We start from the raw sequence: 136,403 nt of genomic DNA on the forward strand, positions 1-136,403 counted from the left end.
CAAAGCAGCTACCCCATAGTAACAGCAAGCTGGGTTTGGGGCGCAAAGATAGAAATTAGAAACAGTCCTTACCCTCAGGGAATGGACATCCTGGGGGTGGGGAAATGATGGGCACATAAATAATCTGCGAGTTTTATTCACAAGCTCGCGGGGCAGCAATGGAGCTAGTGGAACTGTGAGACCCCAGATCTTTGGGCCAATCGTGTGAAGAGTCGGAGAAGCGGCGCTTAGGCGGAAGGACCTAACGATGCCAGTCCTAGGGCCAAAACGAAGCAAAAGAGAAAGAAAGGCCAAAACACGGCAGCCAAGGTCGGGAGTGGAAGAGTTCGGGAAAGTGCTGAGGAGGGAGGTGTTCCCTGAACTCCGCCTGCAAAGGGGCTGCTCCCGGACAGGAGCAGGGAAGGCCAGCCAGGGGTGGGGGCCAGCCTGGACAAAGGCTGGGAGGTGGGGATGCAACCGGAGCCGCCGGGTGGGCAGGAACTGACCCCGCTTGCCTAGACGCTCAACTACGGCTGGAAAGTTCAACAAAAACCCGAGCAGCACCTTACGGTTTAGTGGAATCGGTTTATTTTAGGCGGAGACGTAAACAGGAAAATCAGAAGCAACCCTGGGGGGGGGCGCCCCGCCCCCCTTTCGCCCCCCACCCCCGAGCTCCAAGCCGGAAAGTTTCTGCCCTCTGGGTCCCGGGTGCCTCCCGCCGGCCTGGCCTGGCCCCCCCAGTCCCCTCCCCGTGCCCCGTTCCGGATGGCCTGGCGGAGGGGCCGCTGGGGGTGCCCAGGCAGCCCAGTAACTTTCCTGCGGCCCCGGGTTGGGGCGTGGCTCGTTGAAGCCCCGGGGCCCTTTGCTCTTGGGGTTCAAGGCGCCCCTCCCCCTCCTCCAAGGCCGCTCGTTAATGATTTACAGCCGGAGCCTGTCTCCGGGGAGTTCCCCGCTTCTGGGTCCGGGGCTCCTGGGGCGCCCCCTCCTCTTGCTGCCCGGCGGAAGGGGTCCACACGGTGGGGGGGAATCCTTCCTGCCAGCAAGATGGCGATGGGGCCCCCGGGACCCCCGCCCCAGACTCGGGGAGCCGCCACTCCCGGACGCAGAGTCCCCCCAAAGTCCCCAAGGAAGGAGCCCCAGCCCCCAGGGCCCATCTCAAGGGCGGTGTGCCATGAGGAAGGGGCTGCCCCCCCGCTGCTGCCTTTTGGGGAGCTCTCCCTACGCCCCCTCCCCACCCCCAGCCTTTCTGGCGAGACACAGAACGGGCTGCAAGAGCCCCGCGTTCTAGGGACGGGGGCCGCGGCCAGGCCCCGGCTTCAGAGTTGGGGGTGCGAGGACAAAGGCCAGGTCAGAAGCCGCTGAGCAGTGGGAAACAGAGGCGTCCCTGCTGGCGCCCCCCATCGCCCTAGACTAATAGCGGGTCTGTTCTCCCTCGGGATGCTGCCTGGGGGAGGGGCCCCCAAAACCGTGGGAGCCCCCCAACTCCCTGCATGAGACACTTGGGGGAGGGGAGGGCAGGCCCGGGGGGGGGGAGAACACGGATCGTGGGGGACCTGGGCGGGCCGCTCCGGCGGATGCACTGCGAGCCCCCCCAAACGCCGGGAGTCCGGGGCCGTTCCTCAGAAGGAGGGGAGGGGGCTTCGAGGGTGGTCCGCTTCCAGAGGCCGAACGGGGGGGGGGGAAGGCGAAGCCCCCCGCCGGCGAGGCCAGCTTCCTGCCCCGGTAGGCCAGGAGTCTCGGGGACGCGAGACCCCCCCCGGGTCTGGGGGCTCGGGCCTGGGGCCGGGGCTTGTACAGGTCCAGCTGGGGAGTGGCGGAGGAGGTCCGGTGGGTAGTGTTGGACGTCGGGGGGGGGCAGCTGGGGGGCCCTCAGCCCCTCCAGGGGACTGGCCCGATTGGGGGACACAGAGGGGCTGCCCCCATCCAGGGGTTGGGGGGCGTTTTCCAAGGAGACACAAGGGGCCCTAAGGGGGGGGCGCGGAGCCCCTTCGGTATTGAAGGGGAAAGTTGGGGGGGGGTCTCGTGGGGGTCCAAGAGGGAGGGGCCCTTTCTAGAACTAGGGGCAAACTTGGGGCTGCGGGGGAAGGGGCCAGCCGGGGCACCCCCCGTGCCCTGCACTTACGAGTGGGGGGGGGGCCTGGGGAGGTTTCCCAGCCCCCGGCCCCGAACCCGAGGGGCTCTCGGAGGGGGGGCCCCCTGTGCTAGTTGGGGTCGCTTGGCGGGGGCGCGGGCGCGCTGGGGGCGACCGGGGGGGCCGGGCGGGCCGCGGGGGGGCGCGGGCGGGGGGGGGCGGCGCGGGGGAGGCCGGGGTGGGCCGCGCGGGGGGCCGGGGCGGGCCGCGGGGGGGGGCGCGGGGGGCGGCCGGGGAGGCCGCGGGGGGCCGGGGCGGGCCGCTGGGGACCGCGGGGGGCGCGGGCGGGGGGGGGGGCGGCGCGGGGGAGGCCGGGGCGGGCCGCGGGGGGCCGGGGCGGGCCGCGGGGGGGGCGCGGGGGGCGCGGGCCGGGGTCCGCCTCGGGCGGCGCCACAAGCACAGATGGCGGCGGCGGCCCAGTCCTCACCGCGGTCCGCGCGCCGCCGCTAAATACCGGGCGGCGGCCCCAGAGCGCCAGAGCGGCGGAGCGGCGGCCCGGCCCGGCCATGGCGGACAGCGCGGCCCCGGCCCCCAGGGCCCAGCGGGCCCAGGCCGCCGGCAAGGCCGCGGCGCACCCCAGCTACTCGGACATGATCGCGGCGGCCATCCGCGCCGACCGGAGCCGCGCCGGCTGCTCGCGCCAGGCCATCCAGAAGTACATCAGGGGCCACTACCGGGTGGGCGACAACGCCGACGCGCAGGTCAAGCTGGCCATCAAGCGCCTGCTGGCCAGCGGGGTGCTGCGGCAGACCAAGGGGGTGGGCGCCTCGGGCTCCTTCCGCCTGGCCCGGGCCCCCCAGCCCCAGGCGCCGGCCGCCAAGAGGGCCAAGAAGGAGCCCCAGAAGGCGGCGGCCCCGCGCCGGCCGGCCCGGCCCAAGAAGGCGGCCAAGGCCAAGGCCCCGGCCCGGCGGCCCAAGGCGGCGGCCAAGCGGCCCGGGAAGAAGGCCGCCCCCGCCCCCAAGAAGGCCAAGCGGCCCCGGCCGCTCCCCGCCAAGCCGGTCCAGGCCCCCAAGGCCAAGAAGGCCAAGCCGGCCAAGGCCAAGGCCAAGCCCAGCGCCAAGAAGGCGGCCAAGAAGAAGTGAGGCGCGCCGCCCCGGCCCCGGCCCCCGAAGCCTGGGCTTCCCACCTCGGACGTCACGGACCTTCAGTGGGGGCCGAGGACCCGAGGGAGGGGAGGCCGCCCCCCTCCCCCAGAGCCGCAGCCGGCCGGCGGGGCCCGCGGAGGGGCGCGGAGGGGGCCGGGGCTCCAGCCGTGTTCCTGCAGGGAGCGGACCTGCCATCCTCGGCCACCGTCGGGGGTCTGACCAAAGTGCCTGATTTCACCCAGTTTGATGACGCCCCGCGCTGCTCTGTCTGCCCCCATCGGGCTCGTGGGGGGGGGGGGTCTCTTGTAAACCTTTTTCGTGCTTTTTCCCCTTCCTTTCCTGATTGGCCCAGGAGGGGGGAGGGGGCGCCCCGAACCCGGACTTTGCCGGCCAGCGCAGAACGGCGGCCCCCCCGGTCCAGCTCTCCTCCTGGGGCCGCCCTTCTGCACCCCAGCTTCCTGTCTGATGAGCCACGTGCCCCCCGTAGAAGGAACCCAAGCTCCGGGACTCTGGGTTGGCTGTTTTGGGGGGGTCCTCGCAGTTGTAGCGGTAGCCTGAGGGGCGGGGGGCGGAGCGGAGCAGGGCGTCCTGCAGCCCCTCGGAATTTGCTCGCTCAAGTTTGGGGCTCCCCGGGGGGCCCCGGGGCCCCAGGAAGGCCCGGCCCTGCTTTCCTGTGCTTTGTATGTTATTGTGGGTGCTGATCGCCGCCTTTAGCATTTTCGAATTTGAAATAAAACTGAAAAAGGACCACAAAACGACCCCGCCCCCCCCACGGGGTCCTCTCCCTCTCCACCCCTCCCCCGCCGGCCGCGATGGGGGGGGGCGTGGGGTCTTGGGCCGGGGCGGGGGAGCGGAATGGGACGCTGTGGCAGCCTGGCAGGCGGGGGCTGCGTGGCCAGGATGGGGAGGGGCTGGGGGCTCGCCGGTCCAGGCCGCCTCGCCCCGCCTCGCTTCCTGCCCGTTCCCGTTGGCACCCCGAGGCGGGGAGGAGCCTGGGGCGCATCCTCCGCGGGGAGAGAGAGCCCCCTCCCCGCCCCCGCTTCCTCTTTCCGAGGGTCCCCCTCCCTTCCGGGCCGGGGCTGGGGGTGGGGCGAGGCCCGAGGACCCTTCTCCAGGGGTGGGCAAAGTGGGCAGAACGCGCTGGGTTGGGAGGTGGGCACGGAGGAATGCCCCGCCCCAACCCATCCTGCCCCCCCCCCCCAGCGTCTGAGGCCCGGCTCAAATCCCACCTTCTGGAGCAAGGCGGCCTCCGTCATTCTCGGGGCTCCCAGGACCCCGAGAGACCGTGGATCCCACCGAGGAGAGTCTAGACCTCCCTTTGCCTCATCATGCAGGTGAGGGACCGAGCCCAGCCGGGGCTTTTGTCTCCCCCGCCCAGCTCCATCCCGGGGAGGCCTCAGTGCCCCTGCTGCCCTGGCCCACACCCCCCCATCCCACCCGCAGCCAGCTTCACTGGGCCTGCTCGCTTCTCCCTTGTTTGAATAATACAAATGTGACCTCCTCGGGTCCCCCCCACACAACCCCGGGAGGTGCTATTCTCATTTTGCAGATAAGGAAACTGAGGCAGGGAGCAATGAGGTAGGTAGCGGAGGCCCCCATGCCCATAGGGTTACTACACTGAGGTCTTCCTGAGGGCAGACAGACGGACTATAAGTGAGCCTGTCACTCAGTAGGGGCTTAATGTAGGTTTGTCCTTCCTTCTTGAGGAGGCCCAGGACAGCAGGGATGCGATGGCCAGCAAGGGAGGGGGGAGCTGTGTAAAGGCAGCGGCCTCCCTGTCTCCTCCGGAGCCCCAAAGCAGGGGAGGCCTCGCCCTTTTTAAGCTAAGGTCTTTCCCAGGTTGAAGCAAAACTCAATCAGTGATTAAGGCGAGGTAAGAAATGAGGCAAAAAAAAAAAAAATTAAAAAAAGAAAGACCAAGAATACTCTCTTTAAAAACCAACAATTCGGGAGGGCAGACCCCGATCAAAATAAACAGTTGTCTTTACACTGGCTCTGAGGCAGTCTGGACCAAACGACCAAGTGGGGCCTGGGACCTATTGGTAATCCATGGGAGCCACAGTGATTTAGGGCCGGTAAACCCTAATTGGTTTTGCCTATCAAAATATACATACCTTTGGGCAGAGTACCTCAGGTAAGCGTGTGATGGATGCCCTTTGGGAACTGAAGGAAGGAAGGAAAGGAAAGAAAGAGAAAAAGGAAAGAGTAGAGAGAAAGAAGGAAAGGAAAGAGTAGAGAGAAAGAAGGAAAGGAGAGAGAGAAGGAAAGAGTAGAGAGAAAGAAGGAAAGGAGAGATAGAAGGAAAGAGTAGAGAGAAAGAAGGAAAGGAGAGAGAGAAGGAAAGAGTAGAGAGAAAGAAGGAAAGGAGAGAGAGAAGGAAAGAGTAGAGAGAAGGAAAGGAGAGAGAGAAGGAAAGAGAAAGAAGGAAAGGAGAGAGAGAAGGAAAGAGAGAGAAAGAAGGAAAGGAGAGAGAGAAGGAAAGAGTAGAGAGAAGGAAAGGAGAGAGAGAAGGAAAGAGAAAGAAGGAAAGGAGAGAGAGAAGGAAAGAGAGAGAAAGAAGGAAAGGAGAGAGAGAAGGAAAGGAGAGAGAGAAGGAAAGAGAAGAGAGAAAAAGAAGGAAAGGGGAGAGAAGGAAAGAAAAAGAAGGAAAGAGTAGAGAGAAAGAAAGAAAGAATAGAAGGAAAGTGGAAAGAAGAGAAAAGGAGAGCGAGAGTTAATTGACTACAGGCCGACTGTCGGGGTGAGGACCAGCTGGCAGTCTTCGCTAGTAACCAGCATCTCCTTGTCGGCCGCCCAGACCCCACCCCACCTAAGCTCCTGGAGGGAGACCTATTCCGCGCACCCTCCCTAGCCTGGTCGCTAAGGGATGGGCCCCGGGGCTTTCCCTGTCTCCAGAGCTCCTCTACCCGGGGCCCCTTCTGCCGGAGGCCGAGGGGCTAAGGATCCACCTCGGGCTCCGCGGCCAGGCGGGCACCCCGGGCGAGACTCGAATCCAGGGCTGCTCGGCCCCTAGGCCCTTCCCCTCTTTCCCACTCTCCCAGGGCCTCGGGGAATGGCTCCCGGGCTCCCTCATCTCTCCAAGGGCCTTAGAGCTGCGGCTGACGTGGGCCCAGGTGACCCTGAGGGAAGGGAACCGAGAGGACCAGCTTGGGGGGTGGGGGCCGGCCCCCGCCTCCTCCGCCCCTTCAGCTTCGGGGCTCCCCATTGGCCTCCCGAACCGCCGCCCGGCGCTGGAGCCATCTCAGGTGCGGCGGAGCGGGATGTGGCGCGGCCGCCCGCGGAGCTGGGCCCTGGGGGCCGGGGTGGGGGGCGGCCCCCGGGCGCAGTCGGCCCTAGCCCAGCTGCGGGCCCGCTTGGAGGGGCAGCTGGAGGCGATCCGGGGGGCGGGCAGGTGGAAGAGCGAGAGGATCCTCACCTCCAAGCAGGGGCCGCGCGTCAGCGTGGAGGGCCGCCCGGGAGGTAAGGTGGTCCCGGCCGGGGCGCAGGGGCCGGGGAGGGGGGCTCCTGCCTCAGGCCTGGCTCCGTGGAGCTCCCTTCGCACCCCCAGCCCGAGAATGGCAGGGCGATGGGTCGGGATCGGCTCCTTTGAGGACCCCCTCCCTCTCCAAAAAAATCTGGGACTGGGGGGTGAAAGGGAACTCGGAGGCAGGTCCTACGCGCCCCCGCCTCGCCCACCCAGCTCCCCGTTTGGGGGCGCCCCCCCAGGGAGGCCACTCCTGTCCCCTCAGCCCGGTTTTACCGGTAGGCTGGGCAGGAAGCAAACAGCTGCTGCAGGGCCAGGGGCACCCCGGGGGGCCAGGCTGGAAGAAGGCGGGGAGGGATGTCGGCCCCCTCCTTCCCAGTCCCGACGGTACGGCCCTGCTCACCGAGCTCCCGCGGCCCCCCGCGGCCCCCCGCGGCCCCAGGGGGCTGTGGAGCCTTCTGTGACCTTGACACCCCCATCTACCCGCCCGGTCAAGAGATCCCCGCGGGGGGGGGGGGCAGGTGAACGCTGCCAGGGCACAAGCTCGAAAGTCCCCGAGATTGGGCAGCAGATCCCGGGGGCAGGGATGGAAGCCGCGGGCTCAGTTCCCATCCACAGATGTGGAAAAATGGCCAGTTCAGGAGGGGTGTTGGGGAGCAGAGAGCAGAGAGGGGAGGATGAATGAGGGGGGGGGAGGAAGGAAGAGACGCTTTCTGAACTTGGGAGAGATACCAAGACCTGAGAGCGCACCCAGTCTTAGGAGCGGAGACCTAGGCTTTCCTGAGGGGCTCCTGACCTGGCCACAACGAATGCAAAGGAACTGACTGGCCACAACGAAGCTCCTCCAAATGCAAAGGACCTCATTCACCCAGAGGGACCTTCATGATTTAGGACCTTGGGGACAGCCACTCATAGCAGGGCCTCTCCCCAACCCGAGAAAAGTGCAGTTTGGTAGCAAGAAGTAGAAGTTAGGAGATTCATTCACCCTACAACTACCCAACCAGAACGAGCAAATGGAGATGAGCCATCACAAAGCCTGGCCCAGAGCTTGGGCCAGATGATCTCAAAAGCCCCCCTAAGGTCAGGAGGTCTGGCTCGAGACTGGGAAGAAATGAACTCTAGAGACTGAGTTTCACTGGGTCTCCAAAGTAGGAGAGCGCAGCCTCCTAGGACAGCCAGAGGCCTCCAGCTGCTGACTTTGGCCGCCCACCTTCTCCTTCTGTCTTTGAGGCTCCATACCCTCCAACCACCTAATGGCATCTGGGACCTCTGAGCTATACATCTTGGGGGAAGGGCTGGTGCCGGGGGGGGGGGGGGGGGGGGCAGGTAGGATGACCAGAAGCTTCTTTCTGAGAGCTACTGATTAGAGGTCACAGGACCTGGGCTTAGATCTCCCCTGCTTTCTCCCTGCCTGACCTCAGGCTTCTTATCTGAAAAAAGGAGAGGGTGGTTCTCTGAGATTGGGTGGTACTCCAGTTTCCCTCTAGCACTGTCCAATGTAGAATTCCAGTTCCCAGGCAGGCTAGACCAGTTTCTTCAAGGGTGGCACCAGATCTCTCTCTCTCTTTTTTTTTTAGATGTTTGCAAGGTAAACAGGGTTAAGTGGCTTGCCCAAGGCCACACGGCTAGGTCATTATTAAGTGTCTGAGACCGGATTTGAACCCGGGGACTCCTGACTCCAGGGCCGGTGCTTTATCCACTGTGCCACCTAGCCGCCCAGCACCAGATCTCTTGAGATCCCTGCCTATTCTTTCCTCCCTTCCACCTTGGTTTGCTGACCCATTCTGATGCTTTGGCTCATTCGGAGGCCCAGGTTTCACCAAAAAACAGTCTATTTCCTAAAAACACATTGCTATGGACTCAAGTAAAAGCAGCTCCAAGGATAGATTAAAAACACTCTAGAAAGGGGGTGGCTAGGTGGCACAGTGGATAGAGCACCGGTCCTGGAGTCAGGAGTCCCCGAGTTCAAATGCGACCTCAGACACTTAATAATGACCTAGCCGTGTGGCCTTGGGCAAGCCACTTAACCCCATTCATTGCCTTGAAAAATCTAAAAAAAAAAAAAAACAAAAAACCACTCTAGAAAAAGTTCTTGTCTCTGTTGGGAAGTTAAAGGGATCAGATAGAAGGTTCCTTTGGGACCCTTCCAGGACTCAGTATACCTAGAACCACTTTTATATTCCTCTTGCCCTGAGGGGCCCAGATCCATCCATCCTGGGTAAATTAAACCCAAGCTGCCCCAGGGCTGCATCTCAACTCTGTAGTTCCTGGGAGTCTAAGCTAATGTGGGAAAGAAGGAGTTAACCCCTGGCTGGGGCTTAGCTCAAGCCTCCCAATTCCACTGGTATCTTGACTCCCATCTGCTCTGTTCCCTTGCCTTGGCCCATCTACCTTCCTAATGCCAATATTTAATATTCCCCCCTCCCCTCCTGCATGTCAAATACCACTTCCAGGAAACCTTCCCAAATTCTCTAACTGTCCTTCCCATGATTTCTCCATTTCCATTCACTCAATTTAGGGTAATTATCTCAGGCTCTTCATGTTAGAGTCATTCCTGCCTTTCCCATTCTGGACCCTCCAAATCTCAGGTAAAAACTGAGACAAGCCACCCACAGAGAAATAGGAGGGGAGACAAGGAAGTTCCCTGGGGTCTCAGGAGCCCTCTCCCTCAGAATTGGGCTAGGATTTCACCCCTGCTGTGGGAATGCCCATCATCACTTAGGGAGCAAGGGAACCCTGGAGATTCAACCACAGGGCTGCCAACTGGTTCCCCATGCCAGGACTCTGCCAGTCCCACCACAGAAGCACAGGACTCAAGACCCCAGTGTCTTAACCTTTTCTCATTTCCCACCCACCAGAATCCCCTCTGTTCCCCAGCGCAGACTGAGGCCTCCTGAACGGTGGACTGGGATTTTGCCTCTACTTGTGTCTGTTGCGTGTGTATTTGAGGCAGCACAGCCATGAGGCTCAGCAAAGGAGGGAAGAGAAGAGTAGTAACATGGCTCCTTTTGGTCTAAGAGATTAGTCTAGATTATGTCTAGAATGATAAGAATTAGAATAGAGATACTGCGGGCTTCCTGAGTCAGATGTAGCCTCTAGGGATCCTGCCATCTGGGTTAGAGGCCATTCCCCTTTGAGTTGGATATTTTGGACTTGACTTGGTTAGCAAGAAATGAGCAAAGAGAAGTGGGCCAGGCCGGCAGCCCCAGGGTGTGTGTGTGTGGGGGGGGGAGGTTGTCTGCACCCCATGGCCCCTGGGACTTCAGAAACTACTATTGACTTTGACTTTTCTCCTCTCCTCTCTTTTCCTTTTCTTCTCTCTTCTTTTTTTCTGTGTCCCTTCCTCTTGCTCTTCCTCCTCCTCCTCCTTCTTCTTCTCCTTCTCTCTCTCTCTCTCTCTCTCTCTCTCTCTCTCTCTCTCTCTCTCTCTCTCTCTCTCTCTCTCTCCCTCACCCCCCCACACACACACACAGGAGCAGAAGGGATCTTCTCCTTTTGCAGATGAGGAAACTGAGACCTGGACAGAAAGGCTTCTAAATTGCGGGCTCCATTATAGAGGGTGTATGCATTCAATTAGACACTAAAAGGTGGGGGCTCCTGAGAGTCTAGGATTCTCTGGGTGATGTACAGTAATCCTAATGCAGTAATACAGAGCCTTCAAGTTTGTGACACATTTTCCCTAGGGGATCTCCTTTGAGTCTCCTGACAATTTTCCAAAGTAGGTGCTGTTTTTATACAGATGAAACTGAGGCTGAGAGAGTTTAAATGAGTTGCCATGGGTCAGATTTGAATTTAGAGCTTCCTAATGTTAAATCTACTATGCTGTCCACTGCACTTCCCAGATGCCTTTAGGGTGTATAGTTATATACATTATAGACTTAGATTTGGGGTCAGGAAATCTGAAGTTGAATCCAGGTTCTCTTACTTAGAACCTACAAGACCCTGGAAAAATCATTTCCCCCAACTAGACTTCCACTCCTTCATCTGTTAAAGAAGAGTGTTATTCTACATGATCTGTGGGGACTCTCCCAAATCTAACCCCTATCATTCTCTTTTCCATAGTGATCCTTAATTTCTGTGCCAATAACTACCTGGGTCTCTCCAGTCACCCAGAAGTGATCCAAGCTGGCCTGAAGGTGCTAGAGCAGTTTGGAGCCGGCCTCAGCTCTGTCCGATTCATCTGTGGGACACAGGTATGAGAGAGACCCCCTGCATCAGAGAGAGGCAGCCAAGGTGTGACCTTGGCTGCTGCCTGCCCCAGCCCACCAACCTGGCCTGCCATGCTCAGATGGCTCTGGGCAAGTCCATCGTGAAGCAGGATGGTAACTGATGGATGGTAACACCCCAGAACAATCACTTAACCTCTCCAAGCATTCCCACACCTGTAAAATGGGGATGAGGACCCTCCAGGTCCCTACTTGTCTTGCAAAGCTGGTGTCATAACAAATACTTGAGAAGTCAACCAATTTATGAAGGAGCCTATATAGACAAGGCACAGGTGGAAGCTGAATTTGAAGGGATATCTTAAAAGGATGGAGTTAATGGGTGACTGAAGAATGTATTGGAAGAAAGTGAAAGGGAGAGATACAATGGGCTAAGCTGTTTCACACAAGAGGCTAGAAAAACTTTTGTGGAGTGGAAAAGGGGGAAGATGGGGGGACTGAGTGAGCCTCACTCTCATCAGAGAGGGAATAAGATACTCACTCAACTGGATGTAGAAATCTATCTTACCCTGGAGGAAAGTAGGAAAGGAAAGGAATGGGAGAAGCCTGGGAGGTGATAAAAGAGAGGGAAGACTATGGGAGGAGTAGTCCAATGCATTCTCTCCTTTTGAGGAGAGAATGGGTGAAAGGAGACAGAATAGAATAAATGGAGGTTATCTCTAGGAGACCTAGGGCTGCCAGAAGGATGCTCAGACCAAAAACATAAAGTCTATCTATGAGTGGGGGCATAAGAATGGATGACGTATTTACGGAGTCACAGACAAGTTACGAAGTTCAAAAGGGGGTAGTCCTCTGATTGAAAGACCCTTACAAATAAGAAAACGCAAAAGGGAGAAAGTAAGTAATAGCATAAACTTCTGGTCCTTTTCTTCTTTCTTCTGGAGCCGTCTGATGTCCTTCTCTATCACTGGAAGTTTAATGACCAGATCTTCCCAAGTCCATTCACATTACTTGTAGGTATTTTCCTCTCAAGTAAAAAAAAAATATATATATATATATATCAACACAAATTTTATCAGGTCAAAACCAATGATTTTGGAACCTCTTTGATTTCCCAATTGTCACAGAGACCTTAGATACAAATAGAAAATTTTAAGAACCAAATCAGTTTTACAATCTAGTTTTAAAAGACTCATTTTAAAATACTTGGCATTATTTTACTTCCCCCATTTGGAACGTGCTTATTCCATTAACAAAACTAACTTCCATAAGAGTAAAGAACATACAGATTTGATAATCATTTTTGGATCAGTGTGTATCTAGTGAGTGATTTATAAAAGAATTTTAACTTTTTGCCCATGTTTAGAAGCAATCCAAAAACATCTTATCTAGAAATGGATTCCAATTTAAAAAAATTAACAAAAAGGAAAAAAAATAATTTTTAAAAAAATAAACCATAGGTCATCCTTCTTTGGATGTATTTAATTGACTAACATTCTTTTCCTTAAAACAAAACTTCAGATGGTTATGACAGAGAATAATATCCTAATGTCACAAAAACTTTTATCATACTTGCTTAAATATCCCCTTAGCATTTTGAAAAGCTAAAGGATCTTAATTTTCATAGGAGCGTGTAGCTAACAACAGATGTCAAGATGATATACAAACCCAGTTGGCTATTAGAATTAGATCACTGTGAGCACATTATATTTTTTTCTTTTACACTGACATGGTGTCTATCACCTGACATGACTACTGGAATTTGTCACAAGGACCAAGAACATAGGAAAGGAAAACTTTCATTTTTCATTTAGATGTCACTTTCCAGGTAAGACTATGTGGATGACCAAATGCCTTGAGCCAGATTTTAAATCTGTTAAGTGAGACGTTTCCAAATGTCAGAGTTGAGAAACTGAGTTAGGAAAATCCAATGTCAGAACTTGTTGAAAATCGTTTCCCCAACCTTTCTCAATGAGCCTACCACCCACAAGTAGCCATGAACTCCATAGGGTTGCTGACCTTGTGTCCATTGCTCCAGCCTAAATTTCCTTGATACCTGGATTTCAGACTCAAGATAGAAGACCAATTTTCAGTCTCATGAGGTCTTTAATGGCAATTTCCTATAAGAGTTCTAAACTTTATAGTCTAAAAAGGATCAAAATATGCCAAAATATGGTGACTATAATCTCGCAGTGGCAACAATAATATCACAGAAAAGCCTCACGTCTCATTCTATGATTGCACATAAGGATCGTGCTTTAAAATGAGATATAAACTTGTGATTAAAAATATCAACATGGGGTGGCTAGGTGGCGCAGTGGATAGAGCACCGGCCCTGGAGTCAGGAGTACCTGGGTTCAAATCCGGCCTCAGACACTTAATAATTACCTAGCTGTGTGGCCTTGGGCAAGTCACTTAAGCCTGTTTGCCTTGCAAAAACCTAAAAAAAAAAAAAATCAATAAACTTGATTGGCTCTTGAACCAGGCTTTAGTTATTTATTTATTTGTTTGTTTATTTATTTATTTAGGTTTTTGCAAGGCAAACAGGCTTAAGTGACTTGCCCAAGGCCACACAGCTAGGTTATTAAGTGTCTGAGACCGGAGTTGAACCCAGGTACTCCTGACTCCAGGGCCGGTGCTTTATCCACTACGCCACCTAGCCGCCCCTTTGAACCAGGCTTTATAAAAAAAAAACAAAAACTTATAGTAGAATGTTTAGCTATTAACCACATTTTAAAATAGATATAAATAGAAATAATTGCTTTTAGAATTATTTTAAATAATTAGAACATCTTAGATGACTTTAAAATTTTCGACAGGTATTATGAACTTCAAATATAACAAAACCGTCATAAGAACAATTTGATTTCCAAGTAGGGTAACATATGAATGATTATTTTTCACTAACCATAATGTTTTAATATTCAGATTTTATTTCTTAGATCAACAAAACAGCCTAGATTTTTTTTAACCTTATGCATTTTTTAACCTTTACATTTTTTTTGTTTTACAAGTTCTTCTACCCAAACGTACTCATATTGTTCTCAAAAAAGACAATGAGATTCTTCTGGAATTTGAATTATGTACTTGTGATAAAGTAAACGCATTGACATATGTTCTTACCCTATGCCCTGGAAATGGCAATGGTTATGCTCTTTTTACAGAGGTCAAGTGACTTGGCCAGAGTCACACAACTAGAATATGTCTGAAGCTAGATTTGAACTCAAGACTTCCTGACTCTAGGAGGAGGCTCTAGATGTCATTTTTGACATCTCACCTTCACAAGGGAGTAGCTCACCCTCCCTAACATTGTAAACATTTTTAAAAATATCTCTACATCTATCTACCAATCGACTGATTAATATTCCTTCCTCACCCCAGAGCTGACCTTGAGGGTCCAAGAGCCTAGATGTTCTACCGGGAAGAAATAACAGAACTTGCCTGGTCTGGTTCTAATATTTGAAAGAAGGGGTCCCCCCCCGGGGGGGGGGGTCTTGACCAAGATCGACAAATCCCAGAGGCAGGAACCAAGCCCCATTCTTTTGACTTGAAATTCCTCCGAGCTCTTTTCTTGGACCTCTCTTTCACATTTTTCACATTTATAGCTATTTGAGCATTTGTCCTGCTGTCCCTCCTATGGTGTCCTCTCTGAGCACAGGGCCTGGCTCATGTCCACTTTTGTATCCACAGAGATATTTAATAATTATCATGTCTAGTTGCTATCATAAGCTTTGAATGTTTGTTGAATAAATGGATGCATGAATTAAGAATTTCAAGTGTGAGTTCCCTCTCAGTTGTAGCATTCTAGATCCTAATGTTCCTCCTAGTTCTGGAATTTTACAAAGGTCCTTCCCTGCCCCCCCCCACCCCAATCAGTTGCTCCAGTCTTCCTAGACCTAAGGTTCTTCCCTTCTCATGGTTTCTATTCTCAGTCCCCTCCAGCTCTGCCATCCCCTGTTCCAAGCCCCCTCCAGCTCTGCCATCCCCTGTTCTAAGCCCCCTCCCAGCTCTGCCATCCCCTGTTCCAAGCCCCCTCCAGCTCTGCCATCCCCTGTTCTAAGCCCCCTCCCAGCTCTGCCATCCCTTGTTCTACCCCTCCTACCTCTGCCATCCCCTGTTCCAAGCCCCCTCCCAGCTCTGCCATCCCCTCTTCTAAGAGGCCACGCTAGCTCCAACATTCTCTGGCTTTTTGGAGGGGTGTAGGTAGCACCTGGGGGAAGCTCGAGGGACCCCCCCCCCCAGTCATCATTCTCCAGCTCTGAGCCCTCAAGCCTTGATTTCCGAATGCAGCCCTTCCTTCCCCACACCTGCCCTGGGAGGAGGAAGACGGGGCCCCTTGGAGTGGGAAGTCACGGAGTGGGGAGGGGAGAGGGAGCTGAAGACAGATGTCCCTGATGTTTGCATTCTGGCCAATTTAGTTTAACTTAGCAAGCCTATATTAAGTGCCTCCTGGATGCCAGGCCCTGTAGTAGGTAGTGCATGTACAGAGACACAAATGAAACAGTCCCAGCCCTCAGGGAGCTTATGTTCTAGACCTGCTGTTGGTTCTGCTGAGCCTGGCCCGGGCCTGGCCCTTGGCTGTGCCGGGTTAGCAGTTGGCAGGGCCCCTGTGCCCGCTCCCTCAGTCTTATTGGGCATCTCTCTGCATTTCCTGTACAGAGCATCCACAAAGCCCTGGAGGAGAAGATCGCTGACTTCCACCAGAGGGAGGACGCCATCCTCTATCCAAGCTGCTTTGATGCCAACGCTGGACTGTTTGAGGTAGGTAAGCTTTGGTCTGGCTGGCCTCAGGGGCCCCAAAACTGAGAACTGCCTGACCAAGGTGAGAAGAGTCTGGGAACCCTGGGCAGGCCTTGTTAGCGGCTCCTCGTGAGCCAAGGCCTTGGGTCCACTCCTCCAGAGTCAAATTCTGGGCTCACATCTCTTAGAAAGTCAGAGACCAAGTGAGATGGACCCTGGACCCTGAGGGAAAGAAGCTGATTGGTGTGGGGGAAGGGACACTGGTCCTGGAGGCCTCCCCTGGACTCTATCTGACCCTTGTCAAGTCATTGAAACTCCCTAGGCTTAGTTTCCTTCTCTGTAAAAATGAGAGTGGAGAAGAGAGAAAAATCTTCTAAAATTCACTCATCTTGTCAACCTCAGTTTCCCCATCTGTAAACTTGGAATCCGAATAGCCACTCCCTACTCCCAGAGTGGTAAGGATCAAGGGAGATAATGTTTGGAAAGCTCCCAGTATAGACCCTTAATAGAGGCTTGTTCCTTCCCTCTAAATGTGTATAAAAAATATCAGTTAAAATGAGATTTAAAATGTTAAAAGTTAAAACTTGGGTCCCCACCAATGAAACCAGAGAAAAAACAAAAGACAGCAGTAAAAGTCAGAGAAAAATGTCGATAATGTAAGCATGCCAACGAGTTCATCTCTCCCATGATGGGCCGGGGTCGAGGTGACTGAGCCTTTGGGGTCAGATCCTAGTTCTGAAAGTTCCTATCTGTGCAACCATAAACACAGCACTAAGAACCCCAGCACCTGGCGGGGAGGGGGCGCGACGAGTGGTCCATGCTCGCTCTGGGAGGTGGTGGGAGTGGGCTGGGGGGAGAGGGTCCAGGCTCTGTGGAGGGGGCCAGAAGGACACCAGCCCATTTGTTTTTGAGGCTATGTCAAGTCAAACTCTTAGGTATGGAGGCAGTGGGGGGTGGGGGTGGGTGAAGACAGGCTGGGGGGCCTCGAATGGCTGGAGCAGCCCAGGGCCAGGCAGGGTGGGCGGCATCCCGTATTGGCGGTCACTGTCAGCCCTGACTGTCCCCCACAGGCCTTACTGACCCCGGAGGATGCCGTGCTTTCCGATGAGCTCAACCACGCCTCCATCATTGATGGCATCCGCCTGTGTAAGGCCAACAAGTACCGCTATGGCCACCTGGACATGGGGGATCTGGAGGCCAAGCTGCGGGAGGCCCAGGTACCTGGATGCTGCCAGTCACTTGTTCCCAGGTCAACTTCTGGGGCTGAAGATTCACAAAGCCCTTCTCTCCTAACAGCCTCATGGCTTGTTATCTTTATAGAGGAAAAAAGGAAGGAAGAAAGGAAGGAAGAAGGAAAGAAAGTGAGGGAGGGAGGGAGGAGGGGGAGGGAGGGAGGAAGGGAAGGAAAGAGGGAGGAAGGAGAGGAAGGGAAGGAGAGGAAGGGAATGAAGGAAGGGAGGGAGGAAGGAAGGAAGGAGGGAGGAGGAAGGAAGGAAGGAAGGAGGGAGGAGGAAGGAAGGAAGGGAGGGAGGGAGGAAGGAAGGAAGGAGGGAGGAGGAAGGAAGGAAGGAAGTAGGGAGGAGGAAGGAAGGAAGGAAGTAGGGAGGAGGAAGGAAGGAAGGAGGAAGGGAGGGAGGGAGGAAGGAGGGGAGGAAGGGAGGAAGGGAAGGAAGGAGAGAAAGGGAAGGAAGGGAGGAAGGAAGGAAGGAAGGAAGGAAGGAAGGAAGGAAGGAAGGAAGGAAGGAAGGAAGGGAGGAAGGAAGGAAGGGAGGGAGGGAAGGAGGGAGGGAGGAAGGAAGGAAGGAAGGAAGGAAGGAAGGAAGGAAGGAAGGAAGGGAGGGAGGGAGGACGGAAGGGAGGGAAGGAGGGAGGGAGGAAAGGAAGGAAGGGAAAAGAAGAAAGGGAAGGAGGAAGGATAGAAAAGAAGAGAGAGGGAGGGAAGAAAGAAGGAAAAAAGAGAGGAAAGGAAGGAGGGCAGTCACACAGCTCTCTTTCAAGCCAGGATTCGAAGCCAGATGTCTTCTGACTCTAGTCCCATCCTTTGCCCAGTTTTTTAGCCACAGTTTCTCAGAAATAAGACTTCCTGCCCAGGGATCCCAGGGACCTCCAGCTATTTGGGGGGACAGAGCCCATCCCCAGCCCTTTAGTCCTGCGGCTGTATCACCAGGGATCTCCCGCTCCCTTTGTCTGTGTCCAGCTCCCGGATCCCAAGGACGGGGGCCCCAGAGTCCCTCACAAACAGGTGGCAGCCCATCCTGTGCTCTCCGCCTGGGCGATCCTGGCTCATGGGCCCTGGGTGTCCTCCACGGAGACTCTCCCAGAGTGCTGGAGGTCTTCCCTGGGTTTTGCCTTTTGGGGGGTTGCCCCTTGCTGGGTCTGTGCTCCTGGCTCTCACTCCCTGACCAGCCTCCCTCCTCTCCTTCACTTACCCATGGCTCTTTTTCAGCTGCTTCACTTTGCTCCCTGACCCCCAGCGCTCCCTGACTAGACGACCTGGAGATTTGTGTACCAGGTTCATGAGGGGGGCTAGGAACAGAAGTGGGGGGCTTCCTAAGCCCAGCCCCTGCCTTTGTCTCCCTGCAGAAGCATCGACTGAGGCTGGTGGCCACAGATGGGGTCTTCTCCATGGACGGTGACATTGCCCCTCTTCGGGAGATCTGCCAGCTGGCTCAGAAATACAAAGCTGTGGTCTTCATAGATGAATGTCATGCCACTGGTTTCCTTGGGCCAAGCGGCCGGTGAGAGGCAGTGATCCACTCCCACAGCCCCAGTCTGTGCCCAGATACTTGGCCTTGCAGTCTGACCTGCCCTTTCTCACAGCCCCCAGGGGAGGGGGGCTGAGGCTAGTCCAGCCTTCTGAGGAGGAAACTGAGGCAGGGAGCAGGCCTGGGTAGGCTGGCATGAGTGAAGGACCTCCCAGTTTGGGGCTTTCTCCTCAGATCGCTTGGTCTTCCTACAGAGATTAGTCCCCCCTTCTTTCTGTGGCTTCCTGTCCTGGGGGAAGCCTCCAGAGGATTTAGTTACCCCTCCCCTCCCCCCTCAGCTCCCCTGGCCTGGCTTCCTAGGCAGGAGCCCCAGCCCTGCTTGCAGGTTCTACCCTGGCCTGCTTGTGGCCCCCTGGGGACTCACTCATACGAGGTAGAAGGTTCAACACAACCCCCCCCCCCAAAGGCCAGAAGTTAAGGGACCTTAGAGCAAATTTAGGGCAGTTAATTGACTTCCCAAAGAGCACAGCACCTTATTCGTGGCAGCCCTGGACTGGAGCCCAGAGTTCTCTTCATTCTCCACTTTGGTGTATCTGGGTTCCCAGGGGATCAGGAGGAATCTCCAGGCGGCAGAAGTGGTGGTGATGGTAGTAGGAGGAATGTGTATACTTCTCAGGTAGCCGAGAGGTGGAATGGTCAGAGTCTGTGTCCCCACCATCAGCAGAGGCTCAGACAAGTGGGCTGAGATAGAGACCTGGAGTAAGGGAAGGGGGAAAGGGGGAGGTGACGTGTGATGGTAGGAAGGGCGAGTCCAAAAAACATCTCTGTCCCCCCCACAAAAGTCAGTCTACTCAGGGCAGAGCAGGATGTGGGAGGCAGGGTCCCATACCCCAGGGCAGATTACAAGTGGGTATCATTCCCTTACAGGGGCACTGATGAACTGCTGGGAGTGATGGACCAGGTCACCATCATCAACTCCACCCTGGGAAAAGCCTTAGGGGGAGCTTCAGGTTGTCTGGGATGTGTCCCCCTCCCACCATAGCCTGGGATCCTGACTCGGAGAAGAGGGTCTCCTCCCCTCCTTTCTTCTCTCCTCCCCAGAGGGCTCTAGAGTTGAGAAGGACCCTCACAAGAGAATTCTCTCCAAGCACAAGCATCTATTAAGTGCCCAACTGTGTAGAGACTGAGGGTTTAAGTACATTGAACGAAGCCTGCCTCAGGAGTGATCTTCCAGCAGATTCTCGCAGCCCATCCACGATGGGGAACTCACTCCTTCTAGAAACAGTCACTCCCTTGGCTCAGCTCTGATGAGTAGCTGTTTCTTTTAGAAGCTGGACTAGGTCTCTGGATTGCTCTTCTTGAACTCTCAAAGTCTAAACAGACCCATCCCGTCCCTAGTTCACGTCCGCCTGGGCCACTCTGGTGGGGACCCCTGGGGTATGGCTTGGCTGATCCCAGGGGAAGCTTGCTGGCACCGTGGGAATGGGGCCATGCTTGGGATGGGGCAGCAGAGGATGGGGTCTGTCTCTAACCGGGTCTTCTTCTCCCAGGGGGCTACACCACTGGGCCTCGGGATCTCATCTCACTTCTCCGGCAGCAGGCCCGGCCCTACCTCTTCTCCAACAGCCTCCCCCCTGCCGTGGTGGGCTGTGCATCCAAGGCATTGGACCTTCTCATGGAGAGTGATGCCATTGCCCAATCCATGGCTGCCAAGACCCTACAGTGAGGCCGGGCCCAGGGGAGGGAGGGGAGGCCTAGACAGGAGCCCAAGCCCCTCTCCCCGAGTCCTGCGGGTGCCTCCCTAGGCAGCCTTGAGGGATGCGCTCTGCCTCTACTCTTGTCTTGTTCCCTGAGTGTCTCCCAACCACTCAGTCATTTCTTGACCTGGCCGTGCTGTTCAGGCTCCACACTCAGTCTCTGAGCTGGAAGCGACCCCAGGACCCTCTCCTCCACCTCTCAAGGAGAAGCCCTTAGTCCTCACTAGCTTCCTTCCAACCGATGAATCTGAGCCTATCATCGTTGCCTTTCTCTATCATCCTTGCCAGCTGGGCACCATCTTTGTCCCTCCCCAGGCCCTTCCTACCTCCTTGTCCCTTCCACAATCTGAACCAAAGACCCATCTCCCTCGTCCCTATGCCCATCCCTGCCCCTCAGAGCTTCTGAGTCCCGGACTCCAGGACCAAGCCCACCGGCTTCTCTCCATCCCCGCGCCAGGTTTCGTAGCAAGATGGAGGCCGCTGGCTTCACCATCTCGGGCACGGAGCACCCCATCTGTCCTGTGATGCTGGGAGACGCCCGACTAGCATCGGTCATGGCCGAGGATATGCTGAAGAGAGGTAACCCGGGGCCAATTTAGGACACCTGGACAGGCTCTGCCCTGAACCCCAGGCCTCCGTCCAACCAGACCTCAGTTTCCTCAAGGAGAAAATGAACACGACTATGCAGTCTGTTGTCTTAGGACCAGGGAGAGAGGACCCCAGGGGAAACCAAATGCCCTCCTTCTTCCATCCTTCCTCTGAGGGCTCTTCTGCCCCAACCTGGATGACCTGGCCTGACTCCCTTGCTTCCCTCAGGGCCTGGTCAAAGTAGGGGAGGGGCCTCAGCACAGACTTTGGTCTTCAGGAAGGTCCTCCCTCTCTGGGCCTCAATGGCCCGGTTTGTAAAATGAGGGGCTGGGGGTTGGGAAGACTGGGGGCACTGAGGGAGAGGAGCTCAGAGCTTTGACATCCAGGGATTCCCACCAGGGATCTACGTCATCGGCTTCAGTTACCCCGTGGTGCCCAAAGGGAAAGCCAGGATCCGGGTTCAGATCTCCGCAGTACATAGCGAGGAAGACATTGACCGATGTGTGGAAGCTTTTGTGGAAGTGGGAAGGCAGCATGGGGCCATCCCATGAACCTCCCTGGGTCACCAGGGGACGAGCCCCAGAGCCTCTCTCCAGAGGGTGAAGGACCAGGGCATCTACCAGCCCAGCTCCTCCTCCCTGCCCTGGGGATGGGGGATGGCATATCCCTTAAACCAAGTGCCTAAAAACCCAATATCTAATTTTTAACACTTTTTGCTTTCCTGTGTCTATTGAAACCCACCCCCCGCCTTCTAGGCTGAGTCCGTGGGGTCCTAGCAGCAATTAAAACTGTTCAAAATGCAATGACTTGTCTCATGGGGTCGTGAGTTCCCCATCACTGGATGAACATTTTCCACCCAAAAGGAGGGCTGGAGGATCAGAATATTTCTCTTGGGTCTAGATGACGTCTGAAAGCCCCTTCCCAGCTCCCACCCCAAAATTCTAGGAGCAAAAGCTGAGAAGCAAGACTCCCAGATTTGTCACAGATGCTTAGGGGCAGCACATGGTCCCCTCCCCTCCCAGACCTGAGGCTTCCCACCCAGAGAGCCAGAGGGGGAGAAAAATCTCTCCTCCTCCCCAAGTTCTTGCTGTGTCCCTGTTCCAAACCACGGGGTCTATGAAGGAACATCTGGGTGGTCCTCCCTAAGCCCCCAGGCTGTCTGGAGGGAGTAGGGGATCCTGTCTCCCCCTCCTATTGGTTCTTTTCTGCCTCAGGGAGAGTGTGGGCATGGGGCCCCCTGGTCCTGCAGACCAGGCCAGGCCGGTTCCATCCATTACTAGAACATCCCCCTTTCTACCTTTGCCCCTTGGCTTCAGCCTCCCCAGCCCTGGGTCTACCTGCCAGGGGGCTTTGGAGTCTTGACTGAAACAGACCCAGGTCCAGGCACCAGCCCCTTAGAAGCCTCAGGAGCCCATCATACGGTGGATTTCAGGCCACAGCATCTGGGTTCCAATCCCAGACCCTACTCTGACCTTGAACATAGATTTAAAGGTAGAGGTTATTTTGTCCAAGCACAAATAAGCAAATTCCAGCCAGTGACAGAGTCATGTGAGGGTTTCTTCTCTGAGCCTCAGTTTCCTCATCTGTCAAGGGACGGGGTTGACCGAATGGCTCTCCATCCTGTGTAGCTTTGGCTCCCATCCAGGGGCTGCGGAGCTGTTGGATGTGGGTGGGGGGTGATTTTACTGGAAAAACCCTGCCTACATCTCTGATGTCTTATGCCAGCTTTAGGGTATACCCCCTTATTTATTAATGATTTATTTTGTCAGTATAAGTTTCTTTTTATTTTAAAATGGAAACAGTGGAGTAAAGTGGTTTGTGTCTAAAACAGCCTTCACTGGAAAGAAAACTGGAGCCCACATACATCAAAAGAACAAACTCCAAAAGTCTGAACCAGCTGCCCCACCTCCCCAGAGGACAGTAAAGGACAGGGTTAAAGCAGAGGGTATAGAGAGGGTACAATCAGAAAGAAAGGTCATTTACAGTCAAGTACAACTTCCCAAGGCAATACAATCACATAGAAAGAGGGTAGCACTTAGGTTGAGACACATTCAAAACTACAAGCCCCACTCCACCCCCAACCCTTTCTTAAAAATTCTTTTCTCCACTAAGGAGGGAGCAATGACATGGAGCATTCATGAGGGTAGGGGTAGGAAGACATGGTACGTGGCCTGTGTTATTTTTGCCAAGGCCAGGATGTTATCAGTGGTAGTTGTAGGAATTGTGTATTTTTTCATAAATGAAGCGGAAGAATCCATTGTGGGATTCAGGCATTTTTTTAGGTATTACCTGCCAGAGTTAGTTTACATTGCTATACATGAAGTTGCGAAGAAAAGTTTTACTACACAAAAAATATTACATTAAAAAAAGTTCCTCCTCCCCCCTTACAGGCGCAGTGGTGGGTAAGGCATGGAGCCCTCCAAAGCAATGGCTTTTGTGGGGTGACCTGATTCTCAAGGGTGTTGGGGAGAGGGAAGTGAAAGAGCCCAAGTGAGGCTTGCCGATGCGATAGGGGTGGGGTCCACTGTAGATAGTTGGGGAATGCTGTACCCAGAAGGAAATCAAATATCTTCAGAGTGGGGAATGGGTGGGGGATATTAATGATTTATTAATAATGACAATAGCACAGAAGCTAGGAGCATCAGTGGATAGAGCACCAGCCCTGGAGTCAGGAGGACCTGAGTTCAAATTCAGCCTCAGACACTTAAAATTTACTTAGCTATGTGACCTTGGGCAAGTCACTTAACCCCATTGCCTTGCAAAAAAAATAATGACAGCAGCACCCACAGATCCAGTGTCTTAAGGTATAAGAAGCATTTACATTATCTTATTGAATGGGTATTACCCTAAACTGAGATTCAGAGAATGACTAGGCCAGGGTCACACAGTAAGTGGCTGAGACTGGACCTGAACCCTGCTCTGTTCCATATTGAGGCCAGTTGTTAGAGAAAAAGGATTAGACTGGTGAAGATCCACTTTAGGGTTAGTTAGGGGTGGGGAGCCTCAGAAGGGGGTGGAGGGAGGAGGAGATCATATTTGAAAAGGTTCCTGGACAAAACAGTTCTTGATGGGGGAATGTCAGACTTGGGGTAGGAGGTCTGGGGAGAGACTGGGGTCATTTGGCCAGTGCCCCCCATTCACCCTTCCCCAGAGACAACCCACTTTAGCGCATGAAGAAGCTACTTCTGGGGGGGGGTCACACAGGCTCCCTAAGGGAGAATGTCCAGGGGGTTCTGTCCCACCCTCCCCAGTGGGGACTGGCCCCTGGCCCTTATTAGATGCCTACTTGGTAGAACTTCTAGAGAGGAAAGGGGGAGGAGCAGCATCTCCCTCATGGGTGAGTAGTGGGGAAACTTGGGGCAAGGTTGTTTGGGCCTCTGGAGCTGGCACCTCTGCCCCCAGGTTGGCAAAAGCCAGAAGTATGCAGTCAAGGCCCTTCCCAAGATGGCAGATGGGAGCTGCCCTCCCCCCAGCCTCATTTCCTCGGGGTCCCTCCTGGCCCAGGAGGAAGGGGGGCCCACAGCCACCTTTTACCTCCCTCTGGTGTGTCCCCCAGGCCCCACTCAGGAGGCCCTGGTCCAACCCAGTCCCACTAGCTGACCCTGCAACAGGAGGCAGATCCAGTTCATAGAAAGGTGGCAACTCTAGTACTCTGTCCGGCTCAGGGTCCGAAATGCTCAAGATGGCAGAGCTGACGTCCTGGGGGTTTTAACCCAGGAAAACTGGGATCTTGGCATTGGAGATATCAGAAATGAGGCATTAGTGCTGGGAGGTAACACCTAGGGCCTTGGCAGCAGGATGGGGGCACCCCAGCTTTTTGTGGGTTCCATCATGGTGCCAGAGGCACTGCTGCAGCACCCAGGGAGCCCTTGGGGAGGTGAGCAGCCACCCAGCAATGCCACGTTAGCAGCTTGGGGTGGGGGGGCCAGAAGCAGCAGCAGAAAGAGCTGAGACACCTTGGACAGAAGATGGGTCTCCTTCCTCTTTCCTTGATCTTTCTGGGGGAGCATGGTTCGTTTTGCTTTCCAGAATGGCTGAGCCTCTTTACAGAGTTAACTGCAAGGAGGTGCCTGTTTGCCGGCAGCCCTTCCAACAAGTGCGATTCTCTTTGTTACCTTTACCAATTCAATGAATCTCAGTGGGCAAATGCAAAAGACAAGTATTGTAAACTTTTAAATGATCCAAAAGAAGCCTTTGTCCAATCAAGGGGAGCCAGGGCAAGCTGCTTCGGGGGTCCCTGCATCTTGGGGACACTTCTTCATCTCCCATCTCACTTAGGTCTTACACCTAACCAGGAGTGATCTTACAAGTGTAAGATCCAGCCATATCTAGAGAGAGTCCTATAGAAAGGCAACCTTGACCCATAGACACTTAGCTGTATGGGACCTTAGAAGTCATCTCTTCCAACCCCCTCATTTTATAGAGGAGGAAACTGAGCCCCCTGGAAGGTTAGGATTAGAGCAAATGGGAAGCAAAACTTTAAAAAATAAGCAAAAGACCATGTACTCACCTACTGAGGACAACTAAATGGTACTGCAGTGGATGGAGTGCTGGGTCTGGGGTCAAGGAGATTCACATCTTCCTGTTTTTGTTTTTTGCAAGGCAATGGGGTTAAGTGACTTGCCCAAGGCCACACAGCTAGGTCATGATGAAGTGTCTGAGGTCGGATTTGAATTCAGGTCTTCCTGACTCCAGGGCTGGTGCTCTATCCCCTGTGCCACCTAGCCACCCCACTCACATCTTCCTGTGTTCAAATCTGGTCTCAGACATTTACTGACCATATGACCCTTGGTAAATCACTTAACCCTATCTGCCTCAATTTCCTCATCTGTAAAATGAGCTGGAGAAGGAGATGGGCAACCACCAATATCTGCCAAGAAAACCCTAAATGAGGTTGCTAATAGCTGTAATGACTGAACAACAACACTCATCTATTGAGACCAACTTATGTGCACACCCAAACTGTGGCTTGGATCTATCTTGCGCTTTCTTTCCTACCTTCTGACCATCCTTGCACCATTTCTCTTTTCTGGGGGTGTCCCCCCTTTCCCATCGGACCTAACTTTCCAATCTGTCCAGTTGATCACGGTCTAGTTCGATCCTACCCTGGAGGCCTCCAGCAATCAGTCCAACCCAGTTCCATGATCGTACAGAGAGAGAATATGTTCTCACTGAACTCCTCTAACCCTTCTGCTCAATTCCATTCACTTTGCTCCAGCCACAAGCCACAGCCCAAGGCGGCCTTGGACTGCCTCTGCTACAGGTAAGCAGATGCCCTTGGTCCTATGTCCAGATCCATCCATCCTTCAGTACTGCCCTTCCTTATTCAAATCTGATCTTGTCATTAATGGCTCCCTATTAGCTCATAAGTAAACTTTGAACTCTTCCATCTGATTCTACAATCTGATGCTTTTTTGTTCAGCTTTATTTCATCCCATACATCTCTCTTCCAAGCCCCTCACACTCTAGGCAAACCAGAGTGTTCTTCCCTCCTGCCCATTCCCCCCAATATTCCCTCTATTCTCTTTGTCTGGAAGGCCCTCTCTCCCCTTCTCCCCTTTTTTAATTACTACCATCCTTTTTTTAATTGTTTTTATTTTTATTTTCAATTCCAAATTCCCTCCCTCCACTCCTCCCTCACCCATCAAGAAGGCAAGAAATATGATCAATATTCTTCATACATGTTGATGATGATGATGTTTGTCTGTTCTCAAAGAAGACCCTGACATCAGGTAGGTGATGCCATGACAAGCATATTCATTGGATTGGGGTGAGGGAGTGCTGGGCTAAGTCACCAGAATCTCCCTTTCTTCTCAGCAGTCATCTGGATCTAGTGATCAGATATGGATCAGGATGAGTGGAGATGACCCTGGATGCCAGGCAATCAGGGTGAAGAGTGAAATGACTTGCCCAAGGTCACACAGCTAGTAAGAGGCAAGGGTCTGAGGCTCCTGTTCTCCTGACTTTAAGGACAGTACTCTCTATCCATTGCACCATCTAGCTGCCCCATCATACACATGAAGTTATACAAAACTGATTTTCACATTAGCCATGTTGTAAGAGAAAAAAAAAGGAATGAAGGAAGAAATATAAAATAAAATAAATATGTGTCTGTCTATACTCAGAGTGGATCATGAGGAATATCTTATTCTTTAGCATGAGTCCTTTGAAATTGTCTTGGATCACTGTATTAATTAAAATAGCTAAATCAGTCACAATTGACCGTTGTTTCAATGTCGGTGTTACTAAGTACAGCGTTCTGGTTCTATTTGCATACATTTGCATCAGGTCATACAAGTCTTCTCAGATTTCTCTGAAGTCATTCTTTTCATCATTTCTTACAGCACAATATTATTTGATTACACTCATATACTAAAACTTGCTCAGCCATTCCCCAATCGATAGGCATCCCCTCAGTTTCCAATCCTTTCTCATCATAAAAAAGTGGATAGAAATATTTGTATTCATCCTTTATTGAACCTCAAACCCAAACGGCACATCTCTCAGGAAGCCTTCCCTGATAGGATTGATGCCATGGCCAGAAAAAAAGCATTGACTTGAATCACAGAAATTGGGTTCAAATTCCACCTTTATTTATTTATTTTTTAGGTTTTTACAAGGCAAATGGGGTTAAGTGGCTTGCCCGAGGCCACACAGCTAGGTCATTATTAAGTGTCTGAGACCAGATTTGAATCCAGGTACTCCAGACTCCAAGGTTTTATCCACTACACCACCTAGCCACCCTCTAATTCCACCTTTAAATAGAGTGGTTCAGTCCAAGCCTCTGATCAAATGAAGTATTTTAAAAATTACACAAAACTTTGAAAAAAAGATTTTATTTTTATCACAAACTTGAACATTTACCAACAAGACTATTTCATTCTATAAAGAAAAAGAGAGGATTATATAAAAAACTATTATACCATGTTATGCACTGACTTTCCCCTCACCATGTACATCTTGTTTTGAATTAGTTCAAATTTAACATGGGGTCACCACATGCCCCTGATTGTTCATGTCCCTTCTGAATTTCCTTTTGCTCTCTTCTGTCTATTAAGAAAAAAGATCCAGGGTGGCTAGGTAGTGCAATGGATAGAGCACCGGCCCTGGAGTCAGGAGGACCTGAGTTCAAATTAGACCTCAGACACTTAATAATTACCTAGCTGTGTAGCCTTGGGCGAGTCACTTAAACCCATTAGCCTTGCAAAAAAAATCTAAAAAAAACAAAAAAAGATTTGGGGCAGCTAAGTGGTGCAGTGGATAGAGCACCAGCCCTGGAGTCAGGAGTACCTGAGTTCAAATCCGGCCTCAGGCACTTAATAATTCCCTAGCTGTGTGGCCTTGGGCAAGTCACTGAACCCCGTTTGCCTTATAAAAAAAATGTGAGTTATTACTGGAATCTCTCACTTCAGAACTTGGGAGAAAGACAGCGTCACTCGTGGAGGCCGCAATGTCCGACGTGTCCACCAGGGGGTGGTAGAGCCACACCACAAGCCAAAGCATGCAGCCGGTTGGCATAGGGTGCCCAAAGGGAAATCTGAGAACCAAACAGGAAAATCGCAGTAGGTCTGCGCATGCCCAGGCTTCTAAGCCATATGCTAATGACATCTGAATTAATTGTCTCGTTAGCTAATCTTAATGCTCTAAGATTTGCAAACTACTTCTCTATTCATAAATAAATATATATAATTGATATAGATGCGTGTGGATTCAGTTTATGCACATGCACATATAAATGCATTGGGCTCCTGTGAGCTCTTGTTACCACCATTGACAAATGGTTTCCAATTTACCAAGAAGAAACTGAGGTGGAGAGAAGGTCCATCCCCCAACTAGTGAGGGTCTGAGATGAGGTTCAAGCTCAAGTCTTCCCACCAGACTCCAGAGTGCCAGAGAACATTTCCTATAGATCCTGTCACCGTCCACTTCTGGCTTTCCCACTCTCCGTTTGGACAGCCTTTCTTTACTAAAACCCACCGTCTCATTCCTAAAACCCAACCCTACGACCTCTTGGGCTGGACATAGGAAAAAGTAGAAAAGAAACAGGTCAAAGGTTGGAACATCCATCCGATGATGGCTTGAAATCTCCCTGCCCCTGAAGGGCTTAGGAAGGGGAGGGAGGGGTGCAGCTCCCGATCAGACATTGTAGATGGATTTTATCAAGAGAAATCAGGGGAGAATATAGGATTGGGAGAAAAGAAAAGGGGAAGAAAGAAAACACCCCTTTCTCCATCTCCCAAACCAATGAAGTTTTCAAAACCAGTTACTAGCTCCAGGCTGTTGCTTCAATCTTGTTACTATTTGTGCTGGTCCCAAATCACCAAAATTAGAACTAAAAGCTGATGCTGTCTATGTCTTAAAGCCCCCACTCAAAAGAGAAGCTCAATATTCTCTTCTCCACAGAACAATGACTCTAGCACTCTTAGATGGCTGGAGGATGGGACCAACCTGATCACCTTACCAGAAGACACCACTGGTGGTTATCTGAACAGGGCACAGCCAAGGTGAAATAGAAAAACCTAGTCCTCTTGCCAATGACTTTATATTCTGATGAGGTTTAAGCAGTTTGGATTGAGCACTGAGAGTCAGGAAGACCTGAGTTCAAATTCAGTCTCAGGCTTAGAAGCTGTGTGACCCTGGGCAAGTCACTTAACCCTGTTTGAAATGGTCAGCCACTCCAGTATCTCTGCCAGGAAATCCTCAGATGGGGTCACAAAGAGTCTGATCGGTCTGAACAAGACCAAGTGAGTTGTAATCATGAATGAGTTAAATTGCTGAATCCCATGGAAGTCATTCTGTCAATACTTTAGCAATTCTTTAGTGCGTAGGAATAAATTGTCTATCCCAAATCTGATTCATGGGGGTGGCTAGGTGGCACAGTAGATAAAGCACCAGCCCTGGAGTCAGGAGGACCTGGGTTCAAATCTGGTCTCAGACACCTAATAATGACCTAGCTGTGTGGCCTTGGGCAAGCCACTCAACCCCATTTGCCTTGCAAAAAAAAAAACCCAAATGTGATTCATGTTGTGTTGTATACAATAATATATTTCTACTGACCTCTCTAAGGGGAAATACTAGGTGTCCCTGAGGAGCTGGGATGGTGATTGAATGTGATAAAGACTGTGGGGGGAAAAAGGAAGACACCCCCCCCTTCTAAGAGTGAACCTGGTACAATCATATGCCTGAGTCAGAACCAAGGGTCACCTGGGGGAAGAAAGACCCCAGTGCTCATGGTCACCAAAGGCTAGAATTTCAACAGAGAAAGAAAATGTTTTTCTTTTTTCCTTCCTTCCTCCCTTCCTTTATTTCCTTTTTTTAGGTTTTTTTCAAGGCAAATGGGGTTAAGTGGCTTGCCCAAGGCCACACAACTAGGTAATTATTAAGTGTCTGAGATCGGATTTGAACCCAGGTACTCCTGATTCCAGGCCCGGTGCTCTATCCACTGTGCCACCTAGCTGCCCCACTTCCTTTATTTCTTATTGGACCTGTGGGGCGGCTAGGTGGTGTAGTGGATAGAGCACCGGGCCTGGAGTCAGGAGTACCTGGGTTCAAATCCATCCTCAGACACTTAATACTTACCTGTGTTACCCATTGCCTTGCAAAAACAAACACAAAAACAAAAGGGCCTTGGAGGGTTGAAAGGACTTCTACAGCTTAAAGTGACAGGCAGTTGCCTGGGACAGCAAGAAGCCAATACCATGTCAGTCACACAGACATTACTACAATTCCAAAACGGGTCTTGAATCCAGATTTCTGTGACTCTGAAGTCAGTTTTCTTATCCATGATGCTGAACTGCCTCCTTAAGGCAACTTAGGCAAGAAAATGGAAAATGTAATGGACCAGTCAAGGACTAAGGGTGAAGAGAAGATGATGGGACAAGCAAAGCCCTCATAATATGGAGCCCATTGGACAGGCTGTCTGGGGGAGCGTTATGGAAAGAAATGGGCAAGAAGCCCAAAGGAGGGGCAAACAATCTCTGGCCTTGGCAGGGATAGTTATATCAGTGAGATCTGTCCAAAGGAGAGATGGGTTGCCTTAGGGTCAAGTGAGCTCCTCCAACTGGGAGGCTGTTCAGTTGAGCCTGGAAGACTGTTCGTCAGAGATACCCCCGGGGGTCAAAGTGGAGCTTAGACGTTGGTTCCAAGTCTGAGACTCTATGGCTCCATGAGGACCCAATCCAAATTCAGAATGGCCACCCGGGCATCTTGGCTGCCAGTCTTCCCCTATGCCCTCCCATTCCCTGCCTAGAGCTGAGCCTTCCTTATCCTTCTAGGCTCGGAGTGAGGGAAAGGGGAGGGAACACCCAGTGGGAAAACCAGGCAGGGACCAGACACTGAGGGGTTAACTCCTGAACCAGTGTCAGACCCAGAAGAATCAATGGTCTACTCGGCAGCAGGAGGGAGGGAGGGAGAGAGAGAGAGAGAGAGAGAGAGAGAGAGAGAGAGAGAGAGAGAGAGAGAGAGAGAGAACCACTTCACTGGATGGAGAGAGTAAGAGTCCATTCTGGGAGAAGCAACAGGCAGAAGAGGAAAAGGAAGGAGAAAAGAGGGAGAGAAGGCAGAAGTGAAGGATGGAGGGGTAGTGGAAGAAGAGGAAAGAGAAAAGGGGAGAAGTGAAGAAGCAAAGGAGGAGGTAGGAAGAGGGGAACAATTTGAGAAGAGGGAGGTGCCAGGTTAAGGAGAGAGGACACTGGAGGGTAAAGGAAGGGACTATGAAGTGATTCGGAGTCAGGATACCCCCTAAGCCTGGGGTCTGGACCCAATGCAGGAATGGGTTCTTCTTACCCCTTCCCCTTCTCTGCTTCAAAGATTGGGTGGGTACACAGAGGTTTAAAGCTGAGCTTCTCATGGGCACCCTTGCTGAAATAGGGAAGGTGAGGGAACCGGAGGGAGTCTAAGGTGGGGGGAAGGGATGTGCCAGTCATTTGGGTGTGGGAGCAGCTGCCAAATAACTCTCTCCATCTTTCCATGCCTGGGCAACCAGTTAGCCGCCTCTGGTGGTGGGAGAATAGAAAGCGGGTGGTCCCACTGTCCCTAAGCCAGTGTTCATTCCTCCCTACTCCCACCTCTAATAACTAACTTTAGGTTAGAAGAGTTCCTAAGGTTTCTGCCTTAGACAAGATGATAGCTGTTAAGGGTCCCTGGGTCCCTGACTCATGTCTCTGCCAATTCAGGTGAGACCTGATCCTCCAGAGTTGGTGTGACCCTGGTGCACACCACTGATGTGGAGATGCCCGACACCTGGAACATGTCCTCAGAGGGCACAGGCACCCAAGGGCCAGTGGGCATTGTGGTCCCTGTGGTCTTTGCCCTCATCTTCCTCTTGGGCACAGCTGGCAATGGGCTGGTGCTGGCTGGGCTGCTGCGACCTGGGCCGTCCAAGGGCAGCCCCACCGACTTGTTCATCCTCAATCTGGCTGTGGCTGACCTCTGCTTCCTGATCTGCTGCGTGCCCTTCCAGGCCATCATCTACACCCTGGACAGCTGGCCTTTTGGGACCTTTGCCTGCAAGGCTGTGCACCTCCTCATCTATCTGACCATGTATGCCAGTAGCTTCACGTTGGCCGCTGTCTCCGTGGACAGGTAGTGAGCTGGCCCTCCCCTGCTTGACAACCAGTTCAGGGGCTGGGGGCTGGGGGCTGGGCTGGAAATGCACCTAGATCCCCTTCAGATGTCTGCCCTTTGGGGACCTGCTAGAAGGAGTGGGGTAGAATGGAAGAGATAATGAACTTGTAAGGTAGAAAGTATTTATTTGACATCTATTGTATGCCAGATATTGGCAAATATTATCTCATTTGCTCCTTATGGCAACCCTATAAGGTAGGTTATGATCCCAATTTGCATGTAAGGAAACTGAGGTAAATAAGTAAAGTAACTTGACCATGTGTTGAGTCCCACTTCTGGACTCCCTCAGCTTTCCCAGGTGAGCATTGGAGGTGCAGGAGACAAGGATGACAAAGGAAACAAGTACTCCATCAAGATCTCCAAGTTGGGGGGTGGCTAGGTGGCGCAGTGGATAGAGCACCGGCCCTGGAGTCAGGAGGACCTGAGTTCCAATCCGGTCTCAGACACAATAATTAACTAGCTGTGTGGCCTTGGGCAAGCCACTTAACCCCATTGCCTTGCAAAAAATAAAAAACTTAAAAAGAAATCTCCAAGTGCTCCTTTTATTCACCAAAACACCAATACCTAAATATCTTTCCAGTCTCTAATCCACTCCCACTCCCATGGCACTTAGTAAGGTGAGACTCTGGTGTCCAAAGACACCAGGTGAAGATAATTCACAATACTCCCATACACAATGGTTCCCAACACCCATGGTCACCCAGCTAGGGCTTGAGGTCAAATCTGAACTCATGTCTTCCTGACTCCAGGACCACACTCTATCCACTGTTAAGTATGTGTGTTATTGGGGGTGTGAGGTATTAAAAAATACATAGCTCCTACTTTAAGAGAGCTAATAGCTAATTAGGATGAAGAAATGGAGGCTCAGATGGTAAATGGGGTAAAATGGGGTAAAGGGCAGTTCCCAGAGCTCTGGGTCCACATGTTGTTCTGAGCCTGAGAAGGGTCTCTGCCAATGAGGGGGCATGATGACACTGATAACCAGGTGTTCTCTCTAAAGTAATGCGTAAGAAATTTAGACTGGGGAAAGTATTGACTAGCTGGTTGAATGAATGACACGATGGATGGGAATCTGGGTGATGGAATAAATAATGAATGGATGAATGAATGAAGTGATGGAAAGGAATCTAGGGGCTTGAATGAATGAAGGGATGGATGGATGAATGGATGAAGTCATGGACAGGAGTCTAAATGACTGACTGACTGAATGACAAGGTGGATGGGAATCCAGGTGATGGAATAAATAATGAATGGATGAATGAATGAAGTGATGGACAGGAGTCTAGGAGGTTGAATGAATGGATGGATGGATGGATGGATGGAGTGATGGACAGGAGTCTAAATGACTGAATGAATGAATGAATGAATGACAAGGTGGATGGGAATCTAGGTGGTAGAATAAATAAATGAATCGACGGATGAATCAGTGAAGTGATAGACAGGAGTCTAGGTGGCTGAATGAATGACAAGATGGACAGGAGTAAGTGGCTGAAAGAATGACTTGATGGATGGGAGTCTAGGTGGTGAGATGGATGAATGAATGAATGAATGAATGATATGATGGATGAGAGTGTAGGAGGCATGAATTATAACCAGTTTCTCAATCTGTAAAATGAGCATAATAATAGCCTTTTCTTCCCAGGTTTGTTGTAAAATATTTGGTAACTCTTGATGCTCCACAAAATTGTGGCTCTTTACTCTGAAATCAGAGGACCTAGAATTCCTTCTGATGCTTATTACCTATGTTACTTTGGGCAAGTCATTCAAAGTCCCTGGGCCTCAGTTTCCTCCCCTGTGAAATGAGGGAATCTGGTTTTAGGGCACAGTGGGCCTGGAGTCAGGAAAACCTGAGTTCCAGTCCGACCTCAGATACTTCCTAGAGGTGTGACCCTGGGCAAGTCATTTCACCCTGCTTGCCTCAGTTTCCTCATCCATAAAATGAGATGGAAAAGGAAGTAGCAAACCATTCCAGTATCTTTGCCAAGAAAATCCCAAACCGGGTCAGAAAGAGTCAGATGCGCCTGAAACAACTGCGTGGCAACCACAAAATGAGGGGGGCAGGGCTGGGCTAGATGGCTTTTGAGTCCTCCTCTCTCACTTGAGTCTCGAATCCTATTATTTTTACTAATAGGATCTACAAAGCAGTGTCCCCACTCTGACCCAGGAATGAGATTTGTCTCTGTTTGACAGATTCCTTTGGACAAAACCGACACTCATTTGTGGAATGTTTAACTTTACATAGAGTCTTTGCCTTGGTGAGCAAGATACAAAGATGAAAAATGAAACAGAACCTGCCTCTTGGGAGAGTTTCCAGTCTAACCCTGGGGGCTCCTTCCACTAATGGAGCCTTCCCGAGTGTCTCTGAATTCTCCATATCAGTCCTATCTTACAGTATATTAATATTCCGTTCATCATCTCTCAGTCATTCTCCAAACGATGGCATTCCCTATGCTGGGGGGATCCCTCTTCTATCTTGAAGATAAAGAAACTGAGGCATAAAATTGAAGTGACTTGTCCAAGGTAACAAATGAGCCTCTCAGAGCTCCAGGTCCTTCAGTTTGCCTCATCCTGGCTGGTCTGAAGAAGGCCTGGCATGGGCAGGGGTCAGTCTGCCCGTCTTCACATAGAGTGTCCCACCTGGGGAGGCAGTAAGGAGAGAGGGCAGACAAAATGGAATTAATGACAGGCTGCCATTTTCTTTCCAGGTACCTGGCTATCCGCCATCCCCTGCGATCCCGATCCCTCCGAACAACCCAGAATGCCTGGGCTACCATCGGTCTGATTTGGCTCCTGGCCCTCCTCTTTTCAGGACCCTACTTCAGCTATTACTGGACAGTACATTATGGGCAACTGGTGCTGTGTGTGCCAGGCTGGCAAGATGAGAGTCGCCGGGCATTGGACCTGGTCACTTTTGCCGTGGGATACCTGCTGCCCGTGGTCGTGGTCAGCTTGGCCTATGCCCGTATCCTCTTTTTCCTCTGGGCGGCCGTGGACCCTAGGAGCCCAGCCTTGGAGGCACGACGCAAGGCCAAAGGACGGGCCAGCCGCACCATGTTGGCCGTGGCCGCCCTCTTTGGCCTCTGCTGGCTGCCCCACCACGTGGTCATTCTGTATTTCTGGTTTGGCCACTTCCCCTTCAACTGGGCCACCTATGCCTGTCGCCTGGCAGCCCACTGCCTCTCTTATGCCAATTCCTGTCTCAACCCCCTCGTCTATGCCCTGGCCTCCAAGCACTTCCGTAAGCGTTTCCGCCACCTCTGCCCCTACTGCTGCCATGACCGATGCCTCCCAGCCCAAGAATCTGGTCTCCCAAAGGGGGCCAGGGCTCTCCGTCGAGTCCACGTAGCACCCCTCGGGTTAGCTCCCCTCCCCAGGAGGGACACGTGCTCTGGGATTCCCCAGCCATCGGAGGAAGGGACCCAACCCCACCATGTAGGAAATCGGTCCCCCATCAACGGGGGGAAAGAGAGGGTGCTGCTTCCCGGAGTCTGCTAGCAGGGCAGTGAAGATGGATGGCTTTGCTCAGCCCTTTGAGGACTTCACTTGGGGAAGGGAATTCGATTTCAAATGTTTTCCATCATTCTTCCTTTACTGGGAAGATTCAGCCTGGCTGGGGTCTGAGATAAATCAACTCACCTATGAAGAGGTAGGGCCAGGCCCCCAAAGTCCCAGGGCATCATACCTGGAAGCCCTTTTGGGGACCATTGGTGGGGAAGGGATTAGGAGTAGGACTAGAGAGCTTATTACTCTGATTATTGGATGATGGGCCCAAGGACCCATCTTTCTCCTTGGCTCAGGGCCCTGACCCAGGAAACCTGGGAGATGTGCTCCCATGAAAGTGTCTCCCCAGTCCTACAGATGAAAGGTATCTTGAAAGAAGAAAGAAAATAAGCCAGAGGCTCAGTTGAACAACCATCAGTGCCAGAGAGGTGTGGCCACTCCCCAGAATAGTTAATCCCCCCCGAGAAAAGCTTCTTTGGCAGAGGTCTGCACCCAAGTCCCATCTCTGACTACTAGGGAGGGAGGGGAGAGAGAGAGAGGAATGGGGGTGAGGTTCCTCCCTCACTCTAGCTCTGTTTCTCACATTTTCTCCATAAGTCAATACTTCTCAAGCAAGGGGAAGGGGCTTTCCCTAAAGGTTCTCCGCTCTTTTTAATAACATCTCTCCATTGAAAAATGAGCTCAAGGGGGCAGCTAAGTGGCACAGTACAGAGAGCACTGGTCCTGGAGTCAGTTCAAATCTGGCTTCAGACATTTAATAATGACCTAGCTGTGTGACCTTGGGCAAGTCACAACCCCATTTGCCTTGCAAAAACCTAAAAAGTAAAACAAGTACAAGATCCCTCCAATATTCTTCTTTCCTTGGCCTAATAACACTCCCCAATCTCTCCCGTACCATCAGTTCTTTCTTATCACCCCATATTTTTGTCTTACCTTCTGTAGACTCTTAGAAGACAGGTGCCCTACCTATCCTATTTTTCTTCCATTCCTCCATTCATTAAGGTTTTTTTTTTTTTTTTGCAAGGCAAACGGGGTTAAGTGGCTTGCCCAAGGCCACTCAGCTAGGTCATTATTAAGTGTCTGAGACCGGATTTGAACCCAGGTCCTTCTGACTCCAAGGCCGGTGCTTTATCCACTACGCCACCTAGCCACCCCCCCTCCATTCATTAAGCATCGTCATTGAACACCTACTATATTTGGGATCCTGGGAATTTCTCAGGTGTAGCGTCTCCCTGGGACTCACCTGGTGAAAGGCCATTTCAAACTTCCCTGGACTGGTCCTCTCTGGGAACAGGGAGGCATTGCATCACTGGGCCTGTACCCCAAATCATTTCCTCTTGGTAGAACGAACATACATCATGATCTCCTTTGGTAATAAAGGATAGACATCATCATCATACCTTCCAAAACACAGATTCACCTTCATATTATCAGAAGAGATCTTGAACAGAGTCAAATCAAAGAATCTGATCCAACCTTTGTTTTCTTTTCTTTTTTACAAGGCAATGGGGTTAAGTGGCTTGCCCAAGGCCACACAGCTAAATGATTATGAAGTATCTGAATCCGGATTTGAACTCAGGTCCTCCTGACTCCAGGGCCGGTGCTCTAACCACTGCATCACCTAGCCACCCCTCAACCCTTGTGTTCAAGGTGCTCCCAGTACATTAGGGGAGATAGGGCTTGTACATAGATGAACTATTGAAATTTTAAATTTATCTTAGATTTAGATGTTTATTTCAAAGCATAGGTGAATGACTAAATTTTTAAATTTTTATCTTTCATTTAGATTTTTATTTCAAAATTTTAGAATTTTTATTTCTGAGTATATCTCTCCCCATCTTCTATCATGCAGACTATCCATGTGACAAAGAATAAAAAACATAGGGAGGATTGGGAGGGTGAGAAAGCATTTCAGTAAAATCATTCAATGAATCAATCCTGACATTTGATGTTCTACAGCCCTCATGTACCACCTATGTAAAGAAGGGGAGAGGGTTCATCTTTCTCATATCTTGGGGGCCAAGTAGGGGGAAACACTCTCAGATAGTTCATGCTTTGGGCTCAAAGAGAAGTGTACTCAGTAAATTCTTTGAGAATTAAAAGATAAGAAAAGTTTGAGAGGAGTCTTAACAAGTTAAGAGATGGGGGCAGCTAGGTGGCCCAGTGGATAGAGCACTAGCCCTGGAGTCAGGAGGACCTGAGTTCAAATCTGGTCACAGACACTTAATAATGACCTAGCTGTGTGGCCTTGGGCAAGCCACTTAACCCCATTTGCCTTGCAAAAACCTAAAAAAAAAAAAAAAAGAAGTTTAGAGATGAAAAATGGGGATTTGAGAAGGCAAAGTTTCCAAGAGGAAGTCTATTTATGAACTGGGGATGGGGGGGCGGGGTCTGCTTCCTTGATTTGGGGCCAAATCCTAGTGAACCAAACTGCTTGAACTCTAAGGCCCATTATTATACTCTTGCTTAGGTCACTATAACATCCTTTGCTAAATCATTAGCTGAATGCCTGGTCTCTCAGAGCCCCCCAATATATCCATTTTTCCTCAAGTCAATTCCTCTGTAATTATCACCAATTTATCCTATCTGTATTTCCTTATATATAGTTGTTTGCATGTTGTCTCTCCTATTGGACTGTAAGCTCCTTGAGGGCAGGGTCTGGTTTTTTGCCTTTCTTTGTATCTCCAGGGGGTAGCACAGGGTCTGCCAGAGGAAGCTCTTAATAAATGTATGTTGTCTGGTGGATTCCAGTCATTCACTCGAGGGCAATAACAAAAGTGGATAATATTCATACTTTTCACAGGAATCCAACGGCATTGAGGTGGAATTGGGGGTCCTGTCTCAGGATGCTCTAATCTGGCCAGTATCAAACAAAGGTCCTCCACACCCTCGCTCATGTGAAGGAGTCAGGCCCACACCTTGGTGTTGTTCTGAATCGTTTCACCCTTGTCCAAAGTTGAGACTTGCTTGACAAAGATACCAGACTGGCTAATCATTTCTTTCCAGGCCCATTTAACATTAGACTTGCCCAGTAACTTACCCAGGTGTCTAAGGTCAGATGTGAACTCAGGTCTTCCTGACTACAGGAACCACCCAGCTACAGCTTTCCTTCTGGAATACTTTGATTTATCGGCTACCTCTAGGCTGGGTCAAACTCAAACCCCTTCCCTTCCCTGTGGAACCAAAGAGACCTCAAAGATAATCAATCCACTTCCATTTGAGCTTGACTCAATGACTCAAGCAATCAATGAATGAGCAAAGGAAATTGAATTCAAAAAGCATATCTATGGATGACAGACACCCCTCTCCTCAAGGGTGGAGCAGGACAGGATGGTCTGACTCCCTCCCTTTGCTTAGAACCTCTCAGGAATGGGTAACTCCACCCACCTGAAGCAGGTCTCCATTCAGGGCAACCATATAATTATGAGCAAGTGTTTCCTTCCATTGAATTGACTCGGGCCCCACAGCCTGCACTCATACCTCCTTGTTCAGCTCTCAGGGGCCAAGCAGAAAAAGACTGATTTTTTTTTTGCATAAGGAAGCCCTTCTGATATTTAAAGCTAACTCTCAGTCCTTCCCCAAAGTCTTTTCTTCTCCAGGGTAAGGAGCCCCAAGGTAAGGAGTTCCCTGTCCTCTGGGTGCTCTCTGGGGAATCCACATTCCTTCTATAATATGGCAACAGAGCCAGCTACCCCAGAGACAAACCTCTGGACATGAACCAGCAGTTGTGATTCACGTCTGCTGTACCCACATCTAAGTCTCACCTAAGCCACCAGGGCTGTGGCCAGGACAGATGATGTCAAAACCACATTTGTTTAAAGCACCTAGGAAGGAAGATTTCTTCCTAAGGGGGTGGTCGGAGCTGGGTTTTGAGTAGGCCCTAAATCACAGTTCTGCTGATTCTAGCTGCACACTTCAGCATCTCTGGGTCTCAGTTTCCCCATCTGTAACATAAAGGGGCTTGAGTTAATTGACCCCTGCAGCTGCTTCCAGACTTAGGAATCTACAAGGATGGGAATGATGGTCCCTGTCTTCCACACCTTGGATGTGCTTCCCCCTTCCCCACTCACGCCTTTCTGGAGAGCAGAAGCCTTAGGTCTGGCTTGCCCAGAAACAAATGAAGTCCATCAATCTGGAACATGATGGGCTAGCGAGAACACAGCTGAGCTCCCAGGGAAACTATTAAATTGATGAGTTTTTCTGCTCAGACTTCAGTCTGCCTCCTCCGTGACAGGGGAGGGAGGGAGGCTCAGAGCCTCTTGGATTCCCACTGACTGGGGGCAGGAGCGGGGGAACTGCGGCTCCCCCAGCTGAATCTCAGAAGGCCACTTCTCACCATGACTCTTCCTCAGCCCCATCCTCTCCATGATTCAGTGACTACTATATGGTCAGCAAAGTGGAGGGCAGAGGTCCTTGGACTCTACAAGTGTCTCTTGGGCACCATACTCTCTCCCAGCCAGAAGGGACAAAAGTATGTTCCCATGTCTATGTTGTGTCCCTCCCCTTCACCCCCCAGAGCAACAGGTGAGCACAAGCACTATTTCCATTCATTTTAGAGGGTCTGTGAGCCCATCCAAGGAGTCTAATTCCATATTGCTGGCCCTCTGCCCATAGTAATACCCCATGGGCGGCTGTCAGTATACTGCTCCTGGAAGCCCTACCCTAGGAGCTGGGAAGACTCTTAAAACCAAGGATTTAGAGTAGGAAAGTTTCCTTCACTTTGAAGATGGGGAAACTGAGGCACATAGAGATGAAGTCATTTGTCCAGGGTCCTCCAACTAGTGTCCGAGGCAGGATTTGAATTCATGTCCTTCTGATGCCGGATCTAGCCCTAAACCCCTTATTTCACCAGGAGTCAAGCTTTATGAAGAGTTTCCCACAGAGGAAAGCTAGGTGGCACAGTGGATAGAGCAGCAGTCCTGGAGTTAGAAGGACCCCAGTTCAAATCCAGCCTCAGACACTTAATAATTACCTAGCTCTGTGACCTTGGGCAAGCTACTTAACCCCATTGCCTTGTAAAAGCAAAAACAAAAACAAAAAAAGGCATTTACCCTGGGCCAACACTCCAAAGGAGGACCAACGCATGGTTGCTGCCTTCAAGGAAGTCTTCTTCAACATGCAAATAACTTTGTCCATTCAAACATAGAGAGTGGACTGAAAGGTAATGGCGCAGCTAGGAAGAGTCGGAGCAGATTTGAACCCAGGCCTCCTGGCTCCCCTCCCCATCGGCCTGCTGCTCATCGCTTTCCATTCTGCTTGGTACAGCCAGTGCCGGTTCAATAAAGCTTCTGCAAGCCCTTGGAGAGGTGATCTGAGGGCTAGCAGACTCACCACTGAGTTGGGAAGGAGGAGAATGGGAGGAGAGATGTGGTGGGGGTCGGACCAGGTTGTCAGGCTGGGAAAATTAGCTTTGTCATCTACTGGGGTGGGAGGCAGGGACCCAGCCCTTTTGTTAGCTCCTGGGGCTCATTTAGAGGAGCAGATGGTTTTAATTATTCTATCAAAGGAATTGGAGACCAAGGGACAGGAGAGCAAAGACGTGGATGGAGGTGGGGGGCACTGTCTTGAACCTGGGTCTGGTAAGAAAATCTGGCATGGGACTGAATGAATGGAAACGAATGAGCCCAACTCAAAGCCTTGCCATGTTTCTGCAGATGCCCCCATCCCCCAGCCATCTTGGCAGCCTGCCTGCTTCAAGGCTGGGGCCTTGCTGGGAGAGGGACCCTGATGGCGCTAGGCTTAGACACTACTGAGACGGGGCTCCTTCCTCTTTCCAGCTTTACACTTGTGTCCTCTTAACCCCAACAGTGACCCACAACACGTTTCTACTAGCAAAAAAAAAAAAAAAGGCTGATTTACTTGCCACCCGTCTACCCTAGGCATGAAGAAGGGAAGGGAAAGGGAAGAAGCATTTATTAAGTGGCTGGCAGCTAACAAATATTCTCTCATTTTATCACAACCACCTGCATATCCAAGGTCCCTTGGGGAGAGTCTTGGAGATACTTTTGTCAGTACAGGAACCTGCTCAGATTGTGTCTTGTTTGGGTGACCTGGAACTGAATTGACTGAAGAAGTGAAGAATCAAACAACCAGAAGACCCCTGCTATGGGTATGAGAGCAAGGAGAGGGGCTCAGAGACCACAGAGGCAGGAAAACATACCCCACAAACATCAGTGCCCATTATAACTATGGTCCCTCCAGTTCAGCAGGCAGACACATCACCTCTCCTCTCTGCCTTCACTTTATGCACGGTGGACAGAGACCACCGCAAGGCCAGCTCTCTGCCTCTTCTGAGCCTCCCTGCCCTTGGGAGCCAGTCCACCATATATCAGGAAGCCTAAGTATGCCCCCTCTCCCCGGTTGCTGCTTTGTGAGATGCTGCTACTCAGATATGCTTTCTGTTACCTGTGATTTGCTATTTCCAAAAATGTCAGGGCTAGGTGGCACAGTGAATAGAGCACCGGCCCTGGAGTCAGGAGGACCTGAGTTCAAATCCAGCCTCAGACGCTTAATAATTACCTAGCTGTGTGGCCTTGGGCAAGCCACTTAACTCCACTGCCTTGCAAAAAATACTAAAACAAAAAAAAAAAAAAACAAAAGAAAAATCCTTACTGGTGTGTCCCTGGCATGTCACCAAGCATCTCTGGGCCTCTGTTTTCTCATCTGTAGAATGAAGACGTAGACTCAACAGCCTCTAATTCCCTTTGATGAAACCAAGAAAGTAGTGAGTCCTTTAGAAAGCAGGGAATGAATTCCACACATTGCCTCAATTCGGAGATATAGGGACAAAGTTTCCTATATATTTCTGTGGTCATTAAAGTAAGAAGTAAAGCAGTTAATACATTAAGTAGCAATAAGGGCTGGCTCTCTTAAGGAAATCTAGCCAAATGATGAGGAAATGTCAGGTCTTCTAAGTAAATGTTGGAAGATGCTTTTGTATGTAGTGGGGGTAGGAGGGGGATTCCAAAATAAAATATAAAGTTTATAAAAAGAAAAAGAGAACAGGCATTTTTGTTTATTCTTGGGGATCTCTTGCGTTCCTTCACTGAAAACTTAATTCACTGTATACTTTTGATTGTCTTTCTCTGTGTCCACTGTCTCCTGCAATCCTAGTACATGGAGGCACTTCATAAAAGTGGTTTTTTTTTTCAAATTTAAGTAACTGAAGATTTGGGTGGAGATTTGCAAATATCTCAGTACCCCTTTTGGTAGGATCACATTAGGTGTAAAGGTTCCAAGAGGTCCAAAATGGGATGGAAATCAGAGGCCACAGGACATGCGAGGCCAACACAGAAGGAAATCATTTGGGGCCTAACGTTTATTCTGTCTAACATTTCCTCTACTTTCACCTTCCAGTTCTAAAATGAGCCTGTGATCCATGATCTTGGGGCTTTGGACTCAGGCTACCCTCCAGTCCAGTGGTTTGGCAGGGAGGGTGACGTGGGCTTGACGTGGGCTGCTCCCTTCTCTTTCATCAACCTCTGCTTAAAACAGGGAGTTGCTATTTATCATCTGAATGACTTGTTCTTGGGGAAAAAATACTAATTAACCAAGCCAAAGTTTCCCATTAGAGAATATCAATTTCTGGTCCCTGCCCAGAGGCTCATTTGGCTTGTCACCAACTGGTTTCAAGCAGAGTAACAAGTCACCAGCACCAGGGAGACAGGGAAAATTAAAATTGCCTTTGGTTGGATGGGAGCTGCCAAAAGGAACCACATCTGTGAATGGGGGTGGGGTGGAGAAAGGGTCCAGACTGGGCTGGGGGGGACAATGATGCCGAAGGAGGGGCAAGGCAGGAAGAGCAAAGAGGGAGGTGGAGGGCGAGAGGGTGGAAGAAACAGGAAAAAGAGGGGAGAAAGAGAAGGGAAATCACAGGGCAGGACAATGAGAGCCCCGGATCTAAAGTCAATCCCTTGGTTCCCACCTTAGGGAAGTTCCTCAGTTTCCTCATCTGCAGAATGGTCTCACACCCCTCTCATTTGTTTCTTTTTTGTTGTTTTTGTTTTATTTTTAGTTTTGTTTTTCTTGCAAGGCAAATGGGGTTAAGTGGCTTGCCCAAGGCCACACAGCTAGGTCATTATGAAGTGTCTGAGACCGGATTTGAACCCAGGTCCTCCTGACTCCAAGGCCGATGTTTAATCCACTAAGCCACCTAGCCGCCCCTCACACCCCTCTCATGCTCGTACTCCCCAGTTCTGTCTTCTTAGGGGAGGAACAACACTCAGAGCCATTCTTTGCTTTTGAAATGGAGACCATCATTTAATTTCTTTTATTTGGGGTAACAAGAAAATCCAAAATGGTGAAGCCATATGGGACCGTGCCTAGAGGGCTCTCAAGTTGCCCTTTGGCCTTCTGGAAGTCCTAGGGTGGGACAAAGGAAAGCGGGCAGAGCAGAGCAAAGGAAGATAATCTAAGCCCCCTCCTCGTCTATGGACAGGTGGGCAGAGACAGGGGAAGAAAGCACAGATCTGGGGGTGGCTAGGCGGTACAGTGGATAGAGCACCAGCCCTGGAGTCAGGAGGACCTGAGTTCAAATCCCATCTCAGACACTTAATACTTACCTGTGTGACTTTGGGCAAGTCACTTAAACCCATTTCCTTGCAAAAATACGAAAAAAAAAGTAAGAAAGCACCAATTTGGGGCAGCTAGGTGGTGTAGTGGATAGAGCACCAGCCCTGAAGTCAGGAGTCCCTGGGTTCAAATCCGGTCTCAGACACTTCATAATGACCTAGCTGTGTGGCCTTGGGCAAGCCACTTAACCCCATTGCCTTGCAAAAACCTAAAAACAAAACAAAAAAAGCACCAATTTGGAACCAGATTGAATTCTGAGTCTAAGCTGCTAGCTGTACTGCCTTGGCTAAGTCCACTCACAGGGCCTCAGTTTCCTCCCGTGTAAAAAGGGGGGGGGAGGTTATGTTAGACAGCAACTGGGTGACATAGCTGATAGAGGGCTGAACTTGAGAGTGGGCAAGACCCGAGGGCGGGAACCCTGCCCTAGCTGCTCATTTCCTCTTCTATAAAATAGCAGCCACTGGCTGGTTGTTGGGGGGACTCCAAGGGCATCATACCTGGAAGCCTCGTAAAGGGAAGCTAGTATGATGTTGGTTCTCTAAGGTCCCTCACAGGCCTAGGGTTCGAGGAGGCCTGGGGTCAGAGACCCGAAAAGCACATCTCCCCCGCCTGCATCTTGTCTCCATGGGCCTGGGATTGGTCAGTCCCTCTTGTGACCAGCGCCTGCGCAGGACCACGCTGAACAGAGACCCCTCATCTATAAATGGGGGAGGGGGCACAGCCGGTTTGTAAACAAATGCCAACTCAGAGGATCGATCTGAAAGCCAGTGGGCACTGGTCAGGGTCTCGGAAGGGGTGGCCCCTCCCCGCCTAGGTCTTGACAAGCATCTGCCCTCCCTGGGCCTGGCCCTAAGGGCTTCTGCTTCTTTCAGGCCCATTCTCTAGCAGGCGTGCCCTCTGGGGTCTCTGCCTGTCGCCACTGCTGTCCTCGACCAGTCCAGAAGCTGCCCTCTGGGACGTCTGGTTGCTTCCATTCACTGGCGCCCTCCAAATCATGTCTCCAGTTCCCCAGAGTTCTTGAAACTCCTTGTCTTGGCTTAGGTCTCTAAGCATTTCAGTGGGTAGAGAAGAGCTAAAGCTCCTGATCCTTGGTTTGGTGACTTGCCCAAGGTCACCTAGCAAGTGGCCCGAAGACCAGAGGTGCTCCTGACTGTTGGACAGTCAAGCTGAGGGCTGGACCTCTCAGCCCTCCTCGTGACTCGACTAGAACCCCACCCCAGGTGCTTATCTGCAGAAGGCTTTAGCCTCAATGACTATTCTGAGGTTCCACAAGTCTGGAACTCCCCTCGTCCTGCCCCAGCTGGGTGCGTCCCTGCCTGGGCCAGCTACGGGACGTGCCCCAATCGGAAGCCAACAGTTCTTGCACAAAAGGTTCATACACGCACACGAGGAGGAGCCAGAAAGATCAGGCCGAGAGGCCGACACTGAAGGGGGTGGTCAGGGAACACTTAGCTGGAGCTGGTGGGGGTCCGTGAGCAGATCAGGGAGGGCTCCCCAGAGGCCTTGTGAAGCCTAGGGATGCGGCCGCACACACCGTCCCTGCGACCTCCAACCCCTCACACCAGGAGAGCTGGCTTCATGGGCTGGTCTCTCAGGGAAGGGGGGGCATCTGAGGAGGCAGCCCACGCTCTGCACGCCAAGACTGGTGTGAGACCCGACTGGCGCTCAGGGTCAGAGCAGTCGCCAAGGCTTTCCTTCGTTTCTTCTGAGGTTGCTGACTGCTTCCTGGGGGTAGGTGGGGGTCAGCAGGACCAACGTTCTGGTAGGTTGCTTCCCACCCGGCTTGCCCAGTGTCCTCCTTGCTCCACTTCTGCCACCCTGAGGTGACCCTGATGGTTTCCTCCACAGGCTGGGCCTAGGGCAGACAGCCAGCTTGGGGGCAAGGAGGGGACGGTCGGCACTGACTTTTCTTAAATCTATGTATATTAAACAAGAAATTCTACTCTTCCCAACACACAAGAATTTATTTTCTGGATCAACTCATCCATGTTACAGTGAAGGCATAAAGGAAGTGTTCTAGGGAAAACCAGGCCTTGCTCCCTGGACCTCCCAGTTCTCCCCACTCCATCTGACCCAGCACAGCCAGGAGCTTTAGGGGAGGTTTCCCTGCCCCGCTGTAGCACACCTGTCCTGGGTAGAGGGATTGAGCATCTCAGGTATGTGGAGACAGAAAGGCCCGACCCAATGGGCCGCATTCCCCAGAGGAATTCCTCTGTGGGGACCCCCGAGTTCCCAGGAAAGAACTAGGAGAAGCCTCCCTGCCCTGCCATGGGCCTGGAGGGGACAGAAGGGAGGTGCCGCCTCCCTGGGGTCAGAGGGACCCAGCTCATGGGACAGGTGACCTCCTCCAAGACGTAAGAGGAGACTGGCTCACCCCTGCTCCACCTATTAAAGTAGGGTGGCCTCTGGCTCTGGCCTACAATGCTCAGATGAGAAATGGGAGGACAGAGGTTGTGCTGACCTCCCTGCATAGGACCTGGGGCTGTCTCCAGCAAGAAAACCAGGTCTGGGGGAGCAGGGGGCTAGAAGCCATGAGCCCTTGCCCCCAGAAACTCCATGCTCCTGCTCCCCTTTAATGTGCTGACCACATGGCCAAGGTGAGGCAACTGTGAAGAGGAGAAAAAGGCCAGCCCCACAACGGCCTGAAGCCCGGCAGCAGGAGAGCAAGGTCCCTCCATCTCCCTGACCATCTCTCCTGCAATTGCCTGCAGTTTTGTTCTCCTCTGAGGCCTCTCAGGATCCTGCCTGTTCCCCATGTGCCTAAGGCCTGGGCATCAACCTATCCTGCCCCTTGCCCGTCCTCAAAGGATGGAGGAATTTCAATCTCGTAATTTGGGAATCCAAGCCTACAGGCACAGGCAATCCATTTTACCGTGGTGGTCCAAGAGCCCAGTAATGACAGACACCTAGAGACCCCAGAGGAGGAAGGATGGCTCCCTACAGATCCTCCGGCCAGAACCAGCCCTTGCAACATCCAGGCTTCAGGGCCTGGGCTGTGGATCCAAAGTGGGTCCTCCTCAAAGCCATGCCCCTGGACAGGTTTCAGTCTCTCCAATTCCCAGGCCCATTCAGAAGCAATCGAAAACCCTCCCTCAGCTTAGCCCAACGCCCCTGAGGAGCCAAGTCTGAGACTGAAGCACTGGTGAAAGGGCTCAGGCTTGCCACCAGAGCCTTGGCATTTGCCCAAAGACCTTGGGAAAGGGGCTCCCCTCATGCCCCCTTCTCTGCTCACAGCTTCAGTTCAAGGAGAGGAAGTTGAATTTCACCGTGGGAGCAAGGTAAGGCCCATCTGCTCCTATTTGGGTTCAAGAAAGGAGCCAGGGGATAATGAGGAGGGAGAAGGGGAGGATGGGGAAACCCCAAAGTTGGGATTCCTGCTGCCAGGAGGGAGGACTATTGCCCAGAACAAGACCAACAGCATCAGCTCAGGTGGGCGTCCTAGGGGCAGAAGGAATGGTCTTAGGGCCCTGGTGACCCAGCTCCACAGGGAAGTTCTGAAGAGGGGCCCCTGGGCCCCATCACGAGTCCTCCTCAAGTAGAGGGGTTCCAGGGAAGAGGAGCAGGCCAGGTTGCATCTCCCTCTTCCAGGGATGATGGGAGCTGAGCAGAGGTCGTGGAGGGGAGAGGGAGGGTCCTCCCTCGGGGGCTACCTCTTCTCTAGCTGCTGCATCTGCAGGCTGAGCGACGTGAAACTGGCCAGCAGGTCGGTCACCTCATCTACCTGGCAGAACCAAAGCAAACCTCACTCAACCTCACGGTCAGTCGGTGGAGAGCAATCATAAGAGACGTGACCCACTCCCACGGGAAGGGCCCTAGGGGGTGGACAAGCAGACCTTCCTGTGGCTCTAGGCCCCGGTCCCTCTTCCCCTCTATCAGTAAAACTCCTGTTCTGACCCTAACTCTGAGCAGCCCCGGGGAACAGCATGGGCCTGGACCAAGGCAGTGGTGCCAAAGGCAGGACCTCGGACCCCGACCTTCCACACCAGCTAGATCTGCCCCGAGCCCTGAAGACTCTTGGATCCTCCACAGAGAAGCCCCCTGCGGGGTCCCAGAAGACTGACAGCCGCAGCCAGGTAGGAAAAGGGAACAGATCTCCTCAGGTCTCTGAGCAGTGGCTCTTCCCACAGGCCCCAGGGCTACCCCCCCACACACACACCCATCTTGGGACATGGGAGGGACCTATTCTCAAAAATTCCTTTTCAATTTCTCTAGAAATTCAAATATTGCTCCAACCTAAAGGCCTTGCAGACCTTTCCCAGAGCTCAGGGCCAGACTGGACCGGCCCTTCCCATCTCTTGGTGTGACTTCTGGCCCCTGGAAAAGCAGCTCAACCTCAAACTGTCTAACACAGAAAGACCCCTTCCTGCTTCTACAGCGATGAGCAAAAAGACAGATGGGCTCAGAGGGCCTCTCTCCAGGCCAGGGGCCACCCACCCTGCCGGCAGCCTGCCGGCCTCACCTGCTCTTTGGTGCTGGTCATCTGGAGGCGGGTGCAGAGGTCGTCCAGCCGATCCCGCTGCTCATGCTGCCCCAGTCGCTCCAAGTACTCCCTGAGCATCTGGATGATCTACGGAGACAGAGGTGGGGGAGGAGGTGAGGCTCTGGGGAGAAGGGCCTGGACGGTGGTCTGGGCCCCAGGGGAGAGACAACCCAGTGCAGAAGAGGCTGTGGCCTCAGTGACCCGAGAGCAAGTGAGCACTTGATGGAAAGCCTCACCCCAGCCCTGGGAGTGGGGGGAAACTGAGGCAGAGAAGGGACCACCCAGTCAGCATCTGAGGCTGGACTTGATGGCAGGGCTCCAGAGCCCTGGGACACCAAATAGGATGACCACTTCCCACTTTAATTCATGGCTTAGTTTAAGGAAACTGTTTTCTGAAATCTTAAACCAGGGCTGTTTTATGTGTCACCCTGTGAGCCAGTAGACAAAGCCGAGCCACCGCAGAGCGCTCCCCCAAACGGCATTATCTATTGGTTCACAAAAACTTTTAAAAGTAAGGCAGACGACCCTACTTTAAAGTATGCATCCCAACTGGGCTGAGACTGGCATTCTCATAGCACAATCTTCACCAGGAAGACATGCCCCTGGTGAGATCACACCCCCTGGGCAGGACCAGGGAGGGCCTGACTCACCCGGGGGTGCCACAGGCTGGAGTTAGGCCTCCAGCCACCCTGACCCTCCTCAACTGGAAAATGGGGGTGAGAACAGCAGGCAGCTCCCAGGAGAGGAGGTCTGTGCCGCTTCAACACAAGGCTGGCACACAGGCCCCAGGCTCAGTCAAGGGAAGCTGTTCATTCCACCTCCTCAATCATTCCTTCTCAGAGAGAAGGCCCTGGGCAGGCATGAGAACTGGGGACACCTGCAAACCCCATGCTGTCCACCGAGGCGCCAACCCCAATCTCTGACAACAATCTTCTCCCACTCTTTCACTGATGTCCACAGGCCAAGCCTGGCTTCTCCCTTGCCTGGGGGTGAGAACAAATGTCCTCTTTTGCCTCCAATATAAGCTGGTGATCCTCTGGCCTAGACCCAGTTTATTAAGGTCTCCAGGTCTGGGCCAAAGCACAGACTAAAGACCCTGGTTCTGCCTCCACTCTCAGCGGCAGACTCCAGGGGCTCTCCCATAACACTCTGCTCTCATTGCCTCCATGAGCCTCATTCCCTCAGCTCCAGACCAGCCCTAAACTGGGAGACCCCAACGAGGGGCTAGGACCTCCCTCACCTGTTTCACCTCCAGCCGGACAGCTTCCAAGCACTGGGAGTGTCCCTCCTGTAGAATATTCAGCTTTGACTTGGCAAGGTGCAAGGGGGTCCTGCCAGCCCGGTCCAGGGCATCCACCCGGGCCCCTGGGGAAGAGAGAAACAGGGATAAGTGAGGGGGGGTGAGTTGGGGGAGGAAATTGGGTGGGCTGGCAAATCCCTTACCTCCTCGGAGCAGTGTGGTGATGACAGGAACATGGTTGGTGCAGGCAGCTGTGGGAGAGGAGAAGGGGGGCACATCAGGAAACCACCAAATAAATGATCCTAGGTGAGAGAGGAGCCTCCCCCCCTTCTGAAACCCCCAGGGCTTTGTCACTTCACACAGCGATGCCCATTCAGTAGCTTAAATGATGAGGGATCGGATGGCTAGTCAAGGGCACCAGGGTGGTAGAGCTTTCTCTAAAACACCAGGGAGACGCTGGTTTGAGCTGGGGGTGAAGCAGAGGGGATTCTCCTCTTGCAGTACCAGAGGAGGTGTCTGAAGGTGGGCTCATCTCTGCAGCGCCCCTTCTGACAGGGTCCCACAAGGACCACTCAAAGCCATAGAAGCGCTGACCATTAGCCGCCCTCCCCCTCACTCCCCCTCCCCTGGGGTTGGGTACACACCCAAATGCAGAGGTGTGTTCCCCAGTCCATCTCTCTGGTTGGGATCAGCACCGTGGTCCAAGAGCAGCTGCACTGCAAAGAGGAAGCCCCGAAGGAGGCTCAAGAGCTGAGCCCGCTGCCCTGCCCTCCCCTCCCCCCACCTTCCAGAACAACAAAGGGGTACACCGGAGCAGTGGGATCCTAGTTCTAATCCCAGCTCCAGGACCTTTCAAAAGTCACTTCCTCAATTACCCAAGAGGGGCCTGACCCCTCCGGGCCAGCCTCCAAGGCCCTCCCGGCTCAATAGCCACAGTCAGCTCATCCAGATCATTTTCATTTCCAAAGGCAGAAACACCAAAATCTCAATTCCAGAGACAGCTCAGGCTGGGGACCAAGGTCTCCCAATTTTTCTGACCACCATTTGGTTCCCAAGTGGAAGAAGCCTTCAGTGCTCCCTGGGGGTCAGGGAGCATAAGGGAGCTCCCAGGGAAGCATCTGGAATATGTAGAAGAAATCTCTGATAACTTGGAGGTAAGTTCTGCAAGAGACTTCAGGTAAAGGAAGGGTCTGGCTGGGAGGTCCTGCTGCCTCAAGAAGCCCACACAACTGGGGTGTAGAGTGTGCCGCTGTTTAATTTGCTTCTAAGCCCAAGTCAAACATGAAAACAGCATGTGACATGTAAATCAGGGGAGGAGAAATCAGACTCCCGAGTCTGGACATAAACGCGGACCACAGATCTGAAAGCATCCTAGTGGGAGCCCTTCCTAGAGGTGGGTGGGGTTGCCCAAGGCAGCCTGAGGGAGGTCTCAGCGGCTCCACTGGTTAACTCTGGACCAGCCACTTCTGACAGCTCCGTATGGGGACGGGGAAAGACTCAGTCACACAATCCTAGCTGACCAGGTGGGACACCCAGAGAGGCCTCGGGACGTGCCTGGGGGACTGGGCAGTTAGTGGCAAAGCCCAGAGGCCAGCCCAGAGGTCTCGATTCCTCCCAAAACCCCAGGAGAGGCTGGCATGCAGCCTGAGGCCAGACCAGGAACTGACTGATCTACCTCTGGCATCTCCTAGTGGAGAGCACCGAGCCGGAATCCAAAGACCCCACCCCCCACCCCATGGGGCAGGAGTACCAATTCCTCCCCTCAGCAGCCCTGCTCCGCCCCAAGACTCACCAATCTGGTCATTGCCGTTGCAGGAGGCAAAGTGCAGAGCTGTGCGGCCTTTGTCATCCGCGGTGCAGGGGTCCACCCCATCTTCCAGCAACTGCTGCACTGACACCACCAGGACCAAGAGAAGGAGAGGGGGGGAGTGTGAGCTGAGCATCGCCCAAGGAGGGCAGGGCTGCCCTAGATGGGGAGAGGTCTCCCCATGCCAGCCCCGCAGTCTGGGGGCCCTGGCTGAAACTGGGAGTCTCAGCACACAGAAGCTCCAGGGCCCGGCCAGGAATCCTGGAGACTGACCCTACCCCAACACTGACCGAGACCTGCCCTGGAGGACTCTCAATCGGAGTGGGCCCACGAAGGCAGAGAAGGGACCTGGAACTTGGCTGAAATGCCCAAGGCCCAGCCCTGCAGGACAATGACCAGTCATTCCCGAGGGGCTGGAGCTGTCAGGACAACTTCCCCGGAAGGAAGTGTTTGGGGGCATCTCTGAAACTGCCTGTGACCACTGAAGGCCTGTTAAATCCTGCAGCTTCTACAGCCGGCAGTGCCCAGGTAGATCTGTAAAGCTCGCAGCCCCCAAGCCTTAAGACAGGATCCTTCCCCTCCTTTCCCGTCTTGTCTCAGGGTCGGCTCTCTGAAGGCAGGAGGGGGGAGGGGGCAGTCAGCAGGACCATTCCAGGCAGGTTGCTCACCCACTCTGAGCCTAAGCTTCTAACCTGTAAAATGGGGAGAAGAGTTGCCAGGGCCCTCCCAAGGAACTGGAACAAGGCCATCTATAAACTCTGCCCGGGAAACACAAAGACCCTTCTGAAGATGGATTCCTCTGCCCAGCCCAGGTCCCACCCCTTCCCCAACCTCTTCAGGAGTCCACATCTCAGCCTTCCTGCTTCCATGAAGTCAGTGAAAGAGACACTTTCTTCTATTTTATCTCAAGCTAAAAATCTGAATTCCACCTGTCAGCCAAAGCAGCCAGACTGCATCAATGTCTATATCAGCGGACACAGGGCGAGAGCCCAGAGGCCATGGGCACCAAAGAAACCAATTCTAGGGAGAAGAGCATGTGGCAGAAACCAAAGGATGTGCAGGAGTGATGCGGGCATCTCCTCCAGGCCATCCCCACCGGGGGCCCCATCGAGACATCACTCCACCTGGTGATCTGGAGGGCAACATTGGAGGCAGCTAGGAGGCTAGTTATTTGTGGTGAAACGATGGGAACATACAGAAGCCAAGCGTTCCTGCAAGACTAAAACTGTTTAGGTCTCATTTCCTATGGAGAAGCCCTGGACTCAACTCAGGAGGGAAGTACAACCATCCCAGACACAGGCCTCCCCTTCCTGTGCCTCAGTTTCTTCATCTGTAAATGAGGGGCACCAAGTTCTCCCAGACAACAAAAAAGTAGGGGATTCACTTCCAGCCCTCCCTAATCATGAGGAAAGGAAAAAGGCTCCTGCTCAGCTGCTGGTTTCTCAAATTTGAATTCGAGTTGATCACAATCATCTCTCAGAGCACTAACCACTTCCTGGACCAGACCCAGCCTGCAGGAGGATTTGCCTGAGGAGTGCCAGTCATAGGGTACAATAAGCTCTGAAGTCTGCCACATCAAGTCGCCCCCACCCATGCAGGAAGTCATTGCAGAGTCGTTCCTGCTTTGCAGATATGGACATCGAGGCTCCAAAGTGATGAGGGTCACACAACTGATGGGCCGGGGGCAGAACTTCACACCCAGTCTTCTTGGCACCAATTCAAGCTGCTTCCCTTAGACTTGGGTTCGTGTCCCTTTCCTTGAACAAATGAAGGTAACTTAAGCATTGGAGAATCCGTCCTGTGCCCACCTCCTCTCTTAGGCAGAGCAGAGGGTCTGCTGGTCTTGAGTCTTGGTTCCTGTCCCAGTCCTTTCAGGTCCCAGGGGGAAGCCCAACAAGGGCTGACACACGGAAGACCCTAAGGCACACAAGGTGCAGATCCATCAATGATGTTGAGGTTCTTCGGAGGGGCAGGGAGAAGACGAGGGTGTGGGGATGCGATCCAGTCGCTCCCTGCCCCCCAACTTCTGGTCATCATGGAACGCATCAGCGAGAAAGCAGGAAGCAGCTTCCCTGTGCTCACTGATGGAATGACTTGGGGCCTGGAACTTAGAAGTCATTTAAATAATCAAAATGTGCAAGAGATCAGAGATGGAGGAGCCTTAGAACAGAAAAGGTCTCCTGCAGGCTCTCTGTCCGTCCTTGGAGGCCACACTACCGCAGGCCAGGACTTCTCATCCAACATCTTCCGATTCCCTGGTTGAATGCTGGACGCGCCGGACGCACTGCCACCGCCGCTGCCCCTTCCTCCCTCCTCTTCAGTCAGGAAAATCCCAGCCGGAGCCTCCACCTTCCAGGCTGGTGGGGAGGCTCCAATGAGCCAGTGGAGGTCAAGAGCTGGATGGTGCTAACAAGTTAGAAAGAGCTTGTTCTCATCTCTCACTTTCTTGTGACAGAAGATGGAGACATTCAGAGGGCTGTGGCCCTTACCCCACGTGTAAATAAGCAGGCCCCCTGCCTCTTCCCCAGCCACTGGCCGGGCCTGGTGACGCCTCCATTCTCACCCACAGAAGTTGCTGAACGTAACCACGCACGGGTGAAACATGGGGGCGTCTCCCCCTTAGAGGGTCCTGTCTCTCAAAGAATGACGAGCTGCCCAGACCTCCTCCTCAGAAGGCTCCTGGGCTCCCTGGGCCTGCACGCACCTCTGTGAAAACTCACCTGTTTCTAAGTCATTGGCATTGGCGGCCTCCCGAAGTCTTTTCAGCACTGTCAAGAGAATCAGAGACAAGCAGCGTAAAAATAAAGGGTCCTTGGAAGGGGCGCAAGGAGGCCCTTCTAACTCGCTGTCCAGGGCGAGAGGGAGAGGCCGGACCCAAGAGGCGAGCGGCTGTGCCCTGCCCGGGATGCTGCAGGGGGATAAGGCCCGGGATGCTGCAGGGGGCTAAGGCCCGGGATGCTGCAGGGGGCTAAGGCCCGGGATGCTGCAGGGGGCTAAGGCCCGGGATGCTGCAGGGGGGCTAAGGCCCGGGATGCTGCAGGTGGCTAAGGCCCGGGATGCTGCAGGGGGGCTAAGGCCCGGGATGCTGCAGGGGGCTAAGGCCCTCCCCTCGGCACCCCGGGGTCTCCCATCAACTCCTGATGTCCGGCGCCCCGCATCCCACGCCACCCCCGAACCATCTCATGTGCTGATGCTGCGGGGCCCTGGGGCCGAGGCCGGGCTCCCGGGGCCAGGAGGCCCCAGGCCACCCGCCCTGTCCCGACCCGGGTCCCCGTCCCCGTGGGCCAGGCCGCGACGCCGGGGCTGCACTGGAGGCTGCCCTGAGTGGGGCTGCCCGCGGCTCACCGTGCACCTCGCGGCCCGTGGGCGCCAGGCGGCGGTGGGGCCGGGCGGCCCGCAGCAGGCGGCCGGGCCGCAGCTTGCCGCCGGGGCCGGGGCCGGGGCCGGGGCCGGGGCCGGGGCCGGGCTCGCGCCGCCACAGCTCGTGCAGGAGCCGCAGCGGCGCCGGCGCCGGGGTCGGGCCCGCGGGGCCCAGGCCGCCCAGCGCCGCGGCGAAGCCGCCGAAGGAGAAGCTGCCCGCGGGCCCCGCGCCGGCCTCGGCCCCGGCCCCGGCCCCGGCGCCCGCCTCGGCGCCCGCGCCCGCGCCTCGGCCCGGAGCTGCCATGGCAACCGCGCGGACCCCGGCCCGGGCCGCCGCCGCCGCGCGTGACGTCACGCCCGCCTCCTCCGCGGAGCCTGGGCCGCGGGCCCCTCGGCGGCCGCCGGGGCGGGGCAGGCCGCCCGCTCGGGCCAATCGGAGCCCGCGGGCCCCGAGAGGTGACGACCAGTGAGGCCCAGCAGGCCGGGGATCGGGATGCGGATTGGTGGTCGGAGCCTGACAGGCAGCTGCACAGCGCAATCGGAGAGCAAGGCGGGCCACTCGCCCCGAGGGCCAATCAAAGCGCGCTCCCGTCGAAATCGAGCCTCTGCCTCAGCCAATCGGAGCAAGTCTCCGCTGCCGATCACAAAGAAAGGCAGAGGGGTGGGGCCTGGGGTGCTTTCCAAAAAAAGCTTAGGCTTTCAGGGAGATTTAGTGCTTTTGGGATCTTAAGCTACGGTCGGGGAAAAAGTAAGCTTCCGCCGTGGAAAAGAGCTTCCACACACTTCCTCGGGGAGACGGAAGGCCTCAGAGCGCATGCGTCTGGAAGGAGGCGGGGCCGGCAGGAAGCGAGAGGGGGTGGGGCAGGGAAGAGGCGCCCTCTGCTGGGCGGGCGCTCCGGCGGCCAATCACGATCAACCCCTAAAAGAGGGTGCGACTTAGCGGAAATGCAAATTCTCCATACAATCGCATCTTTTTAGGTATTTTTTTTTTTTTGCAAGGCAAGCGGGGTGAAGCGGCTGGCCCAAGGCCGCACGGCTAGGTCAGTATTAAGTGTCTGAGGCTGGATTTGAACCCGGGTCCTCCGGCCTCCCGGGCCGGGCTACCCTGAGACAGATTCTTGATTTCCAATCGGAAGAGGCAAGACAGCCGGACTGCGGGAGGGACAAAAAGCAATGCCAAGGGCAGGTGGGGAAATCCAAGATGTCACTGGGCTAGCTAAAGTCTCCTGTACGCCCACGGGAGCAAAGAGGATGACCCTGGCAGAGCGCGCGTGGAAGGGCCACGGGGCTGGCACGCGGTTACCAAGCACCTCTCAAGAAGTCAGAAAACCAGTGAGGGGTTTGCGCCGTCGTGCGGGTGGCACAGAGGCCTGCGCCCTGCAATCAGCTCATGGGGAGCAGTGGTAGGGTGGCCAGAAATAACGCGAATCCTTTCCTGGAGGCTTCTGAGCTTTCCGTGTTTATGTGGAACACTGGCAACGCTTCAGGGGCTAGCTCTAGGGCAGTGACTGGCACAGTGGATTCAGAGACCAGCCCTCCCTCCTTCTCTTCTCTTAGGAAGTCATGTCTAGCTCCCCAAGGGACCAGGATATCACCCCAAACCCCCGGACTCCCTCACCCAGGCGAACCCGAGTCTTATCATCAGTTTTCAAAAGAGTCCTTTAATAATTTAGGAAATAGGAAAGGAAGGAAACAAGTATTTCTTAAGTCCCTACTATGAAACAGGCACCGTAAGAAGCGCTTTATAAAAATTACCCAATTTGCTAATTCTGGGATACAAGACAAGAAAGCAAATGGCATAAACAAGTGGACAACCAAGTCCTCTCAAAAGTTGGTTTGTTTTGGCTATTATCTCTCTGTAGTTTGACCAATAGCGAGGGCAACGTTCTTGATGTTTCCTTCTCAAGGGGAAGCACTAAAGGATTGGCTTTAAAGATCTCAATCTGCCTCCACTGACTACCCAGGAGACCTGACCTATATAGCAGGCTAGGAGAAATGTTCACCAGGTTTCTAATCTGAGACCATACATCCCAGGTCTCGCTTAGTAGTGAAGAGACGTGTCCATAGAGACAGGAAGGGGTACTTGAAGTTTGAAAAATTCTTTTTGGTTTCAAAATTCAAAAGTACAAGCCCCTGGCTACACCTAAAGGGGTAGAGAAGCTCTGGGTCCAACCAGGATTGATAACACAACAACAGTTCAGTCCCATTGGCCGTTTTCCATTCCCCACAACCTTTACAGGTGTGATGATCGCCAAAGGCCAGGGGAAGGATAGGAGTTCAGTAAAAGGCCTTGGCTAGAAGAGCAGAAACAATACAAGAGCCCAAGAGGGGTTCGTGGGCCTGAACTCATCACTATCTTAATTGCTTATATTTCATGACCACAATGATGGGCACAAAGATTCAATCAAGCATTTATGTTACGTCAGTTTTAGGGGGGAAAAAATCAACTGTTCTTTACCAAAAGGGCTTAGGGGTGGACATGACCAATTCAGGATTACCGAGACACAGAGATGTATAAAAGACATGTAGGTGTTCTGGGTGTGTGATGGGGAACCAAGACATCAATGAATCAATTCTGGCAGCTCTGATCAGAAAGTTACAGAATGACTTCTTCCCTTCTGTCTGACCCCAGAAACATACTGATTTTTATTTTAAATAGTGGTTCATTGGGAGTTCATATAGCTCAATGTATAGAAGACAGACAGCCAGGCTAAGTGATCCAACAGGCAGGAGGCTGGCGAGAGGGAAACAATGGAGCTAGGCAATTCCCATCCCTGCCTATGGAAGAGCACCTTTCCAACAACCTCACAGAGTAGGCCCAGAATGTGTCCATAAGATCATCTCCGATGAGCCCCAGGCATGCCAGACGGGCCCTTCTATATTGGGCTTTCCATCTACCACAAACTCCTTTACTGTGGATCCCCTTGTGAGTGATGCTGGGAAATATTTTAGGATGCTATAGTCTAGGGTTCAAGAATGAATTCTCTTAAAAGACCAATTCTTGACTCAAGACATATTTAGATATAAAAAGTTTATTTACTCATTATAGTGAATATTAAAGTAACAAGGAATTTGAGCAGTAAAAATGGATTAGATTTCTTAAAGAAATTTTAGCAAAGCGAAGAGAAAAAAATAAAAGCAGTTGCCAAGTTATTGTATCTAGACTGATCCCGAGGGATCCAGCAGCAGTTAGAGAAACTTAGAACAGCTACAAGAGTGTTCCTACTGGGCTGACCAGCAGCAGCTCTCAGTACATAAGGCCAGGGTTTATGTAGGGGAGTAAGGCATGGGGTTACTGCTGGGAAGGGGGTAAAGGAGGAATTAGAGCAGTCCTAGGAAGGATTAGGGAGCGACTGAAACTTAGACCAAGACTTAAGTTTACCTTGTATGTCCTGAACTTAGTGTTCAGGGTCTAATTTGGGTCTCATCTCAGTGGATTTGTGTAACTTTTGAGGCATCAGAGATACAGGCGGGGATACCCCCATCCAGATCCCCCCAACTTCCCTTTTTGGTAAGATAGCTTTGAACAAGAACAATGGGATGGAGGTCAGTGTTAATGTAAGGCCAGCAAAGAGGGAGAAAAATGAACTATTTGACAGACATAACACTTTCTCTGCCTAATATTGCTTGTGCTCAGAGGCTTAGATCATGGGCAAAGGGGATCAATGGTCACAAAGGGTTCTCCTAATCACATAAAGGCTCATGGGATCTATAGCTAAGACAAAGTGTTTCCAAGGTAGGGGTGAGGTACAGGAACAGGTCCAAACTTCTTCCCAAGAGTCCAGTAGTCTTTCTTTTTTTTTAAACTCTACAAACTTTAAAAACTTTCCATCTCTCATGCCCATTAGAGCTTTCTCCATGTTCAAAGTCTCACAGTTCCTAACTAAAGGGATGGCAAGCCTGGGTTTTTTTTATCCTTTTGTACAAAAACCATTGCCTCCAAGCATCAAGGGGTTACAAAGAACACCCCTTCCCTCAGGCACTATTATTAAAATCTTGGAAAAGGAAACTCTTCCTCACAGTTTAGGACTTTAAAGTAGAAGGTAAAATTACAAAAGACAGAAGGCAGGGTTTGGGTTGGCTTGGAGACTTGAAGGAGTGACTGTCCCTCAGTCAAAACTAGAGGGAAATAGGAGGCGTGCCAGCCTATAAGGGCACTCCCTTTTCCAATGACCAAGCTCTTTACAGTAAAAGCATGCCGAAGGGTCAAAGGACTTCCTAGGACCTGCTGTCCTGGGGCCTAACCAGACAATGCTCTGTGGTATCCAATAGCGATTAGCCATATCTGCTAATTCTTGGACACTCTTCCATTCCCACCCCACACAAGAAGCTTGCAGCTTTTTTTGTATATGGGGGAGAAGGCCGTGGACAAAAGCGATGGCCATCCCTTGGGTGGCACCACTATCTGGGGCAGAGATGCCAGAGTGCTCCTCAAAGACCTGTGTAAAGCGATCTAAATACTCGTCAGGTTGCTCATCTCTTTTTTGCTTACAGGATACAATTTTCCCCCAATTAGATTTTCTGGGGCAGACCAGCGGAATAGCATTGAGTAAAGCCTGCCAGATGCAAACCAAGAGGGGACCATCTCCAGGATCATCCTCCGGCCAGGCTGCCTCCTGAAAGAGGTGTTCTCTGACCTTTAGGGGCAATGCCATTATCAACAAGTTGTTTATGTCTGCCCAGGTGGGTTTCAAACAAGAAATGAAAAAAGACAATTTATTCCTAAACTCGTGTGGTTCTTTCTCAATGTTGGGGAGAACTTCCATAAAGTCATACAAAAAGTTTAAAGTAGTAAAATGCCTTCTCCTCTCTAGGTAGGACCAGGAGCATTTAGCACCTGAGGAGCCTCGGGTGCTGAATGCTCCTGATGGTGCTGGGACTAAAGAAGGGGGAATCAAAGAAATGGAAAGGTCAGGAGCCAGAGAGGCAGCAGGGGGAACCTGAGTCACGGGGGGAGAGGCAGCAGGGGGAACCTGAGTCATGGGGGGAGAGGCAGCAGGGCGAGTCTGAGCTGACCCCTGGGGAGGCCCATCAGGAGGAACTGGAAGCTTAGGAGCTTCTTGAGGCCTCAAGGCCTCCTGTTTCAGTGGAGGGTGATTCGAAGACTCCAAATCCCGAAGCTTATTTTCCAGCTTCTCAAGTGAATCCCTATGATGCTGCTCCTGAGCTTCCTGATGCCTTTTAGAAGCTTCTATATGCCAATCAACGAAAGCTTTCCATTCGTCTCCCTTGACATTAGAGCCCCGATATTCTAGAACCTCCTTCAGCTTTATTAGTGCACTCAAGTCAAATGAGCCTTCTTGTGGAAAGTGGCAGTCCAAGTGCCTGCACCAGAGTATTGTAAGCCTATTCCAGTCCCTCAGATATCTGCAGGACTTTGGCTGGTAGTGGTAATACATATAAAACGCAGGCGTCCCTTTTTTTGGGACGGCAACTTGGTTATCCTTAGATGTGGTGTTTCCCATTCTGGAGGCTGCTCCAACCTGTCCAATAAACAGTCCTTTTCAGGTTCACCTGTACAGTGGCATCCAGGCCTCCTCCCTCCCCAAGCCCTCTCCTTGGCAGTAGCTTTCCCAGAACCAGGTCTCCTCTTCAACTGGGAGAACTCTTGTGGCCTTACTGCTGCCCTGCCACCCCCGTCCAGGCTCTGGGGCACCCGCTTAGCCTGCTCTGTCCAAACAGTCTTAACTCTCAACCATCCTCTAGGTGAACCAGTCTGAGCAGTGTGGGAAAGGACAACATGGTGGGCTGGGAGGGAACACGGGAGAGATGACCTAGGGATTAGCAGGAGAGCCACAGGTGCCAATGGTTAAGAGTTGTGCTACTCTGTGGCACATCAGTCATCGGGCTCCTGGGGCTGGAGGCTAGATATTTGTTCTCCATTTTCAAAGAAGACCATGACATCAGGGAGGTGATGCCATGACAAGCAAGTGAATTGGATTTAAGTGGGGGGGGGGGGGCTGTGCTAAGTCCCCAGCCTCACTTTCTCCTCCAAAGCCATCTGGATCTAGTGGCCAGATAGGAATCAGGACTCTTAGAGATGGCACTGAATGAGAGGCAATTAGAGTCAAGTGACTTGCCCAAGGGTTAGTAAGTGGCAAGTGTCTGAGGCTGGATTTGAAGTGAGGAGGCATTTTTCCAGAGACAAAAAGCCTTCCCACCACTTCTTGAGGCCCCTAATCTCAGGGCAGACCTCTAACCAATATTAAAGGAAAAGAAAAGGGGAAAGATCATGGTCACCTACTTGGAACAATTATCCTACTTTTCAGAATAGATCCATTTCCTTTCCTAAAGACAGCAGGTAGGGGTGGCTAGGTGGAGCAGTGGATAGAGCACCGGCCCCGGAGTCAGGAGGACCTGAGTTCAAATCCGGCCTCAGACACTTCCTAATGACCTAGCTGTGTGGCCTTGGGCAAGCCACTTAACCCCATGGCCTTACAAAAAAAACTAAAAAAAAAGAAGTGGGTATAGATGTAACCACAGAAACTTTAAAAAGTGGTTTGATTGGCCAATTCTTTTTTTTTTTTTTTGGCAAGGCAAATAGGGTTAAGTAGCTTGCCAGGCCACACAGCTAGGGAATTATGAAGTGTCTGAGGCCGGATTTGAACTCAGGTCCTCCTGACTCCGGGACTGGTGTTCTATCTACTGTGCCATCTGGGCACCCCTGATAGACCAATTCTTAAGAAAAATGGGAGAAGCCTGGATAAGGAGCCACTCTGACCCACAGCTTGATCCTAAAACCCCTGAGAAACATCAAGTGCTCTTTTACCTATAGCTGGCCCCAGAATTTGGAGGTGAGCAATCTGAGGGATTCCCCACAGGTGCTGGCCCCTTAGTCCCAGGCTCACGGAACTGTAAAAGAAGGAAAAGGCCACCACTCAGGTGCTTGGAGGAAGGCAGGAGAGCTGACCGCAATCTTCAGCATTTGCGTTTCTAAGTGTACATTAGCCGTTGGATGGGCTGAGAGCAAAGTGCATCATCCAGCGTTGCCTGTGGGGATGCGTCTCTGGAAGGATTTTAACCAACCTCAATCCCACTGAAAAGATGAGGCTGAAGAGGGCAAGAAGCTGAAGCGGCCCCAACGGGAAGCATAGGGAGGGTCTAAAAGGAGCCGCTCGGGATGCCTCTGAGAAGGGCAAAGGAGGTAGATGAGGGGGGTGGGTCAGGAACCGGGCAGTAGACGTTCTAAGGCAAAGGGGCACCGAGCGAAGTCACCTGTAGAGGGGCAACTAGGCCTCCCCCTGCCCGAGCCCTCTTCTTGGCAGCGGCCTTCCCAGGAGCGGGTCTCCTCTTCACCTGGGACAACTGCTGCCCTGCCACCCCTGCCACCCCTGCCCGGGCTCTGGGGCGCCCGCTTGCCCGTCACTCTCGGTGAGACAACGTGGCGGCCGGGGGGGCCCGGGAGGGGCGGCCCGGGGGTCTGCGGGAGGGCCTCGGGCTCCTGGGGCTGGAGGAGCCTCGGGGAGCTGATGCCCTGGCAGGCGGGTGGGGCCCCAAAAGGCCTGGCCCTGGCCGGCCTGGGCACGCGGGGGAGCCCGGGGTCACCCCTCCCCCTTTTACAGGAGGGGAAACTGAGGCCCGGGGACACGCATCTTACCCCAGCCAGGGCTCACCCTGGGAGACCGTGGCAAAGATGCAGCATTCGAACCCAAGCCCCCAGGAGACACATCAGTCCAGACGCCGCCTGGAGACAAATGGCTCCAGCTGGGGGGCAGAGACAAAAGGCCTCGGAAGTGGGGGAGGGGCACGGCCCGTCCTCTGCCCCCCGCGGGGGCTTTTCAAACTTGGGCCCCACCCACAGAAGGAAAAGGTCCTGCCTCGAAGCATCATGGGAAACGCCCCCCCGCCCCCATTCCGTGCCCGAGCCTCAGGGAGCCATGGGGCGGGCCCGCCTCCTCGAGGCGGCACGTGGGAGGGCTTCCGGCCCCAAAGCATCGTGGGACATGTAGTCCAAACCGGACCGAGCCTCCCCGTCGGGTCCTCTGCTAAGGAAGTAGGCCCCGCCCCGTCCCCATGCGGCCTGCGCCCGGGCTGTCCGTAGCTATCGCCTGCCCCCATAGCCAGGGCCACCGAGGGAAGCGCCCGAAACCCAGCCCTTCCTCCGCCCGTGGAAGGGCAGGCTCTTCCAGTCGCTCAAGCCACAGGCCTCGTTTGGGCCGAGATCCCCGCCATGGAAGCAGGCGCGGCCCAGCCGCCTCAGCGCGCTCCGCTGGCGCCCTCCGCCTGCGTTTACTAGCACGCTAAACCGGGGCGCGAGGCCCGGGAAAGCCTCCATATTGGGTGTGGCAGGCCAGGTGTGAGCCGACGTGGACTGAGCGCGCGTTTGTTAACTTCTCCTACACCGACACCTTCGGGCAATATCACCGCATCTCGAACCCGCGCCAGTGCGGCGCCAGAAAAAAAAATTAAAAAAAAACCGAATCATTTCCGCCACTCTCAGCATGGCGGGCGCTGTGGCGGGCTCTCCCGGAAGTGGGCTTGCGTCGGCGCACGCAGCTTCCGGGCTCACTGCGCAGGCTCGGCGGCCGGCGCTGCGCCTCGTCCGCTCGCTCCTTCTCCGCGCTGAGACTCGGCTCCGCCGCCATGTCTTACCCTGCCGAGGATTATGACAACGAGGTAAGGCGAGTCCGGGCCCCGGCCGGCCCCCGCGGGGGCTCAGGGCTTCCCCTCCCCGACCCCCCAGCCTCCGGGCCGCCCCGCCATCGGCATCCGGGTCACGTGCTTGGGCGCCGGGGCCCCCTGCCTGCCTCGTCCCCCCACCCTCACCCCCATCCCGTCTCCCCATCTGTCCCCTCCGCCTTCCGCAGCCCCTGGAGCCCCGTCCTGTGGGGGAGACCCGAGGCGGGGCCGGGGCCGCCCTTGGCCCGAGCAGCCAGGTGGGGCCTGACGCTGCCTAGGACAGTTCGGTGCAGGTCCTGGCTGGCATCGCGTTGGCGCTCAGAGCCGCCCCAGACGCCCCCAGTGCCCACCGGCTGTTTGCATCGAGCGCCCCTGGCACCTGAGTCTAACAGTTTCGCTCCATTCTCCCTGAGGTTTCTCTTCAAAATGCGATTATTGTGCTGCTGTTTTGCACCACTACACATTTTTAACCCGAGTCACATAATTTGCTTTCTTTTTTTTGTTTGTTTTTGCAAGCCAGTGGGGTTAAGTGACTTGCCCGAGGCCACACAGCTAGGTCATTATGAAGTGTCTGAGGCTGGATTTGAACTCAGGTGCTCCTGACTCCAGGGCCGGTGCTCCATCCACTGTGCCACCTAGCCACCTCCCCATCCCATTCCTAATCCCACGCCCCCCACCCTCCACGCTTCTTTCTTGCCCCCTCCTGATCGAGGCAGAGCTAAGTCCTCTGATCCTGGAATGGAAAGCACCCCAGGACTTGGATCCAGACTCAGACGCCTTTCACAGCTTAATCCGTCCACCTAGCTTTTCGTTCCTTCTGTCTAAAAGTGAGTTGTTGGGAGGACTTCCGGGCTGCGAATGATGGCGTTGTTCTTCTTTCTCTTCCTTCAGGCTGCATATGATCCCTATGCTTACCCCGGGGACTATGACATGCATACAGGTGAGCGGAGTGCATGAGCACCCCTGTCTTTTCTGTAGATCTTAAGTGCCTCCCCCGGCTCTGGACCTCAAGCCCTGACCCAACGGCACCAGCTGCAGCCAAGAATCATCTGCAGATGGGTCAGAATTGATGAGGAGCTGCCTTTGGGGAAGTCAATCTTCAGACAGCACAGCCTCAGAGTCTCCAAAAGTGTTCCATTTTCATTGCAGATAGAAGGCTCCTCTTGTTCTGGGGAGGCAGCTGACACGGTTAGGTGTCCCCTAGGACATGTTGGAAAAGATAGAAGCTTCTTAAGAGTATTGATTGCTTTATTCTTTTGTATTAATAATTGCACTGCTTAAAACCCAAATTAACTAATGACAATATCCATGTTGATTGATTGAGGGATAATCTATAAATAAATCCACATACTATGCAATATTAAGTGGTGACAAAAGTTTGATGCTGTTTGTTTAGAATGTTTTATGGGGTATACAGGAAAGTTTTTCTGCTAAATGCCCTTTTTCTAAAATCATATAAAGATTGGTTCATTTTATAATTTGAATTCACTCTGAACCTTTGTAACCTTTGTCTAGGGTATTGCCCCAGGTGCTGGGGATTCTCAGACCCCATTTGCACAGTGGTGATTGAGAGTGATCAATGACCTAACTCTTTCTATCATCTCTTCCCTGTAGGAGACCCGAAGCAGGACCTGGCCTATGAACGCCAATATGAACAACAGACCTACCAAGTGATTCCGGAAGTGATCAAGAACTTTATCCAGTATTTCCATAAAACAGTCTCTGACCTCATCGACCAGAAGGTTTATGAGCTTCAGGCCAGCCGGGTGTCCAGTGATGTCATTGACCAGAAGGTCTACGAGATCCAGGACATCTATGAGAACAGGTGTGGATGGTCTCAGGGTCTGCCCTCCTTTGGGCTGCTTGGGTTGTAGAGAGTGCGCTTTCTTTCCCAGTCTCTGGGAGGGGGACACATCTGCCCTCACTTGACCAATGAATTAACTTCTTTCCTCAACCCATGCTTCATGGGTTGCACGATCCAACCCAGTCTTTTCCGTCCTGATTGACTGAGTCTTCACCAACTGAAGTGCTCTATGTGGCTCTTCTGACAACATTGAACCTTCAAGAATGTCCAGCTGTGTGGTCTCCAAGTAGCTCTAAATTCAAGTTGGAAGATTAACTGTTTTTTAGAAATTAGTACTAAAGTGTGTGGTGTTGTGGAGGTGTATCAGTCAGCATTTATTAAGTGCCTACTGTGTGCAAAAGGGCAAAACCTTCCCTTTCAAAGAATTTGCATCATAGTAGCTAGGGAGTGCTATGAGCAGCTAGAGGGCACCATGGTGGCCCAAGCCCTGGGGCTGGAATCTGCATGCCTCATCTTTCTCAATTCGATTCTGACCTCAGACACTTCTGAGCTAGGTGACTCTGGGCAAGACTCTTCATCTTGTGTACCTCAGGGTCCTCATCTGTCGAATGAACTGAAAAAGGAAATGACAATTCACTCCAATATCTTTGCCAAGAAAACCCCAAATGGGAACAGGAAGAGTCAGACATGACTGGTTAACAACAAAGATCATTAATAAATATAAATGTGTTTCTGATAGGTGATACACAGCAGAGCTGTCCAAATGACAGTCCATAGTTTGATTTTATGCAACCTTCTGTGGGTTTACCAAATGTTGTAGTAAACATAGCTGAGCTCCCACAGTACTCTCACTAAAATGGCAAATCAAAATATATTGTCTATTGTTTCAGTAAAAACTTTTAAAAAATAAGGTTGGACAGCCCTAATACACAGGGTATTTGAGGGAGAGAGGACACCCACCGGTTGTGGCTTCATGGCAGTAGATGGTGCTTGAGGTACACAGAAGGAAGAAGGGTTGGGGGTCAACCAGTCTGTAGTCCCAGTGGCAAGAGAGGGAGAGTTACTGGGTGAAGCCAGTTTTGCTGATCAGAGAGTGCAAGGAAAGGAAAGTTCATTTAGGCTGAAAGACGAGTCAGGGCCAGGTTTCGGAGGACATTGTTAAACAAGAGGTCCCTGGAGATGAGAGAAGAGAGGGCTCACAGGGTGGATCTGTACTTAAGGAGTTGGTGCAGCAGCCACCTGTAGAAACACTAAACTAAGGAGAGGCTTGGAACCTAGAGCAATAATCCAGGTGATGTTAACGAGAGGCTGCCCCTAGGTAGTATCTTGGAAGAACAGAGAAGGGATCAAACACAAGAGGGGCTGAGAAGGGAGAAATGACGAGTGTGGGCAACAGAAGGGACTTGGGGACTGAAGGAGGAAGAGTCCAAGAATAGCCGGAGCAGGAGAGGGTCGTGTCTAGGAGAAAGTGATGAACAGGGGCAGCAGATGGGCCCTAAAACTTCGTACTTTTCTTTTGAGGACTATTTAAGAATTAACATTGACATCATCCTGACTGGAAATCCTGAGTCCCACCTGAAAACAAGTAGTGAGGCCAAGGAGACAAAGTCTTTTAGGTTTTTGCAAGGCAGTAGGTTTAAGTGGCTTGCCCAAGGCCACACAGCTAGGTAATTAGTAAGTATCTGAGACCAGATTTGAACTCAGGTCCTCCTGACTCCAGGGCTGGTGCTCTATCCACTGCGCCACCTAGCTGCCCCGAGACAGTCTTAACTTAGGTTTAGTTCCTTCTTAAATACCTGGTCACTTTTTCATTCAAGTTCTCTCTTCTTCATTCATTCATTTATTTTGAGGTATTTGGGGTTAAGTGACTTGCCAGTGGTCATGCGGCTAGTAAGTATCAAGCGTCTTGAGATTAGATTTGAACTCAGGTCCTCCTGACTCCAGAGCTAGTGCTCTGTCTGAGACATCTAGCTGCTTCACTTGGTTTCTCTAAGCATTCTTATTTCCTAGAATGAAAATGGAAACAGTGGCCTGACTAAGAGCAGGGATTTCTTTGGACTAATTTTGGTAGGAGCTGACTCTTGACCCTACAGGATGATTTTAGGAAGTGATTTCTCCAGAGACTCCTAGACTTTGAAGTTCCCCTTCTGTTTTAAGTAAATGAAAAACCCTAAAACAGAACTTGGTGTCCATATTGAGAGTTTTATCTTGTTTCATGAAAATGCAAGTGGATGTGCCTGGGGTAGAAATGGTTTCATGAAACTGGAAGGAACTGCCCACTTGGAACATTCTCAGAAGGATGCTTAGCTATTAATATGTAATCTTTGAGGGGCAGCTAGGTGGCACAGTGGATAGGACACCAGCCCTGAAGTCAGGAGGACCTGAGTTCAAATCCGTCCTCAGACACTTAATAATTACCTATCTGTGTGAGCTTGGGCAAGTCACTTAACCTTATTGCCTTAAATAAAAATTCTAAAGAATAGTCTGACAGATATTGTCTAAAAATGCAGGGCAGACTTTTTCCTTCCCTGGATAAGATTTCCTGCCTGATCTATTTCTCTTCTCTCTTTACCCCTTCCTCCCCACACCCCTTTTAGCTGGACCAAGCTGACTGAAAGATTCTTCAAGAATACTCCCTGGCCAGAAGCAGAGGCCATCGCCCCACAAGTTGGCAACGGTAGGGTTGGCAGGCTTGTGAAGGGTCCTTTTCCTCCTGGAGGGGTGAGATAGAAATAGGCAAAGAGCACCTATCTTTTGTCTCTGAAATTTTTGCAGTGACTTTTTTATATTGCTTGGGGAACTTCCCACCCGGAAGTTTCCTTAGTTAAATTTTACCCGGTGCACATTAGAGGGAGGACTTCTGAGCTGGAAAACCACCATCTTTCCAACCTGTGTCTGACTCTCGTGGTCCACCAGTTCGGTAAAAAATTTCCAAGGACTGGTTTTTAGCCAATGCTGCCATTCCTCCTTAGCCACAAAGAAGCATTTTAAGAAGTGGCCTTTGTTATGTGCTCAGCATGGACTTGGGGCTTCTAAAAATGGCCTCTTGATAACAACTAGAATTCACAGAGACCAAAGTAGACATTTTTGTTTCAGAATTCAGGTTAATAAGGGACAGCTAGGTGGCCTAGTGCATAAAGCACCGGCCCTGGAGTCAGGAGTACCTGGGTTCAAATCCGGTCTCAGGCACTTAATAATGACCTAGCTGTGTGGCCTTGGGCAAGCCACTTAACTCCATTTGCCTTGTAAAAACCTAGAAAAAAACAAAAAAATACAATTCAGGTTAATAAAAAGGAAGAAGATTTGTGTCAAAAGATAACAGGAGGAGAACAAGATGAAGGCAGAATGTGAGTGACTCCCTAAACATATAGGAGCTAATCTGCAATCTCCCAACTACAAGCAATTGTTCATCCTAGTACCAAGCCAGAAATTCCCTTACCTGTAACTAGTTAATCATCTGGAATCAAATGAGTGAAAGTTGCTTCTGAATTTCCTACTATAAGGAAAACCTTGGACAGCTACCGTTAGAGAAAACATTCTGTTAAGAGTTCTCAGGACTTCTGGAGAGACTAGTCATCCTTTATAAGGGATTGTTAATAGAGTGGAGATTGGCACTCCCTCCAATCCTTTGGTCACTGAGTGGCCTTTGTCATTTGTTGCATCTCCAACCCTTCCCTGACTTTGCTCATTGGCACAGTTGTGCCCTTAACCATCCCCTGGGTCGGTCATTTAGTCACTTTGGAAGAGACCCAGGACATGGATTCAGCAGGTGTTTAGGTCCCTCTGAGTCCAAGGATCTTTTTTAAATGAGGGAGCTCGGCCTTCCTCTCAAGTCCTCTGCTGTTCTGATGTTGATTTGGGACTCCAAGGAAGTGCTGTGGTTTTGGATGTGCTCCTGGAAGCAGTGTTTCACCTTGTGCTTGCAGAGAATGTGAAGCGAGAACTTTTTCCCCCCTCTCACCCCCAAGACCCTGGGGAGCTCACTGGTCTCTTGTCATCTCTTGTAGATGCCGTCTTCCTAATCCTGTATAAGGAGCTCTATTACAGACACATCTATGCCAAAGTCAGTGTGAGTATCTACCTTGGACCGCCAGCCTTTGGTTTCCTCTTCTCTTGATAAATTCTGCCACAAACCACTTTGGTTTCTGTGGCAGCAGCCATGCCTCCCCCTCCCTCCTGGTCTTGGCTTTTCTCACTGATGATCACAGGCCTGATTGGGGCAGCAAGGCGGCAGAACTGCCGAGCCTTTCCCTTCCCTCCATGAAGGTGATTACTGCTGCCACCCTTTCAGACCATTGCCCATGTGCTCCACAGATGGCCAGAGCTCCCAGTGCCTGCAGAATTCTAGTCAGAGGCCCACAGACCTCTGGTTCTGTCCATCTGCCCATGAGCAGCAGTGCCATTTCCCTGCTCATCAAGGACTCCACCAGTGACACCCCCTTCTCACTCTGGATCAGACCCCATTTGCTTTTTCTCCATCAGACCTTTGGTGTGCCACCACTTGGTCATGAATTGTTGGGTTTAATGGAATAATTAACATTTGGATTGCTCTCATCTTTCCAGGGTGGCCCTTCCTTGGAACAGAGGTTTGAGTCCTACTACAACTACTGCAACCTCTTCAACTATATTCTCAGTGAGTCAGAGGCCCTTCAGGAGGGCAGGGGGCATTGGGGAGGGCAGCAGGCTTGAGCTCCAGCTCTTGGAAGTTTTTTATTTTTGTAATGATTATTGTGTGAGGGCTACAGTTAACTTATTACTAATTAATTTTACTATAATAATTGATTTAATAGTTGTATGAGTCTCCAGTTAGTGAGACCCCCTTTCTCCAGGCTTAAAGAGTCCAGGAAGTGGAGGCCCTCCGTTTTAAATGACATTGCTGCTATCTCTCCTCTGTAGATGCTGATGGTCCTGCCCCCCTTGAGCTGCCCAACCAGTGGCTGTGGGATATCATTGATGAATTCATCTATCAGGTATTCTGCCCATGGAGATGGCCTGATCCATCTCCGACCTGCCCTCTGCACCTCAGAAAACAGCTGATCTCACCCCTTGGGGGGAGGTGGGAACCAGTCTGGTCACAACTTTGAGGGAGCCCATAGCAGCCCCAGGAGGGGGAAACCAGGGGTCACATGGACATCTTCCTTCCATGGTGTTCACTGTGATTGACCCTTTATATTTGATATCCATTAATTCTTCTGAACCTTGGGGCAGCTAGGTTGCACAGTGGATAGAGCACCAACCTTGGAGTCAGGAGGATCTTGAGTTCAAATTTAGATTTAGACACTTAATACCTAGTTGCATGACCTTGGGCAAGTCACTTAACCCCATTGCCTTGAAAAAACAAACTAAAAAAATTCTTCTGAATGTTATGACAAACTGGAAGATTTAGTCCTGATTTTACAGCTGAAGAAACTAAGACTCACCAGGATTCCCCAAGTCATACAATTAATTAATAATTGAAGAATCTGGGGTTTTGACTTACAAGTTGTGATTTGGTCAGATCAGATACTGTTGGAAGAGGACAAGGAGGGGGCCCCTCTCCCTCTTCTCTTCTCCCTAGCTAGGATCTGTCCAAGGTTGATAGTGGTAGGCCTAGGTGAGTGTGCTTCCCACAGCCTTCACTCTGGAGCAGAGGTTGTCTAGCTTTGCCCATTTGGGGCCCAGAGCCAGGAGGTGCCTTGTTCAGAATTTTTCAGATAATGGAGAGAGCAGGACCTCAAACCAGCCTTTCTCCTAGTCAAACCCAGGTCCCTTAGGTTCCTCAACCCACTCACATCTTCTCTTGTAGTACAGGAGTAGATGCAAGTGATCCCCACCCTCTAGGGAGCTGGACACTTGCCAGATGGGACCTGCTGGGTAAGTCCTTGAAGGCCCCTTTTTTTAGTACAACCCCCATATTTTATTTTTTTCTCTTTTTACAGAAAAGAGAATAGAGCAGAGATTAGGGGACTCCATTAAAAGAACAGAGCTAGGAATCAAATCCCAGGGCAGCATTCTCCACCAAAGTGTGGCCAGGAAGTCAGCTAGGTGGGGACCCTTGAAGCATAGCCTCTCCAACTTCTTCATCAGTCTTTTCCCTTTGCTCCAAATGGCACCCAGGCTGGGACTTCATCAACTCATCTGACTGCTTCCAGTAGATGGGTGTGTCCACAGGCCCTTGGGCCACAAGCCTGAGGGCAGCCCCTCTTTCCTTCCATTGACTTACTTTCACTCCCTCTTTTGCCAGATGTCTCTCTGATTGCAAATTAATTGGCTAATTGGTCTCTAGGATCCTGAGAGGATCAGCCTCCTTTATCCTTCTGAGAAGGAGCTTAACTTTATCTGGCAGCTTTCTCTTGGAGAGCTGTCCAGGATGCACATTGGGAACCCAGACCCAAGTTTGCTGATGTCCTTTTGATGGTTCAGCTAGTTGATCTGGTGGCTTTTCATAGGATCTGTGTAGATTTTATTTATTTTTGAGTTTTACAATTTTTTCCCCCATTCTTGCTTCCCTCCCCCACAGAAGGCAATCTGGTAGTCTACATTGGTTCCATGTTATACATTGGGATCCATGTATTTTCCATGAGCTTAAGAGATTTAACTGGATGCCATTTTGTTGGACATGGAGAAAATACTTAGTGATGACCCATCAATTATTCTTGTGTTAACACCACCCCCTTTTTTTTAATTATCAAAAGAGAAGAATGAACTCAGATTAACTGCTTGACCAAGAAGCAATGGAGAAGGCCCAGAAGGCTGCAGAAGCAGGATGGGGCTTCACATGATGGGGCAGCCATGCTCGGGGTTGGAACCAGGGCCTCTCAAGTGGCTCCCCCTTTGATCTCTCCCTCCCCTGCAATTTCTTTATTAGATTTGAAAATCGTCTCTTATTTTTCCCTGGTTATGTATAAAAACATTCATTTTAAAATTTTTGAGTCCTAAATTCTCTCTCTTCTGCCCAACCCAGCCCCCCTCATTGAGAAAGCAAGTTATTTAATGTAGGTTAAAAATGTGTAGTCCTGGAAAACTTTGCCATAATGGTTATGTTATGAAAATAAATATAACCTCCCCCAAAAGGAAACCTCAGGAAAAATAAAGTGGGGGACAAAGTCTGTGTCAGTCTATATTCAGACCCCATTGACATTCTTTCCCTAAGTCCTTCAGAGCTCTCCTGATCGTCTTTGTATAAGGCACATTTCCCATTGCATCTGCTCATCTTCATTTCTTACTGAGAGCATCCTGCCCCTCGCCCCTGCAGTTCCAGTCCTTCAGCCAGTACCGATGCAAGACGGCCAAAAAGTCAGAAGAGGAGATTGACTTTCTTCGTTCCAACCCCAAGATCTGGAACGTCCATGGTGTCCTGAATGTGCTTCACTCCCTCATAGACAAATCTAATATCAACCGGCAGCTTGAGGTCTATACAAGCGGAGGTGAGAGCAGCAGGGGGTGGCTGGGCAGCCCAGGTCCCCCGTCTGGCATCTTGGAGGCTCTTCACACATTAGTCATGAATCTCTTGGATAGATGGGGGCCCAGAAGCTCACTGGGTCTCCCATCACTGGGGTGTGCAGGGCAGGCTTAACACCAGGGCCAAGGGGGTGAGTCTCTGGTCCCTTGGGTGTCTGGGAGGGGCCACCGTGCTCCTTTCCTCTCTGGTGAGAACAATTTGTTGCTTGCTGAACAGGCAACCCCTGTCCAAGTCTCCTTCAGGGTGGGGAGGCAGGGACAAAGATGGGTCTAGGTAACTCAATACAGGTATATGATCCTATGTCTCAGGACCCTTTGGGTTCCAGTGAACTCACACTTGGCCTCCCATTTTTGCCACTGTCCCAGGAAGAGCAAACTCAAATGATGTTCTAGAGAGCCACAAGTGAATATCATCAGTGGGGGATGTTATTTTGTCAAACCTTTCCCAGTTTCATGTCATTTGAGTTCTGTGACACTCCCCAGTGGCCCATACTGCCCGACCAGGCCCCAGTGGCAGGGGCATTGTGGAGGGTTTGTGTTACTTGGTGCCCACCTCTGCTAGGGAGGTAGTAAATGAAGTCTTCTTCTCCCCCCCCCCCCCCCCCCAGGTGACCCTGAGAGCGTGGCTGGGGAGTATGGCCGGCACTCCCTCTACAAGATGCTTGGCTACTTCAGCCTGGTGGGGCTGCTCCGGCTGCATTCCCTCTTGGGGGATTACTATCAGGCCATCAAGGTGCTGGAGAATATTGAGCTGAACAAGAAGGTAAGGGGTGCAGAGGGCAGAGATGGAAGGGGTGCCAGGCTTTGACCTGGAGCTTTTGTGAATATCTGTGCCTCTCATATTTTTGAGGAAGTCCAGGGGTCCCAAAAGTTTTCATGCTGGGTTAAGCTCTTATAGCTAATCAGTAAAACTTGATTTAAGAGCTCCAAGACTTAGGGGACACCCTGTCCACTCCTTCCAGTGTCCCAATCAGACTCTTGCGTCATGGTAGCAGGAACTGGAGGTGATTGGTGGGGAGTTTGTGGAGCAGCTCAGGAGCTTCTTTGATCCTTCCCAAGGATTTGATGAGGCAGGGGAGCTGAGGCCCCGGCACCTCTGGATAGACGCACAAGCATGTGCAGTCATCTGAGGACATGGGGCCTCCTGCATAGTGAGGACTAGAACTCAGGGCCATGTGCCCCCCCCCCCCCCATTCCATTGGCCTGCATCCACTCATACGGCACTGAGCACGGACTCCTGCACCTCATGATGAATCTGTGTGACTGCTGGGAAGTCCACAGCCTGGTGTCAACCCCTGTTCTGGCAGGTATAGACTCTTGGGTCCCACCCACCAGAGGAAAAGAAGCCCCTCGTACTTGCTGGCCTTTGAGGGTGCTGGCTCCTCTCAGCCTGGTCTTGGAGGAGAGCGCAGTATAGACCAGGGAGCGGCCAGGTGTGGCTGGAGGGATGGAGGGAGGCTGTGGCTCATGCCCCAGGGCTGCCCACGAGCAATGACCACTACCTGATCCCTTCCCAGAGCATGTATTCCCGGGTCCCCGAGTGCCAGGTCACCACCTATTACTACGTGGGCTTTGCCTATTTGATGATGCGCCGATACCAGGATGCCATCCGTGTCTTTGCCAACATCCTGCTCTACATCCAGAGGACCAAGAGCATGTTCCAGAGGACGACTTACAAGTACGAGATGGTGAGTGAGGGATGAGTCACGGGAGGCGGGTCCCGGGGCGGCCAGGCTAGACCTTTGTGACGCCGCTGCCGCCATCTCCTGTGTCCCCTGAGCAGATCAACAAGCAGAATGAGCAGATGCATGCCCTGCTGGCTATCGCCCTGACCATGTACCCCATGCGTATCGACGAGAGCATCCACCTGCAGCTGCGGGAGAAGTATGGCGACAAGATGCTTCGCATGCAGAAGGGAGATGCACAGGTGTATGAGGAGCTCTTCAGCTACTCCTGCCCCAAGTTTGTTTCCCCCGTGGTCCCTAACTACGACAACGTGCACCCCAACTACCACAAGGAGCCCTTCCTGCAGCAGCTGAAGGTGTTTGCGGATGAGGTGCAGCAGCAGGCCCAGCTCTCCACCATCCGCAGCTTCCTGAAGCTCTACACCACCATGCCTGTGGCCAAGCTGGCCGGCTTCCTGGACCTCACCGAGCAGGAATTCCGCATCCAGCTGCTGGTCTTCAAGCACAAGATGAAGAACCTAGTGTGGACCAGCGGCATCTCGGCCCTGGATGGCGAGTTCCAGTCAGCCTCGGAGGTGGACTTCTACATCGACAAGGTAGACCCTGGTGCCCCAGCCTTGCTCCTGGACAGCCAGGGACCAGGGAGCAGCAGGGTCACCTTCCGGTGGAAGGTGGACTGACTCCTGGGCGCTCTCAGGGATGGTCCCCTATGCCATTTGTGACATTTCATGTAATGGAGATGGTGTGGTTGATGGATCCCCCTCTGCCCTGGTCAGACTGGGCCAGGAGGGCCAGAGCCACTTCTGGGGGGACCTTGAGAACCAAACCAGAGGTGGGCAAGAGTGGAGATTATCACTTGGGTTGTTTGAAAAGAGAAGGGCCTTCTTGGGGTCTCTGAGTCTTAGGGAGGAGGGAAGACATCCTTACCCTTCTTTTGGGTGGACTTTCTGCTCTGGGGTCCAACCACTGGGACTCGGAGACCCTACCCCTCCACCATTCTGTGTTTCTATAAAGAGGGATCAGCTCTAAGGGGTCAGAAAGCAGGCATCTTCTTCCCCTCATCCTCAGCCCCTCTCTTAATGATGTTATGAGAATCAGAAGGGTCACTTACTTCTGGGAAATGAGAAGAGTGAAGCTTGGCTGCTGAGAGCTCCACCATCGCCCCGGGAGGCTATCCCGGCCTCCCTGGGTGCACTGGGCAGAGCTCATGGCATCAGGTGGCCCAGCAGACCTTGTCCAGCTCTGCCCTGGCCCCACACCTCCCATTGTCTCCCATGTCTCCCCCCCCCCCCCCCCAGGACATGATCCACATTGCTGATACCAAGGTGGCCCGCCGCTACGGAGACTTCTTCATCCGACAGATCCACAAATTTGAGGAGGTAAGAAGTGAACCCCAACAAGGGTGGCAGGCCGCGCCATATTGTAGCAGCTTCCTCAGACCATGTCAGGCTGGTCCTTTCCTTGCTTCCATGTGGAAGGGGGACGTCTCTCTTGTGTCACCACAGAGATACTGGACCTGGGGGGGGGCATTACTCCATGGTCTTTGAGAGTTTCTGCCCAACATGTCCACCACCCACACCCCCCCGCCAAACCTGGCCTTCTCTCCTCCCTTCCAGCTCAACCGAACCCTAAAGAAAATGGGCCAGAGGACCTGAGTGCGCCGACTCTCACCATATCCAGAATTCCTGACAATGCTGAAGGCTGGGGGCACCACATGTTTTCCATCTTGTGGCATCCTGATCTTTTGATCGGACTTCATGGGCCCAACTTGCTGGGGTCAAATGTTAAATAAATCCCAAGAAGTGGTCTTCCTCTTGGAGTGAGGTTTCTTTCATTCATTGTTGGAGAAGATGCTTGGACCTTGCCAGGAGCCCTGGGGGAGAATCCTCAGGCTCGTGCCACTCATGAGGCCTCCGGTACTGGGGATACACATTGGAAGACCAGAATCCTGCAGTTGTGATTCTCCCCCATCAAACCTGAGTATCCATGGGGGGCACAGCAGGGAAGAGTAGCAGGGTGGGGGGCTCCAGAGGGGAGCCGTCATCCACAGCTGAGCAGTCCTGGTCAAGTGATGAGGCTGCAGGCCTCATTCTACCCCCGCAGTGTCTGCCTGGCCTGCCCTGTAAGGTGGGACCTGAGCCTTCCCACGCGGCCAGGTGGTCCCTTGTGTACCCTCTGGGGCTGATAGGGTTCAGGTTGTGGTCAGAGTTATGGCCACCTCGGGGTGTGGAGTCCGGAGTCAGAAGGCCCCGGTGGTCTCCCACCTGCCGTTCCCCTCCTGGGTCTGTGTTTCCTCGTTTGTAAAGGGACCTCGCAGGATGCCTTAAGGCAAGAATCCTGGGGCCCCTGAAGCAGTGAAGATGGATGAACAAACCTACCTGGCCAGATCATGGACTGCGACTCCAGGGACCCTGGGGACTGCCCCGGAAGGGTTCACTGGGAGTGGCTCAGGCAGGACTGGAACCCACCTCTTCTCCCTGACTTCCTCCTAGGCTCTGGGATTATGAATGTCGGTGAACTTGGATGTTGTGGTGGGTCCAGCCCAACCTAGCACCTAACTGGGCCCAAACAGGGCTGGGAGGAGGGAAACAAGGCTGGGGCTCAGCCAGGAAGTGTCAGGCAGGATCTGAACTCGGCTCTCTCACTCCAGGCATGTTGGCTTCCCCGGCCAGCTGCCAGAAACCCCCGATTCCCACAACACAGATCTGCCCAGGGAGGTTTGCAGCTGCCCTCCAGCCCTCGGCCCTTTGGAGCATGCGGCTACGCCCGTTTCCTTCTGTGGGAGGGGGGCAGTCACACAGGCCCGGGCTGTGCCCAGAGGGACGGGCTTTGAGCCATCTGCCTGAGGCCTGGGAAAGGTTCCTTGGCACCGCCTTGTGGAGGAGGGGCTGGCTCTGCCCAACTCTGCCTGGCACAGGCTGGAGGGAGGCTGGGCACCAGGCCTGGCCCACACCGAGGAAGGAGTTTCATGATCCTCCAACCGGCGGGGAATGTGGGCTTGGGGGAGGGGGAAGGCTCACCCTGGGAGCCAGAGGCTTCTGCTCCAGCCTCATTTGGGGGGGAACGGGGGTCCGGACTGGGTGCCCCAAGTAGCGGCAGCCAGCAGTGGTGACTGTGGGTGCTCCAGGGCTGGGGAAGCCAGGCAGCCTGGTTTAGGGCCTGGGCCAGGACCCCCTCAGAGCCAGGAAGTGCCTTGCTGTGCTGGGGGAGACGGGGACCCTCCCCCAGTCGTGCTCACATAGTGTTCTGAGCCAGTGTGCCATGGAAAGGGGTTCAGGCCCCTCCTTAGGGAAGCGCCCCATGTAAATGAGGAAACTGAGGTTAGTGGGAGTCACTGCCTCAGGGACTGTGGGAATGAGGAACGGGGGCTGCTGCGGCTGCCTTCAGAAATGCTTTCTGCGAGGAGAGGACCGGGCGATGCTCTGGGGAAACTGAGGCCAGCCAGAGCCAGGTCTTGCTGCTGGTACCCCCGAGAGGAGAGTGCTTCCCAGGAGTAAGGTGGGGGGCACCGCTGTTACAGACTAGAGGCCCCCACCAAGGTCCTCCCAAGCACACAGTAGGCGCTTAATAAATGCTTATTTGTAGCTGATCCCATGGCCTCCCCTGTTGTTCAGCCCCAGCCTGTGGAAGGTGAAGGGAGGCCGGCTTCCAGCCTGCCCACCTACACGCTGAACTTGGCCTCCTTTTTTGGCTCCACCTTCAGAATCCAGTCTTAGATGAACTTCCTGACCCCCCGCCCCATTCCCAGCCTTCTGAATTCCTGGACCTTGGAAGGTGGCGCTGGCCCTCTGGTCCCTCTCTTGGATCTAGGACGGGGAAGGGCACCTTCTATTCTTTTTCTTCTGTTAGAGATTATTGATGACTGAGCCCAACCACTTGCGGCCAGCGCACTGATCCCCAGTGACTGGATGGGGGATGAGGGCAGGAGGGTGACAATCTGCAGGGGCAGTTTTAAAATGACATCTATGTTTTAACTCAATTTAACATTTCTCATTTGATGAATTAAAAAAAGCCAGGAAGGCTGGGGTTCAAACCAGAGAGCAGAAGGAAGGTCGGCCTGGGATCTTGTCCACATCTGCCCCCTCCCTTACTGCCTGGGCAGCAAGGAGGGGGTGGAGATGCACTTCCTTTGGTTTAATTGAAAGATGACTGAGATGGAAGCTGGAAGAGTCTATCCCCACACTTTCAATTTTTTTTTTTTGGTTTTTAGGGGCAATGGGGTTACTGGACTTGCCCGAGATCACACAGTATTAGGCATCTGAGTCTGGATTCAAACTCAGGACCTCCTGCCTCCAGGCTCTATCCACTCCATCTACTCCTATTCCCCGCTCTTGATACTTACTGACCTTGAGCTTAATGTCAGGGAGCCTCAGTTTCCCTCATTTGAGACCGAATAAGATGAAGTGCATGGAACATAATCACAAATACAAATCTAGGTAGTAAATTATCATTATTATTATCGTCATCATCATCATCACTGTATTATTGACTCCCCTTGCCTGGGTGACCTTGGGCAAGCTACCTCCCTTCTGGGGCTCCTGTGTCCTTTCCCAAGGTGTGTGTGGGGGGGAAGCAGAGGACATGAATTAATGAATCAGATGCTGCAGGCTGAGCCGGATCTGGGAGCCGAGATGAGGGAAGGAGCCCAATCTGGCTGCTGGGGGGGGGGGGTGCCCCGGGGACGGAGATGACCGCCAGACTGGAGGAGCAGGTGGGAGACCAATGGGTGGAGATTTGGAAAGACAGGTGACTTGTTCAAGGTCACGCATCAGCCTTAGGATGGAACTCAGCCGCCCACTGGATCCACCCGGGGTGGCGTCTGAGGGGGGCTTCCCTCCCCAGCAGCTCCCCCATGAGCCAGGATAGCCCTGCCCTTCCCAGCCTGCCCAGCCCACCCTAGGCTATTCTCTTGGGTTGGAGGAAAGAGGGTTGGGGGGAGACATCCTTGGAGGGGATTTGTGAAAGGGTCTGAGATGGAGAAGCGGGGGAACTCTCCTGTTAGGGACAAGGAAAACAGGTCACAGGTCCAAGCTAATGCCGGCCCTCAGCTTCTCTTGAATAGGGGAAGGGAGAGGAGCTGGGCAGGTGGTGGAGGGTCCAGGTGTGAGGAAGGGGCTAGGCTGAAGGGAGTCGCAGGTGAGGAGGCCCAGCCTCAGGTGGGGGAAGGATGAGGGGAATCTTGGAGGAAGGCCCGGCTTGGCCACAGGTTCTGGGAGGTCTCTGGGACTATGGGCAATTCTCCTGGTCATTCTGAAGCCCCTGAAAAATCACCAGAGAAGTCTTGAGAGGGATGGGCCAAGACTCAGTTTCCATAAAGTAGGAAAGTGTTGGAGGATATTCTAAGCCCCCTCCCAGCTCTGACCCCCTCCCCAGCTCCGTCCTGGAGGTTAAAACTGCTCTTCATGTGGTTCCTGCACGGCCAGCTTCTAGAACAGCCCCTTGAGCCAAGCTGGGCTTTTCTAAGTGTTTGTTGATTAGATAAAGCTGGGTGTGGATGGGCAGAGATTGCTCCCAGCGGACACTTGGCAGCCTACCATCTTCCTGCCCGGGTGCCCTGGCTCCCGTCACCTCCTCCGGCCCTTGACCCTCTTACCCACCCCACCTCGGTCCGGGGGGCTGGGGCAGGGCTTCCTAGGGATGTTCCCAGGAGGCCGTGCAGGACAAGCAGCTCACAGTTCTAGACCACACAACGGTTTCTGGGTTTTTTAGGTGCTTTAGAAATGTTTGTTGAAGTGAATTGAGCCAAGTGTTCAAAACAAAACCAGTCTTTTGTGGCCAGACAGCGGTAATAGAAATGTGCATTCATTAGTAGCTGGGTGGCACGAGGGCAAAGGCTCTTAGGGAGATGAGAGTTCTACTCAGCTGCCAAATGATTTTTCCCCCAAAGTACAAGTCTGACCACTCCCCTGCTCAATTAAATCTACTGGTTCCCTATTACTACTTTAAAAAAAATTGTTTATTATTCTAATTATATGCAAAGATGCTTTTTCATTTTAAATTAAATTTTAATATTCATTTTTTAAGTTTTTGAGTTGCACAATTTTCTCCCTTCCCCCTCTGACAGTGAGTAATCTGATGTAGGTTACACACGGATAATAACGATGTTAAACACTTCCATATTAGTCATTTGGGCACATGGGGCAGTAGAGTTTTCTCTGTTTAAGCATCGCCCTGCCAGGAAGCCAGGACCAGACTTATCCCCACTTTACAGATGAGGAAACTGAGGCTGGGAGTCACAGAGCCAGGAGCAGACCTAGCAAGCTAGTTCAGGTCTCCAATCTCTAAATAGGTTTTTTTAATATATATATTTTTTTATTTTTGCAATAGCAAGTTTTGAAAGTTTGTCAACATTCATCCACTTGCATATTTATGTTACACATTTTTCTACCACCCTCCCTTGCCCCTCCCCTACCCCTGGTGGCAAATGGTCTGGTAAAAGTTGTATGTTTATGTTTTTTGTTTTTTATTTTTGAATTTTACAATTTTTCCCCAAATCTTACTCCCTCCTCCAGCCCCCACAGAAGGTAATTTGTCAGTCTTTACACTGTTTCCATGGTATACATTGATCCAAACTGAATGTGTTATTTCCTTAAGGAAATAATAAGATATAAGAGAGAGCAAATTTACATGATACATAAGATAATTTTTTTTTAATTAAAGGTACTAGTCCTTGGTCTTTGTTCCAACTCCACAGTTCTTTCTCTGGATACAGATGGTATTCTCCATCGCAGATAACCCAGAATTGTCCCTGATTGTAGTCATTTTGTGTATGAGGAATTAGGATTAAGGCAAAAGAGAGAACCATGGGATGGGAAGGAAAAACAGAGAAGAGCAGTTTTAAAAAGTGAACCTAGGGGTGGTTAGGCGACATAGTGGATAAAGCACCCGGCCCTGGAGTCAGGAGTACCTGGGTTCAAATCCAGTCTCAGACACTTATTACCTAGCTGTGTGGCCTTGGGCAAGCCACTTAACCCCATTTGCCTTGCAAAAAACCTTAAAGAAAATAATCAAAATTATCCTTTTTATACTTCAACCATGCTCTCCCTTATAATATAGTTTAAGGTCAGATACTGCTGAATCTACTTCCATTGCATCTTTTTTCCTGATTTCTTTGAAGCTACTCGTTCTTCCAAATGAACTTCGTTAGCATTTTTTCCCTCAAAATAACTGGAAGGACGTTGAAGAAATAGATTAGTTGGATAAAATTGTCATTTGAAAAATGATCCTTTTTACATACTCATAGAGAGCTAGAAGATATCCTCAAGATCACTTAGTCTAACTCTCAAAAAAAAGCTATCATAAATTCTAATTTTCAAAGTTTGTCTATACTCCCATTATTTTCTTCAGGTGATTTTTTTAAAAACTGTAGTAATGACACTCCTTTTTTTAGCATCACTATTACTAATTCCCCTCCTTCTAATTAAATTTGAGGGAAAGAAAAGCCTTTAATTTTCAGGTGAGGAAACTGAGGCACAGGGAGGTGTCTATAGTGCCCAAGGACATAGAGCTAGAACCAGGCTTCCATCCAGGTCCTCTGTTCTTCCCCTGCCCCATTCCCCTTGGGCTACCCTTCCTCCATAACCCTGAACCAGTTTCCCTGGAGCTGATAATAACTCTTTGCCTTTGCCACCCTGTGTTTTAGGTGAGGTTAAAGATCCAGAGGGTAGAAGACCAGACATGGAGAGAGAGATCATGATGCCCCAAGCTCTGAACTGGTAGACTCGGCCAACTTGTTGGGTGACTGGAGGCAAGCCTCTGACCTCTCTGCTACCTCCCCAGCTGGAGAGCCTGTGGTGCAGGGGGTGGGGGTGGATTTTATTAGGGTTCAGTGGGAGACACACTCACTAAGGGTGATGGATAGTAATGGAAGGGTTTCTTTTTCCCTGAGGGATGATGAGCTGTGGGAGGGATGGGAGGTGGACAGAGGGGAGGTATCTTTACTGAGGAGCAGTCCAAGACCACACAGGTAAGGAGATGTATTACAGATGGAGGAAAAGTCATTGGGTTGGGTTTGAGAGCAAGGCCCCAGCTTTCTGCCTGCCTTCTGGCAATAATACCTTGTAGGATGCCCTTCCTTGGGCCTCAGGCTCCCCCCATCTGCAAGATGAGAGGTTGAGCCAGAGCAGGAGTTCTTCACCTAATTTTGTATCCTGGACGCCCCCAACCATCAGATAGGTAGGTGGAGGTGAGGTGGCCCTTCTCAGGATCAGATTTGTCAACTTTGTTTATAATAGAAGAAACTGCTCAATTTTAGTTACAAGTCAGTAAAAATAAAGATTTTTTTTCCTTCCAAGTTCACAGATGCCCCCCTCCCCCCTGAAATCTATTCACAATCCTCTTGGGGGAGTGAGGAGACTCAAGCATGGGAACATCTTCAAAGTTTGATTGCTTCTCTGTGTCTTTCCTTTGGTTTTATTCTTTTGCGGGGTGGGGGGTGGAATTCACTGAAAGAAGAGGAAGAGACTCACCAGGGAAAGTGAGGAAAAAATAAAAGCCACTAATAAACATTGGAATAGAAGACAGATGTTAACCTTCCATGTTCTTAGAGGGCAAGGGACAGAGCATTGGCCTGGGAGTCTGGAGGACTGGAGTCCAAATCCTGTCTCAGACACTTATTGTGACCTTGGGTAAGTCACTTTACCCTGATTGCCTCACATCCAGGGTCATCTCCAGTTATCCTGATCCATATCTGACCACTGAACCCAGATAGCTCTGGAAGAGAAAGTGAGGCTGGTGACCCCCTCACTCAAATCCAATTCGCATGCTTGTCATGGCATCAGCTCCCAGATGTCAGGGTCATTATCATCATTATGTTCTTAGTCTGTTCTAAGGTTCCTTCCCAGATTAGACATCTCCTGTTCTAAAAATCCCTCCTATCTCTGACCTTCTCTGGTCTAAGACCCCTCCCAGCTCTGACATTCTATGACTCCACAATTCAAGGTAAGGGCTGCTCAGAGGAGGCTCTACAGGGGCTCCTGTGACAAAACTCTGCCCCAACTCCCCACCCTACAGTTCAAGGTTATTCCTTATTCCTTATTCCTCACATGTGGGTACTTTCTGCCCTTCCAGAGCCCAGCTGGATAGCAGGAAGCTGCCCATTTACCTTCCTGCCCCCCGAGGCTGCCAGGACACCCCCTGCTGCCACCCCAGGCTTGGGCCCCCTCCTCCCCCAAGCTCCCAAGACTCCACAAAGTCCCCATTGTCTGGGGCACCTCGGCTCCTCTGGACAGCTGCTCTGGGAGGAGGCCGATGAGAGCCAGCGGGCTGGGGAGGCCCTGCTGCCTGGCCCCAGGGAGGGTGACCTTGTAAAGTCAGAGCTGGGAGAGAGCGAGGAGGTGGTCTAAGCCAAACCCCTCTTCCCAGGGATGATGAGAATACTGAGGTCCAGTGAGGCCCTGGGTTTGCCCTGGCTCTGGAGAAGGAGAGACCTGCAAGGGTCTAGTTCAACACTGATTAGACCTAGGAAACTGAACCTGAGGAGGTGAAGGGGCTTCCCCAAGCCTCCCGGCTAGTGTCTGAAAGAGGCAGGAGCTAACACCCAGGTCGCCGGCTTCAGAACTTTCTAGTGTATCCCACCGAACAGGCCCAGGGCATTGCTAGGGTATAGTGTCCAGCCTGTATTCACCCACTGATTCATTCCAAATTTTAGAGGAAATGTAGCTCCTGACCTCATGGAGTTTCTACCCTACTTGAGGATACAAAGAGAGAGGAAGGAAGGAAGAAAGGAATAAAGAAAGACGGAAGAAGAGAGAAAACAAAGAGAAAGGAAAAGAGAGAGGGAAAGGAAAAGAAAGGAAGGAGGAAAGAGGAAAAAAGAAAAATTGAAAAACTGAGGGAAAGGGAGAAAGAAAGAAGAAAAGAGGGAAAGAAAGAAAAGAAAAGGGGAAAGAGGAGAAAGAAGGAAAGAAAGAAGAAAGAGAAAGGGAAAGAGAAAGGAGAGTCAAAGAAAAGGAAAAAGAAAGGGAGAAAAAATGAGGAAGGAAAGAAAAGGAGGGAAGAAAGAAAAAGAAAAAGAAAGGGGGAAAGAAAGAGAGGAGAAAGAAGAAGAAAAGAGGAGAAAAAAGGAAAGGGAAAGAAAAAGGGAAAAAGAGAAAGGGAAAGAGAAAGAGAAAGGAAAAACAAAAAAGGAAAGAAAGAAGAGAAATGGAAAGAAAGACACAAAGGAAAGAAAGAGAGAAAGAAAGGAAGGAGGGAGGGAGGAAGGACAGAAAAAAATAGAAAAAAAAAGCAATTTTAAAAAATTAAGTGCTTACCATTTGCAAAGTATTGAGCAAAGAAATTGGTCCCTAGCCTCCAGACAGCTAAGTGACATGGGTACAATTTGCATGGTGGTTAGAGAATTGCATGTGGCTTCAACTCCAGCCTCAGTCTCTTACCAACTGTATGAAGGGAGGTGGCGTGTAACGATCTGGCAAACTGGAATGAGTATGAGAAGATCGGGTCATATTGGACCCCCTTTCTCAAACACATCAGGTTCTTTTTTTTTTTAATTTAAGGCAGTGGGGTTAAGTGACTTGCCCAAGGTCACACAGCTAGGTAATATTAAGTGTCTGAGTCTGGATTTGAACTCAGGTCCTCCTGATTCCAGGGCAGGTGCTCTGTCCACTGTGCCCCCTAACTGCCTCCTCCACACATGCCAGGTTCTTGATCCAGACAACTCCCATTTCCCCCAGATGAATGAGGCTTCCATTCACGCCCCTCTATAATCAGACATCCTCCAGTCAGAGTTTCCCTCACCATCAGTCTCTTTGATTCATGCCCCAGCCTTCTCCATTCCCACTAACCTAAGTGATGGGCAGGGATCTCTGAGCCTCAGTTTCCCTCATCCTTCCTAGATGAGATGCTCTTTGAGGGCAGGGACTGAGTCCCTTGGGAAACTCACCTTGCCAGCAGACACTCTGCCAAGCAGAGTTGAGATAGCCAAGGGTAACACCACTGGAGAATATTAGCTGATTTTCCAAATATTATGAATAAGCCAAAGAAAGGTTACAAATAACAAGTGACACCATAGGGAAAAAAATAAAACGAGAGTTTGCAGATTCCATTCCTAGGAGCCTGTCCCAAAGACATCATGAAAAGGGCGAAAAGGATCTTTCTCTTCAAAAGTATTGAAAGCTGTGCTGTTAGTATAAGAAAATGATAGATTATAATTAACAAAATAAACCCCCCAAATTATCAAAGAAAGAAGCAAAAAAACTCAACCAGAACCCAGCTCTATACCTAACAGCTGGAAAATGGCAGGGAGTAGTTCATTCATGTGATGGAACTTATGGTCTAATTAAAAATCTTTCAATACAAAACATACATGGAAATGAACTAATATTGAGCATTTTTCTAGTACTTTAGTTTATCGTGTTGGTTCTCACAACATGTTATTGCCCATTTTACAGATGAGAAAACTGAGACTGACAAAGGGTAGGTGACTTGCCCTGGGTCACATAACTAATTCTCAGGCAGGATTTGAACTTGAGGCTTCCTCCCTCCAATGAAGGAATGCAAAGTAAAATCAGTAGAACCAAGATTTCATCATCTCTGCCTCTAGCTAGGTAAGGCAGGAAAACAAGGTCAAAGGTGATGGAAGCTGGACTAGGATTCAGAGGAAAAGTGTTTTCTATTTTCTTTGCTTGCTCTTTTTGTATTTTTTTTTGGCAAAGCAATGGGGTTAAGTGACTTGCCCAAGGTCTCACAGTTAGGCAACCATTAAGCATCTGAGGTCAGATTTGAATTCAGGTCCTCCTGACTCCAAGGCCAGTGCTCTATCCTCTGTGCCACTTAATTGTACCTGGAAGTTTGTACCTGGTGAAAGTTTTGGTCTAAGACTTTCCTCCTTGTTTTATAGGTAAATGTGACAATTTCTGTTGCTGGTAATGAAGTTTTTAATTTAAAAATATATATTCTAAGCGTGTGCTAAGGGAATGACTGGGCTGGGAGGAATCCTTCTGAAGGGATCAGTAAATAAAACCAAAGACTCGACCAGAGCAATCTTCCACAGCTCCTGTTGGCCTCTTGGAGCACATGACCACCAACAAGAAGATGGGCCCCAACCTTGGTCCAGTTTGACAAAAGATATCTTCCTTGAGATGGATAGTGAAGAACCAAGGTAAAAAAACCTGTTCCACAGTCCAGAGAAATTATATTCAAGAGGAAATTGGAGAGAGAACATAAAAGGTAATGTAACTTAAGCCACTGAATCATGTCATTAAGTTCTTTTGTATGCAGGAAAAAAAGAAAAACTTGTCCCATCCCTGATGTATAATACATATTGAGAACCTTACAAAACCCTCTCCCCTTTTGGAGGGCCCTAGAAAGGGGCTAGAATGTAAGGGGTTTTTGTTTTGTTTTGTTTTGTTTTTAGTTTTTTGCAAGGCAGATGGGGTTAAGTGACTTGCCCAAGGCCACACAGCTAGGTCATTATTAAGTGTCTGAGGCCGGATTTGAACCAAGGTACTCCTAACACCAAGGCTGGTGCTTTATCCACTGCACCACCTAGCCGCCCCTAAAATGTAAGTTTTAAGCAAGTTTCCCTAGGGTACCTGAAGAGTGGTTTAAAAATCTTGAAAGCCTTTTAAGGGACTTTGATTTAAAGGCAATGACCAACCACAATTCCAGAAAGTGGCTAATGAACCATACGTTTTTGGCCATGGCCAATGTGGCATTTTGTTGTACTGGATTCTGCATGTTTGTTACAAATGGTTTGTATTTCTTTTCTTTCCTTTTTTTCTTAGTTGGGGTGATAGTAGGGGAGGTTAGAAAGGAAAGAAAATCAATTTTTGTTCACTGAAAATTTTAAATAAAAATTTTTAAAAATGTTCCTGGAAAGACTTCCATGAACTGATGCTGAGTGAAGAGAAGCAGAACCAGGAGAACACTGTACACCATAACAGCACCATTGTGAGATGATCCACTATGATGGATGTAGCTCCTCTTAGCAGTTCAGTGACTAAGGACAAAAGATTTGTAAGAAAAAACTATGGCATCTGAATACAGAGTAAAGTAGACTTGCCTTTTAAAACTTTTCTTATGCTTTATCTTTCTCTTTTTTTTCCACCTTTAGTTTTGATTCTTCTTTCACCACATGGCTAATATGGAAATATATTAAACCCAGTTGTACAACCTATATCATAATTGCTTCGTTAGGGGTAGGGAAAGGAGGATGGTAGAAAAATGTGGAACTCAAAAGCAGACCAAAAAAATGAATGTTGAAAACTATTCTTGCATCTAATTGGAAAATGAAATAAAATAGATGTTTGTTGACCCATTGGATCCAGTCTCTAGCTCCAACTCAAGATTCCAAATCCAGATTCATGAACCCAAGCTCCTGTTTGGTGAAAGTTCCCTGTCTAGCAGATCTAAACATGATTTCCAGTCATCTTTAATCCCTTCTCCTCCCTACATTAATCAGATCACCACTGATATTCCCAGAAATGACATATCAAGCTTGGCTTCAAGTCTGCCCTCAAAATCCCTGGGATATTCAGATTAGAACATCTCTCCTTCCTGTCACCATTCTTTTTTTTTTTTTTTAAAGATTTTGCGAGGTAAATGGGGTTAAGTGGTTTGCCCAAGGCCACACAGCTAGGTCATTATTAAATGTCTGAGACCAAATTTGAACCCAGGTACTCCTGACTCCAAGGCTGGTGCTTTATCCACTATGCCACCTAGCTGCCCCTGTCACCATTCTTATTTATCCATTGCCTTCTTCTGCTGGCAGTCAATTCATCAATCAATAAACATTTATTAAGAATGTACTATAGGCCAGGCCAAGCTCTGGGGGGATACAAAAAGAGGCAAAAGATAATTCCTGTCCTCAAGGAGTTTACCATCAAATGGCAGAGTCAAAAGACAACAAATATCTATAAAGTGAGCTATATCCAGGATAATTAGGAAATAATTAACAGAAGGAGGGCCCTGGCGTGAAGAGGAACTGGGGAAGGCTTCCTGTGGAAGGTGTGATTTCATTTGGGACTTAAAGGAAGCCAGGGAGGGCAGTCCTTGGAGCCCAGGGTGGGGAGCATTCCAGTCGTGGGAGACAGAGAAGTTCCTCAAAGGCAGGACTTACTCATAAGGCCTGGTACATACCAAGGCCTTAATAAATGCCTTTTCCATCCATCTGTTCCTTTATTCAATGCAAATATTGAATTTGATGTCTTTCCTGTGAAATTTCATTTTTCTTGTTTCGGCCCAGATATTTCTGGCTCCTGACTTTATTGATCAGCCAGCATCAGCTACTCTTCCAAGCTTCATGTTGTCTCCAAATGTGACAAATGTACCTTCTATATCATCCTCCAAATCATGGATTTTTCAAAGAGGTTGGGGCTCCGTCTGGCTCTTCAGACTTCTCTATTACACTCTAAATTTCCATTGACTCATTGATGACTGATTGTCTTTAGGCAGAGTCCTACGACTCCAAATCCACGTCATTATTTCATCTTCCAAGCCTTGTCTCTTCATCTCTAGCTTGGCCCCAGAGGCCTCCTCACAAGTTCTACTGATATCTGGATAAATGACAATGACAGCATGTATGGATCCACCAGTCTACCCATCCAACCAGAAAAGGAAATGAGGTGAGTCTACCATGACTCACCTCCTTCCTGCCCAAAGCTGATGATGGATGAGACAAGGTCAGAGAGGAGACTGGATGCAAGGGACAGAATTTAACCCTTGGTAGAAGGGAGAAAAGTGTGTTGTTGGTGGAAGGGAATCTTTAAAAACTACTTATAGGCTCTTGATTGAAACCTTATAGGTTTTATTATCCCAATTTTACAGGTGATCAGGCCTAGACTAGAAGAGCCTCAGGAAGGTGACCTGCTCAAGGCCACAGAGTTTGTATCAGGAGCTAGGCCTTCCTGGCACCATGTCCAGCATTCTCCGATGCCAGGCTCCTCCTCAAAAATACTGAGAAGTAGAATGAGAGAGGTGACATAGAACAGTGGGATGGGAATAGATTTGGAGTCAGAGGACCTGCATTCAAAAAAGCTGCTTCTATTCATTCTGTCCAACTTCATCTCTGCACCTCAGTTACCTCATCTCTAAAATGAAGAGTCCCTTCCAACTCCAGATGGAGGATCCTATGAACTCCCAAAAGCTAATGAGGCAGATAGGACAAGTTTCTTATTTCTCCATTTTCCAGATGAGGAGATTAAGCTTCCGAGGTTTTAAATGGCTTTTCTCCTGGACTCCAGGACAGATACTTGAACACAACTTCCAGTGTGAACGATGGAATAGGAAATGAGAGGAAGAAGGCTAGGAGAAACCTAGGCTTTTCAACCTGGCTCTACCCTTAATGGAATAGCCATAAGACCTTAGATGACTCATTTTCCTTCTCTTAAATTCTTTTGCTTTCTTTCATTTTGTAGTGTCACATAAGGTTTGCATTTTTTGGATTTAGTTTTTCTTCTCTAATTTTATAAGTCCTTATGGCACACTAAAAAGAAAAGATTTAACATCTTATTCTTCTGTATCAACCTTACAATATAAATTAAAATGAAAAAACATAATTTAATGAAAATCTTATGTTTCATTAAAATGGCATTAACCAAAAAAAAACAAAGGCTTGAGTTATGACTCCAAACAGATTAGGGTTTTTTTCTACTTAGGAGTATTTTTTCCCAATTACATGTAAAGCTAGTTTTCAACATTTGTTTTTGTAAGATTTTGAGTTCCTAATTTTTCTCCTTCCCTGCCTCCCTTTCTTCTTCCCTCCCCAAGACAGCATGCAATCTGATACATGTATAGTCATGTTAAGCATATTTCCACATTAGTCAAATTGTGAAAGAAGAATCAGAACAAAGAGAAAAACCAGGAGAAAGAAAAAAACAAAATGAGAATAGTCTGCTTTGATCTGCATTGAGATGCCATAGCTCTCTCCAGATGGCATTTTTCCACACAAATCTTTTAGAATGGCCTTGGATGGCTGCATTGCTGAAAAGAGCTAGGGCTTTCAAAGTGGCTCATCAGGCAATGCTGCTGTTACTATGTAAGTTCATCTAAGTCTTCCAGGTTTTTCCCAGTAGAGATAGGGGTTTTTTTGGGGTTTTTTAGCCTTTTGAGGAGTGGCACCTGGTGGCCCAGATCACCCTGGTCCATCCTTAGAGCAGAGCCCAGCACAGTGAGTGATTGATCACTAGATGCCTGTGAATGTTGATGGTGCCAGGGATGATGGGTCCTGGAGGAGTGGGGGAGGCAAGAATTAGCCAGGAAAGTTGGTTACCACCATCTGGTGGGATGATGAATCTAGTGTGAATACATTATTCTTCCCCATTTTGTTCAGAGTTGATACCTGGCATCTTCTGGAAGGTATCTGGCTACCTACTCTTGGAGGGTTGTGGGAGGGGAAGCATAACCTTGTAATCTCATAGGTACCTTAAGGAAACAGACTGGAATCACCTCCAGGGGCCCAACCATGCTCCATGCGAGGCTGAGCTCTCAGGTCATATTGTCCCCCTTTCCTAGTGTGACTCTGGCACGGGGATGATAAGTATCTGCTTTGCCCTTAGGGCCAGGATAGGACAAGGTACCAAGGTGGTTAACGAGTTGTTGAACAGGTAGGTAAGGAGGCCTGTTCTCTTCAATGGCCTGTACCCCACGCACTGGCATGTGTGTGTGTGTCTCTTCCTGAGAGAGGCCTAGGGGTACTAGGAGCAGGGCAGACTGGGGCAGCTTTGGGCTTTTCCATCCTCTGGCTGCTGCCTCCTCACGTGCAGCCTTTTTTTTTTTTTTTAGTATAATGAACAATTTTAATAGTATTCTCCCTAATTTGGTATGAAAATTCTGGCTTTCATTTTTACAAGATTTTGAGTTCCAATTAATTTTCTTCACTGACTCCCCTCCCCTCTTCTGAACATGATAGGCAGTTCCACATTTATACATGTGTTATCATGTAAAACACATTTCCAATATTCATCTCAGTTGTGGAAGAAGAAACGACTCAAGAGGGAAAAGTGATCATGAGAAAGAATAAAGTAATTGAAAAAATATGCTTCAGTCTATAATCAGGGTCCGTTAGGCCTTCATCTGGAGAAGGACAGCATTTTCCTTTCTCACGCTCATTCTAAGGAAAGAAAATGGAATTGAATCTCATATAGGCCTCTTACAGATGGGGAAACTGAGTTCCAGAGAAACCATAGGCTCTCAGAGCTGGAAAGGGGTGGCTAGTCCACTAGTCCAATACTCTTCTCTTATAGAAGAGGAACTTGAGGCCCAGAGATGGGAAAAACCTTGTCTAAGGTCCCAGGGGTAGATAGTGGCAGAAGGAATTGAACCTCTGACTCCAAAGAAAATACTCTTTCTGCCTGAACCATATGGGTAAATCACTTTGTAAAATACACAGTTATATCTGGGCTTCAGTGGGAAGATCTCTAGCACTGCCACGTGGCATGGTGAAGACTGGAGACCAGTCTTGGCCCCTTTCCCTTACTGGATTTGGGGTGGGGTACGGAGGACCTCTCTTCTTGGCTGTACAGGCTTTGACATTGGGGACCGAGTCATTTTGTCCTCTGGATCTTCTGATGCTCATGTAGCACTGGGCCCAGACCAGGTGCTCAATGAATGTTGGTTGAACAGATTGAAGAAGTCCTGGTGCCCTTTGGGTAATGACATCATGTTGAACTTAAAGACCTCCTAAATGGGATAATTGCTAGGGGGAAGTCTCCAACAAGACTAGGTGCAGTACTCACTTAGCTTCTCCCTGACTCAGCTACCTGCCTGAAAGGGCGGCCTAACCAGGGGATGGGAGCGAAGCTGTGCCGACACATCAGAATGACCTCACTGCAGTGATAATAACAGAATAGGTGAAGTTAGAGTCAGAAGGTCTGAGGGCTAATCCCATGTTGTCATTCAGTTGTCTGGCTCTTCATGGTCCTGTTTAGGGTTTTCTTGGCAGAGACATTAAGAGTGGCTTGCCATTTCTTCTCCAGTTTGCATTACAGGTGAAGAAACCTAGGTAAATGGGCTTAAGCGACTTGCCCAGGGTCACCCAGCTAGGAAGTGTCTGGGGACAGAAGCAGAAAAATGAGTCTCCTTGACTCCAGGTCCAATACACTATCCACCAGGCCACCCAGCTACTTTGTGTCTGCTCATGCCACCTGGGGCCTTGGGCAAATCCCTTCAGTTCTGTAAACTGAGTATGTGGACTAGATGACTGAAGTAACTTTCAGATCTCGATTTCTGATCTAATAAGAGTGGGCAAGTCTCTTCCCCTACTAAAACTCTTATGAAATTGCTGTAAATGGTGGGCTGCCGGTGGTGGTGGTGAGATGGTGCTTTACCATTCGTCATGGCCATTATTCTTAGTGATCCTGGTGGCTAGTTTTTGGGCATTATCTCAGGCTCATTTTAGACCTGAGAGATGGGTAAACTGAGACTTATTAGGTGGAAAGACCTTGATTAGGGCCTAGGTGATAGAGTGGATGACTGCAGTTCAATGACTAGCTTTGCTAATTGTGCAGAGAGGAGTTCGGGACTGGGGCTGGCGGGAGGGGGCTACATTTTTTAGTCTGGGGCGGTCTCAAAGTCATCTCCTGGTCTAAAGGCAGTGTGCATTGTCCTGGTCACTCCCTAGCTCCTGAAACTTCATTGGCTCCCTCTTGCCTCCAGGATAAAGAAGGAATGAAAGAAAAGCTTCAATTATGGGCTAAGGGGTGGGGGGATAGATCCGAAAAGACAACCCGGCCCTCTTGGGCCCGTCTGAGTGGGCTTCAAGGCCGGGAACTTTGGTTCAGAAAGTTACAGGAGATTTAGTGTGTTAACAAACTTTGATCTGCCTTTCCAGATTGACTCCCCAATATTCCCTTGCCCTCCTCAGGATGGTTACTATACCCGTCATCCTATCCCTCTCATGTCCTCTTTTTTTCCCCTTTTAGGTTTTCTTCAAGGCAATGGGACTAAGTGGCTTGCCCAAGGCCACACAGCTAGGTAATATTGACCATCTGAGGTGAGATTTGAACTCAGGTCCTCCTGACTCCAGGGCCGGTGCTTCTATCCACTGCCGCACCTAGCCGCCCTCATGTCCTCTTGAAAAGGATTCCGGCCTGGGCCCGACCGACTTTTCCCCCAAAGTCCAAGTCTCAGGGCGGCCCCACCAGAGATGTGTTCCGGCTCTGCCCCCCCCCAGCACTGGGCCGGTCGCTGTGTCCCAAAGTCTGAGTGCAGCTTGCTTTGCTAGAAGGCCTTGGTAAGCTTAAGTCTGCAAGAAGACTTAGGAGCCAGGAGGCCCTGAGTTCAAGCGTGGCTGCGGAGGGCTGGTGACCTTGGCCGTCCCGCTGCTGGACTGACTGAGCACAGCCCCCCCACATCTGGGCTCCCCCTCGCAGGTCGGGTCTTCGGGAAGGAGGGGTCACGGAAGTGGTCTCAGTGGCTGCCCCGCTGGGCCGGGCCCGGCAGGGAGGGCGCCCCGGGCTGGCCCGGCTCCAGGGCCCCAGGTCCGCGGGGCGGGGCTCAAGGTCAAGGGCCGGGTGGGGGAGGGGCGGGCTGGGGGCGGGGCCCTGCGCTCCCGGGGGGTCGGGGGCGTCCCCGGAGCACGTGCGCCGCGGGGGCTGCGTCCGAGGGGGGGCGCGGGGCGGGGCCGGGGCCGGCCGAGCGCGCGGCGGGCGGGGCCGGGGGCGGGGCCTCGGGCGGGGCCGGGGGGCGGGGCGGAGCGGCCCCAGAGCCGGAGCCGGGGTCCGGGGGTCCAGGCCGAGCGGGCGCGGCGGCGGCGGGGGGCGGCCATGGCGGGGCCGCGGGGCGCGCTGCTGGCCTGGTGCCGCCGCCAGTGCCGGGGCTACCCGGGCGTGGAGATCCGCGACCTGAGCGGCTCCTTCCGGGACGGCCTGGCCTTCTGCGCGCTGCTGCACCGCCACCGGCCCGAGCTGCTGTGAGTGCGGGGCCGGGGCCGGGGCCGGGAGCGGGGCCGGGGCCGGGGCCGGGCCGGGGCCGGGGAGCGGGGCCGGGGCCGGGCCGGGGCCGGGGAGCGGGGCCGGGGCCGGGGCCGGGGCGGGGGCCGGGGGGCCGGGGCCGGGGCCGGGGCCGGGGCCGGGGCGGGGGCCGGGGCCGGGGAGCGGGGCCGGGGCCGGGGCCGGGGCCGGGGCCGGGGCCGGGGAGCGGGGCCGGGGCCGGGGAGCGGGGCCGGGACCGGGGCCGGGGAGCGGGGCCGGGGAGCGGGGCCGGGGAGCGGGGCCGGGGCGGGGGCCGGGGCCGGGGAGCGGGGCCGGGACCGGGGCCGGGGAGCGGGGCCGGGGAGCGGGGCCGGGGAGCGGGGGCCGGGGGCGGGGGCCGGGGCCGGGGAGCGGGGCCGGGGAGCGGGGCCGGGGAGCGGGGCCGGGGAGCGGGGCCGGGGCGGGGGCCGGGGCCGGGGAGCGGGGCCGGGGCCGGGGCCGGGGCCGGGGCGGGGGGCCGGGGAGTGGGGAGCTGGGGGCCAGGGGGGCGCGGGCGGGGGCGCGTGTGAGTGAGCAGGGGTGAGCACAGGGGGCGAGACCCCCTAGGACCCCCGGCGCCCGCCCCCAGTCCCAGTCGCCCCGGCCTCAGTTTCCCCGGAGGCTCCCAAGCGGCTCCACCCACCTCGGACCCTGCTGTGTCTCAGGTCCTGTGTGTGTGCGAGACAGACAGACAGAGACAGAGACAGAGACAGACAGAGTCCAACAGGCTCAGCCAGCCAGGGCCAGAGGGCCCAGGACCCAGGCGCCCACCCTGGCACCCTCGCCCTGCTCAGAGAGGCTCCTTTGGCCCAGAGGGCCTGGGAGGCTGCCCCAGCCCCATGGGTGAAGAGGGAGCCATGGGACCGACTTTTTCTTGGGTTCTGGGGGAGAAGCCCCCCAGAGGTCTGGAGAGGGGGGCAGGTGGGAGCGGTTGTTGGGGCGCCGGTGGCATTTGGGACTGGCACGTGCCCATTCTTGTTGGACGGTGACTTGGGGCGCCCCGATGGGCACATAGCTGTGCTCTGGGGCCTGGCACACAAGCGCTCGTGGCCAGGCTGCCAGCCAGGGCCTCCCACTGGCCTGCACCGGTCCATTTTTCACCTCAGCACCCAGGGGGGATGAGCGCACGGGCCTTGATCTTGGCTTTGGAGGGGCTGGGTCCAGCCCCCTTGACACATCCTTGTGATGCCTGAATACACAGAAATTCAGAGTTTTAGACAACTTTTTCAGCTGCTCAGTCACGGCCCACTGGGAGCTTTCTTGACAGACACACCGGAAGGCTGGCCATTTCCTCCTGCAGCTCATTTTATAGATGAGCAAACTGAGGTCCACAGGGTGAAGAGACTTGCCCAGGGTCACCCAGATGGGGAGTGTGAGGAAGTTGGGTCTTCATGACTCCGGGCCCGACACTACCCACTGTGCCAGTCTGCACCAGAGGAGAGAGTTTCCATACTGGGATGAGTTCCCTATATTGATGAAATTACAGAACCAGACCCCCCCCCCCCCCGACCATGGAAAATAAAACAAAACAAAACAGAAAGCACACAAGCCCCATCTCACCAGGTTGGGAGAGGAAGCCAGCTCCCGGATGGATGGGGCTGCCCTGGGGCTTGGCTCCCTGCCCATCGGAGCCCGGCCAGGCCCCCCACGCCAGGCCCTTACAAGGGCATTGCCTGCCATGGGGAGGCAGGGCCGCCAGGAGTCAGAGGAAGGCGGGGAACCGGGCCGGGGAAGGGAGAGGAACTCGAGGGGAGCCAGGCCCCGGGGCTCAGCTGGAAAAACAGGCTTGGGAAAAGGAGGCATCGGGGGCCCCTCCCAAGGCTGATGGAAACATGCTCAGAATTCTAGCTGTTCTGACCAGAGGGGTCTTTTGGTGCCAGGTACGCTCCTTGTATGGGTAGGGAAACCGAGACCTGCAGGGCCGACTGGCACCCAAGGGGCCACGGGTATGAGGAGGATGAATGGGCTCCTGGCCGGCTTCATTTGGGGCAAGGGTGACCGATGTGCTGTTTGGAGATTGGGGAGGGCCTGGGAGCCCTCCCAAGCCACAGCTTCTTTGGCTGAAAAATGTGATTGAAAAGATTACCTCTTAGTCCACTCCCACTCCTGACATCCCCTGTTCCAAGACCCTCCCAGCTCTGACATTCCCTGGCCTAAGGCCCCTCCTTTCTAGCCTTTCTATCAAACATTGTAAGGTCCTATAGTGGAGTGTTTAGGGTACCTGGTCTTAAGAAGACCTGGATTCAAATCTCATCTCCGACACTAATTGTGACTCTGGGCAAGTCATTTCACCTCTGTGTCCCTCACTTTCCTTCATCTATAAAATGAAAAGGTCTTTAAAGGTCCCCGCTAGATCTAGAGCCAAGGACCTAGGTCCTAAGTAACACCCTGCAGGGTTCTAGTTCTTGGGCCCTGGAGTCCAGGATCTCAAAAGCCCCTGCCTTGGCCCTGTCCTCCCAGGACCCTCTCTGACTCCATAGGAGCCAGGATGAGCCACACTTCCACTCCAGGGCAATGCCAGGGGAGAACTTCATCCTCCTCTGCGTTTTTCTCCTAGTAATGTTCTTTGATGGCCCTGGGGGAAGCCTGGAGCCACAGAAGTCTGTCATGGGCTCAGCCCTGCCGGCCCTCTCCGGCTTCCACGCCCTGAGAGTGCCCGCCGAGCTGGGAGAGTCAGGACTGGGCATGCCCCAGTGGTTGTGCCAGCCCAGAAAAACAGCAGCACCTCTGCCCCACCCAGGCCCTCTCTCTCTCAATCCTGCTCCCACCCCATGGGGTTCTCCTCAGGGGGAGGACCTGGTGATCCCAGGGGCCATCACCTCCAGACCCCTGTGGCACAGACATGATAATGTAGCCCACCAGCCACCAGACAAGCTCAGGGAGGAGGAGATGCACAATTAAGTCAGAAAGTGCCATGTTCAGGAAGGCCCGACAGGGGCCTGGGCGATCAAGTGCAGTCAGCTGCCAGGGGCAGGAGATCAAGGCCCAGAAGTCTGGGCTTGGCAGTCTGGTGTGGCTCTTTCCAGCCACAGGAGCCAGGACAAAGTCCCCTGGCCCCCTGAGCCTCAGTTTCCTCCTTTGCAAGACAAGGAGGTTGATCTAGATGTCTGATCATAAGTCACCCTGGCTCCCTCAGTTTCTTTTTTTTTTCTTTTTCTTTTTTTAGGTTTTTTTGCAAGGCAGTGGGGTTAAGTGGCTTGCCCAAGGCCACACAGCTAGGTGTGTGAGGCCGGATTTGAGCTCATGTCCTGATTCCAGGGCCGGTGCTCTATTCACTGCGCCACCTAGCCGCCCTGGCCCCATGGTTTCTCCGAGTAGACAGGGCCTCTTCTCATCCCTCTGTCCTGTGATGGTGGACCTGCGTCATATGACCTGACGCAGTAAGCTAAGTAGAGATCATTTTAAAGGTGGAAGGAAGACACCACTGGCTTTGCTCCCCACCTCTAGCCGGGCCCGGGCCATCTCTGAACCAGTCTGTAAAATAAGGGGTCTGGGTTAAGTCTCCGACGAGGTGACCTCCGGTCAGTGAGGTCTGTTGGGCTCCAAGGCCTTGGCTCAGCTGCCGTGTCTTCCTCCAAGCCTTCCTGGCTTTCTGCCCCCCCAAGTAGAAGTGGCCTAGAGTCTGTGTCCCCCTTAGAGGGGCCTCCAGAGGCTGCCAGATCCAACCGTCCCAGTTTGTGGCTCTCGCTGCCTGGTGGAGGCAGAGAGATGGAGCCTGCAGGGTGAAGGAGCAAGGTGGGAAGAGAGGACGCCACACTCCCAAGTATGAGAACGTGAGAACCCTGGGACGCAGCTGGTGTTTTTATTGCCATTTTTACAGCGGAGGAAACCGAGCAAACAGGTCAAGTGACTAACTCAGGGTCACACAGCTACTAAGTACCTGAGCTGGGATTTGAACTCAGGACTTCCTGACTCTAGGCCCAACTGGGATCTCCTGGGATCCTAGATAAACCTTGAACTGGAATCAGCCTTATAGGCCAGACACGAGGTCCAGGAAGGGGGAGAAATGCCTTGTCCAAGGTTACACAATTTTAATTCCATTTGCCGTAGTCTATCTCCTTTTCTCTGTATCAAGCTCCTTAAGACACAGGACTCCAGCTGTGCCCCCCACCGACACTCATGGGCAGAGTTTGGACATTCAGTATCTCCTTTCTCATTCTCCTCTGTGGGGGAATGAGATCAGGGCTGTCTCCGAAGCTCTGCAATGATTTCTATCCTGGAAGCTCTACCATCCCCTGTTCCAAGACCCCCCCCTAACTCTGCCATTCTTTGTTCTAAGACCCCCCCACCTCTGCCATCCCCTGATCTAAGGTCCCTCCCCACCTCTGCCATCTCTTGTTCCAAGGCACCCCCAGCTCTGCTTTCCCCGGTCCTCAGGCCCCTCCAGGTCTGATCTTTTGTGTTCTAGGGCCTTCCATGGTTTACTCTTGTACCTCCTTAGGACCCCTCCAACCCCAAAGTTCTGTGTGTTTAGCAACTCCAGCTTCCTGCCCTGGGCTTTGTGCACATGGAAAGGGGGAGGGTCAGGAAGTGCCGGACAGACAGACCTGCAGGAGTGGGCAGGTCCCTGACCTCTCCCCCCTCCCCCTTCCCTCTCCTTTCCCCATCCCTCCCTCACTCTCTTCCTTTTGTCTCTTCCAGAGATTTTGACTCGCTCTCCAAGGACAATGTGTATGAAAATAACCGCCTGGTGAGTCCCCGACAGATGGGGCCTAGAACAAAAGTGGGGGTGCTGGGGAGCCTTGTGTGGTAGGGAGGACAGAGTGGGCCAGCCCTCCCTGTGCCTCTCCGTCTGGTGCTCAGGCTCTGGATGGTCGGGGGGCAGCTACCAGCTGCAGGGCCTCTGGTTGCCTGGCTTGCTCCCCCTGCTCCTCCTTTCTCCCCACCCCCTCCTGGCCTGGCACCGGCCCATCCATCCTACCCATCCTTGGGTGTTTGCTGGCTGGGCATGAACAGTGATCTGCAGGGTTGGCGGGGGGCTAGGTGCGCCTTGGCAGGCGGGCGCCCTTCCTCGCAGTTCATGCCGTCCGTCTCCCTGCAGGCCTTTGAAGTGGCAGAGAGGGAGCTGGGCATCCCTGCCCTGCTGGACCCCAATGACATGGTCTCCATGAGTGTGCCCGACTGCCTTAGCATCATGACCTATGTGTCTCAGTATTACAACCATTTTACCAACTCCAGCCAAGGTGAGTGGCCAGAGCCCTCCCCCTAGGGCGGAAAGGCTGGCTTGCAGCCTGCTGGAGGGGTTCCCAGAGGGCAGAGCCCCTCCAGCCCATTTCCTGCTTGATTCACCCCCCCCCAATGTGGAAGTAGTGGGGTGAGCAGGGGAGGAAGGGATTTCCCAGGCCAGTGTCTAGTTGGAGGGTCTGATCTGGGCTTCGGGCAGTTGGGAGGGGGTAACAAATAGGGAACTGAGGCCAATGGGGAGATTGAGTATTTGCTGAGTGGGGGACAGTGTCCCATTGCCACCATCCATCTCTCAAAGGTGACCCCGGGGTCATCAGAGGTCATCTTGTCCGGCCCCCTGTCCGAAACATGAATCCCCCTCACCTGTATCCAGTCAGATAACGTCTGTCACTTGAAATTATTTGTTCTTTGAGGGTTTTGTCCCCTTTCCCCACTTCTGAAACTACTGTGGAAAAAACATTGTCTCTGGTGTCCTGGGACCTGAGTTCAAATGTCATCTCTGATGCTTTCTCCCAGTGGGTCTCTTGGGTTAATCACTTGGTCTCCCTAGGCCTCAGTTGCCTCAGCTGTGACGTGTAGGGGTTGGCCTCTGAGGTCCTTCTATCCTCTCCCTGAGGCGGGGCATCCTGAATTTTGGGGGTCCCAGCCCCCCCCACCATGAGAAGGGAACTGAGAGTTGCTCTCATCTTTCCCCAGCCAGCGTCTCTCCACCCGGAAAATACCCAGCAGTTCCTTCCTCTTCCTCATCTGTGGCAGCTCCCGAGGCTGAGGCTGAAGGCAGCGGGATCCAGGTGGGTCGGGGGTGCCCTCTCCTTGGGGCCATCTGGGGCATGAGGGAGGGAGGCTTGAAGGAGGCTCGCAGGGATGTGGGTGAAGCCCCAGCGTGAGAGAGGCCAGTGGCCTCATGGCTCCTATCCCGCTTGAGCCGGGGAGCTCCTCAGGACCAGACATTCAGTTCATGGGCACAAGCTGCCTTGGCAGAGGGTGGTGGTCTGAGCCGGGAGGGCCCGCACATAGCCAAGGCTTCTTAACCTGCCCTGGCCTGGACCCACAGCCAGCTGGTCAAGCCTGGGACCCTGCTTTTAAATACACAAAACAAAAGGCAAGGATCACACAGAAATTCAGTCAGTGGAACGTTCCAGCCCAGGCCCCTGGGGGCAGTGCCCTGGTAGGGGCAGCGCTCTGGCCAGGCCAGCTGCGTGGGGTCATTCGCTCAGTTTTGAAGTTCTGCCTTTGACCTAGACCAGCTCCTTTTCCCCCCAGGGTCTCAAGTTTCCTCCTCTGTAAAACAAGGGCCTCAGTGGTCCTTGTCCACCACAGATGGATCACAGAGTGACCTCCCCGCTCTGAGCCTCAGATTTCTTCTCTGTAAAATGAGGGGGTAGACTCGGTGGCCCCCAAGGCAGGTCCTTAGCAGCTGGAGACTTGACCTCATTTGACCCTTCAGGGTTTCCTGGGCAGTTCTCTAGGTCTGCCCAGGTGACAGTTGGCATCAGTAGTGGGCACTGCCCCTTTGGAGACCCAAGTCCAAGTGTCCTTGCTTTCTCCCCAGAGTTGCCCATAGCCCTGGGGGAGTTACCTGGTGCCTCACCCCTCTCTGGACCACGCCCTGGGAAGACAGGGACCTTGAGCCTTGAATGTGGGGGCAGGGCCCAGGAGGGCAGGGGTGGGTGTTGGGGCTCTGACCTCAGCCTCGGGGGGCTGGCTCTCTCCCCTCCAGGAGGAGCAGGAGGCAACCCCTGAAAGGCTGGCAGAGCAGAGCTCCCGCAGCATCTGTGCCAGCTGTGGGCAGCATGTTCACCTGGTGCAGCGGTATCTGGTGGAGGGCAAGCTCTATCACCGCCAGTGCTTCAGGTGAGCAAGGGGTGGCTGGCTAGCCCGGGATCACCCGGGGGTCCCTTGGGACTCAGGGTGTCTCTGGACAGGAGGCACGGGGCTGGAGTTCAGAACCTGCCTCTGCCACAACCTGGCTGTATGACCAGTACCACCAAGTCACGTCACTTCCAAGAGCCTGTTTCCCTGTCTGTAAAGTGGGGGATGATTGGGCCAGAGCTCCTTAGGCTCCTCCTTGCTCTAAGCTAGTATCTCTTGTGTTTCCCAATATGTTCCATGAGGGGCTTGGCCTCAATGACCTTGGAAGCCCCTTTGAACTCTGTCTCACTGACTCTGGCTTGCTGGTGTCTCTCTCCCCCAGATGTAAGGAATGTTCTAGCACCCTGCTGCCTGGAGCTTACAAGAGCGGGCCGGAGGCAGGCACCTTTGTGTGCACCCGACACCGGGGCAAGCTGGGACGGACAGAGGGAAGGCCCAGGACCCCTTGGCACCCAGAGGGGCCCGATGGGTCAGAGGTGGCCGGCATGGGGGAAGACGGCAAAGAGCCTGCTGCCTCCCGGAGGGGCCAGGGGGAGCTGAAGCTCAGCATGGAGCCCCTGTCCCAGACCCCGTCCAAACCCCCACTCCCCAGCAAGCCACAGGAGCTGGCCTCTCCACCGGCCTCGCGGCCGACCCCTGCCCCGAGGAAAGCCTCGGAGACATCCCTGTCATCCGGCTCATCCGGCTCATCCGGCGGCCCCCAGCCCGTCCCTCGGCCCCGCTCCAGCCTGCAGGGGGAGAGCCCTGGAGAGCAGGGCGGCTGCTTGGTGAATGGTGAGTGGATGCCGCCTGGGCACCTGCCCAGCGGGTCTCTATCAGTACCTCTGCCCTCTGCCACAACTCAGGGAAGAGAGGAGTGCAAGTGTCGCCATCTCCACTCCATTGATGGGGAAACCGAGGCTTGGGGGCAAGGACTTGTTCAGAGGGCTGGGGTCAGCTTGGGAATGTTGTGCTTGGCTTGGTTAGGGCCAGGGGCATGGGAGGCTGGCTGGACCTGGATTCTCCCCAGGCCAAGAATGGAGCCCCCATTTAGATATTACTTTGGGGGCTGGGGTGGCGGGGGGGAAGTCCAATCCCTTAAGCTCATTGGTCCAAAGCAGCAGCTGGACTCTGAAGAGCTGAGCCAAGGCTGGACACAGAGCTGGGGGGCTTGGACTCAGGCTGGCTCACCCCCCCGTCCCTCCTCCTTCTTTTCTCTCCTGTCTCCCCTTCCTTCTCTCTCTTCTCTCTCTGCCTGCATCCCCCCCACCTCCATCTCCCTTGGTGGAAACACTCTGACTGGCCCTGCCCCCAGGGGCCTGCTGCCGGGGTGGGGTGGGGGGCTCTCAGGAGGTAGCGGCCAAGTTCAAGGACCACTTGAGTGGACCTAAATCTAGAGTTGGATGGACCCCCCACCATGAGGCCCCGGGAGGTTCGGTGAAGGAGAGCTGGAAGGGGTCTCAGACTCCACAGGCCAGCCCCTCGATTTACTGATGGAGAGACTGAGGCAGGCAGACGTGAAGTGACTTGCCCAGGGTCATGTAGCTAGTAAGTATCAGGCTAGACTTGAACTCAGGTTTTCCAGATGGTAGATCCAGGGCTTGAACCCCAGAGTCCCCCCAACTTCTTCCAGTTAACCCTGCCCCCATCTCTTATTTTGTGTCACTTTGTCCAAAGTCTCTATTTACTTATGTGTCTTTTGGTTGTACGTCCCAATAGAAGGATGCTCCTTGCGGGCAGAAATTGTTTTCCTGGGCTCAGTGACCCCTGTGGGCCTGGAAGCTCCTAAAGAAAGACTTGCTGAAGGGATGACTAAATCCCCCCCCCACCCTATCCCATTCCCATTTTACAGATGAAAAAACTGAAGGCCAGAGAGCCAGGATTTGCCCCCGGTCGCCCGGGGAGGCTCACCTAGACTTCATTCTGGAAAGGCCACCTCCTCCAGCTCTTCCCTCTTCCAGAGGAAGACCCCGAGGGTGTGCAGGGTCCTGGGGGCTCCTGGCCCAGAGCTCCCTCCCCCTCAACCTTTTTTTGCTGAGGGGCCCACCCAGACTCCCTCTGCCTGCGCTTCTGAAGCCCTTCCCCAGGGACCAAGGGCCAAGGGCCAGTGGCATCTGCCATCTTCTCAATGTTCTTCAGCTGGGGGCAGCTAGGTGGCGCAGTGGATAGAGCACTGGGCCTGGAGTCTGGAGGACCTGAGTTCAAATGTGGCCTCAGACACTTAATAATGACTTAGCTGTGTGGCCTTGGGCAAGCCACTTAACCCCATGGCCTTAAATAAATAGAAAAAAAATTGTCAGCAACCAGCCAGCCAGCCTCCAATCCCATCACTCCCCAGACCCTGATTCTGATGAAAGCTGCATCTTTGGGGTTGCTAGAAGCTAATCCCCTGCCCCTGGATGACTTCTTTTCCCATTGATGTAGGGAGATCCTGGTAAGGAGAGTCACCTCACAGCTGCCTGTGGGCATCCATTCTACGGTGTATAGACATAGGAAGTTGCCGGGGGGAACTCAGAGGCTAATGAACTTCTTTGGGGCCCATCAATCAGGGTGGCAAGAATCAGGACTTGAACTCAGGGCTTCCTGACTCTGAAGCTCCGAGTCCAGTCCACTGGGTCCATTATGGTAGAATGAGCCGGACTTGTCTGGCTGGCCTGGCTCTGCACGATCTTGGGTCACCGGCCTCTTCTGTGTCTCCTAAGTAAAGGGGCTGCACCAAATAACATCTTAGGCCCCCTGGGCTCCTGCCCATGGGTATGGTGCTTTCTCTGATGCCCCCCCCCCCCCGGCGTTCCCAGGTCCTGCCTTGGCAGTGCTTTGAGATTTTGGATGATGGAGCTCTTCCTCTCTGAGACAGTCCTAACCCTTCTCTTCCGGGAGCCAGAGTGGGGACACATCATAGCTGGTGCCCCCTTCCTTGGGGTGGTGGAGTGAGGCAGGCTCAGCACCCTCCCTTCCCTTCTGGGAGCTGAACTGGGACATAGATCTCTCATGCTTCTGTTCAGAACTAGGAGGGGTGGGGGCTGCGCTAAACTGGGCGCTCTCCGGGTGCCTGGGGCCTAGATTTCATTTCTCATTTGTGATGCTCATGAGGTTTGCAGGTACCCCATCTCCAGGTGACATCTTTCTATCTTGGCTGTCTAATCATGCCAGGAACTGGGGCAGAGGGTGGGGGTGGGGGCTCCATCTTCGTTGGACCACAGAGTCGCTATAGCGATGGAAGCCTGTGACCTCACAGCAGCTTCTCAGCACTTGGGGTTGGGGGTGCCTCCCTCTATTCCCCATGAACGTCTGTCTCTTTTTTACTCCCTCTCTAGGAAGGGTGCCAGAATCCAGCCCCCCGGTCCCCAAACCAAGGGTGGCACCCAAGGCCTCCGACCGGTACGTGCTTCTCCTCATCCCCAGGCGGTCCCTCCCCCCTGGGAGCCCGGCTAACCGGGAACCCCTTCTTCTCCTCGGGTTGGGCTCTTGACTTGGGGCTGCTTATGTCTTTAGGAGATGGTCCAGGATGAAAAGAGCCTTCACAGGCTTGTCTGGGAGGAGGGAGGTTGGGGGGGCACCACAGCAGCCTGGGCCCCGGGGCCCCTGAGCCGGAGGGTGGCCTCTGCTCCAGACACTGCAGCAGCAGGTGTTGGGAAGCTGGAAGGACTCGGGGTACGCTGAGGGCTGGGTCAGTGGGGGAGGGCCAGGAGGCCCAAGCACCAGTCTGGCCAGGGTCGAGTTGTGAAAAGGAAACAGCTGGTTCATCAGCCTCCTTTGTCATTAGCCTTCTTAACAGACTTCCCATGAGACAGGGTCAGCGGAGGCTGGCCTGCTTTGGGGGGCGGGTAGGAGAGGGCTGGGCCCTGTAGGTGAAGAAATTGGGCCGTCGTCGTAAAGGACTCGGGACAGCCACCTTACCGTCCCACTGCTTCTGCCTGGCCCTGGAGGGCGAGCCAGGAGCAATGGGCGGGAGGTACAAAGAGGCTGATTTCTGGGAGGGGTCCTAAAGCCCCCAGACCCAGGTTGGAAGACCATTTGTCAGGGAGGAGGTGGGAGGGGCCCCTTCACCCAGGGTCCAGGTGCAATCTCTGGGAATCCTTCTCTTCCCTATTTGCCCTTCCTCTGGCCCCAGGCTGGCGTCCCGTCCTCCTCTGCCAGCCGGCCCGACCTCCTTGCTCTTCCTCACTCCCGCTGTTCTCTCCCACCTCCACACCTTTGCCAAGTCTGACCTCCAGGCTCCTCTGCCTCCCTCTACCTCGATTCCTTGGCTCCTGGGCTTTCTGACCCCTCCTCATCTCTCAGGCTACTGGCTTGGCTGCATTTCCTGTCCATTCTAGGCAGGGCAGACCTGGGGTCTGTGAGGCCTTTGGGACCCCAGGTGAGAAACCCCATTGTACCAAAGCAGGTCAGTTAAGTGGCTTGCCCAGGGTCATCCAACGTGGAACCCGAACCCAGATCTTCCTGGATCAGACCAGTTCCCAATTGATGTGTGATGGCCCATGTATTTGAGTGTGCATTTACTACCAGAACGTCAGCTCCTGGAGGGCAGGGCTACGTTTGGGTCTTCGCATTTCCGTGGCTGGCGTTTAATAAGCACTGGTTGGATTGATTTCTGCTTCCCTCCAGAGCTGTGGCCCCCAAGAAGAAGGACCCCCCATGGATCACCCTGGTCCAGTCGGAGCCCAAGAAGAAGCCGGCCCCTCTCCCACCGGGCAGCCGCCCCGACACTCCCTCACAGGCCGCAGAGGACGAGGAGAGCCAGCAAGAAGCCGGCCCGGCTCCGGAGAGGGAGAGCCGGCCAGCCGCGCCAGAGCCCAAGCCCTATAACCCCTTCGAGGATGAGGACCATGAGGAAGCCACGGCCCCACCTGCCCCGGCCCCTCCTGAGCAGACCTCCAAGACTCTGCATCCCTGGTATGGCATCACCCCTACCAGCAGCCCCCGGACAAAGAAGCGGCCGGCTCCGCGGGCACCTAGTGCCTCTCCTCTCGGTGAGTCCCCCGCTTCCTCTAGCTTCCCACTGGGGGTGACCTTTAGGATCCTGGGCTGCGCCCTTGTGGCCACCCACCTTGGCCAGTCTGGGCTCCACCCCTATGGCTGTCTGAGGTGGCCAATCATGGGCTTTGTCCCTGTGGCCCCTCAGTGTGGTCAGTCTGCTGCTGAGGAGTCTGGTCATTCCCCCGAGGAGGCCTGGGCAGCTTCTCCCTGCTCCATAGACTGCCAGTTCCCCAACAGGGCATGGCCCAGTCCTCACAGCACTCCTGTTGTCCAGTCCAGTGGTAGGAGACAGCCGGGCAGTGTGGACGATCCCCACGAGCGGCTCTTCCAGTGCTCACTTCCATGTGCTTTGGGGACAATTCATTTCTTCTCCCAGCAGTCACTACCAGACAGAGGGTTAGGCTGGGGTGTGGGGGATGGGGGGGATTCTTAAAGCCAGAGTCGGGGTCGCCCTGCCCCTGTCCTGGAGGGTTTGTCTCTACTGGGCTTCTGTAGCCGCCCCTCTCTGGTTGAAGGCTGGTGGCCACAGGCAGCCTGGACCTTCTGCATCCATTCTGTAGAGTCTAGAGCTGGAAGTGATCGGGGAAGCCAGCCCCTCCTTTACAGATGAGGACACTGAGGCACGGGGAAGATGTCTCGACCAGAGCATCTTGCTCTGTGTCAGGCTGCCTCCCCAAGGTTCCAAACATCACTGGTCCCCCAAACCCGCACTTCATCACCCTTCTCTTTGTTCCTGTAGCTCTGCACCCTCCTGGGCCTCGACTCTCGCACTCAGAGCCACCCTCTTCCACCCCATCACCGGCCCTCAGCGTGGAGAGCCTGTCGTCGGAGGGCTCTGTTCCAGGTCCTGGGGAGCTGGAGCCCCCCGTGGTGCCCAAGAGCTCCTCTGAGCCCACTGTCCATGTCCCTGGTGCCTCCACCAGCCTCTCTGCCACCCCTTCTGTCTCCTCCTCTGAAGAGCTGACCCAGCCCTGCCTGGACCAAGCTTCTACCAGCTCTTCCACCAGCTATGCCAAGGGCACCCCCCCTACCAAGCCCTGTGTTGGGGCTGCCCCCACCCCGCTACTGTTGGTTGGAGAGCAGAGTCCTCCGTCCCCCCAGCTGCAGGTGAAGGTGAGTCTGGCCCTGGTCCCTCGTCCCCTCCCAGCCCCTGACCCTACCATGTACTGTCTGCATCCCCCCATGTGCCTCAGTTTCCTCATCTGTGCCCACTTTGAAATCCTGTCTGTGAAGCACCTCATGAACCTCGGGTATTGTAAACATTCACTGTGACTCTCAGCTGTCCTGGGTGGGCTGGGCGACCCTCAGGAAGGCTGGCAGGGCTCTGGCAGTGACCCCAGTGGCCAAGCGGAATGACTCCTGTCTTATGGGGAGGGATCTAAGACCCTGGGAATGTTCACATGGTGAGGCCACTCCCAGGGCCCTGAGCAGGCCTAAAAGGCTGGACTTGCCAATGAGGATCCAGGTTTTAGTCCTGCCTGTATGCAAATGGTGCCCCCTGGCAGAGTTACCAAGGAGTGGTCATCTGCATAGGTGGAGGGCCCTTCCACACCAAACACTCCCTAGGCTGGAGAAATCACAAGTTTGCACCAAGAAGGCTCAGGTGGTCAGAGCCTGTGATTGGGGCCTGGAGGGACCTGGAGGGGCCTGGAGGGGCTGCACTTCACAGTGAGCGGACAGAGGCAGGGACTGTCCCCTGGATCAGAGAGACCCAGAGGGAGCTGCCGGAAGAATGGAGCCCCAGCTCAGCCCCTTGTTGCTCCTCTCCAGGGGGCTGGTCCCCTTCCCTCCCTCCCTCCTTCCCTTCTTCCTTCCCCCCTCCCTCCTTTTCCTCCCTCCCTCCCTCTCTTCCTTCCCCTTCTTCCACCCCTTCCTTGTCTCCTTTCTTCCTCCCTCCCCCGTTCCTTCTTTCCTCTCTCCCTTCCCCCTTTTCTTGCTTCCTCCCTTCCTCCTCCTATCTTTTCTTCCTCCATCCCTCCCACCTGTCCTTTTTCCTCCTACCCTCCCCCTCCTTTCTTTCTCCTCCTTCCCTCCCTCCCTCCCTCCCTTCCTTCCCCTCCCTTCTTTCCTTCTTTTTTCCTTCATTTCTTCCTTTCTTCCTCCCTCCTGCTTGCCTCCCTCCCCCTCTCTTCCTTCTTTCCTCTCTCCCTCCCTCCCTGTCTCCCTCCCCTGGCTGGACTCCCCACTCCAAGACAAGCCCCAGGGGCCATGTCCTGAGGCTCTCCTCCAAGGTCTGATCATTAGTCCTGGTTGAGCAGACTTGGAAAGTGCTCAGACTATTGCCATGAGCTCCTCATACCCGCCTATGGGCACAAGTGCCACCTTCCCTTGGCAGCAGCTGTGCCTTTGTCCCCAGTGACTTGACCAAGTGGCTCTGGCAGCTATTAGGTGACCGCTGGGAGGGGGTGCTAGGGGGTGCTCAATTCTGGAAAATCTTTGGGACATGAGCAAGCGAGAGGTATCTTGGTGGGGAGGGGAGGCCAAGAAACACATGCTGGGTTTGTCTCCTTCCCTCTCTGTCCTCAGACTCACTGCTCTGGAGGTCCTAGAGACCAACCCCCTCATTTTACAGAGAAGGAAACTGAGGCAGGAAGTGCTTGGAGTCCAGAAAAACTGGTTGTTGTATCCCAAGGACCCCACATTAGTGCAGCAGGGCTGGACCCTCTCCCAGAAGGGGGGTGTCAAGAAGAGGGGGGCCTCACAGAGAGCATGCCCTCTGAAGCAGTCAACCTGACCAGACTGCCCAGGGCAGTAAACAAAGCTCTGAGAGATCAGTTTGGGACAAGGAACGCCTTATTCAGACTGGGAGGGGAAGGAGGGAAGAAGGGGATTCTTGGGGGGCAAAGTCATGGGAAAAAGCAGGAGGGCCTCCCATCCTCAGGTGCCCCAAGAGATGAGACACAGGAAGGGGTGGGGGGTGTTCAGGGGTTTCAAAAACACCAGGCAGAAGGGCCTTGGAGCAGTCTCTGCTAAGGAGAATGGGGCCTAGAAAGTGTTGGGGTGTGGTTGGAGCAGGGTAGGGGACCACAGGTTCCCAGGGAGGACAAAAGACTGGATCTTTCTCTTCCTCCTCCAGCTCTCCACCTGGGTGAGCTTCAAGAGTCAATCCATGTGCCACGTTTTGGGGTACAGAGGCCACCTCAGATAGTCCTGCCCCCCCCAGGAGCTTACACCACACTTCCCAAAGCATATACCAGATCTCTAGAATAATGTGTTATTCTGCAGGGAGAGCCTGGTGGCTCAGAGGGCATCGGCCGTCACTTGGAGGGCTTCTGAGAAGTTGGGGTGTGGGCTCAGCCTGGCAGAGGAAGAGATGGGAGAAGAAGGGTCTTGGGCAAGTCCCAGTAAGAAGGCCAGGCTGGCCAGACTGGGGGTGGGGGCAGGGGGGAGGAGCATTGGCTAACACAGGAGGCCACAGTGAGGTCACAGGGGGCCGCTGCAGCTTGTTGAGCTGGGGGGTGGCCTGGCCAGACTGGCTCTTAAGAATTGTTGGGTCAGTCGTCCGCACTTGTCTGCAGCCTCCTCTCCCCTCTGGCTGCTTTCAGTCATCCTGCAAAGAGAACCCCTTTAATCGGAAGGCATCTCCCATGTCCTCCCCAACAACGAAGAAGACCCACAAGGGATCCAAACCTGTGCGGCCGCCTGCCCCCGGACACGGCTTCCCACTCATCAAACGGAAGGTACGGAGGGGCTCCCCCGCGGGGTCTTTGACTCGTCCCCTGCCTCCCGTCCTAGCAGGGTCTTCTGGGAGCACCATTGTAGCCACGGGTCTGGAGCTTGGCCCAGAAGAAGAATGAATAGATGACAGCATTTATGTGGCTCTAACTGTGTACCTGACTGTGGATACAGCTGGGGGAGCTTATTGGAGCTAGCTGCAGGCCCAGAGCCAGCCAGCTAATCCACGCTCTGGAAGCTAGATTCGAACCCAGGTTCATCTCTTCCCGGCCCGTGCTGCCTCTCCCTTAGTCTCCTCTCTGTGCTCTTCCCCCTTTCTTCCTCTTCTTCCTCCTCTCATCCAGAGGGGGCTGACCCCAGGTCCTCAGCCCGCCCTGCCCTCGTAAGGCTCCCCTGGCCTGTGGCCGGCTGTCAGGCCTCAGTGCTGGGCCCGAGAAGGGGGGCCCTCCCCAGTCGCCTCAGGAGGCAGCCAGGCCCTTGCCAGGGTGCTCACCAGGCTGCCTCTTGGGCAGGTCCAAGCTGACCAGTACATCCCAGAAGAGGATCTGTATGGGGAGATGGATGTCATTGAGCGTCAGCTGGATCAGCTGGAGCATCGCGGGGTGACCCTGGAGGAGAAACTCCGCAGTGGGGAGAATGGTGGGTCCTGGGGGGAAGGAGGCTGTGGCAGAGGGAGAACTGGGGCGGGGGGAACAGAGCCCTTATCTGGGGCCAGGTAGGGCTCCTTCCAGCTACTTCCCTCTGGGAGCTGCTCCCCAGTGTCAGCCTCCTGCCTTGGCCCTGTGGGAAGACCCCTCCCCAAGGGCAGCGTCCTCGGGCCTCGAACCCGGCCCCTGCCTCAGGTCACACACCTCCCTCTGCAGATGGCCATGAAGATGACCTGCTGGTGGACTGGTTCAAGCTCATCCACGAGAAGCACATGCTGGTGCGCCGGGAGTCTGAGCTCATCTATGTGTGAGTTCTCCGAGGGTCCCTGGGCAGAAGCAGGACGGGCATCTGGGTGTCTGGCTCCCTGCTCCACATCTGCATAGCTCCTCAGATAGATCTGCATCATCTTCCCTGGGAGCTGGGCCAGGTGGAGGGCTAGGGAGGGGACCTGAACTGGCCTAGGGAACTTCCCGATTCCAACCCACATCTTCCTGCCTGACCTTCCTTGCCTATCGTGCCTTGTAACAAAGACTAAAAAGAGGTGGGGAGAAGTAGCCAGTGCATGGCCCAGCCTGGGTGTATGTAGTGTCCCACATCCACAGACCCCCATCCTTGCACAGAAGGGAAGCCGCTGAGTGCTTGTCCCCCGGTAGTTCCTCTCCCCGGGAGCCCCCCTCCATCTCTCAGCCCCTTCGCTGTCCGCAACAGCTTCAAGCAGCAGAATCTGGAGCAGCGCCAGGCCGACGTGGAATACGAGCTGCGCTGCCTTCTCAACAAGCCGGGTGAGTGTGGCCCCGGCTCTTTACCAGACTGGAGAGGGTAGGGTTTGGGTCCAAATGAGTGGGAAGCCCCTACTCTGGGTTCAGGCAGAAAAAGGATAGGAGGAAGCAAAGGAAGCCCAGAACTCAGGAGTCAGGAAGACCTGGGTTCAAATTCTGTCTCAGATCCTTATTAGTCACCCAACCTCTGAGCCTCACTGGTGAAATGAGGGGATTGGATGAGCTGGTCTTCTAGGTCTGAGGACTCTAAGATGTGGTTTGAAAATAAAGTGATCTTGTCCAGTCATACTGCTGGTCTATGGCTAGAGCTCACATCCAGGTGTGGTCTCCCCGGACTCCCATGCCCAGTAGTCTTTTCCCCTTGGGCCACTCCACTTGGATACTGAGCTCTCCATCAATAGAAGTAGTCGGAGATGTTGCTGGAGGGATGCCAACTTTCCTTCAGTGTGGGTTCGACCCGATGGTCTCGGAGAGGTCCTTCTGGTCTGAGCTTCTGTTATTCTCTCCTTCCTGCCGTGGACAGATAAGGACTGGACGGAGGAAGACCGGGCGAGGGAGAAGGTGCTCATGCAGGAACTGGTGACCCTCATCGAGCAGCGCAATGCCATTGTCAATTGTTTGGACGAAGACCGGCAGAGGTGAGGCGGCCTCCCTGCCCCCCAGCCCCTCCCGCTAAGGACTTGTACCTGCAGGTCTCCCTGGGTCTGCTCTCCAGACTCACACTCCTAAAACTAGGCTTCCGGTTTTTTAGGCAGTTGGGCTTAAGTGTCTTGCTTAGGGTCATATAGGTCAGATTTGGACTCAGGTCCTTCTGGCTCCAGGGCTGGTGCTCTATCCACCGCACTGCCTCGCTGCACCTCAAACTTCCTGAGCCCCCAACAGTGTGGCATTTACTGAAAGGCCATAGATGAAACAGTAAGGATAGAGCTCCTCCTTGGTCCCCTCCAGGTTCCAGAGAAGCGATTGGGACAGTGACAGGGCTGGACTTGAAGTCAGTAAGACTCCTCTTCCTGCCTTTCGATCCAGCCTCAGCTGCTTCTGAGAGGGTGACCCTGGGCAAGTCACTTCACCCTCAGCTTCCTCATCTGGCAGTTGAGCTGGAGAAGGACATGGCAAACCCCTCCAGTATCTATATCAAGAAAATCCCAAATGGGAATTTTGAATGAATGAACAACCTGTGTGGCCTTGGGCAAGTTATAGAACACTTCCATAGGACTTAGTTTCCTACTCTATAAAATGAGGGGGCTGGACAAGATCAGGGGTTCTTAAGATTTTTAGTGTCCTAGACTTCCATGTACCTCTTCTCAGGTTTTTTTTTTTGTTTTTTGGTTTTTTTTTTGCAAGGCAAATGGGGTTAAGTGGCTTGCCCAAGGCCACACAGCTAGGTCATTATTAAGTGTCTGAGACCGGATTTGAACCCAGGTCCTCCTGACTCCAGGGCCGATTCTTTATCCACTGCACCACCTAGCCGCCCCCTTGTACCTTGTACCTCTTCTCAGAATCAGGTTTTCAAATTTACACCATAGGATTAGAAGAAAAAGCAGTTATACTGAAAGTTATGTCTGTCCCTCCATCCATCTATTCATCCATCCATTCATCCATCTGTCTATCCACACATCCATCCATCCATCCACCCGTCCATCTGTCCACCTATCCATCCATCCATATCTGTCTACACATCCATCTGTCCATCTGTCTGTCCACATATTCATCCATCCATCTACCCATCCGTCTGTCCACATATCCATCCATCCATTCATTCATTCATCCATGTCTGTCTACACATCCATCCGTCCATCTGTCCACACATCTATCCATTCATCCATCCATCTGTCCACACATCCGTCCATCCGTCCATCCGTCTGTCTACACATCCATCTTTCTTTCCACACATCTATCTGTCCATCTGTCAATTTATCTGTCTTAAAAAGCAAGGTAATGGCCCTAAATTAAAAGTCTGGACCAGAGATCTTTCAGGGCCCTCCCAGCTCTAACACTCCAGATCCATTCAGTAGAGGCTCAGGTTGACCAATTTCCTGGTTCCTCCAGTGTGTCAGCCTCTCTCATTCAGGGCTATTAGGGAGGTTAGTCAGGATCCTGCCTCCTAAAGCCCTGAGGGCCTGGACTTTTACTCTAGTTCCTTCTCTTCCTCAAGGATTTTATTTCATCCCTTCTCATTGTCATTGATTTCAGGGAAGAAGAGGAAGACAAAATGTTGGAAGCCATGATCAGGAAAAAAGGTGAGTGGGTCTTGGCCCTGTGGGGCTCTTGTTCTTCACCCTCCATGGGGACCCTGGTGGTTACAATGGCCCTTGAAGGGTCATCATGGGTGGTGTAGTGGTCTTAAAGACAAATTGTATGTGTGTGTGTGTGTATGTATGGGGGCAGCTAGGTGGTTCTGTGGATAGAACACTACATCTGGAGTCAGGAAGACTCAAGTTCAAATCCAGCTTCAGGCACTTACTAGCTGGGGGACCCTTCTGCTTACCTGTTTCTTTCTCTCTAAGGATTCAATGAGATCATATTTGTCAGACACTTTGTATGTGGCTGGTACCGAGTAAATGATCGATCGGGGCAAGTCCATGTACAGTCTGTATACAGAATTAATACAAATAGAATAACCTAATTGATGGTGGTGATGATATTTGTCCTTCATTCTTGAAGAAGACCATGACATTGGAGGTGATGCCACGACAAGTGAATTGGATTTGAGGAGGGGGCTGTGCTACATCACCAGCCTCACTTTCTCCTCCAGAGCCATCAGGATCCAGTGGCCAGAATACGAATCAGGACAACTGGAGATGGCCCTGGAGGCAACCAGGGTTAAATGGCTTGCCTGAGGTCACCCAGCTAGGAAGAGTCAAGTGTTGGAGGCTGGATTGGAACTCAGGTCCTCCTGGTTCCAAGGCTGGTGCTCTATCCACTGTACCACCTATGGGGGTGGGGTCTGTGATGCTTCCTGGGCCCACTGAACCTTCAAGAGAAGGATGCTCTGCCTGGGCTCCTCGCCCTCCCAGGCCAGTGGAGAAGCTGGGGGAGTCCACAGCCCTGGTAGCAGCTGCCCCATCTTTGCCCTCCCTCCCACAGAGTTTCAGAAGGAAGCCGAACCTGGGGTGAAGAAGAAAGGCAAATTTAAGACTATGAAGGTGCTGAAGCTGTTGGGAAACAAGCACGATGCCAAGAGCAAGTCCTCCAAGGACAAGAGCTAAGAGCGGCGTGGAGACGTGTGTGCGGCCGCTGCCCCCACGCTGCCCGCCGCTTCTTGTGTCGGGCCGGGCCCAGGCCTGGAAGCCGCAGCACTTCCTTTCCCTGGGGGGCTTCGAAGACCAGGAAGAGGACTTCTGGAAGGGGATCCCCAATCAATACCTTCTCCCTTCTGTCTGTCTTCAGACTGAGTTAGGCCAAAGAGCTCCCCCCGTTCCATGGCTGTGGCCATCCGGGAGCAGCACAGAGGGACAGTAGACTATTTATTCAGCGGTGTTTTTATGGTGGTTGTTACTGTTATCATGATTATTATTATCACTAACTGAGCAGTAAATCCGGGAGTAGATGAGGGAAGCTTGCTCCTGGCCCCCTTCTTTTCTCTGCCCCTGCCCCCTGGGTCCACCCCCAACCCATCCCCTGTCCTTCCCACTTCTTGAAAGGCTCATTTCTTCCCAAGAGCCTCATGATTGAGGTGGGGGGGAGCCGTTCGCCCTCCCCCTCCCAGGTCTCCTTGTCTTCTCTCTCCCTCCCCCCTCCCCCCTCCCCCCATACATCATGCAGGAGCTATTTATTCAATGAGCAGATAGACTGAATGTTCGATCCTGACCTACAGATGGGGGCTGCCTCGGACCACCAGGAGGTTCCTTCCCTCAGCAATGGAAGCGATTCCTCCCAGAAGCCCCCACCTTTTTCTCCTTCTGATGTACCACAGAGAGCCCCTCGTCATAGATCCAGCAGATAACTCGTTGCATTTTCTTAGGGCGAGGGGAGCTTCCCCGAATGCATCCCTTGCAGAAGGGTCCCTGTGCTCCGAGTTCTCTTGTCCCGAGCCATCGTCTCCACTCCTGATATCTGGGCTGCTCCAGTGACCTCGAGGGCCCTGGTGGCATGGCCGTAGAGCTCCGCGAGACTTCACACTGTATTATTCTGGGGATGACTTCCCCCCCAGTAAATGAAACCCAATTGAATGTGCCACCCATTTGGATGCCCACAATTTGTCCATCAGACTGCTTTGACTTCTGGCCTCCACACCCCATCAGGCCCTTTGGCCGCTGTGGTTATTAGCTCTCCCTGCAGAGACATCTGTGCTGACTGTGCCACCTCTGGGTCTTCCTGGCAGGCTCTTGGGCCTTATCACCCAAGTGGGCATTTCCTTTCTTTACCTGCAGGCCAACCTTGTTGGCTAGAGGCTTGGACTGGCAAGATTTCAGGATGATTGGAGTCAGAGGAGGGACCCCCGAGACCAGGCACAAAAATCTCGGGGGATCTGGAAACCAACCCCCATAATGCTAATCTGCTCCAGACTCTGAAGACCTCAGGGAGCCACCGTCTGGTGTCTGGTCCTTCTCATAAGGGCCCCTCAATGCTTGAAGATGGATTTTCTGTCCTACTGCCACCCTGTCTTCATCATAAACAGAGTAAAGCTGAAGCTTGGTAGAAAGGGACTTGCTCCAGGTTGATCCATCCCAGAGCCCTTCCCGCTGTGCCCACTGGCATCCTGGCTGGAGGTATGACCGGCAGCCTTTCAGTGGAAGCTCTTTGTCCATGGCTCGTGTCCAAGAGCACCCTGGGACCCCCTGGCCTTAGAGGCTGTATGGTAGCACTGCCCAGGCCTCAAGCTAGGATAAAGGGATTGGCCCCTGCTCCTAGGAGCAAAGGGAGGTGTCCCAAGTACACACCACCAACCTTGCCCAAATGGGGATCCCCAGGAATCTGGGTGCTGTGAATGGTTTTATCAGTGACTTGGAGAAAGGCATGGCTAGTGTACATCCATGTGTGGAAACCACAGGGTTGGGGCAGAGCTCACACTGATCCAGAGATTGTGACAGGCTAGCATAAAGTTGGGGGGCTCAGGGGGGGTGGCAAGCTCTACAGGAGTCAGCTACGTGAGGTGCCACTAAGAGAGCCAGGGCAATCCAGGGTGCTTGAGGAAGACCAGGCTTTTGGGGATGAAGGGCTGCTGGGCCCTGGGCAGACCCTGGGGAAAATCCTGTGAGGAAGCTGGATAGGCTGAGTAAGGCAAGACAGCCAGGGCAAGGGCTGCCTTGTGGAGGGAGGGGGAGACCCATCGCACTTGGCCCCAGAGGGCAGGAAACACAGGGGCTGTGCTGGGGGGAAGTGGTAGATTGGGGCTTGGCTTTGGAAGCAAGCAGCTGCTCCTTTGGGTACCTGTGGGTACCTGACAGGGTTGGGGGGGGGGTCAGTCATGTGGATTGGATCTGTGATCATCAGGTGAGGAAGCTCCACACTCCCAAGCATTTGGGGTTCTAAACTAACCTAACATGGATGCACCCCCTTCAGAAACAAAGCTCTTATTTCCCCAAGCCTGGGATGAAAACGCCTTTATTGGTCTTTGCACTCTGCTGGCCAAAGTGACCCCGGCCCATGGTCAGATGATGTCAGAATAGCTGGGTCAAAGGAAATGGTTTTCTCCCAAGCTCCCTTCCAGCATGGCCAATAGGATGGGACCTCCCTGATGCTGTGGTCTCAAGCATGGGGCTCCTTTCCCCCTAGTGGTGGGTTCAGACTGGTCAGTGTCTCCTGGGCTCTGGCCAGCCAGCCTTTTGGGAGTGGGGTCTCTCCAGAAGAGGGGGTCTGTGCTCCACCATTCACGTGTTTGGGGGATGCTGGGGTCCTGGAGCACAGTGGGCAGGACAAGTGGGCAGCACCTGGGTGGCCTGGCTCCTCAGTGCCTCTTGAAACTCCTCATTTCTCCTCTGGTCGATCTCTTCCATCTCCCGAAGTTTCTGCAGAGGATGGTGCACAGAGGGGTTTGGGAAGAGCGGCCAGAGTGGCCCAAGCAGCCTCCTGTGCTCCCCCAGCCACAGAGCCTGAGCCCCCCAGGCCCTACCTGCGAGATCTCAGTAAGGATAATTCCTCGGTACTGCTTGCCCTGGCCAAGGGCCTGCATTTCTGCCAGGAACTCTTGCCTCTCTTGGACCTCCTTCACCACTGGGGAGGAGAGAAGACTCATTCCTGCCCGGGAGATGAGGGTGAACTCTCCAGGCCCAGCCACCTCTCCTGTTCTCTAATGCCCTAAACTGGTTGGAGGAAGAGGAAGGGCTGCATTCTCTCAGGTCCTAGGACCCCCTCTCCCCACCCCATCAAAGGTGAGTGAGGGTCCAGCCTGTGCCATCCCAATAGGCCAAAGGCATATGGGTTTCCAGGGGAAAATTCTCTTGGAAGCCCGAGGTAGGCTGGCCCTTGCCTAAGGAGGGCCCGGGGCCTACTTCTAGTGCCTTACATTCTTCAAATCTATCTGGCTCTGGGTCCGAGGGTGGAGGCTCTGCCGGCTGAGCAGCCTGCTTCTTTTTCCTCTTCTCAGTGGCATCCTTCCCATTAGCAAATATGTCTTGGAGTCGCTCCTTCTCCTTCTCTAGATCCCCTGTGGAATCCCACAGAGAACCCGAGTGTGGGAGGAGCCACAGAGAATAATCCATGTCCTTGGGTGGGCACACCTGGCTTTAAGGGCATCTTTGTCTTGAGAGAAGGGGAAGGCCACAGAGAAGGCAGAGTGTGTCCTTCTCCTTCTCTAGATCCCCTGTGGAATCCCACAGAGAACCCGAGTGTGGGAGGAGCCACAGAGAATAATCCATGTCCTTGGGTGGGCACACCTGGCTTTAAGGGCATCTTTGTCTTGAGAGAAGGGGAAGGCCACAGAGAAGGCAGAGTGTGTGGCCAAAAAAACAGGGTCTGCTGTGGTGGTGGAGACAAACCAGAGCTGAGCTTGGAGCAGGAGACCCCCTGGGGTGAAGCTCAAGGAGGGAGATGAAGGGTGCCCTCTACCCCCTGCTGAGGTGGGGGGGAAAGAGGAGAGCTGCAGCTGCCCAGCCCCATCCCCCAGTCCTCTCCGTCTCCCCCAATAAATCTCCTTTGGACACATGAGTTTTGTGGGTTTGTGTTGGTCCTTTCCGCTTCTGTCTCACCCATTCAGAGGGATATTTGCTGCATGTGCTGGGTTGGATGGGACACCTTGCCCAGTTTCTCTGGTCCAAACTCAGTGAAGTCGCCCTGTGTCAGTGTTTGTCGTAAATTGTAGCCTGAGGCCAAGGCAGAGGCCCCTCAGCGTCTGCTTTTGGGGCTCTGGGGGAGAGGTCACTTACTACCAGGTTTTGGCCTGAACTGGTCTCGGGTGTAGGCCTCGCTGGCCTGGCAGACTTCTGCAGGGCGGAGGTGGGGCCTTGAAGACAAGATGGGTGGCAGACAGAAATGGTTGACTCTCTTGGGCGCTGGCTTCTGGCCGGATGCTGGGTAGCACTGAGCGGGTAGTGACTCGCCTCCTGGGGGGAAAAAAGGCAGAGGCGCAGGGGCCAGGAGCCCCCTTAAGCCTGGTCATACTCTGAGCCTCAGTTTCCCTATCTGCCAAACAGAGATGATGGACCTGACAGGGCTCCAATGAAATGAGAGGTGGCAAATCTCCATCAGTGTAAGATAGTGTCTGAGTCAGCAGAGTGGGTCCAGGGAGGAGGGGGTGCCAGGCCTTAGAAAATCTAGACCTTCCCCCACCTGAGGATGCTCTCCTCCCAGTAACTCCCTCCCACCTCCTAGTCTTCATCACTGTGCTTAACCTAATATCTGCCCCGGTTCACTGAGGCACTGTACTAGGCTGAGACCCCCCCCACCCAGGGCAGAGTTGCTTGGACATCCAGCACCTGGTTTGGGGTGTTGCTTCTAGCAGGCTCCAGTAATGTAGACTGCAAGAATCAGGGAGCCAGCGGCATTGAGCTCCAGCTAACCCTCCTGTGCAGAGCCACAGACCCTAGGCCATGAGCCTTTCATACAAGGGAGAGCATCAGCGCCTAGGAAGGAAGGATGCTGGGAGATGGAGGAGCCCAGTTCACATCCTGGTTTGTCAAGGCTGGAAGGATCCCATGCTATAACTGACTCCAAGAATGGCATGCTAAAGTGAGGAGAGAACTGGTGGCTGAGACAGGAACATGGGGTCCTGGCAGCTCCCTAAGGCTGCAGAGAAGGGAGGGGGCTGTCCTATCTGGGGATGGGGGTGGGGGAAGGAGTCACACATTCAGCCCCCCTACCTAGCCCCAGAATAGACCAGGGAATCAATTCCACAGGTGATGGGGGTGGGGGAAGAGAGACCAAAGCCAGATAATACTTTACTGAGGTGAGATATGAACAAGATTTGGATAAGGGGGGTGGGCCAAAGACTTGGAGATGAAAAGTTATGTCCATACAATGTAAGAGGCATCTGGTTTGTCTAGGGAGGAGGGAAGCAGTGAGAAAAGGGTTTGGAGAGCCAGTGTGAGCCAGATTGTGGAGAACTGTCTCTGAATGGAAAACTTCCCACACAATTCCAGGTCTGGTCCCACCTTCCTTTGCCACTCTTTTCAAGACCACCCCAGTCCTGCAATATCAACCATTAACCCATCTCCCACTTCACTGAAAACGTTAAGGCCAAGAGAAGTGAGGTCCCTCAGGAGTCCTATTCCCCAATCTCCCAGTGGGACTAGGCAAGTGACTTCTGTGGAAGGAAGACGGAGTTTCCAGCCTCCAAAAAAAGCCTAATTCTAGTTTATAGACTGGAAACGGAGGCATGCGGAGACGACAGGTCATATATGACACCAAACAATCCATCCCAAAGGAATCTGGAGGCAGTAAGGAAAAGTCAGGCAGCCCTCCAGATAGCTGCTGCTGCGCCATTAGAGGGGAGGGATGGGAAGGAAGAGGATCGGGGCTTCCCGTTACTTTTCACCGAATCTATGAGCCGCCGCTTATGGAAGTTGCTGAGTTTGGACTCCTCCATCATCACTGCAAAACAAACAGCCCAGGTGAGAGCTGCCCGGCTTGGGGGTCTTTCCTGACCAGCCCTTCCTTCACTGCGGTTCCCCCCTGCCCCCACTGACCTTTCAACAGCTGGCAGGTTTCCTGGGTGTAGCTGAACTGGGGTGAGTGCCAGAAGCCAGTCCCTTTGGGCACAGCTCCTGATCTCCCCTTTGCCGCCATGGCACAACCCTAGGGTGAGAACAAAGCCTTTTAGGACTAGCCTTCCGGAACCGTGCAGTGGGGGGGATCTTTTCTTCCAGGAGGCAGGCCTGGGGGGAGCAGCCCCGGAGAGCCGGCCATGTGGCCTGTGGGTGGGCATCTGACAGGAGGAGGGGCCGGGGTGCCAGTGGGTGCCAGATGGCACGATGCCCCCCAACCGGCTATTCAGAAATGGTGAAAAGGGGGGGCGGGACCCAGGTCCCTTGGCAGCGGTGGGGGGCCCAGCATCACAGAGTGGGAATGGAAGGCCTCTCCCCACCTGTGGAGGAAGCGGCCCCCCAGGACAGGGCTCACTACCAGGCCGGGGCCGCCCAGGCCACTTTGGGGCCTTTCAGGACATCAAGCAGAAATCGGCCTCTGAGGGGGCTGCGGGGGGCTGCTCTGGTCCGGCTTCAGCTCTCCCCGGGCCAGGCCTGAGCCCCGCGGGGACCAGGGCGGCCCGGGGTCCTGGGCTTCAGAGCAGCCGGCGCCTCGGCTGCCATGGCAACGGCCGCCCGAGGCTCCGCCCATACTCCTACGAGGCCGGCGAGGCCCGAGACTCCGCCTCCGGAACCATGGCAACGGCTGCCGAGGCCCCGCCCCCGGCCCAGTCTGCGCTTCCGGGGTCCCTGGGCCCGCCTCTATCGCCATGGCAACTGCTCGGTAGCTCCGCCTCCGGTACGCAGCGCCGGCGGTTCTCTGAGGCCATGCCACCCCGGAAACATTCCGCGCCCCGCCTCCAGGGCCGTAGTTCTGGCCCCGCCCCTTCCGCCCCGCCTCTGTAAGCCCCGCCTCCAGGTGCCATGGCCGCCCCTCCCCTTTGTAGCTCCCGGCTCCGCCTCCGCCTCCGGTCCCCGCTCATAGCGAACCCCCCCCCCGCCCGATGGGCTCGAGGGCCCGCCCCTATCCCGGTCCAGGAAATTGCGTCATGCCGAGGTCGCTGCGCAGGCGCAGATGCCGCCGCCGGGGCCGACCCGGAAGTAGCTGCCAGCCGTCGCGATTTGGTCGCGGAGGCGCGAACCTGAGGAACGTGGGGGCCGGGCCGGGCCGCGGCTCCTCGGGCTGAGGAAAGCCCCGTCCGAGGGCGGCTCTTCCTGGCCGGGGCGGCCACTCGGGCCGCGGCCGAGGGTCCGCAGGCATGTCTGACAACGAGGACAAGTGAGTGCGGGGAGGGGGAGCCTGGGAGGTGGCGGGAGTCGGGGCGCAACCTGGACGGGCGCGGGGAGGAGCCTCGCCCCCGATGCCCCTCGCACGGGTGGCACTGGGCGCGGCCCCCACACCTTGGCAGTGAACGGGGGGTGGGACCGGCTTCCCGAGGGCCTCCTGGCCGGCACCTGGGAGGCGGTCCCGGAGCCAGAGTGAGGACAGGTGCCAGCCCTGCCCGGGGCAGCCCCGTCCCAGCCCCGGCGGGTGGGTCCGGGTGTTCCCCTCTGAGCGCCCGGTTCTCAGGGGCTGCTGCTTTCTTCCCATCCAGCTACGATGGCGATGACTTCGATGATGTGGAGGAAGACGAGGGTCTGGACGACTTGGAGAATGCCGAGGAGGTCAGTACTCCTCCCGTGGCCGCCCATCACACGGGTGCACGGGGCGGTCTCCCTGGGAGCACCAGAAGGCGCTGCTCACCCTGGGGGGACCAGCACCCCCGATTCGACACACCCCGGCCTCTGCTCTTGGCTTCGGGGGCTGATGGGACGGAGCTAGGACAGAGTAACTCTGGAAGACATCCGATCAAGCATGTAGCGCTCAACAGGGGCTTCTCAACAATAAATCCTTTTCCATTTGAGGCCGGTCAACAGAATTTTGGTCTGGCAGGCTAAATCTTTTAAACTTTTCCCCTAGGGGCCGCTAGGGGGCGCAGTGAATAGAGCACCGGCCCTGAAGTCAGGAGGACCTGAGTTCAAATCTGACCTCAGACACTTCATAATGACCTAGCTGTGTAGCCTCTGGCAAGCCACTTAGCCTCATTTGCCTTGCAAAAAACAAACAAATTAAACCTTTTTCCTCCCAACTGGCTCTGTCAGATACTTGTTCCTTCCCTGGTTGTTTACTTCACTTGAAAAATGGGAACCATACTCCTCTCTCTTTATTGGGAGGATCTGTAGAATAACTTCACCAGTATCTGGTTGAAGTTTCCTGGAGCCTCTAGGACCAAACCTTGGACATTTTTGTATCCAAAAGGAAACTTGCCATTCTCCTCTCTGTCTTTTTTCTAGGAAGGCCAGGAGAATGTGGAGATCCTTCCTTCTGGGGAGCGGCAGCAAGCAAACCAGAAGAGGATCACAACTCCCTATATGACCAAGTATGAGCGAGCCCGGGTCCTGGGCACCCGGGCCCTTCAGATTGCGTAAGTTGGAGTCCCTTCTTTCCTCATCATCCTCTCCCCGCTCTCCCTCCTAAATTGACAGCTCAATTTAACAGACATTTAAATATCTTCTGTGAAAAGCATCTGGACATAGTGGGTAAAATGATGAGTTTGAGAGTCAGAAAGACGTGAGTTTGAGAGTCAGAAAGACGTGAGTTCAAATGCAACCCTTAAAGCCCTTATCTAACTCTGTCACTTCTGTGATATACTTTTTTTAAAATTAATATTTTGTTTTTCAATTATATACAATAGTTTCTACCCATCATTTTCTGTAAGGTTTTGAATTTTACACTCTTTCCTTCACCCCCCCCTTCCCTTCCCCATACCCCCACAGAAAGCAGTCTGGTAATCTTTACACTGTTTCTATGTTATATATACATTGACTCTTGATGACAATTGCCTAACACCTAATCTACTGAGCCCCATGGCTCACGTAGCCCTCATGGGTTGTAATCTGCTTTTGTGAAGACTTCCTACAGAGTTGGGAGTCAAAGGTTTTGACTTGAGTTGTTTAAATCATATTGGACTCTTTGTGACCCCATTTGGGGTTTTCTTGGCAGAGGTACTGGAGTGGTTTGCCATTTCCTTTTCCAGATTATTTTACAGATGAGGAAACTGAGGCAAAGAGGGTGAAGTGATTTGCTAGGGTCACACAGCAGATAATTGCCTGAGGCCAGATTTGAACTCAGCTTTCCTACTCCAGACCTTGTACTTTATCCACTGTACCACTTGGCAGCCAAAATTACATGGAAGTCAGACACCCAGGGCTCAGTGTCACTTCAGATGGAGCATTTCATTTCTCTGTGCCTCACCTTTCTCATCTGTAAAATGAGATTGGACAGGATGACCTACAGGATCTCTCCCAGCTCTGAGTCTCCCATCCAGGGCCACTTGCCTTTGGATCTCTGGGGTAGGCACAGTACTTTCCACCTACTAGACATTTAACAAATGATTATCAAGGAGCAAGTCCACAGAGAACTGACCTAATGACAATAGTACCTAGTGGAGATGAAGGGAAAGACCCAGCAGGATCAGGTCATTGAGGAAGAGATTGTTATCTCCTGGAGGGTTTGATTTGAGCCTAGAAGGAAGATCTTCCTTTGGGGGACCAAGAGGCATTTTTGCCAGAACCTAAGTGTTGGGAATGAATGAATGAATGAGTGAATGAAGCATTTATCAAGCTCTTCCTTTGTACAAATCACTGCTGAACACTGGGGACCCAGAAAAGTCAGCCCTGCTTTTGAAGAGATCACCTTGTAATGGAGCAGAGAACACTGAGGGAAGGTCTCAGCCAGGTGTCCCATGCTCCTTAAGGGGTGGCAGCCAAGCCAATGTTGGGCTTATTCTTTCATGTCATTGCCATGATCAAATCATCAGTTGTTGATGTTGAATGACCTGACAGCCTCATGATTTTGGGGGCAAGAACTTTTTTGAGGGTCTGGTGGAAATGCTTGGGAGCTTGCTTTTGACCACCTTCAGTTCTGTTAAGAGCTAGGCTGGAGGTGTGATTGTCCAGTGTGTGGGTGACACCTGGGTTGGGTGGCAGACATAACACCATGAAGGAAATAAACGTTAACCCCTGTATGGAATCAAAATTGTTAGCTAAAGATGTTCCGACCAAGAAGGGTCTACTAGACCACATCATTGGAAAAGATTGGGGGACGAGGGGTTAGTTAACTTCATTAGCATTAACAGCATGATGAAATGGCCGCCGGTGGGGTCCAGAGCATTTGAGGCTCTGTTGAGGGAAACATGGCAGCAGCCAGTCCAGAGGAGCAGAGGGAGCCCCAACGGCTTCTGCTCAAGGCCTGCCGGATTGGCTGTGTCACCTTTGTTCAGAGGATTTTAGGAAAGATTTTGACAAGCTATTGTTGTTTAGCAAGGTCTGGATGATTTGGTTGAAGAAAACAAAGGAAAACAAAGTGTGTGGGGGGTTATGTGACACCTGTCCTCCCAACATCAGAAGAACTGACGTGGGCAGGAGGGATCAGCCATGCTTCACTTGAGCTTGGAGGGCAGAACAAAGAGTAAAAGACATAGATAGATTTTTGACTTGATAAAATAGTGATGATGGGATGTGGTAGAGCGCCCACTAGGGGAAAATGGGGTCAGGGAGCTCCCAATTCTTGTCCCCTGTGGGTCTCTGAGCTGGTCCTGTGACCTCTGGGGCTTTTTGCACATCTAAAAATCAAGGGTTGGACAAGGGTCAGACTCCAAGGAACCTCAGGGGCCAATAGCACCTTCCTCTTCTCAGTTCAGGGATTTGCCTGAGGCTCCATGGGTAGTAATTGTTAGGTAGGATTCCAAGTCACGAGCCCATAAAGTTGCATTTCTGCTTTTGGTAGAGGGTGAATTTTCTGTAGCACTTTGATCCAGCTCCAAGTGGAGGAGGTCTCCTTGGTAGCCGGGGGTCCCCGTTATTGAGGACTCTATTCAACTTGGTGGACTGGAGGACTTGCATGTCCTTCCATCTCTGAGATTATCTGAAATGCATGTGAACATGAAACATTGCGAACTCCAAAGGGCTGGATGGACTGAGCAAGTTTGGCTTATACTGATCTTTACCTTTGGAGTTCTCCATGGCTTTACTTGTTAGCCCTTCTCCACAGCTGCATCGTATGAGGTTTGGGCAGGACAGCAGCCAAGCTGGCAGGGCTAGTGGGCAAGGTCTGCGCTACCCCCAGCCTCACCACTTAGCCATCACAGTCACATAACTCAGATGGGCTGCTTCTCTAGCCCTGTGGAGCGTCACCTGGTGGTTACTGCCTTGTATAGCAGGCACTGCCCCCTACCACGTGTCAAAAGCAAGCTTAGAGATCATTTCAGTGTATGTATACAGCAGAATCCCCAAATGTGAGGGCCTTTCTTTTTTTTGAAGAATATTCCCTTTATTTAAATACTTCAGGACACGAGGCATAAAAAACCTCCACAACTTTGTGAGTATTGAAAATAATATAGATATGAGGATAGGGCTAACTTTCAGCAGAACTGCCCAGGCTTGAAGTAGTGATATATGACCTTGCCTGTTTTCCAAGCAAGAGGCCCATATAAACATACAGAAGTTCAGCCTCTTTTCTCATTGGAGAGAGTTGGATGAAGTAAAACATACAATATATACTCTGGTTGGTTATCAAAGAACTAGTAGATAATAAAAATGTATTAGAGTTAAACTCCATTAAAAAGTATCTTATTTTCTTCTAAGTAGCCTTAGTGAGGGTCCCATATGAATACAGTATATTGTTCATCTTGTCATAATGGGAAAAACTTGACCTCAGAGTTCATCCTATACTTCAATAACACTGGAAGATCTTTCCATATTATTGCCCATTGTAATGGTTCCTGAAATGGCTACAGTTCCCATCTGGAGGGAGACAAAGGCAGCCATTTAAGATTCAGAGGAATGTCTGATCTGGATCTAAGGAGTCCCCTTAGCTGAGTGATATCAAACAATCATAATCTCAGAGTAAGGAAGGACCAGGGAGGTCATTTTCTCCGACCCATATAAGGACCTTTATTTAAATAAAAATTTCACAGATGTGGTAGTTGTTATACTATCCACAGGTTCTAGGATTTTTTTTCCCTCTTGACTCCTTTAATGTGCTCCTTACGTGATATAAAATTCAACTGTACCAGATAGCAAATATGAGAATTTTAGTTTTGGACTATGTGGATGTTGCTTGGCTTGCCACTTTGAAGGCAAAATGAAATTTCTTATTCAGAGCCCCCAAATGTAGGGAGACCCTAAAAATGTAGCAGGAACACTTCCACATACTGATTTCAGTAGTCTAGTTTGTGCGGAAATGTTTCCACTAGATTTATGGAGTTGCTTTAGAAGGAGAGACTTTGGTCAACTGTTGGACAATCTGCAGCTCTTCAACAGGTTCCCACTTTTAGTTAATTGTGACAAGCTTTTGAGGCTGGTAAGGATTCACATTTTCCTAAGGTTCTGGATTTGTCTTTCTGTTAACAATCATATCAGCTTTGAAAAGGGAATAATAGATGGACATATAGGTTGCTCCAATTCCAGCAAAACTCACAAATGTGATCAGAGGAATAAGGTTTTTCTTTTTCATCATGAGTTGAAAGAGGTTCATGATTGCAACTTCTGGGTTAGCAAAAAGGATGAGCTAGAGTGAGTCTTGCTAAAGGGAAATACTGTAGACTCTGTTTTAGGCTTTTTAAAAAGATCTCCAGAATAGATTGTATGTTATTAGACTAAGTTGTCTGCTTAGAGGCAGCTGGGGCTGATTTTTAGCAATCAGAGGTCTGGTTTAAGTGAAGGCTTCAACTCTAGATCTGAAACTGAAAGGGCAGAAGCATTTTTTTTTCCTTATTAAACATCCCTCTTATAAAAGCTCAGTAGCCACACCTCATTTTGTGGAATCCAATGAAAGACCAGAGTGAAAGGGATTGGGTATGAATATGAAGAGTGGGCTCCCCCTCACACTGGGGTCTGAAACCCCCAGTCTAGGAAGTCCAGATCTTGGTCACTACACTCCTCATGGGCAGCTAGGTGTTGACTTTGCCTGCAGTGCCAGAGGCAGAGCCTTAGATGAGAGAATGTTAGAGCTAGCCAGGATCTTGAGTCTGGCTCAACCCTCTTTGTTTTACAGAGGAGGAATCTGAGACCTAAAGGGGAAATGACATTTCAAAGGTCTCAAAGTTTATTAGGAACAATTAGGATTGAAGGTCAACTCTTCAGAGAATATGAGAAAACATTTTGTAGAGTGTTTCCCAAATCATCCGTTGCTTAAGTATTGCTACTGTCATCCTTACTATTACACTCAAACGGCATTCCTGTTCTGAGGCCCAACTGGTCATGATATTACCTGCTTGCGCCAGAAAGGGTCAGCCCCTTCCTCTCCTCTGATGGGAAATACAACCAGTAGAGACAAGGAAGGGCATCTTCTTTCTTGGAGGCTTTCATTGGCCTCTGTTGGAACCCATAGGCCTCTCCAGAGTCCAGTTGCCGCCTCTTCTTTCTCTCCAGCAGCTCTCCTGGGTTAATTGCATTGTCCGGCAGAGGGAGTCTCTCTCCTTTTGTTCCCTTTGGGTCTGAAGGCTGGTGGCTCCTCCAACCTGAGTCAGTCTCCCAGAGGAAAGAATCAGCAGAGCATTTTGTTAAAGCCTCCTCATTTCACTTGGGACCTAAGGAGTGACTTTCCTTGGGCCTCTGGACCTCTTGGGTTCCATCTGTGGCCTGGGTTGGACTGATGTCCCCTGGGCTTGCTTTGATCTTGTGAAATGAGAGAAGAGGTGAGGATGTCTACAGAACATTCCTCCCCTGTGAGGGAGAGAAGGCTCCAGAAGGGAGGGGCCACATTGACAAGGGTCAATTGTGTTGGATGTTCTGTGGGATCCAAGGGAACCAGACTCCTGGCTGACCACAGGCAGGTGACTTGCTCTGTCCAGCCCAAGCTTCCTCCTGGGCCAGATGAAGAGTCCTGGACTAGATCAAGACCAACGTCTCCTGACATCCAGTGGTCTTTCATGTTAAGGGTTTGAAAGCACATGCCTCAGCAGCACAGCCTGGTGGTGGCAGCAAACTGAGATTCAGGGCCAGCGTTTTGGGAGGTTACTCCTAGCCCAGGCACTTTTCCCATGATGCTGTGTTGCTTCTCTTCTAATTTGCTGATGGAATGATCTTTAATATTCAGGTCCATTTTGAATTTATTGTGGAATAGCACATAAGGTGTGGGTCTGAGGCTAATTTTTCATATTGTGATTCGGGGAAAGAGAAGACTGGATGAGAGCCGTGAGCTTGGAATCAGGAGTGTGGGCTTCGAGGCAACTGGACCCAGAGATGGAGGAGTGGCTGGGCCCTCATGCTTCTGAGCTAGCTTCCTCCTCTGAGAAATGGGGGCAGAAGACTTATTCCCCGGCTCCTCTTCCAGGGGGAATCTGTGAGCTTGTTGGGAAGAGAGGATGTACTTAGGGAAGCGAGAACACAACTGGGCCTTGTGTGATGTCAGTCAGAGAGGGGCACGGAGATGCGTGTGGGCAGCGGTGGCAGTGGCCCTTGGCGGGGGTGGGTATTGGGGTTCAGGGAGACCCAAGGGCTGTATTTTAAGTAGGAGAGAGAGAGAGAGCAGGAATAAAGGCCCAGGAGGGGCTTTGCAGGCCCCTCCTCACTGGGGGGCTTCTGGTGGTGGCCCAGTCCACAAGCGAACAGGCTGTTTAGTAGATGGAGACATAGTTAGGCTGGGGCATTTCTCATGGGCAGGGGTGTACCTGTCGACTGGGCACTCCCCTCCATGTGCAGAGGGACTGTGGACCCACTGCAGCTGAGGAGGCCCTGACCAGCTGGGGGAACATCACTCCCTGGCCAAGGCTCAGTTTTCTGTTGTAAAATGGAGTTAATCAGGGCAGGAACCCACTTCCAGCCCCTACGTTGCTGTAGAAATGGGAGTTGTTATTGCCATTCTGAAGCCTGGATTGTCCACCCCAATCCTGCCCATACTTCAGGCAGAGCTGGGAGAGAAGAGACCCAGGCCCAGGTTACCCCTGAGGATGGCCATGCAAAGTGCTGAGCGGTAGAACACAGGCCCTCAGAATTGACTTAGACCTGAGCATGTCCAGGATCTCTGCTGGGAGAGGCTTGAGAACTCATCCAGTCCAGTGCTCCCATTTAACAGAGGGGGAGACTGAGGCTCAGGAGAGCTCCCTGTTCTCCTTGCTCCTCAACACGCCAGTGACACTATCTTGGGGCTGCAGACTTTGTGTCCAGATCTCCCTCTTGAAATCTCTTCTTCAGACCCTTCCTGTTCTTTCCTCCCTCAAAGGGAGTGTGCCCACACTGTCCCTTTGTCCTCTGCAGAATGTGCGCCCCTGTGATGGTGGAGCTGGAAGGGGAGACTGACCCACTGCTCATCGCCATGAAAGAACTCAAGTGAGTTTCCTGAGAGTCCTGAACGTCTCCCCTGGCCCTGGCCCTCCTGGGCTCTCCCACTGTCCCCATTCCTCTTCCCCCGGAGCCTGCCCACCTCCACCCCATGCCCCTTCTGCGCCTGCCTTTCTGCGCCTGCCTTGGCCCACGGGGGCCTTCTGTATTTCAAGCCTCTCCCTTCACTCACAGGGCTCGAAAAATCCCCATCATCATCCGCCGCTACCTGCCCGATGGGAGCTATGAAGACTGGGGCGTGGACGAGCTCATCATCACCGACTGAGCCCCAGGCCAGCCCCTGCCCCCTGGCAGCTTTTCTCTTCTGTTTGTTTTTCTCTATGGATAATAAAGCCTATTCACCCTCTCCTGCTCTTCTTACTCCAGCTGCCGCCCCCCTTGGGTGCCACTGCCGGGCTCCTGGGAGCTGGTGCCAGGCTCTGTGCTGGCCCCCAGCCCACCGGTCCTGTCACCCATCAGCTCTCTTAAGAGTCTCTGAAGCCCCCTGTGCACGCCCGGCCCCCTTCTCCTTCTCCCCCAGCCCCTCTCACAAGAAGCTGGAGCTCCTCAAGGGAGGGGGGCACTTCAGCTGCCTCCCCAGCACACAGACCAGCCTTTGTGCCCAGGGAACTGGCTGCCATGGCAACCTTCAATTTCCTCCACTGGGGACTGACTTCGGGGGCTTCTCAGGAGTATCACAGAGCAGGTCTCATCAAGCCACCCATTGTTTCCTGAAGACCTGCCCCAAGCCCCTTATCACCCATCGGGATCCCCTTTCAGGAGCAGCGTCCCAGCAGGAAGCACAGGCCTGGAGGCGGCCTCTCTCCCTCCTCCCCAGCCCCCAGCCTGGCCCTGGTGGGAGCCCCCTGCGCAGGTTCACTGCCCAGCAGAGGGCCTGGACCCTTCCCTTTCCCTTTGCACCCCCTCTGTATCAGGGTGGGCCTTGCTCCTAATTCAGAAGGGAGTCATCCTCCCTCCCATCCTGTCAGGCCACATCCTGCCCCTGTCCTTCTTCTGCTCCTTCCTGGAGGTAATGTGGGGTGACTGAGCCCACTTCCTCCCTTCCCCGTGATCCTTTCTACCATCCCATGTGCTGCCTCATCCTAGGAACCAGAAAGACCCCAACCTGCTTTGACCAGAGTGGAGAGGAATGGGACAAGCTAGTCAGGTTCTTGGTTGCCCTGGTTGGGGTCAGGGGGCCGAGCCCCAGTGAGGAGGGGGCTGTCCAGCCCAGAGAGGGTTAATCTGTGGAGTTGAGCTGGGGCCTTTCTGGCCCTCCCCCCCCCCCCCCCACCATGAGCCACCCTCCACCCCCGCCCCAAGCTCATGGAATCCTTTAATCACATCGGGCGCTGAAATTTCAGTCCTGAAATGCCGCCTTTGTGCAGGCATCCTGGGCCGCCGCCCCGGAGTGCGGGGGTCATTTTCTCGGCCCCATTTCTTTAAATGGCCTCTTTGTTCCCTGCTGGGCTGCTCAGTATCAGATGTGATTAAAGGGAGGTGGGGTTGGGGTGGCAGGGGGGTGGTATGGATGGAGAAGATGGGGGGGAGGTTAACCCTCAGAGACTTGGACTGGTCTCTGCTACCCTCCCTCCACGACTTTCTGGGGGAACCTTCTTTCTGATGGTTTGGCTTGGGCGGTGTTCCCATGAAACAATGGAACCCATGACCCCGCCATAGTCCTTCCACGTCTCCCCCGACTCGCTCAGCTCTTCTCTCTTCCATGAAGCTGGTGGGAGCCCCTTCTCCATCCCCAGCCTTCCTCCTCCCTGGGGACTCTTGACTTTAATGGTGTCTGACTCTGCCTCATTCTTGTCCCTTCTAATCCAACCATCTCCCCCTCCTTCCCTTGGCATCCTCAGCCACCCCTAGTCTCTCCCAGGCCAGCAAACAGAGGCAGCATCCTTGGGCTCCCAGCTTCCTTAATGTGCTCTCATTTCACTAGAAGAGAAACGATTTAGTGGGATCCAAGAGCCTTCTGTCAGTATTTTTTTTTTCAATAAATTTAAGCAAAATGTTTTATTTGCTACGTCTCGTCCTCACATAGCAGAGCACTTTTAACAAACCCCCAAATCCCTTTAATTAAATGTGTCTTTAACTTGTTGACTTTTAAAGTCGTCTCTCTGAAAAGTGAAGCAGAAAAGCATCTTCCAGTGAAAATAATAACTGTCAGAAATGAAGAAATTATGGCGCCCAAAAGAGGCTAAAACACTGTTTGGACAAATGTTCCGATTTTCAAGAAGGGGAAAAATGGATTCCAGACCAACCAGTGTAATGTGGTCACTCAGGAAGATTCCAGTTTACTCTCGCTGATGGTTTCTGGGTCCTTGGAAAAGAAAACAGTGATCGGTAGGAGCCAGCATGGATTCCCTTGGAGTATATCAGGCTTAGATAGAACCCCTGTCCTGTTCTGTTAGGCTGGTAGACCATTGCAATGAAGATGTTACAAAACCGAGGTTCCTTATGGTTTCCATATGGATAAATGCAGGTTAGGCAATTTTGGTCAGTCCCACAGGTATGAAGCTTAAGAACTGATTCCACCAAAGAACCTGAAAGGTCTGTAATTTAGTAAAGCCATAATCCTTTAGTATGGCAAAGTTTAATTCACTCAAGGGAAGAGCCAACGTTGGAGATGTGAATCACCTGGAGGCGAGAGCCTGGGGAAATGGGAGCTGTGGAAGGAGAGGTTCAGGGCAGAGGATGCAGGCAGCTGGTTCCAGTTGCAGAAGGGGAGGGATCCTCGGTCACCATGGCCCTCATACCACAGCAGGACGAGGGTGGGGATGGATTGGGGGGCTTGGGAGAGCATGGTGTGCTCAGGTTCTGCCATGCTCCCAACTCCTCAGTCAATATATGGATCGCCTGGGTCTTCTATCTCTTTGCCAGAGCAGCTTGCTGTGGGTCTCATGGGGAAGAGAAAGGTTCTTCATTAGCATCCTATCTACCATTTATTGTAGCAATTAATTTAAGGCTTAAAAAGCACCTTTATGGGGTGGCTAGGTGGCGCAGTGGATAGAGCACCAGCCCTGAAGTCAGGAGTAACGAGTTCAAATCCGGCCTCAGACACTTAATTACCTATCCGTGTGGCCTTGGACAAGCTACTTAACCCCATTGCCTTACAAAAAAAAAACCTTCATACAGATTAACTCCTTTGATCCTCATGGGAACACTGAGATAGGTGTTATTGTTTCCATTTTATAGATGGAATAAAAGAGTTGAAGAAAAGTGAACCAATTGAGTCCCTTTCTCTTTTCTCCATCTCATTTAACCCAACTGTAAAGTGGCAGTAATAACAGCACCCATCTCACATGCCAAGCTGCCTCTCATTCATCTCTGACTGGTTCCCATTTCTGATGTCACGGGCAGGGCGATGCTAGGGATGACCTGCTAGTCAAGGAGAGCATGAAGGATGGGCTAGAGGTCTCCAGAAAAGACAGGAAGAGGAGATAAACAGTCTAATACAGGTGAACCTTAGGGGATGATCTCTCACCAGATGACAACAGCTGTAGTTCCCCATCCTACTCAGCTTCTAGTATTTGGATTAAGGTCATTTGATATGACTCTTTGTGGCCCCATTTGTGGGGTGGTTTGCCATTTCCTCCTCGAGTTCATTTTACAGATGAGGAAACTGAGGCAAAGTTAATAAACATCTGAGGCCAAATTTGAACTTAGGTCTTCCTGACTCTGGGCCTAGCACTCTGTCTACTCTGAGACTTAACTGTCCCCCTGAAAAATTACTTTATTTTGTATAGATTTCTCTGTTTATGAATTGCTTCCCCCCCCCCCCGCCCCGGTTGATTATAAACTTGAAAGCATGGACTGTTTCATTTTTATCCTTGTATCTGATCTCTAGCACAGTGTCTGACAAATAAAAGGTGCTTAAAAAATACTTATTAATTGATTTCTTCCTCTACAAAGCCAGGTGGTTGAGCTAGGGTGGCCCTAAACTTTTTTTTTTTTAGATTTTTCAAGGCAATGGGGTTAAAGTGGCTTGCCCAAGGCCACACGGCTAGGTAATTATTAAGTGTCTGAGGTCGGATTTAAACCCAAGTACTCCTGACTCCAAGGCCAGTGCTCTATTCACTGCACCACCTAGCCACCCTGGCCCTAAACTTCTTTCTAGATTTAAATGCTTGTGAATCAGTGTTAACCCAGAATGAGCTCTTTAATTGGGAGGAAGAAAGCCTTCCTTTTTTATTAACCATTTATTAAATGCCTACCATATACCATAGACACTGGCTATATACTGTACAAATAGTATCTCACTTGATCTTCATAACAACCCTGGGAGGGAGGTTCTATTATTATCATCCCCATTTTACATTTGAGGAAACTGAGGCAGAGTTCAGCTCTTCCTAACTCCAGACCCAAGGCTCTCCCTTCCCCCACCCCCAACTAACTGCCTCTTCAGTAGCATGCTGCAGACCCCCCTGAGTCAGACCCGGATCCCACCCAGAGTTGGGGGATAGGAATATCAGAGCAGAGTTAGGACAGCTCTATCCCAGGAAGCAGCATGGAACCGGAAAGGAGAAAGACAAAGCCTCCCTTGGTTCGAGTCCCGGCTGGGCAAATTGGGAACTTCTCTGAGCCTGGAGAGAGCAATGCTTGGAGTACTTCTCTCACAGGGTTCTTATGAGCAGAGGTTCTTGGAACCATGAAGTGTTGTGCCAGTGTGAGCCATTAGTGCTCTGAGGAGCAGCTGGGAGGGTTGTCCCAAAGAGGCAACCCAGACAAGAGGAGTGGGATTCTGATGGATTGGCTTTGGCTCTGGTTCCACTGGAAAGCAGAGATTACCTGCTTATCAAAAGTATTTTCTTGGTTTTGATGCAGCAGACACTTTTCAACCTGCACCTAAACCAATCTATTTGTAAAGTAAATTTTAGGAGAAGTTTTCCCAGCTGTTAAAAGCAAAGAAGGAGGGGCAGCTAATGGCACTGTGACCCTGAAGTCCCAAGGATCAGAGTTCACATTTGAACTCAGACAGTAGCTGTGTGATCTTGGGCAAGTCCCTTCACCCTATTACCTTTAGAAAGAAAAAAGGAAAGAAAATCGAGGAAGGATGTGTCCTTTCATGTGGAGGTCAAAACGAACACTGGCTATTGAATTCATAATTTTCTTGTCTTTCAATGTTGGCATCATTGTCAAATGGTTCAGAAGCCAACATGATTTTTATCAGTGGCAAGGACATGAAAGAAGGGATCTGACCACTTGTTTTGCCACTATTCCCTAAGGGCCAAGAGATGGGTCTGTCTGACTTGCAGCTGAAGCCCTCCCTCCGTGGTGTATCCCCTTTTTTCTGTTTGTGCATAAGGCTTTGTACTTAGTCTCTTACTAAATGCTTCATTCATTCATTTGTTCATTTCTGTCCTTATATAAGCTGTTTGTAAAAAAATGTCCCAATCTTCCTTTTGCATCAGTTCATGCAAATCTTTCAGCCTGGCTCAGAGTACCATCGCCACAGAGGCTGGAACTCCTCAGTCATCGTTCCTTGTGGCAAACATTCCATTTACACTCATAGACTCAAACCCCCTCCCTGATCTTTAGAGACGTTTTATTTTTCTTATCACAAATAATGCTGCTGGGAGCATTTTTATGCCCGTGGGTCTTGCCGTCAACAACCTTACTAATTTAGTCCCTGGTCTTGTATAATTCCAAATTGTTTTCCAGAGCAGTTGCATCAAATTCCCACATACTTAGTGATGACCCAAGACTAGAGGGGCAAGGAGGGAAGAGGGAATAGCTGACAGATTAAATTACAGCCTCAGGATCCCAAAAGACTTTGACTGTCATTTAATAAATGACTGTCGACTTGCCTTGGAAAGCTCTCTTTGCCTTTGCTCAATGACAATTTAATTGAAATAAATATCAAGTCTTAGAGTTAGGTCCAAAAAGTCAGCAACATGAGTAGATGAAGGGGATTGATTATATGATCCAGAACTGGTTTTGTGTGAAAAATGAGACTTGGGGGTTTTAGTTGACAGCAGGTTTGATCATAGTAATAATGATATTAACTCTCTCATTGATCTCATTCTTTATTCTTTTCCCTGGTGTCCACCTCACAGCAAACCCGTGAACTGGGTAGTATGGACAGTTCTAGATCAGGAAAATAAACCCTAGAGAAGAGACTTGGGGATCATATGAAGCTTTTCCTGATCCCCCCCCCATGCCTCATCTTCTAGAGGCTCCAAATGACCTCATATTCACTTTGTAAATATTTATTTTTACTTTC

General features: G+C 52.5%; 8 protein-coding genes and 1 long non-coding RNA gene across 13 annotated transcripts; 6 read left to right on the plus strand and 3 right to left on the minus strand.

Moving 5' to 3' along the window:
- Positions 1 to 2,524: 2,524 nt before the first annotated feature.
- Positions 2,525 to 4,508, plus strand: H1-0 (H1.0 linker histone). The gene has a single exon (XM_074226894.1). The coding sequence runs from the start codon at positions 2,617 to 2,619 to the stop codon at positions 3,190 to 3,192; it is 576 nt and encodes a 191-aa protein (XP_074082995.1). The 5' UTR covers positions 2,525 to 2,616; the 3' UTR covers positions 3,193 to 4,508.
- Positions 4,509 to 6,109: 1,601 nt separating this feature from the next.
- On the plus strand, positions 6,110 to 21,414 carry GCAT (glycine C-acetyltransferase). 2 transcript variants are annotated; one of them, XM_074226893.1, is made up of 9 exons: positions 6,110 to 6,440; positions 10,721 to 10,851; positions 15,481 to 15,582; positions 16,632 to 16,778; positions 18,145 to 18,299; positions 19,194 to 19,276; positions 19,817 to 19,988; positions 20,481 to 20,602; positions 21,011 to 21,414. In XM_074226893.1, the coding sequence occupies exons 1-9, from the start codon at positions 6,248 to 6,250 to the stop codon at positions 21,160 to 21,162; spliced, it is 1,257 nt and encodes a 418-aa protein (XP_074082994.1). In that variant the 5' UTR covers positions 6,110 to 6,247; the 3' UTR covers positions 21,163 to 21,414. The 2 variants fall into 2 exon arrangements, with proteins under 2 accessions (XP_074082994.1, XP_074082993.1); XM_074226892.1 differs by lacking the exon at positions 6,110 to 6,440 and adding an exon at positions 6,453 to 6,654.
- Positions 21,415 to 31,841: 10,427 nt separating this feature from the next.
- Positions 31,842 to 35,731, plus strand: GALR3 (galanin receptor 3). Its single transcript, XM_074221077.1, has 2 exons — positions 31,842 to 32,194; positions 34,942 to 35,731. The coding sequence occupies exons 1-2, from the start codon at positions 31,842 to 31,844 to the stop codon at positions 35,729 to 35,731; spliced, it is 1,143 nt and encodes a 380-aa protein (XP_074077178.1).
- A 10,498-nt stretch (positions 35,732 to 46,229) lies between these two features.
- ANKRD54 (ankyrin repeat domain 54) lies at positions 46,230 to 55,499 on the minus strand. Its single transcript, XM_074226895.1, has 8 exons — positions 55,181 to 55,499; positions 54,556 to 54,603; positions 51,821 to 51,919; positions 50,673 to 50,744; positions 50,232 to 50,279; positions 50,029 to 50,153; positions 48,768 to 48,875; positions 46,230 to 48,029 (listed from the first exon to the last, which is right to left on the minus strand). The coding sequence occupies exons 1-8, from the start codon at positions 55,497 to 55,499 to the stop codon at positions 47,955 to 47,957; spliced, it is 894 nt and encodes a 297-aa protein (XP_074082996.1). The 3' UTR covers positions 46,230 to 47,954.
- A 2,728-nt stretch (positions 55,500 to 58,227) lies between these two features.
- LOC141515386 (uncharacterized) lies at positions 58,228 to 63,140 on the minus strand. The gene is made up of 3 exons (XR_012476317.1): positions 62,793 to 63,140; positions 61,965 to 62,047; positions 58,228 to 60,678 (listed from the first exon to the last, which is right to left on the minus strand). It is a non-coding gene; the product is annotated as an uncharacterized LOC141515386 (long non-coding RNA).
- A 562-nt stretch (positions 63,141 to 63,702) lies between these two features.
- On the plus strand, positions 63,703 to 76,562 carry EIF3L (eukaryotic translation initiation factor 3 subunit L). 2 transcript variants are annotated; one of them, XM_074226896.1, is made up of 13 exons: positions 63,703 to 63,811; positions 64,706 to 64,754; positions 65,429 to 65,639; positions 68,216 to 68,295; positions 69,626 to 69,687; positions 70,182 to 70,251; positions 70,515 to 70,588; positions 72,853 to 73,024; positions 73,667 to 73,821; positions 74,576 to 74,746; positions 74,842 to 75,339; positions 76,042 to 76,122; positions 76,360 to 76,562. In XM_074226896.1, the coding sequence occupies exons 1-13, from the start codon at positions 63,779 to 63,781 to the stop codon at positions 76,396 to 76,398; spliced, it is 1,695 nt and encodes a 564-aa protein (XP_074082997.1). In that variant the 5' UTR covers positions 63,703 to 63,778; the 3' UTR covers positions 76,399 to 76,562. The 2 variants fall into 2 exon arrangements, with proteins under 2 accessions (XP_074082997.1, XP_074082998.1); XM_074226897.1 differs by lacking the exons at positions 63,703 to 63,811; positions 64,706 to 64,754; positions 68,216 to 68,295 and having other exon boundaries at positions 65,465 to 65,639.
- A 17,862-nt stretch (positions 76,563 to 94,424) lies between these two features.
- Positions 94,425 to 118,838, plus strand: MICALL1 (MICAL like 1). Its single transcript, XM_074226899.1, has 16 exons — positions 94,425 to 94,592; positions 99,274 to 99,322; positions 99,674 to 99,815; positions 100,513 to 100,607; positions 101,537 to 101,670; positions 102,011 to 102,462; positions 104,985 to 105,048; positions 106,276 to 106,640; positions 107,387 to 107,760; positions 110,193 to 110,327; positions 110,835 to 110,961; positions 111,186 to 111,276; positions 111,679 to 111,752; positions 112,273 to 112,387; positions 113,943 to 113,989; positions 114,837 to 118,838. Exons 1-16 carry the CDS (start codon positions 94,447 to 94,449, stop codon positions 114,956 to 114,958), a joined length of 2,532 nt encoding a protein of 843 aa, XP_074083000.1. The 5' UTR covers positions 94,425 to 94,446; the 3' UTR covers positions 114,959 to 118,838.
- On the minus strand, positions 117,255 to 121,301 carry C2H22orf23 (chromosome 2 C22orf23 homolog). Of its 2 annotated transcripts, XM_074226900.1 has the most exons (7): positions 121,213 to 121,301; positions 120,815 to 120,923; positions 120,657 to 120,719; positions 119,057 to 119,233; positions 118,198 to 118,338; positions 117,805 to 117,905; positions 117,256 to 117,700 (listed from the first exon to the last, which is right to left on the minus strand). In XM_074226900.1, the coding sequence occupies exons 2-7, from the start codon at positions 120,912 to 120,914 to the stop codon at positions 117,563 to 117,565; spliced, it is 720 nt and encodes a 239-aa protein (XP_074083001.1). In that variant the 5' UTR covers positions 120,915 to 120,923; positions 121,213 to 121,301; the 3' UTR covers positions 117,256 to 117,562. The 2 variants fall into 2 exon arrangements, with proteins under 2 accessions (XP_074083002.1, XP_074083001.1); XM_074226901.1 differs by lacking the exon at positions 120,657 to 120,719 and having other exon boundaries at positions 117,255 to 117,700.
- A 583-nt stretch (positions 121,302 to 121,884) lies between these two features.
- Positions 121,885 to 130,541, plus strand: POLR2F (RNA polymerase II, I and III subunit F). Of its 2 annotated transcripts, XM_074226902.1 has the most exons (5): positions 121,885 to 122,090; positions 122,407 to 122,476; positions 123,146 to 123,276; positions 130,112 to 130,183; positions 130,370 to 130,541. In XM_074226902.1, the coding sequence occupies exons 1-5, from the start codon at positions 122,071 to 122,073 to the stop codon at positions 130,458 to 130,460; spliced, it is 384 nt and encodes a 127-aa protein (XP_074083003.1). In that variant the 5' UTR covers positions 121,885 to 122,070; the 3' UTR covers positions 130,461 to 130,541. The 2 variants fall into 2 exon arrangements, with proteins under 2 accessions (XP_074083003.1, XP_074083004.1); XM_074226903.1 differs by lacking the exons at positions 121,885 to 122,090; positions 122,407 to 122,476; positions 123,146 to 123,276 and adding an exon at positions 127,621 to 128,684.
- Positions 130,542 to 136,403: the final 5,862 nt, after the last annotated feature.

Source organism: Macrotis lagotis, chromosome 2 (assembly GCF_037893015.1).
Source record: "Macrotis lagotis isolate mMagLag1 chromosome 2, bilby.v1.9.chrom.fasta, whole genome shotgun sequence".
Taxonomy (NCBI): domain Eukaryota; kingdom Metazoa; phylum Chordata; class Mammalia; order Peramelemorphia; family Peramelidae; genus Macrotis; species Macrotis lagotis.

Coding starts and splice junctions, on each gene's coding strand:
- C2H22orf23 (XM_074226900.1), bottom strand. CDS start 120,914: ATGGCGGCAAAGGGGAGATCAGGAGCTGTGCCCAAAGGGACTGGCTTC. Junction 118,339..119,056: donor GTTCAGGCCAAAACCTGGTA/GTAAGTGACCTC, acceptor GGGATTCCACAG/GGGATCTAGAGAAGGAGAAG. Junction 117,701..117,804: donor TCCTTACTGAGATCTCGCAG/GTAGGGCCTGGG, acceptor CATCCTCTGCAG/AAACTTCGGGAGATGGAAGA.
- EIF3L (XM_074226896.1), top strand. CDS start 63,779: ATGTCTTACCCTGCCGAGGATTATGACAACGAG. Junction 70,252..70,514: donor CCTCTTCAACTATATTCTCA/GTGAGTCAGAGG, acceptor TCTCCTCTGTAG/ATGCTGATGGTCCTGCCCCC. Junction 76,123..76,359: donor AGATCCACAAATTTGAGGAG/GTAAGAAGTGAA, acceptor CCTCCCTTCCAG/CTCAACCGAACCCTAAAGAA.
- H1-0 (XM_074226894.1), top strand. CDS start 2,617: ATGGCGGACAGCGCGGCCCCGGCCCCCAGGGCCCAGCGGGCCCAGGCC.
- POLR2F (XM_074226902.1), top strand. CDS start 122,071: ATGTCTGACAACGAGGACAA. Junction 122,091..122,406: donor ATGTCTGACAACGAGGACAA/GTGAGTGCGGGG, acceptor CTTCCCATCCAG/CTACGATGGCGATGACTTCG. Junction 122,477..123,145: donor ACTTGGAGAATGCCGAGGAG/GTCAGTACTCCT, acceptor TCTTTTTTCTAG/GAAGGCCAGGAGAATGTGGA.
- ANKRD54 (XM_074226895.1), bottom strand. CDS start 55,499: ATGGCAGCTCCGGGCCGAGGCGCGGGCGCGGGCGCCGAGGCGGGCGCC. Junction 50,280..50,672: donor GAACACACCTCTGCATTTGG/GTGTGTACCCAA, acceptor CCTCTCCCACAG/CTGCCTGCACCAACCATGTT. Junction 50,154..50,231: donor CACCACACTGCTCCGAGGAG/GTAAGGGATTTG, acceptor TCTCTTCCCCAG/GGGCCCGGGTGGATGCCCTG.
- GALR3 (XM_074221077.1), top strand. CDS start 31,842: ATGCCCGACACCTGGAACATGTCCTCAGAGGGCACAGGCACCCAAGGG. Junction 32,195..34,941: donor GCCGCTGTCTCCGTGGACAG/GTAGTGAGCTGG, acceptor TTTTCTTTCCAG/GTACCTGGCTATCCGCCATC.
- MICALL1 (XM_074226899.1), top strand. CDS start 94,447: ATGGCGGGGCCGCGGGGCGCGCTGCTGGCCTGGTGCCGCCGCCAGTGC. Junction 100,608..101,536: donor CTGAAGGCAGCGGGATCCAG/GTGGGTCGGGGG, acceptor TCTCCCCTCCAG/GAGGAGCAGGAGGCAACCCC. Junction 110,962..111,185: donor ACTCCGCAGTGGGGAGAATG/GTGGGTCCTGGG, acceptor CTCCCTCTGCAG/ATGGCCATGAAGATGACCTG.
- GCAT (XM_074226892.1), top strand. CDS start 6,456: ATGTGGCGCGGCCGCCCGCGGAGCTGGGCCCTGGGGGCCGGGGTGGGG. Junction 18,300..19,193: donor TTCCTTGGGCCAAGCGGCCG/GTGAGAGGCAGT, acceptor ATTCCCTTACAG/GGGCACTGATGAACTGCTGG. Junction 20,603..21,010: donor CGAGGATATGCTGAAGAGAG/GTAACCCGGGGC, acceptor GATTCCCACCAG/GGATCTACGTCATCGGCTTC.